Genomic DNA, 134,531 nt, shown 5'->3' on the forward strand with positions numbered 1-134,531 from the left:
GCTTCATTGGAGCTCACAAATACTGTAATTGAAACTCTCAAAACTGGTGGCATTGGAAAAGTTCAATTAGATAAATTTTAGATATCTACCTTTCATCATCCACACTTCGATCAGGTTTTGCATTTGCGAAAGCAAATGACAGTTAAGCCCAGTTTGATTTTTATCAGAATGCTTTTTGAATTGCACCACAAATGATCCAAATACCTGGTAGTCACCATTTGTGCGCACCACAAGGAAAAACAGAGGTAAAGCATAACGGGTAGTTTTGTATGTGGCATCCAGTAGACAAATGTTGCCATATCTTGTCAGGAGTCTGCACTGCCAGGCACTTTGATGGACAAACAGAAGGGTGCTGGGATCCTGTTCTGTAGTGTGGTCTTCTCCATCTGTTGTGGCTGAAGAGACATCTCCACATGGCTGGAAGTAGATGAAGTCCTCTGGGCTAGATGCTTTCCACTGGATAACTTTTTCTGCCACATTCTCTTGATCAATTTTTGAGAATCTGTGCTTTATGGTAGCTCGTTACATGTGGCTCCTTATATCACTCAGCTTAGGATAAAACCTATGGTTTGAGGGAGATGGTTGGATTTCATCCTTTGCTGATATTTCATTTTTTATGTAGACAGTCAGGTGTCTCCGTATTTCATGGGTGTCTTTCATTCCCTCATTGACAAGCTTTTCAATTTGTCTGATGATCCTGTCATCCACAGGCTGAGATAGGCTGCTCCCCTGGAATGAAATGAGAATAATATGTGTTAAGGTATTAATTTCTCTTAAGGCATGTTCTGCTTAAGTTAAAACAGAGAGAAGTGTCATAGCTCCAACAAGACACCTTATTAAATACCGGAATGATAGCGTAATTTTTTTTTCTGATGAACCAAACATTGATTGGTACTGGCAGGTGCAGGTGGACTTCATACCTCTCCTTCTATTATCTTACCTCTCCCATAAGATGATGTGCATGGTCAGTCTCAGTAGGAAACTCTATGTAAATTCTCTGCTCCGACCTCACATTTGCTTTTGCCATATCATCTCTCAATCGTTTTGATGCTTTTGATCTTTCATGTTTTGTATCTTTTTCAATCTCCAGTGAGTGGTAAATGTTAATATTAAATACTGAGTAAGAACGGTTTTATTGTATTTTAATATGTCTCATCCTGGCTGCGCTTCAAATTTTAATGTTGCAATTTATTGTTGAAAGAGATTATTAGTTTTATTCTGAATGCACACATACTTATTTACAAAGAGAGATGAAATACAGCTGGTTATAAAACCAACTGAGGAATGAAAGCAAAAATAATGATGAAGATTGTGTATGTTCAAATAGCAGAAGCTAGTCATTGAGTGGATGATGAAATTCTTAACTGAAGATGGAAGTTTATGTTTCTGTATGAAAAAATTACGTTCCTGGTTAAGTGTAGTTGTTTTAGTGAATGATTAACTTCAGTAGTATACACCATGATTTCCAAAGTGCTTGTCAGTCTCGTAACTGGAAAATTTTACGGTGTTCGTCGTTTCATATTTTGAAATCATCTTTTTGGCATGATCCAAAGACTGAACGTAGCCGAATGTTTCGGAAATTTCCACGGAAAAAGAAGATTCTTTCGCTTCTTCCATTGTAAACATAGATACCACATTCAATTCTCCCGCCAGATTTTCCCGCTAGAACAGGCAGCTCATCGGAAGAGCGGAGTTAAAGTTTAACAGGCGAAACCATCAAGACTAAGGAGCGAGGGGATGGGAAGGTTCCTCTTCTTTATTTATAGCCTTTTTATATGTATAGCTGGCTTTTCGTACGGCGTAAAACGGTAAACCTCAAAGATACTTGCAACACTCGCAATTCTATTTTATATTGTGTTAGCCTTCGATGGGATAGTAAGGATAGTAGTTGATTTTAAAGTACACATATAGCCCAAGCACATAATCACGAATAAATGTGACTTCGCTCAAAGTTGCTTCCTTTTAATATGTTACTTTTAAGGACTTCATTACTAACACCCTCTTTCAACGCAAAAAAAGTATGGCTTGGTTTTATCGTATTGCTTCAGACATCATTGCAAATAATCCTCACCCTATGTTATGTACTTATATATTGTCCTGTAGTATTGAAAAGTAACATCGGGTGAGGTAGCATAGAGTCCTTCACTTAAGTAAGTAGGTCCGGAAACATTCTTCTGCTTGTCTAGCGAGTTGCTTATTAGTCTGCAACTCCGTACACTAAAAATATGCGTGGCCTAGTCTAAGCTTACAGCCTGCAATCGTGCGCAACATGAACTACTGATTTCACACTAACGCCGCCATGTTAATTTTCGAAGTTTACAGTACGGTCGGAAGATGACGTCACAACCATGATCGGAAAATGCTAATCATTCGGGTCTACTTCACCCTATGTTATCTAATGTCGATCTTGCAGTTCTCTGTTTGGGCCTTTTGCTCGGTAAAGACGAGGGAAGGCCTCGAAAATGAGATCGGAAAATTTACATGCGACAATCGATTTCCCCGAGAGAGGAGAGAGGCGTTTTTCACCAGCCAGTTAGAGAGCAAACCACTAAATATTCAAAGCTTTTTAAGGCGAAAAAATCATCGGGAGTTCGTGACCCTACGACCTCAGCATGGATGGGTCTATCTCTTTGAAATTAAGAAAACATCCTGTCCTTTCTCTCCAATGAGAGGTAACGGGTATCATTTTATAGGTTCCAGGTAGCAGAACTTCCCACTCTATTAGAGTTCCCTGTGGTTTTTGACATGAAATCGGACCGTTTTGTGAGATGCGTCTTTCGATGAACGTGTTTAGCAAGAAATGTCCTCGATCGCCACAACGCTTTGCGGTGGTTAAAATGCAATATTATTATGTAATAGCCTTTTACTCAAAGTTGTTTGCGGGAAAACTTTCTTTCTTTCTCGCAGTATAGTATCTTGCAAATTAGGTTAAAGGGGCAATATTTACACATTACATCGTCTATGAAGGATTATGGAGTTCTGGAGAGTGAATGAAATCAGAAGTCATTTTTTTTTCGTCTGACCTTACGAGAGAAAAGGGCACCCACTTAAAAAGTCTCTCAGATTACTTTCACTGGGATATTGAAACGTAAAAACCAGCAGATCAAGTGTTAAAGTTTTAATGTAGTTCATCTCGATTTGATATATCGCTGGTAATAACAACAAATAAGAAAATAAATCCTCCTCGCTGCGTTGACAAGCAGCGAAGGAAATTTAAGAGCTAGTTTGCTAAACAGAAGTCATATCATTTTTTACAATGTTTTTAAAGATATATTTTTCGGGTAAGAGGAGGCTAGAGCAAGAGGAGCGTGTTGTGTGCGAGAGGAGGAACGTGTGGAGGGGCGTAAGGAGGGGCAAAAGGAGGGGCGCGTGACTCCAGACTCGAGAGGATCGCTTGATTTATTTTTCCGCTTGAGAATAGGAGCGCGTAGCTCATGACTCGAGAGGAGGGTGGCCTGGCTCTTTTATTCCACGCGAGAGGAAGAGCGTTCCTCGCGTTCCTACGTGTTCTACCTAATCGCCTATATCTTCACTCGTCCTATAACAAGCTTCTTAAGTGTGGACATCAGTTTTACTTGCTTAAATTCTATACACATTTTTACATCTTGAAGGTTGCGCTAGTTTATTGGCGAGTCCCATGGAAAAATACCAAAGGAGAGCGGATGCGAGGAGAACTGCCACAGCTACCTTACGGGCATTTTCACCGAGTGAATTTCTTTGGTCGACCGCTGTCCAAGATACACGGCCCAATTTATTACATTTGGCATTGTCTGACTCCAGTTGTGTGAGTATCTTGTGGTCGTTCCATTCCTAAATTTGCAAACTTCGTCACATGAGGTTCGCCAGGGGGATTTTGGTTGTGTCACAGTACAAATTACCTGAAGCCCCCATAAAGCTCTGTAATATTCTTCCCAGTCAGCTCTCCGATATGATTACTCCTCGACAAATGATCCTCTCTTCATTTTCCCTGAAAACTATGTGACCCCCATAAAAATCTCTCAACCCCCTCCCCTAAGGGAATGAATAATGACTGGTCCTCAAACAATCTCCTGACCCGTGAGGATGTCACGCAATACCAAAGCCTCGTTGCTTAACAAGTCGCTTGATCATTTTGATAGCTCTTTTGACGAGATCTAGCCGCAGTAACTCGCGAGTGAGGAGCCTGGTGTCGAGGAACTTATTTCTTGCGACTAAATGCCATAACTTTTCGGAAAAGGCCAGACGTGGAGCTTTGTATTTATTTTTCATGATTTAGAGAACAAGAATTAATCGTCTTTAATCTTCTTATGACATCCTCGCAGGATCTTAGCTGACGCAGAAGCCATTCGCGCGTTCTATACTGACCACTACTCACACAAGCGCGACCGAGATTTCACCTGCCTCGGCTCCGTGTTCAAAGACATTTTAGGAAATTGCTTGGCAACCAGCCACGGGCGTGACGAGGTGAGACGATGCCGCGGCCCTTTTGAGAAATACTTCTCCTCCAGTGCTGTCTCGGCCACTATGCGTATGATTGGACGGGAGTGCTCCACATTCCTGAATTCCTTACCACTCGGTAAGCCCGTTGATCTTCAAAAAGAGGGTCTTGCCAACGTCACACTTCGTGTACTGGTGCAAGTTGTGTACGGAGAAGAAGTCCTAGAAAAATATTTCCAACGTATCATGGAGGTCAGTGATTTGCTTCAGGATGCCGTCAATCAGTTTAATGTCGGTGAAACCAGGCTGCCGTACTACTCCTATATTCCGAGTGAGGTGAACAAGACGGCCCAGGCCTTCAATAAAGCATGGGAGACGTTTAATCTTTTCTTGTTTGAAGAATACGAGGAGGGACGACTGGCGTCTGGTGATGGATTATTCTTTTCCATGATGGAACAATTGAAGACTCACGCACTCGATCTGGGAGAGGAAGAGGTAGACTGAAAGTCTTTATTTGTGTATTAGTTCATTATTTTTAGTTCATTTTTCAATCCTTTTATCAATCCTTCAGTCCATCATCCCTATGGTCCGTACATCTATCCTTCCAGTTATTTATTCCTTCATTTCCTTTTTCCTACTTACCTTCCTTTCATTATTGATTTTTTTCATTCGCTCGTTCGCTCGTTCACTCGTTCACTCGTTCGCTTGTTTGCTGATTCGCTGGTTCGCTGGTTCGCTCGTTCATTTGATCACTCGTTCGCTCTTCCTCGTGTTTGTTCGCTCGTTCGTTCATTCATTTGTTCATTCTTTCATTCCATCCATACACCCATCCGCCCATTTATTCATCCATTTAACTTCCCATCTATTTCAACACCGAAGGCCAAACAAATAGTTTTAGGAAGAAAAAAAAATACTTTATCTATTCACAACCGTTTTCGTACTGTCTGGCACAGCTCTTGCATTCTGTGAACGAAATCCTGCTCTTGAATATTGACGTCAGCTTCGCTGCCACTTCTTTTGCCTTGGCTGATCTCGCTCGCCACACTTCTGTTCAAGACAAAGTTCATCAGGAAGTAGACGAAATTCTGTTGGGGGCTGACCCGAGTTCATTTGCAGACCTGGAAAACAAGCTACCCTATATGGAAATGGTTCTAAAAGAAAGTGCTCGGATGAACCCAGCTTTGGCGCTCAGCCTTCCAGAGAGAACAGTGAAACATGTAACTGATATTGGAGGATATCAGATTCCGAAAGGGGTGAGCAATATTGTCCAATTATTTGCGCTCATTTTCCTGCTTTTTTCCTCCCCCCAAGCTCCCGGATAGACGAAAAGGTGACTCTCAGGGTAGAGGCGAGGAAATAAAGAATACCTTAACTACTGGATAGGACAATTACCGTGGTAGGTCAGCTGGAAGGCTCCCAATCAAATGTTACTTTAATTTGAAGATATCATTTGGCTAATAGTCAAAAAGCTGAAATTCATCATTTTTCTTGTAAGTTCTGGCATTTTCTGCCCGTAGTGTTACATTAAATCTAAGTTCTTTTATCATTGGAGCTTGCTGAACGCATAGACAGCAAACGATTTAAAGCGACGCGCGCAAAGGAGGAACGCACAGATGAGAATTGCTCCTCGCGTACCTGCATTGTCTTACGCGAGTAAAATGCGTTTCCTGAATATATGAGTTAACAAAAACATAATTGTCTTTTATCTTATTCAACAGACTCCCGTTTGCGTGGATACCCAGTCACTGAACTTTTCCGAGAAGTATTGGAAAGAGCCTGACAAATTCGACCCAGATCGCTTCGCGAACGGTGCCAGACCAGTGCCAGGCTCTCTCTTCCGCTTTGGTATGGGTCCAAGGAAATGCCTGGGTTATCGGTATGCTCTGGCTATCACTCGCATAGTTCTTGCGTCTGTTTTACAGAGATACACCCTTCAACTGGCCAATCCTGACGTTGCAAGGCGAGTGAAGACTAAAGGAATGACTTTCTTCACACCTTTTCTGTGTCCAGAGATAATATTCAACGAGAGACTGAAAAACAACGCTTGAATTTTTCGAACACCCCTTTAAAGTAGTGTTCAGTTCTGGCACGGCCAGAATTTTCACCCAAGTGATTTGAATTCTTTTCGCAGTCTGTTTAATATTCTTGAATTGTTGGCCGGTAAGGGCGCTTTTCGATTGAGTATTGTAAAATCAGAACGAAAGTAATCGCAACAGCCAATCAGAAGAAAGGAAAACACCTTGAAGAGGCAATGAGAACTCAAAATACAAACAAACTGCCTAAAGCGCGGGAAAACGACAGCGATGCTGTTAGGAGAAATTAAGTATAAGTCACTCGTTGGGGGTGGAGATATTTCATTACGAAACCGGTAGAGATAAAGGGCTGTTATACTCAACAGAACTGTAGATTACTGAGCTATGATAGCCTCTGCATTGTTGAGATAATAATACTCTGGTTTTTACGATCACAGATAAAGAAATTGTTTTCTTAATTTTAAACTACGAGCAGCCCCTCGTTTTCGGCGAAGTCTGTTGCGCGAGTTAAATAGAACTCAGATCTCTCCGCGGCGTGCTGCCATCAACATTTTTTTCCACTGAGGTTTTTTGACTAGCGCGACGGACGTAACTAAAAAGGCGGGACTGCTCGGAGTCTTCTCACTTTGGGAAAGAGAGGTTTCCCAAGTTTTTTTTGTATCATTTTTATAACCAGTATGAGCTGTTGTCATCAGATTTTTCGTCAAGATTTTAGAAAACTAAAATGTAACTTAGAAATATATTTCTTTCAATTAATTTCTCCGGATTCTGGTTGTTTAACGTTATGACGTAATCCACTTGACAAAATCTCTCCGCCGGATTGTGTTGTGCGGGAGGTCGAGGGCTCGTGCCCCGGCCGGACCAATACTCATGGTCTTAAAATAACTGAGGAGAATTTGCTACCTTTCTATAATATCAAGAAATGGATAGATATTCTAGTCTTCTCGGATAAGGACGAATAAACCGTAAGCCCCGTCTCCTGCAGGGTTAGGGGAAGGAGACATTAATTTCCCACCCACGAGATTACTGTGGGGTGGATGTCCTCCCCTGGGGTGGGGTGGGGTGGGTGGGTGTTATACTCGGAGATAATAGCTCTCTTGAGCTATTCTAAATCCGAGTTTAAATAAAGTTATATGTATGGATGGATAACGCTATACATTTTGCTGTTAATTATCCGCCAGATAGCGATTTCTCCGTTGATTAGCATTATCTGCCTCGGAAAATGTGTTTGAAATAAATTTATTACCGTCACTATTCAGTTATTCGTAGAATGTTCAGGAATTCTATTGTTCTCGCCCGTTTAGTTGAAGTGAACCTTCAGCCCACCCCACCTCGATCTTCCCGTTCCTTACTTTTAATGAGAATTTGTTTGAAAATCAGCGGCTTCTTACTGTAGATTGCTGATCATTGCTATTATTATCACAACCTTTACATTTGATTCAAAGGTGATGCTGTATGGAGAAATTAGAAGCCTGTCAAGCTTACGATTTTAACGGTTAAGGGGGAAAAATATAAAGCGAAGACTTTCAAACCACTTTCCTTTCATTTCAGTGGCTACAGGCCTATTGTAAGAAGTTGCAACGCTAATGAAACGAGTCGTAAAGCGGCAGTGAAACTGCACAATGTTTCGGCCGTTATCCAAAATTTCCCCGAATTTTTCGTTTGTTTGTAAGGATCAGCAAAATGTATGAAATACCACGTATAAGTCTTGAACGGGTCTCAGTTCTCAGCTTTATTCCCACCCGAGGAAATACCACGCGGGACGACCTCGGGAGAGGATCGCTCGCCCGTTGCCTTCGCGTCCTATATTATTTGCGAGGTGATCTAAAAACTATACATGGATCTGAAAAAGTATATAAAAGAAAATCGGGTTTTACTTTTCGATTTTCAAGAAGGCTGTTTCGGGAGGAAGGCAGGAAATCCTCGCTTCCCGTTTCTGCTTCGCAGCAAATAACACTGTAAACAAACATATTTGCAGAGCGTCGGCTTAAGCAATTTGTGCACCTTTCGTAACATTGTCCCAAACTCTGGAACACAGTGAGCGTTGCAAGGCATTCATGTCACAAGTTAGAGACACGTTAAGAGAAAATTTTCCGACTGAAACACCTTTCTCTTTTAATATAAGTCAAAGCAAAGATAACATGACATACAGGAGCTAATCTAAAGTCGACATCGTCCGTTGATGAAAGGCAGGTTATTTCAACCGATATTCACAAAATTACAATGAGAAGTGCCATATTCACACAAAGTTGTTTCAGTATAGTTTGAAAACAACAAAGTAAACAACAACATTTGTAAACTGGTTGATCAGGGAGTTACACCAAAGTTATAGTGCCTTTAAAAAGTCTCTTGCTTTTACCGAAAATATCGTACTTATCATTCATTTGCTGCTTGTGTATTTGGTAACAGCCTTCGTACCTTCGCTGACAGCGTGCTTCGCAAGTTCACCTGGCAAAAGTAGGCGTACAGCAGTTTGGATTTCGCGAGAGCTCATTGTCGACTTCTTGGCGTACTTTGTCAAGCGAGATGCCTCCATAGCTATGCGCTCGAAGATGTCGCTAACGAAGGAGTTCATGATGCCCATGGCTTTGGTTGTGATTCCAGTATCAGGATGAACTTGCTTCAACACTTTGTAGATGTACAGCGAATAACTTTCCCTTCTCTTAACCTTCCTTTTCTTCTTGTCGACTGCAACACCAGATTTCATTGTACCAGCTTTCTTCTCTGCTGAAACACCGCGAGAAGATTTACGTAATTTTGTCATGATTCGGACAAAGATTCACCCTCTGCTAAACCACACTCTTCGATAAACGACAACCTTCAGAGCGACACTGTAATTCACAATTTCGCAACGTGCAATTGCTCGGGCGCCAATTTTATAGCTGCACTGACGATGTATCAGATTTCACTAAGGGATCAAACTCCTTGTACTCTGATTGGTTACCTCTGGAAGTTGAACTCCAAAGGTTACGAGGTCAACATGAATTTTGTGATTGGCGGATTTCGATCCGAGCTGGAATGAAGCTACTAGTTGCAAAACTTACACGAAACTCCCGACAGCTTTCCACTTTTCAGATACCTAATAGATGTTAAAAAGAACCAGAGATAGCTGCCGGCTGCTCGCGGGCCACCACCACACTAGGGCGTTTTCAAAAATGTCAGTGAAGGGAGGTTAATATTTTCACCCAAACTCAGTGTTTTCGTTTTGCTGTCGATTGTCCACATCGATGCATTTGCGATTAGCCACAGTAACAAAACACTGGAAAACACAGAGGGGAGCGAGTATGAGACGCATTTTTCGGTCGACGTTTTCGAGAACCTCCTTTTTCAATTGTCCTCGCAGAAGACGGAGTAAAAGCCGGTGCTTTTTCAAAACGATACACTTCAGGAGCCCATCATCAACAATGTTGATGGGCTCCTGTACACTTTTAAAACTGTTTTCGAAAGCTTCGTATTCATAACCATTCTTGAGCGTCCTTTTGTAGATTATAGGCCAAAAAAAGCAACAAAAACTATGCTATTTCAAACTACAACGCCTCGTTGGTGTGTTTCATTAGCTGGTTTTAGCGTAAGTGTTTCTTTTATGTACGCTTAACGCAGCTATAAAAGAACTCATTTGGCGTCGATCAATTCGAAACTTCTACATCCGTTCTGGGGCAACCCTCCCAGACCTCCCAGTATTTGAGCTTTTGAAGATTGGCTCGGTCAAATTCCACCTCCCCCGGGCCAAAATTGCGTTCAAAAGCCCGACATAAGCATAACTTTCTGTTCAGGGATTCCTTGAGTGATCAACGTATGTTGTAGAATTTAGCACAGTCGCATTTTAGTTTTTGCTGCTCCTGCTCGGCTTTTCGCTCATAAACATTCTACGATGTGAAAAGTTTCTTCCAAACCATTCGCTCACCATCCTCGGAGACCCAGGGGCTGTGGGTCGATTTCAAGTTAGGGCAGGAAGAGCCCCTGGGGACATTGTCTTACAAGACTAGTTCCAAACGGTCGCAGTCGTTCTGCCATCTGATTGGTACCAGAAAATCTTTGTGTTTTTCTGCCCAATCAGAGTGAAGTGTGCTTTAGAGTCCTTTCGTGTGTTTTAACACGGACATATACTAGTAGCTCAGCTGCTCGCTATGTTTGTCTGAATCGTGCGACGGAGATTTGCTTGAGGTGAAAAGTTTCAGTCTCAGCACACAATGTAAGAGAAATCGATCAGATTGTCCGAGAAAATCTTACCGGGAATTGTACTGAATACTTTCGCAGGTATCACTAGAGAACGTGTTTTAAAGTGTGCGAGGTTTGTATACAAGACGATGGTTGCAGTCATTGATATGTCGCTTTAAACGTTAAACGAAATTTAAACTTAAATCTTTCTATATTTTTTGCATAATTTTCTGTGACTGAAACTTTGCAAATCCCGTGAAGTTATTTCGTCCCACGGGCCACGCAGGTATGTTGAGCAACTTTTACGCTTTCGCCCACGTAGCTTTCTGCTTTCTGTGCGCGCCAAAATCTAATCTTCGCTTTGTAGTAAACTCGTTCACAATACGGCTAAGGTTGCAGAGAACGTTAAGTTCGTTGACGACCTCCAGCAGGCGCTAAGAGAAAGCTTAGCTGTGTTTCCAGTTAGCTAATTAAAATCTGAACAAAAACTTATTAACGAGAACATCGTGGGAAGGAGAGATTTTTTCGGGCAGTTACGGAAGGGGTTTGGAAAGAGTTTAATCTTTCAACTGCTGCCTAGAGAGTTGAAATTCTTGAGCTAGGAAGGCCACGGATTCTCCACTAGTCCCTTCAGTGATAATTGAGAATCGATCCGATGCTGCTTTCAATGGGAAAAACAAAACCAAAGACCAAGAAATAATGGATGGAAAGGGCGGGTTTGCTTTACTGCAAATGTCAGCGTAGTAGTACAGGGTCATCTACCCACATCTAATAAGCAAAAGTTTCCACGCTTAGCTTTTCTTTATTTTAAGCGAAGATGAGATTAGATTTTGGCACGCACAGAAAGTTGCGCAAGTACCAGTTGCTCGACATACCTGCGTGGCCCCTGCGACGAAATAACTTCACGGGATTGGCAAAGTTCCAGTCACAGAAAATTATGCAAAAAATATAGAAAGATTTACGTTTAAATCTCGTTTAACGTCGAAAGCGACATATCAATGACTGCAACCATCGTCTTGTAAACAAACCTCGCAAACTTTAAAACACGTTCCCTTGTCATACCTGTGAAAGTATTCAGTATAATTTCCGGTAAGATTTTCGCGGACAATCTGATCGATTTCTCTTACATTGTGGGCTGAGACTGAAACTTTTCACCTCAAGCAAATCTCCGTCGCACAATCCAAACAAGCATAGCGAGCAACAGAGCTACTAGTAAATGTCCGTGTTAAAACACACGAAAGGACTCTTAAGCACACTTCACTCTGATTGGGCAGAAAAACACTAAGATTTTCTGGCAATCAGATGGCAGAACGACTGCGACCGTTTGGAACTAGTCTGGTAAGACAATGTCCCCAGGGGCTCTTCATGCCCCAACTTGAAATCGACTCAGCCCCTGGGTCTCCGAGGATGTTCGCTCACGAAAGCAGACTCTTTAACATGAAACACCTCCACTATAAAAAGTTTAAAAACACGTGGATTACGCTCAACACTTCCTACCTAGGCAAGGTTAAATTCCCTTCTTTCTGGATACAGACGATTGTAAAATGCCACGGGGTTGCTCTGGGGGAGGGGAAGGGAGAGAATGGTTATTTAAGCTTCGAATTGATTAGCCCATTAACTGGCCAGTTCATCCCGAAGAACAGCAGAAGCTGACTGCGAAAACTAAAGATGTGTTGATTAATCTAACCGCTATGAAAGAGATTTTACATTCGTATAGATTATAAAAATAGAGAACGGGAAATAAGGAACGGCTAACAGGGAACAGGGAACGGGGAACGGGTAACAGGGAACGGGGAACAGGGAACAGGAAACAGAAAACAGGGAACGGGGAACAGGTAACAGGGAACAGGAAACCTGGAACAAGAAAATAGGGTTCAAAAGTACAGCGGTAATCCGTATGACACTTTAAAATGACGGACGACCACACGGAAAAAAAGGGTCTGAGCAACAGACTACCCGATTCTCCGATTATCGTTCCCTGTTCCTAGTTCCCCGTTCATTAATATCCGTTCCCAGTTCCCTCTTCCTCCTCTTCTGTTCCTCGTTCCCGTTTCCTCGTTCCTGGTTCTTCATTCACCGTTCCTCTCATCCTCGGAGACCCAGGGGCAGTTAGGCGATTTCAAGTTAGGGCATGAAGAGCCCCTGGGGACATTGTCTTACAAGACTAGTTCCAAACGGTCGCAGTCGTTCTGGCATCTGATGGGTGCCAGAAAATCTTTGTGTTTTTCTGCCCAATCAGAGGGAAGTGTCGTTTGGAGTCCTTTCGTGTGTTTTAACATGCACATATTGAACAAGCCTGTTGCTCGCTATGTTTGTCTCGGCCGTGCGACGAAGCTTTGCGCGAGGGGAAAAGTTTCAGTCTCAGCACACAATGTAAGAGAAATCGATCAGATTGTCTGCGAAATCTTACCGGAAATTATACTAAACACTTTCGCAGGTATCACAAGAGAACGAGTTTAAAAGTTTGGGAGGTTCGTATAAAACACAATGGTTGAAAGCATTGATATGTCGCTTTAAACGTTGGATGAGATGTAAGCCTAAATCTTTCAAGATTTTTTTCTACAATTTGCTGTCACTGAAACTTTTCCAATCCCGTGAAGCTATTTCGTCGCACGGGCCACGCAGGTATGTCGAACAACTGGCGCTTACGCATTTTTTTGTGCACGCCCGGCCAAAATCTAATCTAATCTTCGCTTGAAAAATTAAAAAGAAAAGCTGAACGTGGAAACTTTTGTTTATTAGATGTGGGTAGATAACCCTGTACTAAGCTGACATTTGCAATAAGGCAAGCTCGCCCTTTCCATCCAATATTTCTTTTTCTTTGGTTTTGTTTTCCCCAATGAAAGCAGCATCGATTCCCAATGATCAAAGGTAATTAACTTGGTCTTCAACTATCGACAAAAGAGGTGAAGTGACAATGACCAAGGGACTAGGATAGGATCCGTGGCCTTTCGAGCTCAAGAATTTGAACACTCAACGCAGCAGTTGAAAGATTAACGTTCTTCAAACCCCTTCGGTAACTGTCCGAAAACATATCTCCTTTCCACGATGTTCTCGATGATTAGTTTTTGTTCAGATTTTAATTAGCTAACCGGCAACACAGCTAAGCTTTCTTTAAGCGCTTGCTGGAGGTCGTCCACGTACTTAACGTTCTCTGCAAGTTTGGCCATATTGTAAAGAATTTACTACAAAGCAACGATTAGAATTTGGCGCGCACAGAAAGCTACGTAAGCGCCAGTTGCTTGACATACCTGCGTGGCCCGTGCGACGAAATAACTTCACGGGCTTGGAAAAGTTTCAGTCACAACAAATTGTACAAAAAATCTAAAAATATTTAAGCTTACATCTCGTCTAACGTTTAATGCGACATATCAATGTCTGCAACCATTATGTTTTAAAACGAACCTCGCAAACTTTTAAACTCGTTCTCTTGTGATACCTGCGAAAATATTCAGTATAATTTCCGGTAAGATTTCGCAGACAATCTGATCGATTTCTCTTACATTGTGAGCTGAGACTGAAACTTTTCCCCTCGCGCAAAGCTTCGTCGTACGGCCGAGACAAACAGCGAGCAACAGAGCTTGTTGTATATGTGCATGTTAAAACACACGAAAGGACTCCAAACGACACTTCACTCTGATTGGGCAGAAAAACACAAAGATTTTCTGGCACCAATCAGATGCCAGAACGACTGCGACCGTTTGGAACTAGTCTTGTAAGACAATGTCCCCAGGGGCTCTTCTGCCCTTAACTTGAAATCGACTCACTGCCCCTGGGTCTCCGAGGATGCGTTCCTCTGTAACCCGTTCTTCGTACCTGGTTTTTGGGTCACCCAACAAAAATAGAAGTTTTAAACGTTTGTCAAAGACCCCATCGCCAGAAAAATCGAATCGACATGCGCAGTTGCAACGTGACGAATTGTACCGCGTTCGCCCCCTATCGAGTTCGCCCCAACCTTATACCGTGTTCGCCACACTTTCGGAAAAAAAGTTTTCGGGCTCAGTATCGAGCCTTTCTTTACAGAAAATATATGGGCGATAATTTTTTCTTTTATCCTTAAGATGAAACCTTTTCTAAATCAAAAGATACATTGCATCTTGTTTTCATCCCACCCCTTCGAGGATTGTTCTGAAGCGATGCGTGGCATGAAAACTTTAAATCTCGGTTCGGTTTTTCGAATTCATTCAAGGTCTACCTTAGGACACCACTTTGAAGGCCTTTGCGTCAACAATCGTCGCAGACCCGGATTCTGTTTTCAATTTACTAAGGTGCACAAGTGCCATGTACCTTACTTTGCATCCATTCGATAAGCTCCAAATTAGTTTGCGTCTGTGTAAAACATGGGGTTTTTCGCGGCAGGTACAAAAAGCAGGTCACAGGTCACAAGATAGAGTAAAGGCGTTGCATTATAGTGTTCATTTCCGGTCGTCAGAAATGAACATATAATATACATGAACATATAATATACAATTGTGACCTGTGACCTGCTTTTTGTACCTGCCGGGTTTTTCGTCAAGAACTGGGTTCGGCTTTTAGCACCTTTTGACGCAATTGTAGACACTCTGACAAAAGCGCCATATTAACCAATACGCGAAGGTTGCGCGAAAAGAAAATGGATTATTTTGGTGAAAACATCGTCACTACCTTGTAGGAAAATGTTCCAGGCTTTCCAACAGAGCTCTTTTACGGGGGAGGGGGGAGACTAGAAACTAGATTACCACCTCCCGGTTAGCTCAACGGATAGAGCGCTGGACTGGTGTGCGGGAGGTCGAGGATTCGAGCCCCCGCCGAACCAACACTCAAGGTCTTAGAGAAGAATATGCTGCCTTTCTATAACATCAAGAAAGGGTTTAGATGTTCTAGTCTTCTCGGATGGGGACGAATAAATGGAGGTCCCGTCTCCTGCAGGATTAGGGGCAGGAGACGTTAATTTCCCACGCACGAGATTACTTTGTGATGGATGTCCTCCCCTGGGGTGGGATGGGTGGGTTGTTGTCTTGCGTTTCATACATGAGCCTCTGGCTCGGGCAATATGGGTAACCATGCCCCACGTAAAGACATTAAACTTTGATTACTATTACTATTACTATTGCGCGCGAAGTTGAGAAAAAAAGACGCGCGATTTTTTGTATATTGTAATTATAGTGTTTACTATTTTAGTAAGGCTTTCCAAATGTCCTCGCTACCTAAAAGAAAAGGAAATAAACGTTCCGCATTTCAGATATCTTAACAGATAACATTGTACGAGATGCAATGGAGTGGTATGATAAGAAGACTTGGATCACTGGCAAGAAAAAAGTACACCTGTGAACTAGCTCATACGGACCAACGATAGCTGTGACGTTTCATTCTTAATCTGAGAGAAAAGGAATGCAGATAGAAAAGGATCTGGGACTTGGGAATGAACTAGCCTTATGGGGGATGACAGGAAAACACTCTTGAAGAATTTGCCAGGCGAACTAGAAGCCCTGATCCAGCAAAACACAGCAAAAACTGTGGAAGAATTGTGGAAGGTTCACTATTATCAATCAATGTATTTCAGATGTTACTAACATTAATACCTTCTTTTGCGTATTTTGTGGCATAAGAGACACTTATTAAGTTCTGTGCTTTATTGTTTATTTTTTGGATTTAACAGTTTTCACTTCTTTCTATTCCTGCAGGGATTTGCTGACATGTACATCAATTTCACCTCTTTTTTTCAACCATCTAGTGTTGATGATTACTTTAAAATGGTAGTTGGAAGAAATAAAGTCTGATTACTTCCCCAGAACTATAATTATTGTTGCTTAGACAGAACATTGTGCCATTTAAATTTTAATATATCTTTCTATCTTTTGGGATAAAAAAACTGGATTGATACATTCTCCACTTTAGGGGAAAAGTGGATCGGTTATGCAAAAGAATGTGTGACATGCTAACCACATGCAGCATGTATAACAATATTGAAACATGATAAAAGGCTACCTCGTCTTGAGAAAATCAGAGGAAAGTACTCACAGTCTAAGAGTCATCTCCAAGAGCTACTTTAATAAATTTGAAGGTAAGCTTCAAGAAAGTTCTAAGGGAAATATTGTGGTCATCTATGTTATATTTTCTTGGAGACAAAGAAATAAAATGTCTAACCTTGATTGGATAGAACACTTTTACTCCCTGGCCATGACTGTCTGCACAGTGGTCCCAAAAGCATGGCAAATATTTGTGAGGAAAGTCAGCTTTGTTCACAAATGCCAACCATCCCTGACAATTTCTATCCTTTTTAAAATAAATTTGTGGACATCACTGTGGAATGTAATAGTTACAGGTTACTTTGAGTTGGATTTGAGATGTTGTTCAATGGCAACTCTAGGAGATGCACACTGATCATAGTTGATCACTTCATCTGGAGATGGATTCTCAAAAAACCTGAAAGAAAGAAAAAAAAACTTAAGTGTAAATATTTCAACTCCATTGTTAGTTGAAAATTATGAAAACAGACACTAGCTTTTTTATGCCTTTAATGGACTCTGATGGAACTAACTAAACAGTAAATAGAAAAGATGCCATTCATAAGCTTGATTCTGTAGCTGAAAAAGTGAGGCACAGTATAAATTGATCATATGCCCAACTTATCTGCCCTAAATTCCCTGAATGTAACATTAAAGAAAGTTAATAAGTAAACTCAGTAAAAAGAACTGCATTTTCTATTTAACATTGTAGCAAGGTTGAGTGTTCTTTTCAAAATTAAAATAAAGTAGTTTCCAATGAAATGAATCCTGAAAAAAATCAATGGTAGAATATTAGTAGCAATCAGTCAGTCATACCGGATACAAGAGAGGGAAATGTTTTCCCACGGCTCCCAAGTTGATTTGTCTAGAGAGAAACCACTCATGAAACAAAGCACATGTCAAGATTCACCCTTTGGGAGTACGTCATTTTAGGCAATAAGTAAAGGGTTTCTGGTTGCTGTTCAAATATGAATGTTTTATTGCTTTTTAAATGGCAATTCCACTTGAAAAATATCATAAATAAGACAGACACAGCCCAGTCTAATTTTTTGTAATTGTATAAATTCTATAGTAAAAGAACATTTTATATTTTCAAGAATAACTTGCCAGAAGGTTTTCATACAATCATACATGCTGTTAAATATCACTGAAAATACAAATGGAAAATATAAATTTGGTGAATTAAGGGCAATTCCACATGAGACACTGAAACAATCATATTTTTATTTTTGGGAATATAATAGTAGATTTAATGTATTTTGAAAGCTTGATAACTATAATGATTGGAATTGTTAAAATTTTGTCACTACTTGCCATGCCCATTCCATATCAGCCACTCAAAAATTTATGTTGCTCTTACGATTAAAATTAGAATTCCACCTACAATTTTTAACTCTGCAATTACAATTCTGCTAAGGGGAGTAAGGCATTCATTTTGCCATGAAATTATAGCTATTACCTGTACCTTTTAACTGTCAAAGAAAAATCTCAGGAATACTTGATCTCTTCTTCAAAATATATATATTCAAACTTCTGTTGTGGACATTACATAATGTCCACAACTTTTGCACCTTTTAAGTTTAATTTGTGGTAAAACGGGAAGCTCAATTCAGAAGCTATTTATGGTGTTCTGTTAGCTTGATACAAGGATAATTTTACAATCAAAATGCTGTTTGCATCTTTTCTATGTCTTTTTGCATTGAAAGGGAGTAATAAGAGGACCTTTACTCTCAATGGTCAAAGGATCAAAGAAAACTGAACAGACAGGCTTTGTGTTGATATCTGCTCTTCTAGGAAAGTCAAATTTGAAAGCTCCTACTCTGTGTAGATATCTAAAGGTCACCATCTGGTTTTCTACACTCTGTGCTCTGCCAATGTATAAGTAGTTGGTGAGGTAATCTGCTGCGTAGAACTAGTCTACTGTGATGTCAGGCTCAGGGATCTTTGGAAGATTCTTCTGTGCAGGTTATATGCCATTCCAAGCCTAAATTCTGGAAAACAATTGAAGTCATTTGTCTGCTGGGGGAGTTCTTCTTTCATATTACATGCAAATGTCCAGTCCACCACATTGAAGTTGGACTCTGCTAGAGCAGCTCCTATCTTGTTCATCACATTTTGAGTTGAAGGCTTTACAAATCCTTCAGGTTTACTATCTAACACAGCAGCTATCTTACTCTTTGGCAGAACAACAAGAAGAGACCATTGCTCAATGTGCGGCTTGTTGCAAGGAATTGTCATAAGATCCTTAAAATTGCATGTTATACCAATACAATACCTATTAAGTTAATACCATTATTTTTACCATATCCCCTAATTGTAATGTCCACAACACATGTTTTTATTTACTGCAAACACACAAAGCTATTCTGCCTGGGTGATTTTTTCAACAAAGTTATAAACTTTCACCTTTAGGGAACATTTTCAACCATTTTACAAGTTTATACCTTTTAAAAATTCACAGGAAAATGGAATTAAAAATGATCACAATAATTATTGGTTGATTTTTTTGTAATGTCCACAACACACATTCTTTGATTTATATCTTCGCAAGGAAAATACATAAGTAATTTCTTTTTTCACAAAAATGTGGGGGAGGACCATTAGTTTCTAGGTCCAAACAAAAATAATCCTTAAGTTATATTTCTAAGCACTTAAGAGAGAGATCAAATGACAATTTAAGCTCCTGAATGTAATGTCCACAATGTGGAATTCCCTTAAAATCATGTTATACTATAACTACCTATAGCTGATTTAGTATTTCAATCAATGTTGGGCATTGTCAGCAATACTTCTGATCAAACACAAATATCATGAAAATAGAGACTATTTCATTCTGAGAAATTCCACTCATACTTAATTATGCAGAATATTGCATGACAAACTTCAGTAAATCTGGTTGACATGTTCAAGTCTGAAATGAATTTTGAGTCAAATTCACCTAAAACTGGTTCAATTTGTATTGAAATAAATCCACAACCAAAGAAAGTACAGATTGAACTAATTCAAAGTTTGTTTACCTTAAATTCATTTAGAACATAATATTGTCAATCATTTCAAGTTTACTTCACATACATAAGCAGCCCCTCTGACTGGAAGTATTTTCTGAGTGATCCAAGATGCTACTAGCCAGATGAACAAGACTGCAAAGCATTGAGATATAATTATCTATGGAGTGACACCACAGCTGTATATTGCTCCAGTGATCACAACGTTCACAACTGATGTCTGTAAAAATTTATTTAACTTCTTACTTTGTTAAACGAACATTGTGAGAACTAGAATAAAAGTACAAACAAATTACAAATGATATTGTGTTAATAATCAGATGAAAATACATTTCATGCGACTCAAAAAGTCACAAGACAAAGGAAAAATAACAATTTACAATTAATGGTGTAAGTTGCTTATGATGTCCTAAGCAACTTTCGCTTAAAATAAATTTTAAGTCTTAACTTACTTAACAATACGAGAAATCGCAATTAAAGAAAGAATGATACAAATTGCTCAATTAAATAAACTAAAAGGCGTAAAAATATTTACCTTGGTGCCGCTTATCACTAGAGCAATTAAAAATGTTTGAGCATGGCAGCTAAAACTTCACTTTCAGTCGAAAGATCTTGCGTCAACTCATGACAAAAGAAAACAATGTAACCTTTATACAGCTTGCGGGCTGTTGCAGCGCTTTCGTGAGTGCTTGCGATATGCGCATGCAACTAAATTAAAAGTCGCACACTGATGTTACAAGACTGCGTGTACAACTAAATTAAAGTTCGAACGCTGCTATATTGTGTCAGTTACACTGTATAAGAGTAAATTAATGTAGAATGTAGAAAGGTTTTGCATAAATCAAAAATAAAATAAAATGAGTTAAATTCACCAAAAATGCAAGCTGCATGTACCTCTAGCCTGTAGTTTTTTTCTAAGCCACCCAGAGATTATATGGGCTAGAGGTACATGACCAAGGGACAAGAAGATATTCTTGAAAAACATCATTCCAGTTTAGTGTAGGACTAACATGGAATGGTAAATTTTAGAATGCAAAGCAAACTGCAATACAACAAATTGTGCAAAGTCGACTAAACATGCAAGCTGCACCTCTAGCCGGTAGTATTTTCTAAGTCCCCTAAGATCCTACCACCCAGAGGTCCAAGACTGAAAACATTTAAATAATTAAGAAAGTGATTCAAAGGAGTGTAAGACTGATTTGGAGTGCAGAAAAGTTAAATGTGAAGCAAACTGTAGTAAAAAATGGGTGAAGTCGACTAAATATGCAAGGTGTACCTCTAGCTGGTTGTATTTTCTCGGCCCCTAAAGATCCTACCAGCTACAGACCTACAAGACTAAATAAAAGAAAAATTAATAAATGTAAATGTATTCTGAAAAAAAGAAATTCAAAGGAGTGTAAGATTAATTTAGAGCCAATCCATGCAAAAATTAAACATTGCATGGCAAAGTTAAGAAACTAAAATTCACTTTTCTTTTGCATACAGGTAGCCTTTAGAAAGTATATAATTGGTGCGTAGATTTTCCTTGAAAAAATTATTCATTTCTGAAAAAAGAGAAAACATTTCGTTTCCAGTCCCAGGATCAATTTGGTGACACTGAACAGGTTTAAAATAGGTCATGATTCACTTGACTCGCGTATCAAAACAACTGCACTAGAAAAAGCTACCATAGTTCTAAGTTGTTGTACAACTTGTTATAGTCTAAACACCATGATTTCATAAAGATTAGATTAATTCCAGTATTCAAGAGAATTCAAAAGCTTAAGGCTCTCTCATGTTGCATAAAATGGTAGGTGAAGAACAATGATAATTTTGAACGTGTGCCTTTGCTCAGAATTTCATAAGATTACAAAAGACAACATTAGAGTTGATGATCTTTCAAAATATATAAAGTTTACTTTGGGGAAATGAATTTTGGATTTTTGGCAAGTTTTTGAAAATTGTGAAGAAAGACATACAATCATGCCTTCCTGTTAGGTGCATGTGACCATCAAGACATTGATATAATAAAAATTGACGCGACTCTGATGCATACAGCAATTGAAAGTAAATATAATAACCTTAACTCAAATATTATATTCTTAGCTGTTCGTAAGAGTCCAAAGTTTTTCTGTTTTCCATTTTCTCCATTCTGCAGGCTCTGTAAGTATGACATCTGCACCGTCACTTTATGTCGTGGTTTGATCACAATGGCTGCTCCTGAAAACATCTAAACTTTGTTCCTAGTGTCCTTGATATGATGTGTCGGTGTCCTTTGTGACAAAATTAATTCAAAAAACTGATCGAGCTGACTATTTAGAGTTTATGTTCAGAGTTTTCTGTCATTGAACCTGTTCATCATTTATCTGTTGTTTGACAGACTGTGTGGAAATTTGTTACACTAGAATCTCTAAAAAACATTTGCATAGAGGCCAAATGAGCTTGCATGACAGTTGAATTTGTTCATAGGGTGGGGGAAAAGAAAGTAGGCGGTCTCTTTCTATAATTCATTACTTTGAGGTAGCAGATTTCTCTTCAGATCACTAATAAATATAATTTTTGCTCTTTTGGGAGCATAGTAGGCAGTCCATGTTCGTAAATTTATCATACCGGTATTATATTGTTGCGATATGCAAATCATGTAAGGTAGTTCTGTCAATGAAAACCATCAAGACCTCTATTCTGTTTTGAACTGAATTGATTGAAAACTTCGGAACAACAATTGTCAAAAACAAAAGACACATATGGCAAAAAGACCCAATCTTAGCCACTGGGAATACCTTATCCACTCTATGTACCAATCACTGTCATGAACTCTTGCTCAGCCCGGTATGCAAATTTTGTATTGCTTTGCAAGCAAGGTGTATTTTTCTTTATTGTCAGAATTTTCAGGAAAAACTGTAATAACAGTATAAAGAGTACAAATGTGAAAAGTGAGCTATAAAGAATTCGTCGAAAACCAAGCTGGTTTTGATTGTGGCTGCAGCAGCAAGCTTCTCTGTTAATGATAAACCTCACGAATGAAATTAAACAAACAGTAAAATGAAGCACTTTGAAAATTCAAGAATATAATATCCAAGTTGAGGTCAGTATATTTGCATTGTTCTTTATGCTTTTTGAGTTGCCAGCATTTCTAAACAAAAACAATTTTGTTTTTGCTAATGGTTACCCTTACACAACAGGGTGTGATTTCATGTATTTTGTTGACGATTTTGAACAAATTCTTAAAAATCCCACACTCATTTCCCCAAAGTAAACTTTACCTTTACATATCTTGAAAGATCGTTAACTTGGGTATTGTGATTCTTAATCTTACAAAATTCTAAACAAAGGTACAGGCTCAAAATTATCACTATTTTTCACCTACTGTTTTATGAAGCACAGGAGAGCCGTAAGTTCTTTACTTCTCTTGAACACTCAAATAAATCTACTATTTATGAAATCGTGGCATTTAGACCATGACAGGTTATACAACAAATTGGAACTATGACAACTTTTTCTAGTGCTGTAGTTTTGACAGTACAAGTGAGTCAAGTGAATCAAAATCGATTTCAACCCTGTTTGCACATGTTTTGGATTGCCAAATTGTGCCTAAGTTGAAAACAGCTTCCAACGTTTTTCTCAGGAATTAACAGATATTTTAAGGAAAAAAACTACATGGCATTCATATACTTATACTTAAGGCTATCTTTATGCTAGAGAGTCAAGATTATTTTTTTCAGCTTTACCGAAGATTTGCGATTTTGTTTGATTCTTGCATGGATCTGCTCGTAAGAGTGCAAATACGTGAAATGTGAAGCAAACCATACTGAAAAATTGAGCAAAGTCGACTAAATATCCAACCTGTACCTCTGGCCGGTAGTATTTACTAAGCCTCACTAAATCCAACTGGCTAGAGGTACAAGACAATAGAAATTTTATCCTCGGGATCTTTCTAACCAGTAGCATGATGAAAACGGCTTTATAGTGGCGATACTATTCATGAGTTTTGCTTACCGTTACAAGCGTAGGTCCTTGCGGCCACGGTGTTAAGTCTGTTGAGCTAAAACTCTCTGAATCGAACAAGAAACTTGAGATCGACAAGGAGGGGAACAGCCATACAAATTTTTTAGCTAAATTTCCTTGATTTAACCTCTACAATGTATCATTCACATGTAAAGTATGTAATAATGTTCAAATCCGGTTCAATCACATCGCTTGACTGTCGTGAAATAGCAAAAGTTGTTACTAGAATACTCCACCATATTGGAACAACCGACAATTTCCGATCATCACCCGACTCGGAGACTCGTCACTAGTGCTCCTCGGGCGTACCTCTACCCAAGCTGACTCATGGGCAACCTCGTTCCCAGGGTCTCTCATCTTCTTGCGCCCTCACTCGCTCGCTCCGGGCGGGAAGATGGGAGACCCTGGGAACGAGGTTGATTCATGGGCTGAACAAATCAGAGATCGCGAAAAACAAAAGCATGACAGACAGCCCATATGATATGGTCGAGTGCGTCGGCTAATATGATTGATCTACAGCACGCATTCAAGTAAAAATTCAGCGAGAATCATCCTTCACTAATGAAACAGATCTGATTCTGAGCCTGTTTGAGGTGAGATCTAATATTCTTCATTACAACTGTTTGCGAAGAACGCACGGAAGGGGTATATTCTTAATGATATTGTCTCCATCAGATTCCAAAGGAAAACAAATATTTGCACGGAAGTTCGTTTGCATTGTTGTTTTAATTAAAGAAGATAGGCGCGCAAAATGCGATCTCGCCAAATGTGTACATACAGTCAATGCGCTTTTTTGGGTGCCATTTACGGCTGTATACATTTTTGTTACCATTTCAAACGTATTTTGCGTTATTCTTTGAAAGTCTTATGCTTTACAAATCATCTTACAAAGTCTTACAATTTGCTATAGGATGTTGTTACAAAATGCGTAGACCGACGATTCTTACAAAATGCTACAGCCGTTATTACAAAATGCGTTACTCGCCTTTACTACAATATGACGCTGCAATATGTATCACAAAATGCGTAAGTTATTACAAAATGCCGAAATCGTTATTAGAAAGTGCGCACGTTTCTTCTGCTAGTTTCTTTCTTAGTTGCTATTGAATCTTCGAAATTGGTGTATGGGATGAAGATTATTTATATAGTCCTCTCCAAGTTTTTTCCCGGGGTTAAACAAAGGAGATAGCATAGCCTTGTACTAATATGATATCTTGTTAAAGAAACTACACGCGTTTCATCGTTGGTGATATAACTTCGCTCTTCTGTCGGAACGGTTTCTCCTCTTTGAAACAGAAATGAGGAAACAGAACGCGGAAGGTGTTATGATATATTTTAGGGATTAGATTATTGTTATTACTATTGTTATTATTTTACTGATCAGGGTCGTTATTTGTCTTCACTAGGGTTATTTTTCTTCAGTCTTTGTTTTGCAGGAATTTTTTTCAGTTTCCTGATTTTAGTTTCGTTTGTCATAAGTTTAGAATAAACACCGGAAATGTCACGATATAAATAATTTTTATTTTTATATTTTTCCTCTCGTCTCTGAAATCTGAAATATTTCAGATCAAAACTTTGTGAAAAAAAAATTATGACAGAGGATTCCGAGTTTCAAACAATCTCATAGTCGAAAAAGGTTCAATTTTTTCATCCTAGTATATTGATAACTATTAATCTGGTTTTCCAGATCAAGGTCTTTATGTAAGTTTCGTTTGTCGTAAGTTCAGAACCAACACCAAAAAGGACACGCTTTACATATTTTTGTAAGGTAAGAGGATAAATAAACTTGAGTAATGTTCTTCTTTCTTCTCTGAAAACTGAAAATCAAATATTTCAAAACGAAACTCCGTGAATAAAATTATGACAGAGGATTCCAAATTTCAAACAATCTCAAAAGTCGACAAAGATTCGAAGTCATCCTAGTACATTGGTAATTATTAACCCTTTCAGTCCCAATATTTCAGTCATAATTAATTCTCCTTACTGTCTGCCATATAATTGTTATGAAGTCAGTTAGGAGAATTTGGTACTAGGTCAACTAATACTCCCCTATTTGATACTTTTCTTTATTCGCCTAACCTGTCTGCTTGATTTTGTGTTGATATTTTTAGGAGAAATTCTGTCCTGATCACTCTTGGGAGTTTAATGGTTCATATGTGTTTTAAGATCAAGTTCAAACATTGTTATGACACTGGTTATTTTCATAAATCTTTGTTTTGCAGGCACGGTTTCTTGAATTTGGTTTCAGTCATCAAACGGTCAGGTTACTAAACTCTGAACCTTCTACCTTTTCATTTGGTAAGCAGCTTAAAAAAATAATTCAATGGCGGTCTTTTTTTTCTGAATTCTCACAGAAACTTGCTTATATTTGGTGATAAAGGATTCAAACATGGAAGCAATCTTTGAAACGAAGTTCTCAGAGGGTTTAACCGTTACCAGTAAAACGACGAAAGAATTAGCCGTTAATTAGCCATAAAAATGTTTCGTTTATCACAACAGAAAGAAATTAACCGTTAGCAGCAATATGCCCGAAATTCCAACCGCTGGCCATAAAAACCATCACCTCACTGAGACCCTCTTAAACCTGCTGACGATTCGTTGTTTCAGTGGTCTTAATAATTAAACTGAGATTCTCTGTAATTTTTTTATCGATCAAGTTATCATTTTGCTCTATATCCGCGTGACTCTTGCTATTTGCATGCATCTTTCTTTTACAGGTTAACGTTTCATTTCAATTTCTTGCTTCTGGTTTCTGGAGTCACACGAATAACGCATCAAACTCGGCACGTGCCACGTGCCGAGTTCAACGGTTCGTTTGTAAGGTAAGCAGCTAATACACATTGAAATGGAAAAAAAATTATTTACCTTTTCTAAACAATCTGAAATAAATTATATGGAAACTTGATTTAATCAGTGATAGGAATACAAGAGATCCAAACAATCTCAGAAATTGAGGAAAATTTTTCTTTCTAAAGTTTGACGCGAACATAGATTTGCAAACAAAATAAACTGGTTTTTGCCACCCTTAAACCTTCACCTCCAAGATCGGATAAGTAATTCTCCTTTCTTGGTCATCTACATTTTCTTTAAAAAACAGTGAAGAGAATTTGATGTTGGGTCAAGATGGCATATTTACCACTGATCAGTTTGTGTATTCTCATCGCCTGTTTGCATGATAATGTTTTGATACATTGAAAAGGAGAAGCTATTTGTAAATCAACTCTGACGTTTGGGGGTTAAACAAGACACAAGGCAAATCAAATTTTAAGAGCAAAATATCATGATGTAAACAACATACGCTCCAATACTTTTCTGTGCATTTTTTTATGAAGAGTGAAGCAGTGATATTTAAACAATTCTTTATTTATCGATCAATCAAATCCTTACTTTGTATTAAAACTATTAAATATATAGCTAACACGTAGGCAATATGAAGCGAAATGTTAGTTCTGATCGGTTAGCTGAACGGGCAAGATGGAACCATTTTTCCCGCTCTGGTCACCCTCTTTGTTCCTGAGTGAGCAAGTAAAAAAATTGTGAGGAGCAACCTTACAAAGTTTATCATTTTTTGACAATGTCGGCGATGGAGTCGCAAAAGCGGTAGAAGACAATTAGAACAAAGAAAAAAAACGACACTCGAATGTTTAATGTGCTAGTGCACGGTTGGCTTTCTATAATAAACAAATCGTTCTTTATTTGAAAGTGAAACATTTTTGTTGTATAACAAATTATTTATTGGGCCAAGAAGGGCTGGATGTTAACCTCTTTGGCGTTCTTTATAGACCACCTCTTAGTCTCGATGATTACAAACGCTTAGAAAAAGAACTCGCAGATCGAATATCCAACCCTCCGTTCTTCACCTCGCACTTGGACAAGAACGCATGTTTACATTCGAGACTGATGGGATAAGTTTTTCTTTCAGTTTTCAACTTCTGGTTTCACTAATCAAACGACCAGGATACAAACGCGCACGTGTTTGTTTTAAAAGGTGAGCTGTCTTTCTTTTATAGTTCTATGGCTTCCGCTCATTATTTTCACTTTTCCCGAATGAATTAACCTTTTCGTTGTGTCAGAAAATGTACGGAGGAAATGACAGCTCTCGGCGTAACTAAAGTAATTCGGAAAAATAATGACTCTGTTGCGTAGGTTTCACTCTCTGCCCAAAATAAGCCCATGTGGTGGTTGAAAAAATCTTGTGAAAGAAATCTAACGGTCAACTCAATGAATCGAAAAGCGAAGTTCTAGATCCGAGATACTTTTGATACATTTTATCGGATTTTCGTGCAGATGAAACATCAGTAAAAGGAATCAGGAGAGGCCAATCAGTGTTAATTTGAACCAATTTGAAATTGTTTATTTATCGTTTTGCCATCTAAACGACCTGTCATTATTTTTCGCAAGGGGAGGGGGGACATGGGGGTGGAGGACTTTGGATGGTCACATAATTTTTAGGGGGGGAAACGGTGGGGGATCAGCCTTCGCCAACTGGGGGAGGGGACTATAAAAAATCCGGAGAATCCGAAAAATCCGGCTTGTTTCGCAGGAAATGTTTTTTTTTTGTTTTTTTTTTTTTCAGTTTCTTGATTTTAGTATCGTTTGTCATAAGTTCAAAATAAACACCGAAAAAGTCGCGATTTATATATTTTTGTTTTTATATTTTTCTTCTCTCGTCTCTGAAAACTGAAATATTCCGAATCGAAAAATGAAAAATTTATGACAGAAGATTCCAAATTTCAAACAATCTCATAGTCGAGAAAGATTCGATTTTTTCATCCTAGCATATTGGTAATTATTAATTTCTTTTACATGATCAGGTTTCATTATTTTAATTTCATTATTTGTCATAAGTTCAGAAGTAACACCGACAAAGACACGATTTATATGTGTTTGTTAGGTAAGAGGATAAATAAACTGGAGTAATTTTCTTCTCTGGTCTCTGAAAACTGAAATATTTCGGATCGATACTCCATGAAAAATTTATGACGGGAGATTCCGAATTTCAAACAATCTCATAAGTCAAGAAAGATTTGATTTTTTCATCCTAGTATATATATATATATCTTATTAACCAAGCGCGAGGGCCGTCCTGGGAGAATATCGGCCTGAGGTCTTGACAGTACGGACCGAGCGCAGCGAGGTCCGTACAAAAAAGACCGAGGGCCGATATTGTTCCAGTACGGTCCCGAGCAAGCTTGGTTAATAAGAGATTTATTATACGACTGAAGTTCAAAGGGACACAGGTGCGGTATCATTCGGGACCATTCGGGACAGTGCCCGGTCCAATACTTAGAGAATATTGGACCGGCTATAGAGCATTTTGATTGGTTGATTTTAGTTATTGGCCCTCTGACTGCCCGAGTCGTGTAATAATGAGAGAATATTGACCGGCAATAGAGCATTTTGATCGGTTGATTTTAGTTATTGGCCCTCTGACTGCCCGAGTCGTGTAATAATTTTCGTTATTCTCGTAATCTGTGTGCTTGATTTTGTGTTAAAATATAATTATTTTTTTTTCTTAATTCTGACAAAAACTTGGTTATATTCGGTGGTAGAGGATTTAAACGTGTGAGCAATCTTTGAAACGAGGTTCTTGATGGGTTGAACCGTTAGCCGTAAAACGACAAAAAAGATTAACCGTTGAGCGTAGAAAAAAACTAGCCATAAAAATTATTTTGTTCATCGCAACCGAAAGTAATTAACCGTTAGCCGTAATATGCTCGAAATTCCAACCGCTGGCCATAAACACCATCACCCCACTGAGACCCTCTTAAACCTGCTGACGATTTGTTGCTTAAGTTGTCTAAATAATCAAACTGAGATTCTCTGTAATTTTTTTTTAGTCGATGAAGTTAAAATTTTGTTCTTCACCCGCGTGACTCATCTTATTTGCCTTCATCTTTTCTTTACAGATTTTTATTTCAATTTCTTGCTTTTGATGCATTTCTGAAGTCACGCGAACTGAACGCGACAAACTTGAACGGTTCGTTTATATGGAAAGCAGCTGAAAAAAAAAAACACTAAAATTTAAAAAAAAGATTATTTTCTATTTTTAAACAATCAAAAATAATTTCTACGGAAACTTGTTTTAATCAGTGATAGACTAGGAATACAAGAGATCCAAACAATCTCAGATATTGAGGAAGACTTTCTGTTGCAAAGTTTGACATAGATCTTAAACTTTAAACTCTTTAACCCTTAAACCTTCATCTCCAAGATCTGATTTGCAATTTTTCCACCTTGGTACCAAAAAATTTCTTCAGCGTAGAGAATTTGATGTTGGGTCAAGATGGCATCCTTAATCTGATCAGTTTGTGTATTCTCAGCACCTGTTCGCATAATAATGTTTTGATGCTGAAAACGAGAAGCCATTTGTGAATCAACTCTGTCAGGTGGAGGGTTAAATAAGACACAAGGCAAGACAAATTTTAAGAGCACAATATCGATTATAATCGTTACAAACGCTAAGAAAAGGAACTCGGCGAATATCCAGCCTTCTTCACCTCACGCTTAGACGAGAATGCTTCTTTATTTGTATTTAAGATTGACCGGATAAGTTTTTCTTTCAGTTTCCAACTTCTGGTTTCATTAATCAAACGACCAGGAAACTGAACGCGGCACGCGTTTGTTTTAAAAGGTGAGCTGTCGTTCTCTTACGGATCTGTGGCTTTCGCCTGTTCACTTTTCCTGAATGAATTTACATATTTATTCTGTCGGACAAATGTTAGATGAGTTTAAAAGCTCTTGGCGTAACTAAAATAATTTGGAAAAATAAATGGGTCCGTTACGTCGCATATAGAACTAGAAGTATAGCTGCGTGAACTCGGGCTTTCAACATCGCACATCTGGAGTTATCTTTAGGGGACTGCCATATTCCCATTGTTACTGTCATCACGTAATTTCGTCATTGCCGGTCATGAATAAGTCTTTTTCACAGCCATGACTGACATCAAATGCTCTGTGAGCCAACTCGTGAATTGGATAAGCCAATGTAATTTGTGTCGTCTATAGAAATGGGTGTTTGATTTCCATACTAAGGTAGGAATCGTTAGACTGGTAAATGAGCATTATGAGGAATATGATGTGAAACTAAATTAGGCCTCAAGGACAGAAAATATGGCCTGATTAGGATTTGGTGCAAGACAGTCACTGTTCCAGATTTTACAGTAAAGGTTTGTGGAATGAAAGTTCAAAAGGGTGCTGTTTTGTTTATTATAAAACTATTGTTCCAATATTGAGGTCAGTATTTACTTGCGATGCAATCATAGGGACAGGCATGTAAAAGCTTATACGCTGGATGGAACGCACGGACATAAGGATAAGCATATATGCATCAGATTATCAAAACGTTTCCTTCTTTTTATGCTTATCCTGTCTAGTTAAGACTTGGTTGGCATAAGCGTAGGGATAAACATAAGCGAAAGTCTTTCAGGCTATCAGCAAGCACTATACTGCTTATACCAACCATGTCCCTATTTAACATAATATCGACTGAGCGCTTGTTCTCGTGTTTATGTTGCAGCTGAGCTCACCTGCACATTAGCTTGTTATGTTTATGCCTATGCCTGTGTTGCAACTGAGTACTGCCCTTGAAGCCTGTTTCGCACTTCTGAGATAATTATTAGCACAAAGATGAAAAAACAAGTACAAGGATGTTCACACCACTCTAAATTTTGTTTTTCGGAATTCTCATTGTTAGTCAGTGGATACTCAAAACAAGGATTTTTTCCTTATTTTGAGACTCAATTCCTTGAAAGGTAAGGATCAAGATTTCTGCTTTTATGAATTTTATACTCTCCAATGAAAGTTCCACAGAGACAATGAAATATATGAAGTTCATATATTTTGTACTGCGGTATAAGATACATATGATGCATGATCCTCGCAGTAGATAGCGCTATTTCAGCAATAGCGAAAATCAAACCTGAAAAAAATCAGGCCTGTACGGGACTCGAACCACTGACCTCTGCGATACCAGTGCAGCGCTCTACCAATTGAGCTAACAAGCCAACTGGGAGCAGGCCGTTAAGTTGATTCGTAATAAACCCGTGAAAGTGATAAATGAGATACAATGAAATATATGAAGTTCATATATTTTGTACTGCGGTATTAGATACATATGATGCACGATCCTCGCAGTAGATAGCGCTATTTAAGCAATAGCGAAAGTCAGACCTGAAAAAAATCAGGCCTGTACGGGACTCGAACCACTGACCTCTGCGATACTAGTGCAGCGCTCTACCAATTGAGCTAACAAGCCAACTGGGATAAAAATATATGAACTTCATATATTTCATTGTATCTCATTTATCACCTTCACGGGTTTATTACAAATCAACTTAACGGCCTGCTCCCAGTTGGCTTGTTAGCTCAATTGGAAGAGCGCTGCACTAGTATCGCAGAGGTCAGTGGTTCGAGTCCCGTACAGGCCTGATTTTTTTCAGGTCTGACTTTCGCTATTGCTTAAATAGCGCTATCTACTGCGAGGATCGTGCATCATTTGTATGAAAGTTCCTCAGTTTAAGAATACACCATTAAAAATAAGATTTACATTCCTTGTTTTAAGAATTATGACTTTGAATTCTCATTTTAAGGGTAATTCCACTATTGAATAAATATCTCAAATTCTTGCTTTTAGCACGTATTCATTCCAGGTAGAAAGGTTCTTCTTCCAACTAGATTTATGATAAATGCTTGCCAACATTTCAGAAATATCTGTGGAATTGTGATTGTCAAATTCCCAAGGAAATATAACTAAATATAATTTGAAAAACGTTTTTACATGAATTTTTCTTTCAACACACTCAATATCTGTGATTCTTCATGAAACGAGAGCACAGTTTTGAGTGTTCCTAGTTTACCCTAAATATAAAGCATTAGGAATATCCTTGTTGCATCTAGTTCACAAGAGTTTTTAATTTCAAATGACAATCAAAGTGGTTGTCAAAATAAATCATAAATTTATAACTTCCAGAAGAATAAGCATGGAATGTAAACTGGTACCATTTGTAATCTTTACTTACAATCATGTGATTATTATACAAAAAATTACTGAACCAGAGTAAAGAATCTCAAACTAAATATAAACCACTTGTTGACAGAATTATAGTCATACACCAGCAAGGATATTCATCCTTGTAAAGGGATTGTTGTTGTGACTGTCAACTTATTGTTTTAATCTTCAATATGATTCAAAAGAAAAGTTGCTGTATCAATTTCTTGAAGAATATGTCATAGGTGTAGAGCCTCTATGACGAGTATTTAGGTACAGGCAAATCTATAGCAAGATTTTTGGCAAAGAGAAAGAGTAATCTTCAGTATGATTCAAAGGAAAGACTACTTTACCTATTCCTTGAGAAATCTGTGTTTGTCATGAAGCCGCTATATAGTGTTTATTTTAGTATTGGTAAATCTGCATAAAGACTTTTATTGAATTGTTAAAATTTCAGCATATTAAGTTAACATGTAGCTGTGCCATTTCTTGAAGAATTGGTGTTAGGTATAAAGCCATGTCACTTTGCTGTTAATTTGATATACATCAAATGAAGTGAGGTGTAACTTAAGTCTTGCTTCAAAATAAAACTTGCTGCTGTGCATGTATCTTAAGTTCAAAATAATGTTAAACATTTTAAAGAAAGCACAATTTGGGTTTATTATGTCAGATTAAAAGTTGTTGAGTTTGTAGTATGGCCTGGCTAACCTGTGTTACATGCACAAAATATTGATAGAAAGAACCACTTCCTGGAGTTAAGATACTTGTCTCAAGGACATAGGGATGATGTATTATTTAACAATCTTTGAGAAGTAAGTGCTCTCTTTTGAGATCTTTACTTACTCATTTTGAAAAAAAATAGGTCCTATTACGAGAAACTTTAGTCACCTTAAAGTAAGGACTCTGTTCTCAGTTTTAGGCAGTATTTATCACTCACTGTTAGTGGATATATATTCCTTGTTTAGAGAACTGATAATTTCACTTATTTTGAGTGATATCACTCCTCATCTTTACAAGTTCCTGTTCTTCACTCCAGGACGCATTTTTAAGAAAAAAATCCTTAATTCAAGGTATCTGGAAACATACATTACAAACTTAACAGTGCACTAACAACATACGCATATACAGTGCGAGTTACACCATTCAAGAAACAGCATATCGATTGATTGAACTTATGCTTGAGCTTCTTTCGCTGCAGTTCCCACTTTTGAACCACTTTCCAACGTTGATACAGCTCCAGGAATACCAAACAAGCTTCAAACAAGTCACTTTACGAGCAGTTGGCCGTGAGCGACACTTCGAAATCGGACTATCGGCGAGCAGCGACTCGAGTCGTTTGAGCCCGCGGTTGAAATTACCAAAAGATCAGCGTTTTAAATGTAGAATTTATATTTACATAAAGTTTCCTAAAGTTAGTTTTTTTAAAGTACGAGGGAGTATCGGTAGCCTTACGGTAAATACCAAGGTGATCCGTGAGATTTTCAGGGTGGCGACGTAGGTGATTCAAATCCGCCGTTCTCAAGGAATCTGTGGGTTTTGCTTAACTTCCTTCTTTGTTTTCTTTTTTTTCTTTTTCGGACACAATAATCATTTTCCTGGATGTATACATTTGAAAATAGAAGTATTGATGTGAAAAATGAAATATACGCTGCAAGAGATAAAAGTGTATTCGGAGATTGGGCAAACTTTGATTAATTCACAAATGAAAAACGTATACTTTTTTACTCTTTCAAGATTATCATTGGCTTCTTTTACACCCCAACACTATTCTTAGCAACAAAGGTCGCCATTTCGTTTGTTTATCACTCGCCAAAAACTATCAAATACATTCAAAAGCCTAAAATAGAAAAAGTTTACAGGAATCGACCAATCGAGCAAGCGAGCGAGCGCCATTCATCACATCATACCTACAACTCGATCTTGCGCACGCGCAATTCACGAGTTAAAAAGGGTACTATTTTAAACTTGATTAATTTTAATCCCTTTCAACTCAAATATATCATTGTTATGTATACTCTGAAAATATTGTACTAAGCTCTTCTGTGATGATACTTCAAGCAGCACACATGTACCTTGAGGAGGGCTTCTACCATAAATATCCCTTGCATGAGAATCAAATATTTTCAAGCCCACATTATTTTTACAATGGAGAGCAACTGCAGTACATCCTATTGTCATGACAAAATTGTTGAAATTTTCGGATATAAGTGATTGAAAGGCTCTATCTAAGAAGATACAGTACTGATATCCTTCTATTGTAACTTATTGACGAATAGTACCAGTGTAGCATTCACTGTATTGAAGTTCGTAGTCAGTCTCGAACATATTTAAGAGTGTGGGTAATTCCGTCTACGTAAAAAATCATTGTCTGTGGGGGGGACTATAGAAAATTGACTGAAAATTAACTGCCTATGAGAGAAGAGTCATACAAATTATTCAACGCCCTAGTGGAGAATCAACTGAAATTTATGGAAAAACCATGAAAATCCTCCAACCCCCCCTCTCCCCCTTCCGGCAAAAAATAACGACTATAACTCATGAAATTTGCTATCCGAATCTATCTTGAAGCTCATTACTTTGTTTTGCTAGTGTTACTGATAGAGTAATGTTCAATTGAGTGTCGAATGTAATCCTAGCTGGCTCTGTTTCTTCCTTACTTCGCTTTGTGATTGGACATGAAAACACACGCCAATCTCTCAACCAATCAGATGCTGATAACTTAAGGTGGCTAGTACGAGTTCCATCTTTTTGATGGTTTGTAAATATAAAAGAATACAACAAAAAGACTGAACACTTTCACGAGGTTGAATTATATAATCATTGATTGTCCAAAATGTCATTTCGTCACCATTGGTTTCCATGGCAACGTTTCCAAAGGAGTATTCAGACTCATTTTTTAGCTTGTTGCTCAAATAATAGTGATAATGCACAAAGATTTAAGAAAGATTCTACGGGGCGGAGTTTCATAAAATATAGAAAAAGCCAATTTTCTCACGGTGCAAACTTTCCTTCCGTAGAATTTACCAGGATTTATTCTGATGATTCTATTCATTGATTATGTTTCTTGGAACAATAAAAGGAAGGGGTTACCGGACTTATTTTAATGCAATTGCCTTCGTAAGTTTAGCAATTCATACGCGCGTTCTTGTGCATTTAAAAATCCGGATTCTATAGACCACTTTCATAAATGGCGGCCGGATTAATATTCTTTTGTTTAAATTTAAATTAGCCCTTCTGGCCTCGTTCTCCAGTACAAAATTCAAAAGAATGCATTATCTCAAGCGAGGCCAGAAGGGCTAATTTAAATTTAAACAAAAGAATATTAATCCGGCAGCCATTTATGAAAGTAGTCTATAACATCGACAGTTGCTGAAGATTTGTTAGGGCTACCGCGCAATATTGAGTGTGCTCGCGCGAGCACCTAGGATCTGATGTTTATAGACGCGTACGTTTACTGGTCAGAAAATCATTTAATGGGCGTCAAGACAGCCTCTTGAGCTCACCTTGAAGTACTTACTCATAACTTCTGGCTAAATCATATCATTTTCTTTGGAGGTTTATAGTCTTTCCTTTCTTCAGGCAGATATTCTTTCATTTGGGCTCTCACTTTTTTCGTTATAGTGAGATTTGTTCAAATTGGATTTTTCGTTTAGATGCGTAGCAGCCTTTGTGTTGCCGAGAATAGTCTTCTTTATCTTCGTTTCTGTCTCCAGCATACGCAGTGGCCGTTGAATACATCAAATACACGCTGGCAGGCAAACTTCTAACAAAATAAGACAAAAGTAGCGTGGACCGAAAAAAGATTTGCGCCGCCATATTTGTTTTGAATTTTCACTTCTTTCGCATGCACTGACGATGTATTAGATTTTACTGAGGGCGTTTCACAATAGGACGTTTTCAAAAATGCCAGTGAAGGAAGGTTGATATTTTCATCCAAACTCAGTTTTTTCGTTTTGCTGTCGATTATCCACAGTGATGCATTTGTAATTATCCTCAGCAATAAAACATCAGAAAACACAGAGAGGAGCGACAGTATATGGGACGCATTTTTCGGTAGACGTTTTTAAGAGCCTCCTTTTTCACTTGTCCTAGCAGAAAACCGAGCATCTAAAAGTCGGTGCTTTTTCAAAGTGATACTCTTTGAAAACTGGTTTAGAAAGTCTTTGTGTTCATCGGCCATTCTCGGGCGTCCTACTGTAGGTTATGGGTAACAAAAAACTATGCAATTTTCCAACTACAACCCCTTATAAGGGTGGATGTGCAACTTTACATTAGCTGGTTTTAGCGTAACTGTTTCTTTTATGTACGCTTAGCGCAGTTATAAAAGAACTCATTCGGCGTCGATCAATTTGAAACTTCCACATCCACCCCGGGGTAAACCCCCCGATATTGGAGCTTTTAAAGATTGATTCGTTCAAATTCTCGTTCCCTCCACGTGCCAAAACTGTGTTCAAATGCCCCACTTAAGCATAACTTTCTCTTCAAGGATTCTTTGAGTGATCAACGTATGTTATAGAATTAACAAAGTCAGGAATTAGTTTTTTGGGCTACTGTTGGGTTTTTTTACTTAAAGGCATCATTCTAAGATGTGAAAAGTTTCTTCCTAGCCATTCGCTCACGAAAGCAGACTTTTTAACTTGAAACTTTCACTTCAAAAATTTTGAAAACACGGATTCCGCTCGACACATCGGTTCAAATTCCCGATCCTACCCAAGCGAGGTTCAAATTCCCTTCTTTCTAGATACAGACGACAGTCAAATGCCCATGGGTTGCTCGAGGGAGCCGATGATGGTTGTTGAAGTCTCGAATTGATCGGTCCATTCACTGGCTAGAGCAGATGAAGTCTACCCATCCCGAACAACAGCAGTAGCTGACTGTGCAGACCAAAGATGCGTTGATAACCCAACCGTTATGAAAGAGATTTTAAATTCGTACATTTTATGAAAATCAGGAACGGGGAAAAGGAAATCTGGAACGAGAATCTGAGGTTCGAAAGTATAGCGGTAATCCGTATAACACTTCAAAATGGCGAATGACAAGAAAAAGAGTCTGAGCACCAGACTCCCCGATTCCCTGTCTCTCGCTTGCCGTTCCTCGTTCCTCTTTCTTTGTTCCCCGTTTGTCTTTCCCCGTTCCTCGTTCCTCGTTCCTTGTTCCTCGATCCCTGTTCCTCGTTTCTTGTTCCCCATTTGTCGTTCCCCGTTCGTAGTTTTTCGTTCATCGTTCCTCGTTCCTTGTTCCTAGTTCCCCGTTTTTTATTCTCCATTCCCGCTCCCCATTCCTCGTTCTTCATTCTCTATTCCCCGTTCCTGGTTTTTGTAACATCCGAAAAAAGCGAGACTTTTAAACGTTTGTCAAAGCTGCCATTGACCCTTCAAGTGAATTCAGCGAGAATCACCCTTCACCAATGCAACAAATCTGACTCTGAGCCTTTTTTGAGGTGAGATCTAATATTCTTCATTACGATTGTTTGCGAAAAACACGCGACAGTGTTATATTCTTAATGACATTGACTCCATTAGTTTCGAAAGGAAAACAAGTATTTTCATGGAAGTTCATTTACATTGTTGTTTTGTGGAAGATATGGCGCGCAAAAATGTGATCTTGCCAAAAGTGTACACAGCCAGTACGCTTTTCTAGGTGCCATTTACTGCTGTATACATTTTTGTTACCATTATTGCAAACGTGTTTGCCTTATTCCTTTATGCTTGACAAGTCACTATTTAGAGGAGGGAAACCGAAAATACCCAATCTGTGTAATAATAATTTTTTTGCAATAGCAACATATTAGAATTTGCTATAGGATGTTGTTGACAAATTGCGTAAACCTAAGATTATTACAAAATGCTACAGCCATCATTACAAAATGCGTTACTTGCCTTAAATACAAGATGATATTGCAGCGTGTATTACAAAATGAGTGAATTATTACAATATGCCGAAATCATTATTACAAAATGCGTACGTTTCCTCTGCCAGTTTTTCCCTGAATAACTTTCTTAGTTGCTAGTACTCTAGTGAATCTTTGAAATTGGTGTTAGGGATGAAGATTATTTTTACAGTCATCTCACAGTTTTTTCACCGGGTTAAACAAAGGAGAGAGCAAAGCCTTGTGCTAATATGATATCTTGTAAAAAAAAAACTACGCACGTTTCATCGTTGGTGATATTACTTCTCTCTTGTGTCGGAGGTTTCTCTTTTAAGAAACAGAAATGAGGAAACAGAACGGAGAAGATGTTATGATATATTTTAGGGATTTGATTATTGTTCTTACCATTGTTATTATTTTACTGATCAGGGTCATTATTTGTCTTCACTCGGGTTATTTTTCTCCTGTCTTTGTTTTGCAGGAATTTCTTTCGGTTTCTTGATTTTAGTCTCTTACACGATCATAATAATAACCACCAGAAAAATCACGATTTACAATTTTTTTTATTTTTAATTCGATCGAAACCGCTTTGTGGAAAAAAAAATTATGACAGAGTATTTCGAATTTCAAAAATCTCATAGTCGAGAAAGATTCGATTTATTTTATCCTAGTATATTGATAATTGTTAAAAACTGTATCATTGGATAATGCAATTCAAGACTTTTTATTGGCTTAGCCATTATGGTATATGAGCCAATATACCATAATCTACAAATATGGTAAGCGTACGCGGCAGTTTAAAATCAAAAGGGAGCTAAAAAATCCGGTTTCTTCTCACAAAATAATAATTTCTGGGGGCGTTTTTAACAAAACAATTATTCCATACCCGCTTGTTGGATATGAGATGATTATAGCCAACTCAGCGCTACGCGCCTCGTTGGCTATCTATCATCTCATATCCAACGCGCGCTCGTGGAATAATTGTTAATTATCAAAAACTGGATCGTTGGATAATACAATTCAGGACTTTTTATTGGCTTAGCCATTATGGTATATGAGCCAATATACCATAATCTAATATCTGTACATTGTTACATCCGGCTTCTTCTTACAAAATAAAGTGAGAGGATTTGTCTAATATCTTGGGGGCGTTTTTTTTTAAATAAAACAACTGTTCTACTCGCGCTTGTTGGATATGAGATGGGTATGGCCAGCTCGGCGCTACGCGCCTCGTTGGCCATCCATCATCTCATATCCAACGCGCACTCGTGGAATAATTGTTAACTATTAATCTGTCTTTTAAGACCAAGTTTCTGAGTTTCGTTTGTCAACCAATACCGAGAAAGACACGATTTATATATATTTGTAAGGTAAGAGGATAAATAAACTTGAGTAATGTTTTTCTCTCGTCTCTGAAAACTGAGATATTTCGGATCGAAACTCCGTGAAAGACATCGAATTTGAAACAATCTCATAAGTCGAGAAGGATTCGATATTTTCATCCTAATATATTTAGTTCTTATCAACCGAGCGGGAGGTCTCTATGGGAGAATCTTGACCGAGATCGCCAGTACAGGCCGAACGCAGTGAGGTCTGTACCAGCGACCGACGTCAAGATTCTCCCATACAGACCGACCTAGCTTGGTTAATAAGATGTTTATTATATAGTTGTGTCTTATATGCCAATTTTTTATATTCTTTGTACCTTTTTTTTCTAGACCGGTCTAGGTGCCGGTCTAGATGGGAAAATCTAGACCGCTTTCAACATTGATTTCAGCCAATCAAATTCGTGAATTCGGTAGCTCCCAGTCCTTGTGAAACACAGCCATATAATAATTAACAATGTTTCCACGAGCGCACGTTGGATATGAGAAGATTATAGCCAACTCAGCGCTACGCGCCTCGTTGACTCTCTATCATCTATCTATCTATTCAGCGCGAGTGGAATAATTGTTTTATTAAAAACGTTAACTTAAATTATTAAATTTTATTAAATTTTTAGCTCCCTTTTAATTTTAAGCTGACACGTACGCTTACCATGTTTGTAGATTATGGTATATTGGCTGATATACCATAATGGCTAAGCCAATAAAAAGTCTTGAATTGCATTATCCAATGATCTAGTTTTTAATAATGGTTATTATTAATACGTGTTTTCTACGGTGGCCTCTAGAGGACATGCCACATGTTTTTTATATCGCGCGATAAATGGAAATTATCGCAGCACTTTACATTAGTCGTAAAACTTCTTTATTCTCCGACGCGTTTCGTCCTACTTTCGTAGAATTATTCAGGGAATATTACAAGCATAACTAGACGCCTGCACTTAATTATAGGCCAAAGTTGGTGGCTATTACGTGGGCCAATGACCACAGAGGCTTGGCCGGACTTACGACTAGGAAAAGGCGAAGTTGTAAAAAATTTAAACCTTTAAGGCAAGGTGAGAAAAATATTTTGGGAGACACGCTTTTAGCTAAAACTACTATTTGCAGAAAGGCTGCTCACTAGTTTATTTCAAAAAAAAAAAAATAGACCCCGACGCATAAGCACTCGTTACAGCTGGCGCAAGCCTATTTCAATTCCATGAAAACACAGAAGAAAGCCGTGGATCTCTGAGTAACCCAGATCAATAGAAAAGTAGTGATTAATGATATCGTTCCTCTGGAGAGTGTTAGGCAAGCCATTGCTAACGTAAGGCGGTAATACAGCGCTGGATAAATGTATTATTCCAAAAAGTAAAAATCCTTTTAAAGAGTACTTTAACAACGCCATCTTACCGTCGATTTCTTGATTTTGGTTTCATTCAATAAACGATCAGGATACTAAACTTGGAAATTTTTGCATTAGCCGTTAAGCATAGAAAATATTAGCCATAAAAATTTGTTTGTTTATCGCAACTGAAAGTTACTATCCGTTAGCCGTAATATGCCCGAAATTCCAACCGCTGGCCATAAAAACCATCACCCCACTGAGACCCTTTTAAACCTGCTGACGATTTGTTCTTTCAGTGGTATGAGGCGTCAAAGTGGCCTAAATAATTAAACTGAGATTCTCTGTAATTTTTTTCAATCGATCAAGTTAACGTTTTGTTCTTCACCCTTGTGACTCTTGCTATTTGCCTTCATCTTTCTTTTACAAATTTTTATTTCAATTTCTTGCATTTGATTTCAGAAGTCACGCGAACAACGCATCAAACTCGGCACGTGCCACGTGCGGAGTTCAACGGTGTTATAAAAAAACAAACGAACAAACAAATAACTAAACTGTATAAAACAAAAAACTATTTTCTTTTTCTATACAATCAAAAATAATGTATATGGAAACATTTTTTAAATGAGTGAAAGTTCGATAGGAAACAACTCAGAGATTGAGGAAGATTTTCGGTTGTAAAGTCTGACGCGAACATAGATTTGTAGGCAAAATAAAATATTTTTTGCAGCCCTTAAACCTTCACTTCCAAAATCTGACTAGCAATCCTCTCTTCTCGATCATATACATTTCCTTTAAAAAAGTGTAGAGAATTTGATGTCGGATCAAGATGGCATTCTTACCGCTGATCGGTTTGCGTATTTTGTTGGCATGATAATGTTTTGATACTGAAAAGGATAAGCTATTTGTAAATCAACTCTAACAGTTGGAGGGTCGAATGAGACACGAGGTAAATCAAATTTTAAGAGTACAATGTTATTATGTATCCAGCACGTGTTCCAATATTTTTTTGGGATTTTACAAGAATAGAGTGAAGCGGTCATATATAAACAACTCTATATTTACCGATCAGTCATATCCTTATTTTGTGATAACACTAGTTGATATATAGCTAACACGTGGGTAATATGAAGCGAAATGTTAGCTCTGATGGCCGACTGAACGGGCGAGATGGAACCATTTTTCCCGCTCGCAATTAACTTGCTTGTTCTTGAGCAAGAAATAATTTGCATTGAGCAGCCTTACTAAGTCCATAATCTTTATCGGCAAAGGAATCGCAAAAGCGGTAGAAGACAGTCATAGTAAAAAGAGAAATAAATAAACGGCCCTCGTAGGTTTATCATGTGCTACAAACACAGTTAGCTTTCTTTCCCAGTTCTTGAAATAAACAAATCATTCCTGGATCTTATTAAAGTGAAATGTTTTGGTTATGCAACGAATCCTTTATCAGCCAAGCCTGTTGGGTCAAGAAGCCGCTGGATAATAGCTTCTTTGGCGTTCTTAATGAACCGATGACCAACCATAGGGGAAAAAGAACTCGGCGAATATCTAGCCTTCTTCCCCTCACCCTTGGACAAGAACACATATTTATTTGCATTCAGTATTGACAGGATACGTTTTTCTTTCAGTTTCCAACTTCTGGTTTCACTAATTAAACGACCAGGAAACTGAACGAGACACGAGTTTGTTTATAAAGGTGAGCCGTCTTTCTCTTAAGGTCGGCACACACGAGGGGACTAGTCCCTGCGACTAGTCCCAGCGACCAGTTTCATGCGACTAGTCCCTTCGTGTGAACTACACATTTCTGTGGTCGCAGGGACCAAAATTTGGTCCCTGCGACTGGTCGCACGAATTCAAACTGGTTTGAATTCGTGCGACCAGTCGCAGGGACTTGTCGCATGAAACAAATGTTTTTCCCTTCGTGTGAACTGTTTGTGCGACCAGTCCCTGCGACTAAACGGTAAATAAGCCAATCACGGGTCAGTAGGATGCGTGACTTCCGGTATTTGTAAACATTGCAGTTTCTATGAATTTTCCCTGACTTCTAGATTTCTACAACTGAAGAATAAAAAACTATTTCTACTTTTGTAAACATATACAGATGTCTTGGAGCCGTTTTGATGGAATTTTTACCCTATTTGACTCTGTGTCTGTTAAAAATAATAATAATAAAAAAAAAACGGAACACGTAAAAGCATGAATAATCCGACTGAATAAGTGTAGTTCGTTTGCGTTGATGTTTAATAGTGCTACAATGAAAAGTTACCAAATTTTAATTGTTTTCGCGTAACGCTCCAGACTAAGAAACATCTTTTGCCTCTTAATTTTCCTATGTTCTTGTGCAATTGAGTGCCCCCGTGTGGACGCCTTAAGGGACTAGTCCCTGCTACCGGTCCCCTCGTGTAAACCCTTCAAAGACTTGTTTCCGGGACTAGTCGCACGGACTAGTCGCAGGGACTAGTCGCAGAGACTAGTCCCCTCGTGTGTGCCGACCTTTATAGTTCTATGGCTTCCGCCCATTACTTTCACTTTTCTTGAAAGAATTCACGTTTTTATTCTGTCAGAAAATAAAAGAAAAATTTAACAGGTTTCGCTGTCTGCCCAAAATAAGCCCATGTCGTGATCGAAAAATAATACAAAAATTTTCAGTGACGTATATCAAATACTCAACTCAATGAATCCAAAAGCGAAGTTTTAAATCCGAGATGCATTTGACACAGTTTATCTGAATTGCGCGCAAATGAAAAATCAGCAAAAGGCATGGAGGGGAGCTGGGGGGGGGGGGCAATCAGTGTTGATATGAACCAATTTGAAATTGTTTGTTTATCGTTTTGCCATCAAAAGGAAGATGGAGGATTTTGGAGATCATATCATTTTTCGGGGGGGGGGGGGAACAGTGGAGGATCAGAAAATTAATTGTCTATGAGAGGGGGCACTAAGAACGGTTCTGAGGGAGAACAGCACGTACCGGAAAAAATTGATCTAAGCACCCCTCCCCCCATAGGTTGGGTCTAAAAGTTACATGTTTTTGTAAATTTTGCATCGCGATTTGTCAAGAATCAGCGTTGTTTATGCACAATTTATTAGCTATGGAAAAACGAAGAGAGAAAAGTAATGTTGCACACGCACTAACAAGCATTCGTGGAAAGTGAGCACTGTCTAAACTTTTGCAGAGAGATAGCTACCAACAGTCATCATATAATTTAGTTATTTAAGTTTTCTGTATTTTAACCTGTTGATTTTTTTTCCATTTCAGGAAGGTATTTGGTCAAACAAAAAGGAGTACGTGATGACTAACACGAGTGAAATCCTACAGAAGATCAGGATAGGATTAGATGTTGCCACATATCTTCTAAACACTGATCGTGGTTCACAAGCCGCTCATTTGTGTTATGAGTGTTTAGTCTTACTCAACAATCTAGGCTTTGATATGAACGGACTGGATGTCTCTGAGGTAATATTCAATGCGTACTACGCAATCTCCGGTTACACAAACGCAGTACGAAACACCAACAAACTTATCGCCATGTTCCACAATGCTACAAAAACAATGATTGAACTGGGAGACAAATATGAAAGACAAAGTAGGCTTGCAGAAGCCAAGGAACTCTTTGCAGGCGCACTTGCCATCGCAAAGTCAATTGGCGACGGAACTGGAGAAGCAGTGACTTATGGAAGGCTAGGAGTCCTGTTTCAATCACTCGGTAAATATCAGAAGGCTAAAGAATATCACGAGAAAGCTCTTGCTATCGCAACAGAAATTGGCCATAGGGAAGGGGAAGGGGCATGTAATGGGAACCTTGGAACTGTGTTTAAATCACTCGGTGAATATCAGAAGGCTAAAGAATATTACGAGAAAGCTCTTGCTATCGCAACAGAAATTGGCGATAGGGAAGGAGAAGGGGCATGTAATGGGAACCTTGGAAATGTGTTTCAATCACTAGGTGAATATCAGAAGGCTAAAGAATATTACAAGAAAGCTCTTGCTATCGCAACAGAAATTGGCGATAGAAAAGGAGAAGGGGCATGTAATGGGAACCTTGGAACTGTGTTTGAATCACTCGGTGAATATCAGAAGGCTAAAGAATATTACGAGAAAGCTCTTGCTATCACAACAGAAATTGGCGACATGGAAGGAGAAGGGACATGGTATGGGAACCTTGGAACTGTGTTTAAATCACTCGGTGAATATCAGAAGGCTAAAGAATATTACGAGAAAGCTCTTGCTATCGCAACAGAAATTGGCGATAGGGAAGGAGAAGGGGCATATAATGGGAACCTTGGAACTGTGTTTAAATCACTCGGTGAATATCACAAGGCTAAAGAATATTATGAGAAAGCTCTTGCTATCGCAACAGAAATTGGCGATAGGAAAGGAGAAGGGACATATAATGGGAACCTTGGAACTGTGTTTAAATCACTCGGTGAATATCAGAAGGCTAAAGAATATCACGAGAAAGCTCTTGCTATCGCAACAGAAATTGGCGATAGGAAAGGAGAAGGGGCATATAATGGGAACCTTGGAACTGTGTTTAAATCACTCGGTGAATATCAGAAGGCTAAAGAATATCACGAGAAAGCTCTTGCTATCGCGACAGAAATTGGCGACAGGGAAGGAGAAGGGACATGGTATGGGAACCTTGGAACTGTGTTTAAATCACTCGGTGAATATCAGAAGGCTAAAGAATATTACGAGAAAGCTCTTGCTATCGCAACAGAAATTGGCGACAGGCAAGGAGAAGGGACATGGTATGGGAACCTTGGAACTGTGTTTGACTCACTCGGTGAATATCAGAAGGCTAAAGAATATCACGAGAAAGCTCTTGCTATCGCAACAGAAATTGGCGACAGGAAAGGAGAAGGGACAAGGTATGGGAACCTTGGAAATGTGTTTGACTCACTCGGTGAATATCAGAAGGCTAAAGAATATTACGAGAAAGCTCTTGCTATCGCAACAGAAATTGGCGACAGGGCAGGGGAAGGAACTCACTCTGCGAATCTTGGATCTGCGTTTCTATCACTTCATATAAATAGGAAAGCTAAGGAACATTTTGACAAAGCACTCGCCATCAGTATAGAAATTGGCCACAGAGAAATGGAAGTGTGCTGCTACGGAAACCTGGCAAATCTGTCACGATTGTTTCATGACTACCAGATGGCTAGAGAGTTACTTGAGAAAGCGCTAACTATCTCTATCGAGACTGGCGATAGACCACTACAAGGTAGAAGCTATGCAAACCTTGGGCACGTGTCCCTATCGCTTGGGAATTACTACGAGTCGGAAAAACACTTTGAGAAAGCGCACTTGATGAGCAGCGAAATTGGAGACAATATGACTGACTTTCACAGCCTTCTCGGAATCGCTCAGTTAAAGATATCGGAATCAAGTCTTGAGAAGGCAATGGTGTATCTTCGTCAAAGTATTGAAATTTATGAAAAGTTGCGAAATTTTCTCAAAGAAAACGATGAATTTAAAACATGTCTCTTAGAAAAGCACGGTAGTTTCGCCTACGAGTTGCTCAGTCGCATGCTGTGTGCCACCGGAAGTGTGCGAGACTCTCTTAATGTGGAGGAGCTAAGACGCGCTAGAGGCCTCGCAGAATTAATGGCGTATAAACTCTCAATTGAAGGCCACATCTCAGCTGATTCAACATCTCGGGCAAGGATCGAAAGCATTGTGAGTAAAGAGAACAATTGCGCTGTTTTGTACATTTCATATCGTGAGCGGCATGTTCGTCTGTGGGTTTTAAAAGCAGATGGAGACATTCACCATCGAAAGAGCCCCGAAATGAAAATCGACACCCTTATAGCTGCATCCGTTTACGATGTGGAGGATATTTTCAGAAATAGTGCCAAAAGTTTCGGCATTTTACATGACCAGAATTGCGAGGATCGATCTTTGGGTGACGATATCGTCGTGTCTCCTCAAGAAGAGAGCCAAGCAACCTCGGAAGGAGACGAAACCAAACGCAACGAAACGATTCTTCAATTGTGTTATGACCAGCTTATCGCTCCTGTCAAAGATTTACTCACAGAGCCTGAAGTCATCATTGTGCCTGAGAAGTGTTCATACCGAGTCCCTTTTGCTGCCTTGCGGGATGAGACAGCGGGAAAGTATTTTTCAGAAACCCACAGAATCCGCATCGTCCCTTCTCTGACGACTCTGGGGATCATTCAGGAAAGTCCGGGGGACTATCACAGTCAGTCCGGTGCACTGGTAGTGGGTGATCCTTTGGCTGGTGAAGTGCTTTACAAAGGACGTACCCTGAAATGGACACCATTGTTGTGTGCACGAAAGGAAGCTGAGATGATTGGTCGACTCCTGGGTGTTCAGCCATTGTTAGGAGAGCACGCAACAAAGCAGGCGGTACTTCACGCACTTCATTCAGTGAGCCTGATACATCTTGCCGCCCATGGTAATGCAGAGAGAGGGGAGATTGCCCTGTCCCCCAATTGCACCACTAAAAGTATTCCACAAGAAGAAGACTACCTTTTGACAATGTCCGACATTTCAAAGGTGAAGCTGCGAGCTAAACTGGTCGTACTTAGCTGTTGTCACAGCGGGCGTGGAACGTTTAAACAAGAGGGAGTCATTGGAATAGCTCGGGCTTTCCTAGGATCTGGTGCGCGTTCAGTGTTGGTGGCATCGTGGGCCATACAAGACGACGCAACAGAGCAGCTTATGAGTCATTTCTACCAACACCTGGCTGCTGGAGAAAGTGCCAGTGAATCTCTTCACCAGGCCATCAAATGGTTGAGAGGCAACGGCTTCACCGAACCTGCCCAATGGGCTCCGTTTGTGCTGATGGGAGACAACGTGACATTCGACTTGAAAAAAATAAGGTAAGCTTGTTTTTGAGTAATTTTTTGTAATCGACATAACCCATTTAAGCTTGTGAAAATAAACAGGAGCCTGCCTTTTTCTTTAATTAGAAAAACGTCTGCAACTACGAAGTTTTATTTTATGACGGCACATGTTGACGGTTTCTTAACCCTTTAACTCCTAGAAGTGATCAACATCTAACTTCCCCCTATAATATCCATACATTATCCGGCAAACAAGTAATTACCTATCAGGTACAAGTTGTTCATGATCTAACACCAAATTCTCATCACAAATTTACAAGAAAAGGTGCAGCAACTAGATGGGAGAATTAAAAATCAGATCTTGGGAGTTAAATGGTTGACAAAAACAGGTTAAGATTCGGTGTAGTTTCTTAAGTGTGCAAGATGTTTACAATTGTGCCATTGGTGTAAAGATTGACAGGACAATGACCACAATCTGAGCGAAAATATAATAAATAAATAATGAATGAATTAATCGATAAATCAGTGAATACGGTGAGGAAGCTAACTTTTATGTCTATAACAAGTCTAATGACAACGACTGGGAGATTATGTAAACGTAAAAAAAAGCATTACACATCATTCTTAACTCAAAAGTTTTGTTTTAGGCAAAAAGAACTGACGAAGGACGAAAGTGACGGGGACAAGAAACCGAGTAGCGACTGATCCTTGACTCTCCCTCCCCTCCTGTTTACTGGAAGGAAAACTGGTATTTTTTCACACTAAAACTTTTTACTTTTCAATGCTCTTGTGGGTGCTTTTTTTTACACGACCCAGCTGTCCAGCACGCGATGTCATTCGCCCAAAAGTTGTATTATGTTTGCCGAGGAGGAAGAAAAATGAACAGATAATTGAAAAATCAAAAAATAGAAAATGTTGAGTAAATTTTCCACGATGCGAAAATTATGGCACTGTTCTTTAAATTTGAGATTACAAAAAATCATTAACCTTTTTATTTTTTTAGGATATGATTCTAAATTTTACCCTCTAGCTGCCATAATTTTCTCTTTAAATTGATAAGGAGAACCAGCTCGGTAGTACGTAAGAAAAAAACAAAGAAGTCACTCTTAGATTGATAGGTGTGTATTCTGAACTGCCATTAGATACATAATGTGTTGATACTTTTTTATGAAGAGTTCATATGTAAATCACTTCAAGGAGTGAACGGGCGAAGGGCGCAGGCGAAGATATCTGGGCCGGAATGTTCAAAGCTGGTTTAAGATAACCCTGGGTTAGCGTGATATTTGATTTCAGATCTGAAAGCTTAAAAGAAAGTTCAGTTTAACTGTTTTTGTCTACAATTTGATGATCGGATGCTCTAAAAAGAATAGGGAAAATTATCACCGAAAGGTTCTTGAATGATGAAATAGGGAAACCTGCATTAAAATTTAACGCTGGGTTAGTGCTAATCGGCCTTCGAACAACTGGACCCTGTTAATTTCTGGAACCTAAACTGTAATATAATAATAACAATACTAATGGTTTTGGCGATAGAGTGCTTTTGAATTGAGTGTTGTAAAACTGGAAGAAAGGAATCACAACGGCCAATCAGAAGAAAGGAAAATACCTTTGAGAGAACTCAAATTAAAAGCCGACCAATCATCCCAAAATGCGGGAAAAAGCGGGCGACCAAGTCGTAATTGTTTTTAGTTTAGCGCCTGATTGGTTCAGAGATTGGCGAGAGTTTTATCGACCAATCACAAAGCCAAGTGAGGCAAAAGCAGATCTGGAGTCAGCTAGGATTACTTTCGACACTCAACTGAACATTGCTCTATCACATTATCATTATCCTTAAAATTTATTTCTCGGCTTTGAGACTCGCTGGAAGAGAGTCCCAAGCTGATGTTCTTGTTGTCTATGTCTTTTCTTCTGACATAAGGTCTTACAACCAAAACGTTATTACTTTTTTTTGTTCTTGGAGTTTATTCTACTACAGTTGGTAATAATATCTAGACCATGGCCGTGATGGAAACCGGATTTCTAGGTTAAAAACACTCCGTCGAGGTGATTATTTTAGCTTCCAATCGTGCGACCTGAAGTAGGAATCAATTTTCTCGAACTTGCAAAAATGTTAGCCACACTTTGAAGGCATAAGTTCGTATATTGAACCTCAACTTAACAAGTTGTAATAATAGTTATGATAATAATGATAACAATCTTAAAAGCGATGGAGTGTCGTAAAACCAAAACCGAAGTAGTCACTAGAAAATACCTTTAAGAGACTTCAAAGCAAAACCGACCAAACTGCTTAAACCGCTGGAAAACGCGGGCGACCAAATCATGAATGTGTTTTACTTTTGTATCGGATTGGTTAAGAGATTGGTGCGAGTTTTCTGAGCCAATCAGAAAGCGGAAGTAAAGCAAAACAAAGCAATTCCGGATTTACTTTCGATACTCCAATGAAAATTGCTGCGATAGTGATCATAAATGAAACAAATAAAAACGAAAAAAGGCAATAGATTTGATTTTAAGCCTCACAGATTAAACAGAGCCGAAATAGTTTATCCAATTAATGATCATGATGAAAAGTAAAGAACCCAGAAGGGCGAATCTCTAGAAGATTTTAGGAGAAATTGAGGTATCAAGTGTAGCTTGACGTTTCCATTCAAGATCGTTGAAAGGGACACGAATTCTAAGCCATTTCTTTCAATGCAATCGGTGGAGGAATTCTCTTAACTCTCTCACAGTACCAAAACCTCGCTCTGAAGTCATCACTGCACGAGACAAACGCTGCTCCTGTTGGGGAGTGGGTGCTACAGAGAATGTGGTTGTTGTGACCTATGTCTTTTCATCTGATATAAGGTCTTACAACCAAAAATTTAGTAGTATTTTTGTCTCTTGGAATTCATTTTACGGCAATTATTAATGATGTCTAAACAATACTGTGATGGAAACCGGATTTCTAAGTTATAAACACACTTCGTAGAGATGATTTTGACTTTTACTATGAATCTTGAACTATCAATCAGTTTTTATCAATTTTGTCAAAATGTTACCCACACTTTGAAAACATAGGTTTATTTCTTGAACCTCTACTTAGATAGTTGTAATATGAGTAATGATAATAGTAATAATAATAATATTATTGCAAAAGCAATGTCAAGAGTGTCATAAAACCAAAACCGAAGTGTTCGAACTGTAAAGAGACGAATCTTGGCCACGGATCGCAGATAAAGATATTGGTTTCTTACGTTTAGGCTAAGAGCAGCCCCCACTTTAGGCGAAGTCTGTTGCGCGAGTGAAAAAAGCTTTAGATCTCCCGCCGCGTGCTAACATTAAGTTTTTTTCGCTGAGTTTTTTTTTACTCGCACGACGGACTTTACTGAAAAGGAGGGACCACTGGTAGTCTACTCACTTTGAGAAATAGAGGTTTCCCAACCTTTTTTATATCATTTTCCTAATCAGTAGGAGCTCCTGTGATCAGATATTTCGTCAAGTTTTTTAGAAAATTTAAAGATGAGCTTAAACACGAAGGCGCGCTATAAAAGGAGCCTTAGGGCACACTGGACCATTTGTCAATCAACCGTCGTAATGTAGAACTCTTAGAGTCAAGTCAGCTTGAGCTACAGCTACTCCAAACCAGTGAACAGCGGGCGCATTCCTCAAAATTGTTTTATGTCTTCATCACAATACAAGAATTCTTCAGATTTGTCTTTCCTTTCTCCAATGGAAACTGTCTTTATTTGTGGCGGTAAATTTGAGACCGAATTAGGTGTTTCGCACGTTACCTCATGCCACCATGCGGTTCTGTCCTCGTGTACCGGTTCACAAGAGCCGATACAAAAGACCAAACAATACACAACAGCTAACCAACGACTCCTAAACAAAGAAAGAACAATGGTAATTCCCATGTGAACCGGTACACCAGGACAGAACCCCACCATGCTGGTGGAAGTAAACAATAGATATCTCATTAGCTCCTTTTGTTCGTCTACCAGCATTTAAATTTGACCCGCACACGTCAACAGTGAGTGACAAATGAGCCTAGGTCTTCCCAGGGAAGACTTCCTTATATAGCGCGCCTTCGTGTTTAAAGTATATTTTTTTCAATGTCTCCGGTTTCTGGATCTGAAAAATAACTTTGAAATAAATGTTTTGCCCTAACTACTTTGTTGTTCGTGTGCGGCCTGCATAAACTGGGATTGTTCAGGAATTTCCATTGTTCTTGCCTCGGCTTATGAAAGTGAAATAGAGTCCTAAAGTGCTTACGTCACGTTTCCATAGCACCGGAATTCTGTGGTCTAAACAAACCAATATGGCGTCCCTAGCGTGACACATTGTCGTTGACCTCGAACACTTCAAGAGCTATAATAGCGCATTTTATCCTCCAATAATAGAAATAAGATAAAGAGAATCAAGATAACCTTTGGCCTTACTATTGAAGAGTATAATAAGCGGACAAAAGCACCTGGTGAGCAATAATTCGAGTCAAAACGCCACGGAGACGAAGTTTGCGATGGGCCAGTGTTTTCATCCAGATTGCAATCACACATCTGAAAGCCACTGCTGCCGATTCTTTTCGTTTCCAGACCAGAAAAAACATAAAACACTCTATGATAAGTGGATATCATTTGTAAGGTGAGTATTTTTCGAAAAATATATATTTCGATGCTGTACCATCGATTAGAAATAGCTGTTTCTTTTTTTATCTCAAACTGATTCACGATTAGCTGTTTCTCTTTCTTGTCTTATTTCTTTTCTCGCGGCTTTGCCTTTCCTTGTCTTCAGTCTTGATCTAAGATTATTTAGTTACTAAAAAACTATATGATAGTTGTGAGTATCAAAGCTTTTACACTAACTAGTATTAAGTAACAAGCTCAGAGAAATACTCGCTTCGCATTCACGTCTTAGACTACAAGGTTAAGCATGTGACCAACTAAACTTTGGGTTTTTTAAGCGCAAGTATAGTAACTGCTTCTGTCTTTTTCTGTTATAGGAGAGGAGATAGAAAGCCCAGCAAACATTCGCGACTTTGCAGTTGTCACTTTAAAGATGGGCGAAAAGAAAATATGCCAACCATCAGTGACAGAAACAGGCACAAGCTGTTTGATAGTTTGGACTTGCTGCCAGGTACAGGACCAACACCTCCCAGTACACCTACCCCCAAGAAAAAACGGAAAGTGTCTGCCGAGCCCACGAAATTACCAACTGTAGCATCTGTGCTTGAAGAGATTAAAGAGAACTCTGAACCATGTTCCACTGAATGCTCACAAGAGGAAAAGACAAGTTCCAAAGAAGCTCTGCTGTCAATAGAGCTTGATATGACTTCAACAGAACTTGCTAAACACAAGGAAGTGTCAAGTTACTATAGTGCACACTACTCTGCTAAGAGCTTGAGCCCTGAGGTGATACAGATGGAGACAGGTCTACCCACTAAGGATGTTTTTGATATTGTTGTGGGATATGTTTCAAGATTCAAGGGTGAAATAAACTATTATGCTGGATGGAAGGTTGAGGCGATCACACTTGAGGACCAGATATTTATCACTCTGATGAAACTGAAACAAAATTATACCAATCTACATTTAGCCCAGTTGTTTTCATGCAGTGTTGCAACTGTTGCTAACATAGTACTAACTTTTGTCCATGTTCTGCATTCTCTCCTGTTCAAAGACATCATGACAACTGTGCCATGTAGAGAAAAGAACAAGATGTGTTTGCCATCTTCTTTCACTGAGTACAGCAGTTGCCACATTGTGATTGATTGTACAGACATTGAAATTGCTGCACCTAAGCTCATGTCCCAGCAGAATGCTACATATTCCAGCTACAGGGGAATGAACTCTTTCAAAGTCATTATAGGGGTTGCCCCAAATGGAGTTATAACCTATGTTAGTGATCTTTTTCCTGGCTCAGTCAGTGACAAGGTCATGGTTAAAGAGTCTGGGTTTTGTAAACATTTGAGTGCTGGTGATCTTGTTCTGGCAGACAAAGGTTTTCTCATCAGCGATGTAGTTCCAAGAGGTGTTTCAGTGAACATACCACCAATTCTCAACAATGGAAAGTTTACAGAGAGTGAGGCAAGGGCGACAAAATCAATAGCTCGATGTCGCATCCACGTAGAGCGTGCAAATGCAAGACTTAAGAGTTTTCGCATCCTTGGCTTCATCCCAGCATTTTTGAGGTGCCATGCTGACAAGCTATGCCAACTGTGCTCAGCTCTTGTTAATTTGCAGTATCCATTGATCAAGGATGGCTGCGAAGACTTTGAATTTGACTGAATAGAACTTTTTTTCAACTAAATTATAGTACAATGAGTTTTTAATATTATTTTTGTATTACTAGAAGCCCTACTGTAACAGATCAAATGGTATTGACATAGCTTTGGTCAAAAATATGATGTGGTCAGTTTTACATTTTTCTGATATTCATCTCCTTTATGTTCATTAATACAAACTACTATGTGTTCTGTGAAAATAGATTATAATGAAAACCAGTGACATTCTTAAATTGTCATTTCAACTAAATCCAGGTCAGGGGCATGTGACCAGTATGGAATTCTTTCGTCCAGTAGTTCCAAGTGTGAAAGTCGTGCTGGCTTAAAGGTTTTACTTTTGTGTCTGTGAAGCTGGGAGCCTGAGTCCAGGTGTATAAAACTAAAGCCACACTTCAATTAGCTTAGGGGATGGTGAGAGGTAGTCAGAAAAAATAACCTGTGCTGCATGGATTTTGTTTTGGCTCTCACCCCTTCCCTTTGCATTGCTATGCAAGCCTACTTAAGTGTGGCATAAGTTTTATGTACCTGGGCCCTGTTGAGTAACCAGGATAAGTGTTACCAGCTACCAGTAGCCATTGGTTGCAAAAAAAAAAATTGTTTAAGCTTGCTTTCAGGAAGAATGTAATTTATTATTAAGTTACTATGCTAAATGGAAAAATGTGGGTTCTTTATCTTGTGTCTCTATCTGAGTGTAGAATATGTAATGTTATATTAAGAAATTAATGTATGAAATTTAAAAAAATACCTTTTAACATTAGCTACTGCCTATTTACATTAGCTCCCACTCCCCCCCCCCCCCCCCACTCTGATTATGTCCAGCATCTGTGCACCACTTTTCAAAGTTCTCCCTCGGTAATCTTTGGGAATAGTTGATGAAAGTAAAAATCACTCAAGATAGTAATATTGTGCTCCCAAGATTCATCTCGTTCAATCTTGATAACTACACTATCCTTTGTGGTCCATACAACAAAGTAGCAGAATTTGCGCTTTGTCAGGAACATCTGGCCTTGACACTGATGCCAGTAAACATGTGTGGTAGACAGCGTATAATTCCCTTCCTTCTCCTCCAAGTAAAAGTCTTTGTACCCACAAGCTTCCTTGATTGTCGCATTTCGATGTGTGTAGGGGCACTTACACTCAATCACCGAGTCGTCTCCCACAAGTCCATCAGGGGAAGCACCCAGAACTCCCGACTCGTGTAGCCAAAGGCCGGTCTGTACAGGTGTAAAGTTTGTGATGTTGGTGAAGGATTTCAGGGCCTCAGTCTCATTGTCCTGTCCCCATGCAATTGCTTTAACTCCACTCAAGTTGTATTCCCCAAGTAGTCGCTTGATAAGAGACGGTGTAACTCTTTTTGCCTGGAGGACGGAGCCAAAATTACTGGCAGTCAGGCGGCCTCTACGAGCTTGGTGCCATGGAGGGCTGTTTCGCTGGCCAGCCGTGAGGGTGCTCACAACATTTATGGTTCTCTCCTCTACTTTGGCATTCTCAATCAAGTACTCTAATTGTTTTTCCTTCGTAGATGCCATAAGGAAACCTTCTGAGTAAATGATATCCTCAATCGTCTTGATCGGGAGAGGGGTAGCAGGTTGTGGTTCGGGACTCAAGATCCAGCAGGTCCCTGTAAATTTGCCATAGCGCTTTAGTTCGCTGTACAGCCACATCCGATCTTCTCGGCTAGGATCGCGCGCCAAAGGGCTGTAATCCTTCTTCTTCGGTGGCGCTGGAAACATCTGGCTTGCAGACTGTACGCTTTCTGCCTTTCGCTTTCGTTTCCATTGGCATTCCAGGTCCGTGCTGCTAAGGTTATGGATGCCATAAATAAATATGGCTGCCGCGTGACTGCACTTGAACTCGCCGCGAGGACACTCGCATTCTGTGTTTTTTATTTCAAGGTTTTCATCGAGATAAATCTGATAAAAAGATAATTCGAAACAGACACGTAAGTTGCAATATATATTCCGCAATATAAACATTAAATTGGAGGTGAAATCGGGGTTGGGAGTTCTTCGAATTGAACATACGTGTTGTGATCCCAAATTGGCAACTTACTGTGACTTTGTAGTCCTTATTTTTCATGCTTGCTTGGACTTCACCTTTGATGACTCCCCTGGAATAAATAAAGCTTTGGACATGGTCGGATTTGAAGTGGTTTTCTCCGCGATCAAGCGATTTCCGCTCTCCAGAAAAGAAAGAAACGAGTGAGCATATCGATAAAGACGCCATGTTTGAAGTATCAGTTTAAACTGTTTAGACCAGAAAAAAATGCTGTCATGGCAACGTGACGTCACACTTTAGGACTCTATTTCAACCGCCTCTCGGTCATCCTCGGAGACCCAGCGGCTGTGGGTCGATTTCAAGTTAGGGCATGAAGAGCCCCTGGGTCTCCGAGGATGCCTCTCGGTTAGCTCAATGGATAGAGCGCTGAACTGTTGTGCGGGAGGTCGAGAGTTCGAGGCCCGTTTCTCGAAAGTCCCGGTAACTTATCGGGATGTTTAACGGGAAACTCTACCGGGCCCGAAATAGTGTTTCTCGAAGCACCCGTTAATTTTAATTTTCTCGGTATTTACCGGGCCCGATGAAATAGCGGGTTGTTACCAATCTCCAGCGCACGCTTCACGCTCGTGCACGAGAGAAGGAGAAAGACTTGGGACTATAGCGTATTCGACAGTCTCGACATTCGGCTGTCATATTTGCTGCCGTAACGCTTTCTGAAGAACACCGCGAAGTTTTCGACGGTCTCATCATTCGATAACGTATTCGACGGGCTCAACGTTCGATTGTTGTCGTTGCAACTGTGATGATTTTTGAAGAACACCGCGAAGTTTAACTTCAAAGTTAACGTTGTATCAGAGGAGAGCAAATTATCAATTATTGAGAGAGATCGTCGAGATTCCTGTATAACCCCATACTTTATTATGCATTCAATTCTTGGAGAAAGAAAAGCAGAGGCAAAACTACAGATTTCCTTTGGGACTTCGGCTTTGTTTTTTATTAGTATGGGGTTAGACCGAAATATTTCCAGATCGTCATTTTGCGTAGCCATAGTACTTGAAAATGAGGATCAATTGCCTTTTTTGGCTCGATTCGAAGACTTCGATCGACAATTTCGTTCTTGTCTAGGAGTCTTGTCATTTCTGGTGATTCGTTCTCATACTTCCCGATTAGGGATGACATGATTACGTTATTATTTTAGAACGCGACGATGTGAAAGGTAGGGGTATTAAAATTTATGGTAAGTTCTATTCGATGCATTTAACACAGTTGAATTGCTTTTCTTTACGTATTTGTGGAGTTTGCGGCCATGCGGGCAACTTCATTCAGTTTACGCGGGAAAAGAAAAAAAAAAAAAACGCGTAGTGTACGTCTGCCAATCAAGTGGGCTGTTGTTTAGCAACAAACGTTTTTTGTGGCATTTACATGTAAAGGTATGTATGTTTTTCTTTTAATTATTATTACATGTTTCTAATCTAAGCTTGTTATTGTTAATTATTTAACTCTATTCTTTTCTTTTCCTCACTATAATTATGACTGAACTTTAAAATAACACGGTGACTTTAATGGTGGCAATTTATTGTTATTTAAATTTTTTAAATATATAGATGTCTTCGGAGAAAAAATCGAGAAGCGCAAGATTCACTCCAGCTATGAGCGAGGCACTTGTTCAGGCCTACCAAAAATATCAAGTAAGCTAAGTTCCGTTTTTATCATGATATTAATTATATTAAATAGTTATGATGTGAAAGTAGTCTTTGATGAAATTCATGTTGCAGCACATGGTAAATCAAATGGTTAAAACAATTTTAAAACTAGGCAGCAGTTCAAACTAAGTATCCTGTTATAAGTAATAACATCAGAAATTTTCTGTTGATAGATAGTGAATGTATTGAAAAGTCCTTAAATGTGTATTTTGTTTTCCCCTAGTTTATCCTTCAGGCAAAATTCTGCCGCCATTTTGTTTGGTTTTTCAACATTTGCGACTCTCCGATAACTTTACGGGAGGTTACGACCTCCCGTAAATTACCGGGCAAGATATCGGTAAAATTAACGGGATCGAAACTAACGGGAGTTTCGAGAAACACCCGAAAAGTTTACGGGGACTTACCGGGTGACTTACCGGGCTCGATAATTTACCGGGACTTTCGAGAAACGGGCCCTAGCACTCAATATCTTAAAATAATTGAGAAGAATATGCTGCCTTTCTATAATATCAAGAAACGGTTAGATATTCTAGTCTTCTCGGATAGGGAAGAATAAATGGAGGTCCCGTCTCCTGCAGGCTTAGGGGTAGGAGACGTTAATTTCCCACGCACGAGATTACTGTGTGATGGTTGTCCTCTCCTGGGGTGGGCTGGATGGGTTACTGAGCCCGCAGTGATTGGCGGAAAGCTGTTGCGGTGTCCCTACCTGTCGGCAAATCTTCTAAATAAATAAATAAATAAATTTCAAACCGCTCTCCCTCCTGTTCTTACCCTTTACACCTCTGTATTAACATCTATATTCTCCACACTGATCTCAGTACATTTCCTATGGTAACCACAAGGAGAATTTGTTTGACAATCAGGAGTTTCTTACAGTAGATTGGTGATCATTTCCATTATTCTCATAACCTTTACATTTGATTCAAGGGCAGGGGCGTAGCCAGGATTTTTCAAAGGGGGGGGGATCACAGAGGCTACTTACCAGATTGTCATGTCAACCTCCACACCGTGCATGTTTTACTTAATGTTACAGTTTTGGGATGAGCAGTGAGAGTATACTGGGCAGGCCAAGATATTGTCATGGCATTTTCACCACCTGAATGTTGTAGGTTGTTTGCTTAAAAGAAGGCCTACCAAGGGGGGGGGGCACATGGGCACCCCAGGACCTCCCCTGGCTACGCCCTTAAAGGGTGATATCGTAAGGAGAAAGAAACCTGTCAACTTTACGATCTAAAGGGTTAAAATAGGTTTTTTCACTCCTCTGCTACTTACCCGCCGTTTTAATTGAGCTTTGTTTAACTTCCTGAATGCCTGGAGCAATCTACACTAAGACAACATGAAATAATACCTCTCCACTATGGTGTGCCTGTTCAAATTTTGCGATGCACCGCATGGGTTATTGACTCCACCAAAGTTACAACGAATCGTGACACGTGTTATTATGTGTTGTAACAGCAAAACAGAAGACAAATTTCCGACATAATATTCATAATTATATGAACCATATGCCCCCCCTCCCCAGATAATCGTTAGGAAAACCATAACGAAAGCTGTCGTGAGCCCGTCCGAAAAAAGATCGTCCGACTCCAAACTCGCACGGCTCGTTTACATCTTCCGAGTTACAGAGAACAACGCAAGCCAGAAAGTGAAAGCGTTCTAAAGGTCAAAACCTTTTTGGTGAAACTCCAAATAGAAAAAAATTCAACAGGATACTCGTAATTCATTACCTCTATGTTCGAACAGTCTCGAGTTTTCATTTTCCTTACTATGAATTTCCTTTCATAGATTTCTACCTGTGTTTTTTGAAATTTTCTTTCACGCGAGATGATTAATGCATAAAAATTGCTGATGCGGAATATTGCACCTACAACTGATGAACGAAGCCCTGCTAACCCTTTACACCCTCACATCATGATAGTATGCATATTCTCTAAACTGTTCTCCATACATTTCCTAACGAGCTGGCAAGGAGAATTTGGTCAACAATCAAGAGCTTTCAAACAACAACAAACATATGAAACATATGTATGAACTGCGGTTATGAAACGTATATGTGCACGATCCTTCGCAGTAAAGCACTATTTGAGCAATAGTGAAAATCAGACCTGAAATTGAGCTCAATTGGTAGAGCGCTGCACTAGTATCGCAGAGGTCAGTGGTTCGAATCCCGTACAGGCCTGAAATTTTTTTTCGGGTCTGATTTTCACTATTGCTCAAATAGTGCTTTACTGCGAAGGATCGTGCACATATACGAATCAAGAGCTTTGTTATCTATCATTTCCTTTATTCTCTGACCTTAATGTGCCATTCAGCTGTGAAATTGTGAGGAGAAATTAAATGCTAGTCCCTCTTAGTGGTTAAAGAGTCAATTTTGTAATTCCGAATAGCAAGGAGACAATAGGAGTACATGTAAATTGTCAGTTCTACAACATAAGGATCGTTGTCAACCTCACGCGACCCCAGAAATCAAAATTTATTGTAAATAAAACAAATTTATTTTCTTCTTAAGTTGGAAGTTGGAAGCAGCATCAATCATTTTGTTGTGAGTAAGGTAGTGGTTTGTTTGTAAGAAATGAGGCATAATTTACCATCCAGGGAAGGGGGCGGGAAATTGTGGGGGGGGGGGGGTCCATGGTTTCGGGAAACAAGGGAAGAATGATAAAGGAGATAGCGTAGCTTTGTATTAATATATCTTGTAAAAGAACTACGTGCGTTTCAACGTTGGTGATTAACTTCTCTCTTCTGTCGGAGGTTTCTCCTTTAAGAAACAGAAATGAGGAAACAGAACGCAGAAGATGTTATAATATATTTTAGGGATTTGATTATTGTTATTACTGTTGTTATTATTTTATTGATCAGGGTCGTAATTTTTTCTGCAATCTGTTTTCCAGGAAATTTTTTTTCAGTTTCTTGATTCTAATTTCGTGTGTCGTACATTTAGAATTAACACCGAATAAGACACAATTTATTAGTTTTTTAATTGAATTTTTTTTCACTCGTTTCTGAAAATAGAAATATTTTGGATCGAAACTTTGTGAAAAAAAAGTTGTATCATGTTTGCCAAGAAGGAACAAATACGAACAGACGATTGAAAAATTGAAAGCAGATAATCTTTGGTGAATTTTTCACGATGCGAAAATTACGGCACTGTTTTCTTTAAACTTGAGATTACAAAACATCTTTAACTTTGTTATTTTTCTGAGATATGATTCTCATTTCTACTTACCAGCTATCATAATTTTCTCTCTAAATTGATAAGGTGATTCAGTTCGATTTATATCAAGAAAGATTTGGAAATGCAAAGACAAGCAAAAACCAACGATAAAAACCGATGTTTCGGTGTCATCATGACGCCATTGTCAAGGAGAAGAATTACAAAGTTTGCGGCAAGGTGTAACACTAAATTAGCATAAATATGTTAGGTGCTAATTATACAAATACTTTTGCGCGAGTTGAATCGCTTTGCACGTTCAATTCGATCTATGGAAGAAAAAATCGCTTTAAGATTGATAGGTGTGTATTCTGAATTGCCATTAGCTAAATGTGTTGATAGTTTTGTAGAAAGAATTCACATGTAAATCACTTCAAGAAGTTAGCGGGCAAAGGGCGGAAGCGAAGACATCTTGGCCGGTTTGTCCAAAGCTGGGTTAAAATAACCCAGGGTTAGCGTGAAATTTGATTTCAGATCTGAAACCTTTCAAAGAAAGTTCAGTTTAACTACTTTTGTCTACAATTTGATCATCGGAAGCTCTTAAAAGAACAGGGAAAATTATCCCATAGAGGTTCCCAAAGAGAAATAAGGAAACATGGATTAAAATTGAACCCTAGGTTCGTAGTAATCGGTCTTTGATCAACTGGACCCTGTTCATATTTGGAACCTAATATGTAATATAGTAAGAAAATAATAATGGTATGGGTGATAGAGTGCTTTTGGATTGAGTGTCGTAAAACCGAAACAAAGGAATCCCAACGGCCAATCAGAAGAAAGGAGAATACCTTTGAGAGAACTCAAGCCAAAACCCAACCAATTATCCAAAAGTGCGGGAAGACGCGTGAGACCAAGTCGTAATTGTTTTCAGTTTAGCGTCTGATTGGTTGAGAGATTGGTGCGTGTTTTCTGGACCAATCACAAAGCGAGGTAAGGCAAAAACAGAGTCAGCCAGGATTACTTTCGGCACTCAATTGAACTTTGCTCTAGCACACTATCATTTTCCTTACAAGTTCATTCTCAGGTCTGTGATTGGCTGGAAGAGTCCCAAGTTGATGTTGTTGTGGTCTATGTCTTTTCTTCTGATATAAGGTCTTACAACCAAAATATTATTGAAATTTTTTGTTCTTGGAATTCATTATACTAAAGTTTTTAATAATATCTAAACAATAGCTGTGATGGAAAGCTGATATCTTCGTCAAGATGATTATTTTGGCTTTCAATTGTGCGACCTAAATTATGAATCAGTTTTCTCAATTTTGCCAAAACGTTACCTACACTTTGAAGACATAAGTTCATATACTGAACCGCAACTTAAATAGTTGTAATAATAGTAATAGTAACAATAAAGAGAACAATGTTAAAAGCAATTGAGAGAGTCGTAAAACCAAAACTAAAGTAGTCGCAAGAAAATAACTTTAAGAAACTTCAAAGCAAAACCGACCAAGCCGCTAAAAGCGCGGGAAAACGCGGGCGACCAAATCGACGATATTTTTACTTTTGTGTCTGATTGGTTGAGAGATTTGCGAGAGTTTCGGGGCCAATCACAGTGCAGAGTAAGGTAACAACAAAGCAATCGCGGATTCACTTTCTACACTCTATTAAAAATTGCTCTGATATTAATCATAAATAAAACAAACACGTTAAATGGCGCTAGATTTTATTTCAAAGTCTTACAGATTAAATAGAGCCGAACGAGAAGGGTGAATCTCTGAAAGATTTAAGCAGAAACTGAGCTTGACAATAGATTTACATTTGCATTGAAGATCGGTTTAAGGAACACGAATTCTAAGCTATTTCTTTCAATGCGATCGGTGGAGGAAATCCTTATACTCCCTCACAGTACCAAAACCTTGCTCTGAAGTCATCGCTGCACGAGACAAACGCTGCTCCTGTGGGGGAGTGGGTGATGCAGCGAATATGGTTGTTGTGACCTAAAGAAAGGACATGTATACCACAGGAATATTAGCGCATTCAGTCCCAGTCCCAGAGTTAAGTTTCACCCTCGTAATGATGATTCCACTTGGCTGGTCTTTTCAACGTCATGTGGGGCGCACGTGAAATGACCGAGCTTTTTATGTGTACTAGTTTCATAACGTGGTCTTAATAAAAAACGAAATGGTTTTCCATGTTGCGGATGGTTATCATTAAATGCGTGACACATGAACAAAGACACGCAAAACGAGGCCTCTACTACCATACTTTTCACAGGAACAAAAAAACCATTTTATTTGTACCTGAACTGAGAGTTTTCTGCAACTCTGTCGACCTCGTGTCCCAGCATGCTATACTGTTATTCGATTCGTCTGCTGCAATCACTATTAAAATTAAGTAGGTTGAAAATTTAGCAAAACAAAATCGCAACGCTCTATCAAGACCTTCCTCTCCAAGGAGCCCTTCTTGAGTGAATCCCCTCTCAAATGAGCTCTCTCTCTCAGCCACACTAAATAGTCCCCACCTCTCATAAGCCCCCTCTCTTCGAGCCCCCTCGCTTAAAAGCCTCCTGTCTGGGGAACTCCTCTCCTAATGGCCCCTTTTCTCATAAAGTTCCCTTTCTGATAAGCCCCCTATCTAATGAGCCCACACTCTGATATTCACCTTCCTATCATTCCCCCCCCCCCACTCCAACTAGTCCTCTCTCTTGCCCCCTCTCCAAAAAGCATCCCCTCACTAAGAAGCTCCCCCTTAATAATAAGTTCCCCTTTTCTTAAAAGCTTTCTCTCTCTAACAAGCTCCCCCTCTGTAATTATCTCCCCTCTTTTGTAGGTACCCCTCTCTGGCGATAAGACCCTCTGCCTTACAAGCTCCCCTCTCTCCTATAGACTCCCCCTCTCTAGTTATCTCCCCTTTGTAGTAAGTGCCCTCTCTAATAAGCCCTTTTCTCTCGTATCCCCTCTTATCTAATAAGCTCCTCCCTCTTTGTCTTGTTTGAATGTGTAACTGTCTAGGTTAGATATTAGTGACGTTTCTGTCAGATCGTAGTTCAGAACCTCGTGCGTCTTTACTAGTAGTCTGTGTGTACCGTCTAAGTTTGCGTTCTTGAAGTTTATTGCGTTCGTTGCAAAGTCTTTGGATCTTGCGTATATAACTACTCAGGCGTACAGAGAGGACAATCGGTAAGCACGTGTTTCTACCTTTCTTAGCTTCATTTCGTCGGTTATTTCTAGTCTAGTTGTTTTGCCGTTTCCTGCGTTCGTGTTTTTATCACATCCAATAATTGTTCGGCTCTGTCCTTTAATGTCGCTTAGACCAGATATTTTCGCTTGTATTTTAGTTTGACGGTTTTGAGCATTGGTACATTGTAATAATGATAATTCATTGGAAATCAACACGAAGTTCAAGGCTCTTAATCAGTGCTTCGAGGTCCTTATTTCTAATTCTGAACTTGCGGTTATCGCGCCTGGAGTCAGTTACAGAATGTTTCCAGTACTTATTATATAGATCCTAAAAAACAACAAACATTATCAAACTGGACTCACAAAAATCCTCGGTGTGGTTGAAAACAATCTGTGTCCTGTAGTTCGACATTGTGGCGCCCATGTACATGCTTAGAGCCTTTCCTAAAATAAAATTGAACGAATTAAAACAGTCTTTGTCGGTGTATAACTGACTGTTGATGCTGAAGTAAAGGCACATTCTGTACTCCTTGTAAAAGTTCACCATTGACACACTAACACTAGTATTTATATTCTCCACAGTATTTTCTCTATATTTCCTGTGGTAATGCTTAGGAGAACTTGTTTAACAATCAGGAGCTTTTTACAGTAAATTGGTGATCATTTCCATTATTCTCACAATCTTTACATTTGATTCAAGGACGATACTGTAAGGAGAAATTAGAAGCCAGTCCCTCTCAGGGGTTGAAAGATTATTAAGGTAGAATCGCAATAAAAAACAAACTAAAAACAAGTAAAAGTTAATCGTTTCGAGTTTATTACCAGTAGAGAGTTCCCATAGATACACACGAGAATCTTTTCCACTTGAAACAATATACTGCAAGAGAGTAAAGAGTACTGACTTGTCAAATATTTGTTATTTTCAACATTAGCCTGTTCACGGCTTTCAGCAAGTGGAACGATACGAAATCCATGCAAAGTTGTGAACAGCGTGACAAAGGCAGCAGAGCGAAAACCGAGAGAGGCTTGGATCAAGTCATTCGTTACATGACCAGACCAAAGCCTCCATCGTTTTTCCACTCCTCTGCTACCAACGCGCCATTTTTTATTGCGCTTTGTTTAAATTCCTGAATGCCTGGAGCAGTCTACACAGACACGAGCTGAAATTATACCACTAGCTTTCAAGTAAGCATTTGTTACGTATGATGCACGATCCTCGTAGTAGAGAGCGGCTTTTATGCAATAGCGAAAAATCAGACCTGAAAAAATCAGGCCTGTACGGGATTCGAACCACTGACCTCTGCGATACTAGCGCAGCATTCTACCAATTGAGCTAACAAGCCAACTGGGAGCAGGCCGTTAAGTTGATTCGTAATAAACCCGTGATGAAAAATATATGAACTTCAAAATATATGAACTTCATATATTCATCGTATAAGCATTTGTTGTTAGAAAAAATATCTTAAGTGCAATTGAACGAAGTAAGAAACCATAATTTTTTTCTTCTTACCTTTCCGTTTTGAGAAAAACAAACTGAATACACCTGCAGCAGAAAACACCATCTTAGTAATTCGTACAAAGTCCTCTACACTACTAACGTCTCCATCCTGGTTTGCCTGTAAGTAACTGACAACTTCACTCTGGTGTGCCTGCACATAACTACCCTCTCCATCCTTGTGTGCCTGCACATAACTACCCCCTCGACCCTGGTGTACCTGCACATAACTACACTTGCACCTTGACCTACCTATATATAACTACCCTCTCCACCCTGGTGTACCTCTACATAACTACTCCATGCACCTTGATGTACCTATACATAACTACCCTCTCCACCCTGGTGTACCTCTACATAACTACTCCGTGCACCTTGATGTACCTATAGATAACTACCCTCTCCACCCTAGTATGCCAGACATAACTAACCTCTTCACCCTTGTGTGTCAGTCTAAAACTAACCCCTCCACCCTGGTGTTTGTACAAAACCAACCCCTCCACCCTGGTGTGTTTGTACAAAATTTACCTCTCCACCTTAGTGTGTTTGTATATAGCTAACCTCTCCATCGCGATGTGTTTGGACAAAACTAACCTCTCCACCCTGGTGTGTTTGTACATAACTAACCTCTCAAATCTGGTGTGCCTCTACAAAACTAAAATCTCCACTTTGGTGTGCCTGTACATGACTAACCTCACCACTTTTGTGTGCCTGTACATAACTAACCTCTCCACCCTGGTGTGCCTGTTCAAATGTTGCAATACATCGATTGCTGACTCCATCCCAGATCTACAGCAAATGAAGACATGTGTTATCGTGTGTCAAGTTATTGACAACAAAAATAAGGAAATATTTTCAACGTAATATTCATAATAATATGACCCACATGGTCCTCCTGCAGACAATCGTAAAGAAAGCCATAATGAAAGCTGACGTGTGTGCGACAGGGTGCGAGCCAGTCCGGAAAAGGTGGACCGGCCCCACACTTGCGTGGCTCTTTTGCATCTTCCGAGTTACAAAGAATCACACAAGCCATTAAGTGACTACGTCTTAAAAGTCATGAACTGTTTTGGTAAAACTCAAAACAGAACGGTAATTCAACAGGATACTCGTAATTAATAAGCTTTGTGTTGGAAGAGTCGCGAGGTTTTCTTTTCCCTAACTTAGATTTCCTTTTACAAATTGCCATGAGTGTTTTAATTTCCTCTCTCTTTTTTTCCCCGGGACGGTTGTGGAGTTTCTTATGTTTTCCTTCGCGCGGGTAAATTGGCGCGCAGACGTCAAACTTACTCCCCTCGCGCATGCCCTGTGTTTGACTGACATGTTCTCTATAAAACACCTTAAACATTTTCAATAATTGCACATGCGCAAAGCTTTCACCACTGTGTTGGTACCACCTACCTTTATTGATCCATCCTTGCTACAAGATGCATAAAGATTAGCTGATGCAGAATATTGCACCTACAATTGATGAACGAAGCCCTGTTAACCCTTTACACCCTCACATCATGATTAGTACGCATATTCTCTACACTGTTCTCCATACATTTCCTAACGAGCTCACAAGGACAATTTAGTCAACAATCAAGAGCTTTTTAGATGGTGATCATTTCCTTTATTCTCGTGACCTTAATGTGTGATTCAGCTGTGAAATTGTGAGGAGAAATGAAATGCTAGTCACTCTAGGGGTTCAAGGGTCAATCTTACATTCCGAATAACAAGGGCATGGACACTCTAGAATTACACGTATATCGTTTGTTTTACAGTTTACTAGTATTTAGATGATTCTCAACCTCGTGCTGCCCCAGAAATCAGAATTCACTGTAAATTGAATAAATTTCTTTTTCTCTCCAGTTGGAAGCAGCATTAAGAATTGTGTTGCAAGTAAGGCTATGTTTTGTCTGTAAGAAATTGGATGCACAGGACCAGTTGTTTTTACTACCCTGGGGGGGGGGGATTTTGTGGTCCTTGGTTTTGGTGGGGAGCGGAGGGGGAATCAGTCGTCATCAACAGAATATAAACGGGTGGGGCTATGTAAAATTTACAGTCAATTCACTGCGTATGACTTTGAGGGGGGGGGCATCATAGGAATGTCACATAACCTTACAGGGTGATTGAGTAAGACATCGTGACACAACGAAAATCTAACTACTCCCCCCTCCGTCCCCCCTGGGCGATAACTAATGACCAGTCCCTGGGCTAAGAGTGTCTGATGGGTAACAAATGTAGAGTAAGAGTTCTTGTTAACAGCTCACCGGTGTGATGAAATTTTTAAAAAATAAAATTAATCATACCATATTAATAGATCCTGTGTGATATTCACGAGGGTTTGCCGGTACAAAACACTGCCCCGTGTTTGTATCATAAAGACGAACTGTAAAAAAAAAACGAAATGCAAAACGATTAATATGTTTAGAGTGGATGAATGACAGCATACTCCTGCAAGAACAGGATATAAGAAGAATCCATTATCAGCTCTAATATGAAAAAAAAAAAAAATTCTTATGAAGAATGCCATCGAATGTGTCCGAAAAGAGTTCTTTTTTGGAAAGGATCATCTTGTAAATTAGTTTGATTACATTAAGTCAGAATAAAATGTTTCAAGACATGCTACAAACGAAGGCCAAAGAACTTATTTTTTTTTTTTTAATCTTGATGGTCAAATCGCACTCAGTAAGACTTTCACTGCTCTTTGAATTTGACTACGAGTAATCTCGTACCCAGATCCTACCATGTAATAAACGCAGAGGGTCTGGGTATGAGAAAACACTACGCGACTACTGCTTATCGGTCATAACACAATTAACAAAAATTCAGTACACTAATTTACAGCAATTTTCTTCTCCGTGATTTCGTGTGACGGAAAAGGACGGGCTGCTTGTAGTCTGGGATTAAATAGGAAAAAAGAACTCACTGGTTGGGTGCTCTGTGCCAACAAGAATGAAATCTCCTGTGGGATGAAACGACATGGATGTTACAACCTCGGCTTCCTGAAAGAAAAACAGATCGTAACTTTCAGTTTTTAGCAACCTCAAATAATTTAAAACTATCTTTTGCACAATGCGTATAAGTTAATAGGTTGCTTCAGTAGTAGACTCAGCGGAGGGGGACTCAAGGGGAGGGGAGTGAAAGGGGGAGGGGAGTGAAAGGGGGAGGGGAGGGGAGTGAGTCTATGCCTTCCTTCCCGTGAGACCTATACTTATAGTGTTCGTTCAATAAAACTTTACGACCTCCTCCCTTCACCTCCATGAAAAACTCCTAGATCCAATTCAGATATCAGTTACTGAATAGTTTATGAAATGTTCAGAATGTAGCTTACCTGAAGGGAACGATATGCCTTTTTCACGGAGGGTTTGGAGATATCGAACAGTTTAACTGTGCAGTCTTTACTGCCAGATGCCAAGACCAAAGCGCTGGGATGAAATTCAACAGCTGTAACTTCCTGAAACAAAATAAAAACAGTAGTGTAATACATCCGGCACTCTAATGACAACAATAACAATCAAGATAAGGATCGCGTTAACGATAATGATAAAAGAGAGATTAAGCAACTCCTTTATGTGAAACGGCAAACGTCAGCTTGCCCTTTCACGTTTCATGTAAAATGGCGTGAACCTTGCGGCTTTAGCTTCGCGTGAGCTCTCGTCATGGTAGATTTGAAGGCGCCCTTGTATGACTTACAAGAGACAATTCCCGTTCCCTTTTTCCGCCAATTAACTTCTACTCGGTGAGAGAAAAAGTGAAGAAAATCTCCCGCACACGACAAACGCAAAACAGGTTACTTTCCCGTTGAAACGACGAAGCGCAACCGGCGAACGTGAAAAAATGGCGGGGAAAAACAAGGTCACGTGGTCACTCTTGCCATTCACGTTTCACGTAGACGCGGAGCTAAATATGCTGACGAGCACAAAGGCCTTTTGCAACAAACTGTCACGTGACCGATTTTCCCTTGGCAACGCCATACTGGAGGGCAAGCCATTTAGTCTTTCCTTGACAACCAACAAAGGGCGAGTTGGCGGAGGGGATACAAAGGTAAGGTTAAAGGTCTTTTAAGGCGTTTGTTTGTTATGATGTCACAAGAAAACAACAGGAAAATATCTCTTTGAAATTTTTACATACAACTGAACTAGTCTCGGACTGAAATCAGTCACTAGAGGCCGAGTTTCAGACTCGTGAAGTTTTAGCATGGTCAGTCTCGTTTGAAGTGATAGCGATGGCGGCAACGTTACCGAAAAATCCCCGTGATTCATTCGACTTTATTGCTATCTTACACGGATATTTAAGCCTTTAGAATGAAAATATTGAGTGATAGTTTCGTTTGAATTTCAGTGAGAATAGCCTTGCATCATATGGCGCCTGCTGGTAGCCAAGCTCTTTCGACCGAATCACGACCGAGTTTCTGTTGGATGGAGGCTTCTCGCTCACAACAAAAATGCTAGCATATTTGATTGCAGTCTCGTTGTTCAGGGTGAACTCGAATAATTTTTCTTATATTCACAGGTGTGGAGTCCAGAGATTCAAGCAAGTTTCCTGATATTTCTTTCGCAGAAGTTGAAAGTTTTGCTCAGAAGGCGTCGCGATGCGAACATACCAGGAAAGCCTACAAGTTTTTCGCTGAACCTGGCTCCCTTCATGATAAGAAACGTAAGTAAAATCTGGGATATGCTAACTTCTGTGTGCAAATATAAGCTTAAATAAAGTCGTCGGGTGTTTCTTAATATTAAGGTGGAGGAAATCCTCTGGAGGAAATGACTACAAAATAAAAAATATATATATTTAAGTGGTGATCAGCACCTAAACTGAACTGTATTTAAGCTTATATAAAGCTATAATGTTGAGATCAAAATACCAAGAAAATTTCACAACATTGAAAATGAAAATTTGTCCAGAATTAACAAGAATATTGTTTTGTTTAGGTAAAGTATATAATTAAGTTGGAGATATTTGCCGTTCTAAGTTAAACAATAGCCTGTTTTTTAAATTTGTGGTTGAGATAATACAGTGCATGCAACCAAGAAAGATGAATGCTAGTTAATTAAGCTTTCAGTAGATGAGAGTTTACAAAATGAATTTTTCAGTTTAGTTAACATTATTGCAGTGTTTTCTGGACAAAAGCATTACTAAGCTAATTTTTTTTTCGTTTTTTGCAGTTCAATATTCTGCTAACCAGGTCAAAGTAACATCAAAGTGATAATAAACCCTTGGTCACCATGGCTTAGTTGCTCACGAGATAGGAAAGTGTATGACAGCTCAGCGGGGGGGAACGGTTACCTCCCATTTGGACTTTTCGAAACCAAAGTTGTCAAGGGAAGGCTCAACTGATTTTGATGGAGTACCTCATATTTACAAAAACCCTGTTGCCAAGCAGCTGTCACTGAAGAGAAACCATGAATACTATTACCAATGGAATGACTTTTTCAGTTATATCAATGAGACAACTTTCTTCTGTGAAAGAATTTATTATGATGCAGAATTTTTTCAGATTGCCAAAGATAATGTGGATGCCTTCTTTTTTTATTTTTACTTGAATAGGAACCTTGAAATGTGCAAAGTCCTAATAATTCATGTTTCAAGTACATACTAGCTAGTATTATTATTACAACTACAACAACAACTTATTTGTATCCAGAATCAACTTAAAATAAATTAAATGAACAACAATAAGTTGGTTAGGCATGTACAAGCTCAAGTGCATTGTCCTCAAGACTTGATTCTGCAGTAATCTATTACTGTCTCAAGGTTTTGTAATGCTTAGAACTCTGATTAAGATGTTTTCTTTTGTTTCGTTTTCTCAATACAAAGAAGCTGCATTAACACATACTACTGAAGACAGATATTTACACTCTTAGAAGATTTTATTACCACTAATGTTTTTAAGGGGGAAGAAAAAAAATTGAAGTCTTTGCATGGATTGAATAAAATTCACCAATTACAGATATAGATGTTTAATAATGAACTGTTGTGTCTTCAAGAAACATGTTTGCAGTTGTACAATGAAATAAAAAATCATCTTGGCAAATTTCTTGAAACTATACTCCCTTAAAAGTATTGGTCAATATCTAACCAAAGGTTATTCAGTGAAACAAAAATTTTTTCTTGTTGCATGCCCTTTAATAGCCTAAGGCATAGCCTGGATTTATCACAGCATTGAGCAATATTGTTTATACACTATCTAATACCTTTGACAGAACTATGGTTGTAGGCTTTCCACAATGTTTACCTTAAAGTAAAGTGGGCTCACTGTGTATCTCTCATGTATTTTATCTATCCTTCTGCTGATGACATTATCAGTGGTCCCTGGAAGTTCACTAATAAGCAAACTACTGTGTAACCATCTCTAAGCTCTTTCTTGGAGTGTGGCGGAAATCTGCGAAACAATAACTTATTTTCACGGTCGTAGCACTTATCTGCATTGCAACCGGGAACACAGCAATGAAATTTACTCATCGTGACCACCGTTGCAAGTTGCTTTAGGTAAACTTGTCAGTTCTTAACCTGCTCGCATACATTAAATTAAAAAAATCCAGTGAAAACCCTAAAACCAAACCTCCACATGAAAAAAGCGATCAAGTCGAATTATTACAATGTAATCAAGGAGATTTTTCGGTTAGGTCGCTGCCATTGATATCGCTTCAAGCGAGTACGTGCTAGAACTTCACGAGTCTGAAACCTGGCTTTCACTGATTGATTTCAGTCCAAGACCATTTCAGTTGTATGCAAAAATTCTAGAGAGATATTATCTTATTGTTTTCTTGTGACATCACGACAAACAAACGCCTTAAAAGACCTTTAACTTTACCTTTGTATCCACTTCGCCCACTCGCGCTTTGTTGGTTGTCAAGGAAAGACTGAATGGCTTGCCCTCCAGTATGGCGTTGCCAAGGGAAAATCGGTCACGTGACGGTTTGTTGCAAAAGGCCTATTACGATAGAAATAATAAGCTTATTCTCAGCGCGTTAGTGACGTACATCCATATGGTCGTAAAGAGTCCTGATAACTGGATGATTTTCTAAATTGGTGCCAGCTCCTTGATCCTGTGTTTGTGGCATCGTGTTTTTTGCAACCATTCTCTCGACATCTAACACCTGCAAGAAATAACCCGGAGAAAGCACAGAGATAAAACGCGACCAACATTCAAACTGTGCTACACTGTATTTGCACACTTTTCAGTCATTCATTTCAATAGCTGCTTTACATTTTCACATTGGAAGAAATTAATTATCTTAAGGTCTTTATAGAAGATTGTCAAATTAAGATTCATTTAAGTGGGAATTGAGGACGAATGGTGCTAGGTGCGCTGAACTCCGCGTTGAGAGGTCCTGGTTCTAGCCCAGTGCTAGGCACTCTAGGCACTCTCTTTAAAGGAAATGAGTGAAAACGCAGGCACACGAAAAGCCGTGGGGAACTAGCAAAAAAGGCCATCACCGTGACAACTGCAACTGCTGTCCGTTGTTTTTCGGCTCTTTCTCGAGTCTCGATTTACTGAGGGCCAAGAACAAACCTATCTAAAATCTTTTTTTGTTTTTGTCATCATGATGAAGCTCAAAACAAAATGGTAAACCAACTGTGGATATCAATGTTTACATAAGCTTTGTAGGAAAGTCTTGAGTTTTCCTTTTCCCAATTTTTCTTTCCTTTTGTTTATATTTCTAAGAACGTTTCAATTTTGGTCGCATATTTTACGTCACAGCAGTTGTTTGAAATTGGCGCCGTTGGCCAAAATTGATCTCCGACCTTGCACACGCCAGATGTTTGACCGATGTGTTTCATGTTAATTTTATAACAACATACCTTGATGGACGCATCCACTGAGCCTGTGGCTATCAATCGACCTAAAACAGATTAACGAAACATGTAACTTAATCATGGTCATTTTTCACTGAAGGGAGCCTAAATTCAGCGTCCTGACTTAAAGGGATACTTCAAAATCATGTTTCCGAGTAAGGACTGGAACCTATCATCATTTTTCCGGTAAAGTCAGTGAAAAATAATAATAGGCTTCAGTCCGTTCTCGAAAACCTGATATTGGAGTTTCCATCTAAGTCAAGACACTAAACTCAGGCAACATCTATTTGAAATAATCAAAGTACTAACTACTCTCGATAGCCGGCTTCCGAACGGTAAAATAAAACAAAAAAACCGAAAACGAGCATACGCACCGAAAAATAAACAGAATTTTACCATTTTGACTAAAACTCGCTGTTCGGCAGGGAGCCTTATGTGCTGTTACGTAATATGTTTCGTACATGGCCGCTAGAGGACTGGTAACATGATCTGGAAAGGAATGTCATGTGATAAGTCTCCCAGAATTCTCTCATTGAATGGGAGGTTCCTCTTCATAACATTGGAACACCTTCAGGAGCGCTTTTTTCAGTCCCAATCAGTTCCCCATATTGCAGGTTCCATTGTATAATCATTATATGCGTGACCTACAATGACGGCACCTCCTTGTCTCGTACCTTTCATAGTTGTAAGCTACATTTGCACGGTAGGATCTGGGAACAAGATCAGGCACCCCTCTACATTAGTTCTCAAATGATGACTGCTCTACTTTCCGTCTTAAAACTCACGCTAACAAGCTCCTTCAACATGCGAGGGTATACAGCTATGCAACTTCCAACAAAGGATAACTGCTAGTTTGGTGACCTTAACCCCTTAATGTGAGACAATTATAACACTAGTGTGATTTATTTTCTGATAATAATGAATCATGTAACATTAATCTCAAAATCTGATAAACTATTTTGGTGGATGAAAGCCTAATAAATACTTTACATGACCTTGCTAATCATGACTATGTGCTATATTCCTCATTTAAGATATTTTACAGATCACATTCCAAAAGCTGTTACAGTGAAAGTGAAAAACCAACCGTTAAAAAATGATTTAGTTTTAAATCATCTTTAGAAAGTTCCTTGATGCTTCCATCTCTTTATTTCTGTTATATTTACAGAAAGAAATTATCCTCACTGTTTCTAACTTCAAATGATAATTTTTGATAAGTTAAATCCAAATCTTGACAGAAATTACCTGGGCATTCAGGTAGTGTAAAGCCAAATACTTATGTTACAGTTGATTTCTCCATTTTGAATGTAACAGAGGGTGAAGGGAAACTGACTCAATAAGGGGAAAAAATCTTCAATATAACAGAAAAATATTGCGGCCAGTTAAAAAAAATTAACCCTAACACCCTGAAGTGATTCATTGATAACTTCTCGCTATTGTATCCATGCATTATCCAGCAAAAAAGGAATGAGAATACTCAGACTTATCAGGTAGAAGTTGTTATCTTGATCTAGCACCAAATTCTTGTAATTAATTTGCAAGGAAATGTGTGGCAGCTGGAGGAAGGGGGGATGGGAGGGGGGAGTTAAGAATCAGATTTTGGGAGTTATAGGTTTAATGTTTCCTTTTCTATAGCACAACTAAAACAAGGTATGTCACAGTTTCCACATTATGAAAAGTTGACTTTCATTTTTCAAGTTTGTATTCTTGATTCTGTCTTTTGTGTCTTCTGCATTCTTAATTATCCTTTCTCTTTCCTGGTTAATCATTGCCACTTTTGTAATTTTTGTGTAACTATAATTATTAATAATAGTTATAATCAATAATTAATAAATGATTAATTATAGTCTTCTTCACATAGCATGGAGTTGCTAGTTGTAGAAAATTGTCTTGAAATTTCTTGATGCCAGCTTCTTGAACTCCGATGCCTTCAGTTCTGAACACCTGTCACAACAGGGTTGTTAACATGTACAACATAAATCTGTTGCCCAACCTCCAGTCCTTCAGTTTCAGGTGTCGCCCCCTGGAGCACGACAGAACTACAGGTACCATCAATCAAGCTCTCAAGTGAGAAGGTCTCCACTTCTTCAGAGCTGGAGACAGGTGTCTGCGATGATGAGAGGTAGCTGGAAGAGAGTGCAGAACTCTCCCTGACTGCACGATGAATAGAACTACTGGTGGATGTCCTTGAAACCTGCAGTTCACTGTATTTACTTCTCACAGCAGGTGACAGGCAATTTCGGACACCAGACTGTTTGTTCGATGACTTTTGACTTTGCGTCAGAGCAGCAATTTTTGATGCAACTAAATCAGTTTCAGACACTTTCCTTTCTGAGGATGTTGGAAAACTTGGAGATGAAGTAGATACTGGGGGAGACACATTAAACCTTCTACCATATGAATGTATTAAACTTGGAGATTGCGCATGACCATGTGATTGAGGGGAAGCTTCTCCTGCTGCACTAGATGTTGGCACAGCTGAATTATCAGGCAAACACAATCCAGGATTTTCACTGGAGCCAATTTCCACACTGTCTTCATCTTCATCTCCAGAATCCCCCTGGTCAGGTCGTTTTTCACCATGTTCCAGCCCTTTCAGTAAACACTTCATTCGCTCCTCATGTTTCTTCTTGGATCGCAGATTCTTAAAGTAATCACTGACACACTGTTCAGGTATGGCCAGCTGATTGGCTAAGGTTTGGCGCTTCTCCAACGAAAGGTACTTGCTGCGGTGATAATAATCCTCCATGACAGCCTTGGCTTCTGTGGGTATGTAGCGTCTTCTTTTCCTAAGTGCATCATCAGACAGACCCTAATACCCCCCCAAAAAAACACATCAGCATCAAAATTTATGTCAACTCTCAAAAGTTTACAATTAATCTTCAAGGAGCTTCTCATACTCTAAAAATACCAAAATTAATGATAATTTAAAACCCAATTAACTTAAACCTCAGGGACACAAAGGTGAGAAAAGATAAGATAAGATAATGACTTTATTGTAAGAGGGTAGCACGTAACAGTTTAGGTAAACCTGATAACCCATTGGCCCTCTATAAAGTAATCTAATCGATACATAAAATTAATACAACTGAAAGTAATAATAATTTGATGTATATAGCTTAAAAACCTATTGAAAAGAAAAATACATATGTATATATCCTAAAAATCCATGATAATAAAAACATACTAAAGTATCATCATTCATTTTATAAAAAGTTCATATCACTATTTTGTTTACTAAGTAAATTGTTTATAACTTTCTTTTTCAAGGCTTTGGCATTCTTTAGTTCTTTAAGGTCTTTATCTAGGCTATTCCATTCTTTGATTGATCGTACAGTAAATATTCGCCTACCTTCTGTTTCATTTTTGGAACGGGGACAAGAAATGCAGCAGAAATGCATGTAGAAATGCAGTCTTCAATTACAAAAACTAAATTAGCTTTGGTAGAACTATGCCAGGTTCTCTTTTTTACTTAAACCTGGAGTACATGAATTCTGATACATCTCCTTTGATTAAGAAGAAAGAAAAACCAGAAAGCATCCTCTCCCAGATCAACATGTATTGCACAGCGACTAGTCTGCAGAGCAAATGTGACTTTGGCAAACAAGCCTTTATTAGTTTCTTGGTCAAATTTATAGCCGCTTCTGGTGATAAATCCTTAGGCGTTCAGCCTCTGGTCTCTGAAGGAACTGCCGCATGATCTCAAAATTCATCCAACCCTTGTAGTGTGTATTGTCTTGCGGGCGCAAAAAGTTCTCACCATGTTTGAGTAGTTCAGAGAGATATCCTTGCGATTTGCCCAAGACTGCTTTGGCAAACACCTCTTCAGGAACATTATACTTAACGAGTTCAAGTTTAACTTGTTCACAAATGCTCTCTGTGTCGAGGACACGCCCATTTCCAGTCAAGGACTCTGCTGCTGCAGCGGGCTTCAGAGTTTGGGGAGGCTCTGCGAATTTCTTATCGGAAGTTATTCTTAGAATGTGATTGAGAACCATGCTTGCCGAGGGGGAATCATCTGGTTTTTCCTCTGGATCACTCTCACAATCTTGAGCTACCTTTTGAAGTTCAAGACTGCTAATGAACGACGCATCAGTAGTGGAGTTTTGCCATTCTCCACTTACTTCTTTCCACCCTCAACGGTGATCGTTGGAAGATTTACTAGCAGGTTATGACAGAGATGGACACGCTGGTGGTGGACAACGAGCCAAGGTGGAAGTAGGCGCGAAAGTTGTGTGAAACTTTAATCTGAAATCTGCTGGAAATAAGTTTGAGAGTTATAGGATCATCTTGAAATAGATTTTAAGACTAAACAAAGGGGGTAAAAAAATTGTTTATGGTGGCTAATTTACATTATGAACTCAGTTGATAAAACCAAAGTATCTGGAAAAGGATATAGAGTAGAACAGAAATCTATACAGGATAGCCCCTTCACTGGTATCAACGGGGGTCCTGTTACCCACCCATCCCATACCCACCCATCCCACCCCAGGGGAGGACATCCATCACATAGTAATCTCGTGCGGGGGAAACTAACGTCTTCTACCCCTAACCGTGCAGGAGACGGGACCTCCATTTATTCGTTCCTATCCTAGAAGACTAGAACATCTAACAATTTCTTGATGTTATAGAAAGGTTGGATATTCTGCTCAATTATTTTAAGATCCTGAGTGTTGGTCCGGCCGGGTTTCGAGCCCTCGACCTCTCGCACAATAGTCCAGCGCTCTATCCATTGAGCTAACCGAGCTAACAATTTTTGTATTATTGAGACATTTTCTGTTTCGATGATTAGTTTATTAAAAGTAACACTGACATAATGATTTCATTGAGTCAGACAGTGCTATCCTCCTTTTTGAGTCGTAGGCTGTTTGAAATTGACAGTATTTTTTTTTTAAGTGCAATGAAATAAGCCTCAGTTAGTGAACAAATAGCCCGTAATTGCACTTTTTAAAGTCAAGCACTGATTCAGTATATATAAAAAGATACAAATTAGATATTCAATTTCATTTACTTCTTTTTGCAGATGAATAGAAATTAGGTAGTTTCCCAAAATTCAAATTCATCAATTGCACAGTTACTAGTAATTAATCTGACTCAGTCAGTCTCCCTCATTTCAACTATGATAAGTCAAAACATTTTTCAAACTGGTAAAGCAGTTATTCTACATATACCCCCCCCCCCCCACTCACTCAGACAATCCTAAAGGAAGCCATAACGACAGCTGACGTGGAAGGCTGTCCGACTCCACCACATGCAAACAGCTCTTTTACATCTTTCGAGTTACAAAGAACCACGCAAGCCAGTGAATGCGTTTTAAAAGTCGAGAACCTTTTTGGTGAAACTCCAAACAGAAAATAATTCAACAGGATACTCATAATTCATACGTTTTTCGTTCGAAGAGTCTCGAGTTTTCCTTTTCCCTACTTTAGATTTCCTTTTTACAGATTTCTAAATCTTTTTACAGATTTCTAATTTTCTTTCAAGCGAGATGGTTGATGCATAGAGGTTAGCTGATACGGAATATTGCGCCTTAGAGTATGAAGTACATGTAAAATTGTCAGTTCTGCAACACAAGGATCATTTTCGACCTCACGCGACCCCAGAAATCAAAGTTTTTTGTAAATGAGACATTTATTTTTCTCTCGAGTTGGAAGCAGCATCAATCATTATGTTGTAAGTAAGGAAGTGTTTGGTTCGTAAGAAATGAGCCATAAATTTTCCACCCAGGGAGGGGGCAGGGAATTGTGGGGGGGGGTGTCCACGGCTCTATGGTCTGCACAGGGAACAAGGAGGGGGGGGGGGCGGAAAATCAGTCCCTAAGCAAAGAAAGTCTGAAGAATAACAATTGTGGAGTAAGAGTTCTTCTGAACAGCTGACCCGTGTGATTAGAATTTGTCAGGAATATTATTACACGTACCATACAAATAGATCACGTGAGATATTCGGGAGGGTTTTCCTGTACAAAACATTGCCCGGTGTTTGTACCGTAAAGACGAACTGTAAAAAAGGCGAATCTTTTGATCAGAGATAAGGATATTGGTTTCTTATTTTTAGACTGAGAGTAACTCCCCTTTTTGGCGAAGTCTGTTGCACAAGTAAAAAAAAAAAAATCACATCTCCCCGCAATGTACTAACACCAATTTCTTTTCACTGAGGTTTTTTTTACTCGCGCGACAGACTTCACTGAAAAGAAAGGACTGCTACTAATCTAGAGGTTTCTCAATTTTTTTTGTATCATTTTCATAATCAGTATGAGCTTCTGTGATCAGACATTTCGTCAAGATTTTAGAAAACTTAAACGTAAATTAAAATTATATTTCTTTCAATGTCTCCGGATTCTGGATCTGGAAAATAAGTTTTACTTTTATGTTATTCCTATGCGGCCTACGGATGCTGGGATTGCTCGGAATTTTGTATGGCTCTCGCCCTTTTGGTGAAAGTGTACCTTCAGCCCACTCCTCCTCGATCCTCCCGTTCCTGCCCTTTACACCTCTACATTGATATCCATATTCTCCACACTGATCTCTGTGCATTTCCCGTGGTAACGGCAAGGAAAATTTGTATGATAATCAGGAGCTTCTTACAGTAGATTGGTGATCATTCCCTTTATTCTCATAACCTTTACATTTGATTTAAGGGTGACATTGTCAGGAGAAATTAGAAGCCAGTCATCCTTACGATTTAAAGGGTTCAAAGAGGAAATAGAAAGCAAACGTTTACGAACCACTTTCCTTTCATGATCAGTCCAGGGACCAGAAGCCCAAGAAGCTGCAACGTTCTACTGCAGCACGAAAGTAGAGACCTTTAGATTCGACGACGACTTCGAGGACGAGTGCAAGTTTTGGCCGCGCGAAGGCTCGCACTATTGACTGGCACTCGTAGTCGCTCTCGTCAAATTGCAACATTTAGATTTCGCAACGAGTGCGAGATTTTTGTTTACTTAGTCTCGTTCGCAATGTTAGGTCTCCTATGCCTATTTTTACCTTTTAAAAAATACCTTTTTTGCCAAGGACATCACAGACCCGGTTATCTCTAAGCTGTTCATAAAAACTAAGGTTAAAGAATTATGCAAAACTCACCTTTGCAAACTCGTCGTAGAGAGGACGACTTCTGCGAGAAATCTCGTAGTCGACAACAAGCCGGCGACGAGTTGACCGACTTGCGTGACGGCGTGATGGCTAGTGCGCATGCTCCGTATGCGCGCGCGGAAAATCTCGTACTCGTCCTCGAAGTCGTCGTCGAATCTAAAGGTCTCTAGTAAAGCGGCTGTGAAAGCAGCACTATGTTTCAGCTGTTATCTAAAATGTCCCCAAATTCCATTCTGTTTCAGTCTCGGAATTCGCAAGATTTATTAAAATACCATAAACGGTTCTTGAAGGGGTCTTATTTCTCAGTTTTATTCCTAAGAGAGGAAATTAAACACTGAGCAAACTCACGAGAAGATCACGAGCCCGTTGCGTTTGCGTTCGATATCATCCGGAAGGCTCTCCGATGGACAATAATCTAAAAAAAAAAGCTGGGTCTGAAAAACTGTAAAGAAGAAAATCAGGTTTTACTTTTAGATTCTAAAGTAGATTATTTTGGAAAAGGCAGGAAATCATAACTAACCGTCTCTGCTTCGTAATAAATAATAATCACTGTAAACAAACATTCATTTGCAGCGCGTCGCTACAAGCAAATTGTGCATCTTTCGTGACACTATTCCAAACACTGCAACATAGTGAGCGTTGCAAGGCATGCATGTCAAAAGTTAGAGACAATTTACTAGAAATTTTCCGACTGAAACACATTTCTCCTTTAATATAAGCGAAAGCAATGATAACACGACAAAAGTAAATCTAAACTTGTCGATGAACGCAAGTTGTCTCGGCATTCCTGTCGTCTCAACATGTTGGATAATTTGGTTAAATCTCAACCTCGGGTTAGGTAACAGCAAAATAAACAACAACATCTGAAGACTGGTTGATCAGAGAATTATAGAGACCTCGTCGCGCCCACAAAAATCCGATTGCTTTATAGTACTTATCATTCATTTGCTGCTTGTGTATTTGGTGACAGCCTTCCTACTTTCGCTGACAGTGTGCTTTGCAAGTTCGTCTAGCGAAAGTAGGCGTACAATAGTGTTGTAGAGTGTTTTAAAGGATTGCTACTTCAAGTATTTTTAGGTTTACCTTTTGTTTTATCGAGTCTCGCATTTTTACGTCTACGTGTTATTTTGGTAGATCTATAGTTTTGATCTTTTACTTTTTAGTGTGTGCTTAAACTTGGCTAAGTTCGGGGATTTCCTTCTTACCGTGCTAGACATGATTTTAATCGCTTGTTATGGTTGAGATTAATTAGTTTCATAGGTGGTCATGTTTGGGTTGGTAGAACTGACCTTGAGTTTTACCCACACTGAAGATCTTTTTTGTGCGCGTGATTCTCGTGCGCAGCTCGATCATTGGAGTTTAATTGGTTCTTTGGTGCTCGCCAAGTGCTTCAGAGCGAGCCACGCAATTTCGCCCCCCCCCCCACCCTTTTACAAAACAACGAATACACTGCGGAAACTCCCACGGTCAGCTAACCCAAACATGTCTGTGATTTTTGCTTTTAAATACGATGGCTAAAAGAGGAAGAAAAATAGCAGAAGCAGAAGCAACAGTAGAAGAGAATAAAGAAGAAAATTACAGAGTCTTGTTACCTTTCGTTAATTCGTCTAAGCGAGTTGGTAAAACCCCCCAAAAAAATTGGTGGAGGACCCGTCTCCAACAAAACCGGTGAAGCACCCATTGTCTACATGTTGGTAAAGGACGCTTTTGGAATTCGTACAATTGTGAGTGGAACTTCGCTTTTATCAGCATGCTTTTCCGTTGCAAGCTAATTTGACTTTCTAAGTCTGAGTGATAGCCGAGTTCTTTTATAATGATCTAGTCAGCGTAGAATGTAACAGTTTATTTAGTGTATAGGGTCAGTTATCGCTGTTAATGATCAATTTCAAGGTTTGGATTTTCGATTCCGTGTCTGTAACATTTTCTCTTTATTAGTACCGTTTTCGATTACGTTGCTTTAATTTTGGGAAACTTGGCTCATGTGGTATCTCTTCAATAATCATCCTGATTACTAGGCAGCGAGCGCGAGCCCTGGCGGAAGAGGCCGTTCGCCAGGAAAATTTAGCTGTAAGTTCGGGTTCGAATGAGTGGCCAGCCCCTCCACCCGTTCAACAATCTAGAGTACCATTCTTTCGTTCACTTTTTTAAATCAGCCAATAGATCTCCGAGGGCTGACACACAATCAAAGCAATTCCTACTCCTAGTGAGTGGTCTCTAGTTTCCTCTTGTATCGGTAGCCAAAGTTCTGACTCAGAGAAAGATCTTATTTGAGACAGCGGAGAGACCAGAGAAAATAAAAATGAATTACCTTATTCCATACGTGTGTTGCTTGCTCCTGGTGTCTTTATTTTACCGATTTCACTTGATTCGCGGGGGTACTAAACCTGAGGGGACCCCCGGGTTTTACAAGAAGTTTTGTTGACAAGTTGAGGTCTAGTACCCCCGCGAGTCTTGGTTTGCCAACATGACGAGGTTACCAAGCCGATTGCAACGGTCGTTGTGTCGTGTTTAAAAAGGACTCGGATGTCTACAAACGTTTTAACGTTTCACTGAGGACACGAACAGCCGCCTGGCATCGATCACAGGGCTGAGATTATGCGGCTAGAGAATCGAAATAAAAGTTCAACCTTTTCCCTTGAATTCTGCGGTGGATTTGTGGCCGTGGGTACATTTTAGCTCGGGATTTTTTACTTCGTTCGGGAGGCTGTCTGGACAGAAGTGTTCGGCCTTGTCTTCTCTTTAAGAAGAGAAAACCAGGATTTAAAAAAAAACGATTAAATCAAGTGAAAACGGTAAAATAACGACACCAGGAGCAAGCAACACACGTATGGAATAAGGTAAGCCATTTTTATTTAATATTTTCACTTTTAACTATCTCTATGGCTATCTTGTAGAAAATCCCATACAGATCCTTATAAATCGATATGCAAATTGTGTTCCTTGTGTGGTTCTCAAAGAGAGCTTGGGCCGCCTGTGCTCAAATCAGTTGTCTCTTGCACCAGCCTATACAGAAATGGAAGACCAAGTTAGTCAGTTATGCCAAGTAGTCGAACGAATGCAAACTTCGGTTAATTCACAAAATGGAAGCGGCAGTGTGGAATCGTCAGTTACGTTTCCAATTTTTAGAGGTGACGAATCGGAAGACGCTCATGAATTTGTAAGCAATAGCAAAAGCAACAGTAGAGGAGAATAAAGAAGAAAATTACAGAGTCTTGGTACCTTTCGTTGATTCGTCCTAGCGAGTTGGTAAAACCCCCCAACAGTAGTTTGGATTTCGCGGGAACTCGTTGTCGACTTCTTTGCGTTCTTTGTCAAGCGAGATGCCTCCTTAGCTGTGAGCTCGAAGATGTCGCTAACGAAGGATCTCATGATGCCCATGGCTATGGTTGTGATTCCAGAATCAGGATGAGCTTGCGTCAACACTTTGTAGATGTACAACCAATAACTTTCCTTTCTCTTCACCATCTTTTCCTTCTTGTCGACTGCAACACCGGATTTTATTGTACCAGCTTTCTTCTCGGCTGAAACACCATGGAAAGGTTTACGTAATTTCGCCCCGACCATGGCCAGACAAAGGCTCACCCTCTGCTAAACCCCACTCTTCGATACGCCACCAATTTTAGTGTTACATTTTAAATCGCAAATTCGCAATACAAAGTTGCTCTGTTGACAATTTTATAGCACTTATACTGACGATGAATTAGATTTCACTAAGAGATCAAAATCCTTGATCAGTTACCTCTGGAAGTTGAATCCAAAGGTTACGAGGTCAACATGAATTTTGTGATTGGGGGATCTCGATCCGAACTAACGATGAAACTACTAGTTACAAAACTCTCGACAGCTCTCCACTTTTCAGACATCTTATGGATGTTAAAAAGAACCAAAAAAATACCTGCCTGCTGCTCGTGGCCACAACCACACTAAGGCGTTTTCAAAAATGTCAGTGAAGGAAGGTTAATATTTTCACCCAAACTCAATGTTTTCGTTGTGCTGTCGATTGTCCACATCAATGCATTTGCGACTATCCTAAATAATTAAACACATGAAAACGCAAAGGGGAGCGACAGTAGATATGAGACGAATTTTTTCAGTCGACGTTTTTAAAAGCCTCCTTTTTCACTTGTCCTCGTAGAGAACGGAGCGTTCAAAAATCAGTGCTGTTTCAAAATGATACCCTTTTGACCGGGTCTGGATGGGGTAAACTAACAACTGAGAAATGGCCGAAATTTTTACTGACAACAAACAATAGCCCGGATCGCCCTAAATATCCTAAGAACTGGATGTAAATTAAGAACATTTGATTTATTTTGTTTAATGAAAGTTCACTTTCCATTGCATATCAGTAGGAGTAGGGCAGAGTGAGATAGATAGATAGATACATAGTTTATTACCAAATAAAATACATTGCAGCCATAGGCTGAATTGCGTGCTTTTCCCAATCTTTGAGTATATAAGATTATATAAGACTACCAATTACAAAAAATGCTAAGACTTAAATAAAATTACTAAGATAACAAATATAACTAGTATACAGCAGTGAAATAGCTAGAAATCTAGGTTAGCACACGCGCACATAGCCGGGATAAATGAAGATTTAAAACGATCAGTGCGAAAGCGCGGCATGTTAAAAACGCGCCGGTGTCTGGTATTGTAAGCTGAAAGATTCCTATCTGGCAGCAAATCATATAATTTGTGAGATGGATTTGAGACAGACAAAAACAGATCCGTACATAATTTCATGCGTCTGTCATAGAGTGAAGCTAAACCGTGCCTTTCTAAAGAGTCATGGTATGACAGCTCTGGTGAAATGATAGATAATGTACGTCTTTGGACCTTTTCAATGTCATCACGAAGATACGCAGGTAAAGCATGATGGAATATCTGTGCGCAGTATTCCAGAACAGGACGTATAGTTGTACAATGAAAATTAATTATATCATCCGCTGGAACGCGGGCTCTCTTCAGGAGGACTAAAAAGTATAATCGTTTGTTTGCTCTTTTTATAACATCATTGACGTGGTTGTTCCACTTAAGATTACACGAAATAGTCACGCCTAGGATCCTAGCCGACTCTACCGTCTCTAATTCTTTGCCATCTACCAAGAGGGGAGTGAAATGTTGTTTCTGCCTTTTGTAGTCGATGACCATAACTTTGCATTTGTCAGCGTTAAGCTGCATCTTCTGTGCTTTGGACCAATCCTTCACCACTTTATCATCGGTTTGGGCGTCACCTAATGCGTTAGGCGGGACGATCTCTGCCACCGTCGTGTCATCAACGTACTTCCAAGTTTGAACCTGGGGAATTCTTAGATCGTTTATCATTAGCAAGAAGAGCAATGGCCCCAATTTTGTCCCCTAAGGTACACCAGCTGGTACGGGACCCCACTCAGAGAAACAATCAGCAGATAATTTTACGCGTTGGTAGCGATGCACTAAGAAGTCGACTACCCAACGTGCTACACCCCGAGGGATATCAAGACTGTAAATTTTGTGAGTGAGCAGTTGATGGTCAATGTAGTCAAAAGCTTTGCGGTAGTCAAACAGGACCACCCTAACTGCAGATCCCGTGCCATCAGTTGCGCGCGTCTAGTGATGGAGCCTGGATGTCAGAGCTAGGGCCGTGGAGGATTTCGGTAAGGCTCCAAACTGGTCGGGATCGATAATTTTCAACACAGCCGGACCGATGAACGCAGATACCACGAAGTCTTCGGCTAATTTGGACATTATTGGTGTGAGGGAAATGGGTAGTAAGTGCTTGTTAATGACTTCGACAGGTTTCTGTTTAGGAGTGAGTACCATATCCGTCAGCTTCCAAGATGAGGGAAGTTGTAGCATTTCGTAAAGAAATGTTGTCCCATTTCGTTAATAATTACCGCATGTGCCATCCACATCAAGGTCAAGTGTTACATATCAGTTATATGATCTTTGATACCTAACTCGATCGTCAACTTACTCGAAGGCCGTGAATGCTGGTATTTTAAGAGTTGTTGTAAGCTTTTACCGAATTGAGTCGGAAACGGCATTTGAGCGTCACAGAAGTCGCATTCCTATCAAAGATTTTAAAACCGTACTGGCGCTCAAAAGCACCTTACTTCGTTCCTTGGTCTAAAGGAGTTGTCTAGTAAATGGAGTTTTGAGCGTCATTCATGCTATTGACAGACCAAATTCTTGACATAAGGCCTTAATTTTGTATTAGGTGAGTGAAAATGAAACATCATAGCCAAATCAGTGTCATTACCTAGAAAAACCTCGACTCATAGCTTACAAATGCACTAAGAAGGCCTCTGATTAGCATTCCAAACACCTAGCGGTCGGCAAAATAAGGTAAAGTAATAAATGAAAACCTTGTACCCATCATAGAGCACAAATGATGATGTTCTGACCTAGATATGACAATATTTTTTAAAGATGCTTGAATTTTCTTTGATCTATGTTTGTTAGGCCATATTTCCATACGTATTATACTCCAAGCATGCAAAGTCTCTATATTTTGTCAGGCCGCTTTTTACATGAAAATAAAGTGAACTTAACCCAGCCTTAACCATTAAGCTAAGAAGAAAACGATCGTTAAAAGATGTCAGCGGACAGCGTTCGCGCATGGGGTTACTACTGGTCTGTCTTGGTGCAGCCTTCAATGGTGGAGACTTAGTTAGGCTTGCGTTATTCATCTCACCAGACTCTGTCAACTCAAGGCAGTGTCTGGCGGCTGTTCACTTTCAGCTTTTCCTGAGTGTGCTGGTCAAACTGCACAATGACCAGAATATCAATCAAAAGAAACCACGAACCATTCCACCTTTCATAAAAAAAAAACTGAAAGCTTTAGGAATACATCTGAAGCCGGACACAGCAAATTGCGGCATTTGATTAACATAAGAAACTCATAGGCCGCAGAAAAATACCTTTGTTTTATTTTGTTTTTACTTTCAGCAATGATAGTCGCCTCAAAACTAATCATGTACATTGTTTTTCATGCGATCATGAAAACAATACTCATTGAACCATCAAAGCAAAGCAAAGCTATGTTATATTTTCGCCCTGCCAAGTAATTGCTTAACTCAGTGATACGAGCAATGAATATTTCATAATTTATCATCAGTACCAAGGGGACGAGTACAAACACTTCGGCAAACTCTTTTAAAACTTGTTTTCGAAACTTTTAAAACAGCGCGTCTGTCATAGACGTGGAAGGCAATCATCCGTTTTTAAACATTCTGAATGATAGGCCCAAAAAAAATCTGATGTAGATTACGATGTCTTTACAGGTAAAACATTGGTATGCTGGTTTTTTTTTCCAATTCTAATTTTAAGAGAAGATCATAGCAATGAAATCAATGGAAATATCTTAAATGCTTCCCGCTTTGTTATGTTTTGAACAAAGAACATGCAATCGCGCTACATCTAAATTATTTTGGTCCTGAACAGAGACCGACTTTACAAGTATAGTTCCAGGAGTGGTGTAGTATATTTGTTTACTAAGTGCAATTCATCTCCTTGTCTGAAGTCTCTCAGTTATAACTTGAGGCGTGTGACATTTAAAAACTTCCCTCTCGTTCACTGCTTAAATTTCGATTCTATACTCAGATAGAAGTTGAAAATTAATATAGGTTTTAAAAATTATAGAGGTCTAGCCAACACATTGATATCAGAGTTTCGTGTGTATCAATATTTTACCTGTTGCCTTGTTTCCCTAGGTAGATGAAACAAAAGCTTCAAGATCTCCTCTTTATTATAATGAAAATAAGAGAAACAATTCATTTGTGCTATCATTATCAGTTTTCAGTTCAATTTTTCAAATACATCACGTTCACCAAGGGCACACCTGTCGACTGAAATGAAGGAAGGCTGAATTTAGCAAAATTAATTTCAGAATCTCAAAGTTAATAATTATATATATATGTAAACGCACGTTGCAAAGTTTTTTTTTTTTTTTTAAATTATGTGATAGAAGACAAAGTTTTGCAATAATTACCAGTTCTTTAATTGTGAAAAGCTCGCCAGAGAGAGTGGTTCTTTCATTAACCGATTCCTCGCATTCAGGCTGTTCTGAAAAAAATCTCTGATTTTGATTGTCAATAATTGAAATGTTTTGCCATAAATACATAGCTTGTTATGAGTTTAAAAATTGAGATAACAGGTCGGGCTATGCATACTTTTAAGTAAATTAAAATTTACTGCCAGAGCCGTGACTTTATCCTTAAAAAAGCTATCTTTTCTAACATGGGCTTTAATCTATTAGTTGCGCGAGGCGGGCTGGTCTCTATTCCACTCTAACTTACTTTTTTCTTAACACGGAGGAAAAATTATATAGATTTTGTTAGACCCCTTGCCGCGAAGAGTTATTCTGGTTATTTTGTTGATTTTACGGTGTTAAGATTGTTTTGATTACTGTTATGTTTGGTTGACCCTGAGAATTCTTTAAACTTGACCGCGTACGGTTTTGCTATAGGTTTGAAATAAAAGAGGGAAGCCTCTTCTGATTCGCAACACTAAATAACTTCTTATTTGTCTTTGTCTTGTAGGCCATACTCGCAAAAACTCGCCTATCATGATTTGGAGGCAAATACATGAATTTTATGAGTTTCTGACAAGACTTATTTTAGAAGAAGCCTTTAGGCATAGCTGCATGGGTGAGCCACACTGCTCAATGGCTCGTCCGTTTCCTCTCTGTTTGTATTTCATTGCCTATAGGATGTAGTCCCCTTCACCATCATTCTTTCAGATGCCACGCAATATTCCCTCTTTCCGTTTGAGGGAAGCACTGCAAGACACCCCTTAGGAGACAGCATGAGAACTTGCGTGCTTCTATTTCATCCTACTCACATCTTTATAGTTAAAGAGTTAAAAGAAAGTGAAACTAACCCATGATTTTTATTGATTGCCTTAAGTTATGAGATATTATCGAAGAAAATATGGTTTTTTATTGATTGCCTTAAGTTATGAGATATTATCGAAGAAAATATGGTTTTTTATAGTTGCCTGAAACCATAACTTTTTCAGAAACTCGTCATTTTTTTTATTATGCTCATAATAATTCAGGTCGAAAAGATCAATCCTTCGTGCGTAAATCAACTTATTAAGAACGTGTCTCTAAGAATCAAACATCTTGGGAAATGAAAATTTTCAATCCCTCTTCAAATTTTGCATGCAGTTAGGCACTCAGGGGGGATGCACAAACATACCCTTTTTAAAGGTTGCAACACTCTTGTTGTCATGGTAACAACGGCTGCTTGTTCCAGGCCTGGGGCCTCATTTTCATAGAAAAACATCGCAAAAAAGTGTAAAATGTCTATTTCTCTATCTCAGCCTAAATACAACATTACAGATTAGTACCTCGAGCATCCATAGTGACATCATTCGTCTCTACTTTGATGCAATGTGAACACACCAATAGAAAAATTATCTTGGTACTGTCTCGGTCATTTTTACTGTAGGGTAAAACAGGGAAAATGTTTGTCTAAATTTCTCCAAAAGTACACCGATTCAGCAGATTTTCGCGCATTCTGAGACAAAAACAACCAAAAATAAGAGAGGAAAACCTTGGTTGAACGTTCGGAAACATTGAGAGTGAGAGTAAAAATCACTACTTGTCAGCAATGGTACGACATGTAAAACATAGTTGCCAATTTGTACGATAGATTACCTATTCCTACAAAGAGAAGGTTCGGGCAGTTGTCATTTCTGAGTTACAGGAATTGAGATATTTCGAATAATCTAAAAACTGTTAGAAAAATGTCAGAAAATTTGCATAAGATATGAAATGTAACACTTATCACTGCCGCATTGCAGTAAAGTCAGTCAATGTTTCCTTCCATGTCTTGATCAAGAAAAAATCAAAACAAAGTTCGAAATAAAAGATTCAATAAAATCATTATGTCATAATTCCACCTTTCAAACTGCTAACTATCCACGTGCAAAGCTCAACTTATGACTGGAATGAAACTCCCCATGGTTAGTGCGTAATCTGGATTACTTCAGGTTCATCAGGAAAAAAAAAACGATTTCATCACGAATATTTTCCACAATTTTTCTCTTGGATATAGTTTATAAGCTTAAAGAAAGATGAATATAACGCAATCTTCCGGTGATTTACACGACAGGAAGTCAAAGGTCTCTTAAATTTCCGCCTGAAGTGGCCAGCTCATCAGGAAGAAGAAGAAAGAGATAGTTCGGTCCAATAACGTTGGTCTGTGGAGATTATCAAGCTAATAACTGAGAGGATTGTGCCCGTTGGTTCATCAGTGACAAATCTGTACTCCTCGTCCATGCGACACCGATTTGTAATTTTGTAGGCACTTACTATGGCATTTTATTATCAAGAAAAAGAAATCTCAAGGCCCAAGGCCAAACTATTGTTGATGCATGTAAAAGATTCCCTGATAAGAGCTAAATTTATGGAAAATTCTTATGATAAAATCCCTGTTCCATTTGTTGCAATGAGGGACTAGTTTTCGCGCGAGAGGTGGGTTTTACATGAGGTGCTACCGCTGACAAGTTGTGAGTTATACTCAAGGTTTACCACCCTTTTTTGCTTTGGTTGTTTTTACTTCAGAATGCGCGGAAATCTGCTGAAATATCGAAAAATGTCCGTTACTCGTCTTCTTTGGAGCAACCTGATGGAAACTTCATTGAGCGTCACGCCATCGTGATAAGGTACATGTTTGTGGCAAATGACCAGTGTTACTGGATAGTTTCGTGTAGATCAGCTAACTTTAACATGATTCAAATGACAGACAAGTATAACGGTGTATCGTCAGAGGATTTAGGATTGCTCAAGCTCCCATGAAAGAACGTACAGTATTCGGAATCTGGATGATATGCACACGATGTAAGTTACATGTTTGTAGTTACGTCGGGTAGTCCTCCATAAAAATTGATCAATTTTTTAGAAATATTTAAGCTGGAGGCAAAATTTCTCTTCAGGATTTTGCTCAGAAGATAACATCCTTTCAAAGTCTTGCACTATTCATTTGTCTGAAACGTTTCTTGTTGAGAACATTAGATGTAAACATTGCCAATTTATGTAATATCTGATTTTTGAGCTTTGTTCGCGAATTGCCACTATGAAAAGTAGAGGCCGGCCCGCAGAGAATTTAACATATTTAAAAACTAGAATATTATAACCAACTAAGCGCGTAGTTTCTGTTCCAGAATCGGTGCACTTTTGGAGAAATTTAGACAAACATTTTCCCTGTTTTACCGCACAACAAAAATGACCGAAACTGTACCAAGATAAATAATCTATTGCTGTGTTCACATTCACTCCCAGGAAAAATAGAATGCATCAAAGTAAAGACGAATGATGTCACTATATATGCTAGAAATACCAATCTGTAATGTTGTATTTAGCTTGAGATAGAGAAATAAAAATTTTACACTTTTTTTGCGGTGTTTTTCTATGAAAATGAGGCCCCAGGCCTCGAACAAGTCGCCGTTGTTACCATGACAACAAGAGTGTTGCAACCTTTAAAAAGGGCATGTTTGTGCATCCCCCCTGAATGCCTAACTACATGCAAAATTTGTAGGGGGATTGAAATTTTTCATTGCCCAAGATGTTTGATTTTTACAGAGACTTGTTTTCAAGAAGAAAAAGGGAGAGTTTCGTCCGATTCACGGGGAAAATTGATAATTTTTTAAACTTGACCGCGCACGGTTTTGCCATAGGTTTGAAACAAAGGATGGAAGCTTTTCTTGATCCGGAACTCTAAAGAACTTATTGTTAGTCTTTTTCTTGTAGGCTACACTAGCGAAAAATCGCCTTAAAAGTTTTCATTTATTGGGTTTATCCCGCTAAAATTGCGCAGGCTCGCACGAGCCCACTATTTCACTGTTAGAAAATCTGGAAATCGGAATCGTACTTATCGTAGAATCTTTACATTTTAAGTACTCAGCTCTTCTTTTTAACTTTTTCAATTCTAGATTATCGTGATGTAGAAGAGTGGAACAATCTACAAGAGCTAAGCTAGCTGTTTAGCGCTGAAGATGTTAAAAATAAATCTGAAACTAGGAACCTATGTTTGGGGCCTGAAGATTTTTGCGGCATCTGCGGATTTCCCAAGCAACAAGGTTATCAAACTGCATAGGCTTATTGTGAGGGTTATTGTACCTGTGTACAGCGGGCTTTGCCTTCAATCCCTCATTCCAATCCATGATATCAATATTCAAACAACAAGTTATTCAGGAATCTTTTGTAATGTGATTTTATTGATTTTCCACTGATATGAATACATAATCATAACGAGATTCAATTTAAGCAGGTTAACAAGTGCAATAGGATAGATTGATCATTCTGACTCAGCTTTTTTAGTTGTTTTTTTTAAATTATTTCTATAATTTGGAGGCAAATACATGAATTTTATGAGTTTCTTACAGACTTATTTCAGAAGAAGCCCTCATGCATAGCAGTGGTGGATGGGTGAGCCACCGTGGATAGTCTCTTAAAGTTATAGGTTTATACAGTAATATCAAAGTGCAAAAGTTCATAATAATCATATGCTCAAGGCAATAAACCTCCCCAAGCGGAATAATTTATTCTCAACTAGATCATTTGCCTATCTTCAGCAGAAAATCCTACTCCTTCAGCAAAAAGGGTTTATAAAAGCAATGCTTGATATTAGTTACCCTCCACAGAACAACAACCTTAAAGCAGAGGCTTAAATTTCAAACGATGGCTGAGAGTTGATCAGCTTAGTGCCCTATAAATGCCGAACAACATGGGAAGAAATCTGATAGGAATTCAAAAATAGCGATTACACTCTGGCGTTAGACCAAAAATGTGCAGTTTGTATATTACTTCCCAGTACTTTTTGACTGTTTCTGTTGTGTTGTTAATGTCAACAGCCATGCATTCGTTACTTATAACTCTGTAGTTTTCAAAAAGAAGTCTACACTGGTTATAATTTCTGACTAGTTTAAAAACTCCGGGCATATCACTCTGCTTCAAAGTTTGCTCTTCCGGAAGAAGCTGGTTAATAGCACAATACTCAGCGCATAGACCAAGTATTGTGGATTCTCCCCTTCCCGTACGATCACGACGAAACATCATTTTGCAATTTTGACAAGGACGCTTATTTGAAGAGGAAGAATACCAACTTTCACCTTGGGGTTTAGTGAATGCTTCAAATTCCCATTCATCTGGAATACTCATGGGACGATAATTTATTATTGCTGCTCCGAGACTCTCTTTAAGATTGATGATTCGATTGAACAAACAGATAGGCTGTAAGAAGTGACCTACTGCCATTGACGCACCAATGAAAGACCTATCGTTATGCGAAATCTTTGCCAAACAGGTTGGTCTAAACATGTTGTCTTTAGAAAGGCCACTAAAAAAAACTCTTGCCATTTCGAAAACAGCGTTGGCATGTCTTCTACTCCCTCTTGTGACAGGATCACTAGGACCACCTAGTTCTTCCGCAAGGTCGCTGAACTAGAATTTAAAATTTTAAAGAAGTTATCGAATCAAATACTTTATATCAGGATATCCATATACAATTGCCTCATTCTCAAGATGGTCGAATAATGTCTTCTTCTATAAATGATTTTATTAAGCGATTTCATCAAAATGACAAGAGATGATTAGAACGACCAACGACAAAGAGGAGCCATTACCAGTTAACAGAAACATCTCCCCACTAGATGCCGTTTCGCAACAGTGGAAAGCTCTGACTGTGAAACTTTCAGTGACCCCAATTAACCTAGGGATCAGGAACGGTCCATGCTCCTTGGCGGTGATTGGTAAGATTCAGACTTTGTGAATAGTAACGATGACGTACCTCTTCTGTCATGCTTTTTCCAACTCTGGGGTACACCACTTGCCTAAGTTAGACAAATGAACCACTAAACCGATATTTTTTCAATTTCAGCTTTGGCACCAGCCAAGCAAACACTTTTTCTTGGTTGAAGCTAACCACAGAGTCCCTTTGCTCTGAATGCTTTTATTGAGATGCAGTAAACTGAATGAACCAATTTACAACTCTTATCCCTTTACCGTGCCGCCTTTATTCGAGACATCGCCATTTCTTGTGCTTTGAGTTTTGAGCAGGAATTTCAAGGATCATTCAGGGCGACGTACTTGCCAAATGCGAGTTAAAGCTTATTCTCGTTCTAAACAGATTTGAAGACGTCGCCACTTTTACTGTGGCGGACACGCGGGGAGTACGAAATCCATCCATTCTTCTAAAAAGAATACAAATGAAGTCTTTGAAAATTGATGGACGGCTCACTTCACTTGAAAGACTTGAAAGAAATTTTCTCGTCCTCTTTCTCCTCGCAATGAAGAGGAAGAGGAGTGCTGTGAGGAGAATAAATTCGGTTCGATTGAGAAAGTCGTATGTGACTTTTTAATTTCCGTTAAAAAGCGTGCCAAGCTTCAAAGCACAGAGGCATGGCGACGTCTTCAAATATTTTCAAGTGAAGTGGGTCGGCCATTAACTATCGAAGAGTTCATTTGTATTCACTTTGGTATTGCAGATACAGAAACAGTAGGGATGTAACGAAAAGAAGTTGCTATGGTAGGTATATGGATCCTGGATATGATAATTCTGTCTCCTGGATCTAATAATTAGTTAATTTGGTTAGGCAGGGGACGTTAAAGAACCCACTCACGAGATTACTGTGATGTGGTCTGGCCTGTTTACTGGGAATTGGGGGGAGGGGGCATGTTCAAATAAGTTTCCTTCGATTGTTTGTAAACTGCTGATGCAGTCCGGCCAAAGTCCCCCAAAAAGTGTTGTGATGCGCATTTGATCATATCCACATGTTAATTTGCGCAATATAAATATTAAATTATTATTATTATTATTATTATTATTATTATTATATGGTCCATCAACTTTGAACGAGAGTGACGGTAGAAATTCCTATCGCATCGCATCGCAAATCGTTACTATAAATACATTTATCTTGCTGCAGTTTTCACAAAATACTGTGGCTACGACGGAGGATGTTTGGGAGGAAGAACTAAGCGACAAGGCGCCTAATGAATCATACGATCGATTCGCCGAAAAAACTGAATTATTAACAAGCCCCGATAAAGAGAAAGATAAGAAATCCAAGATGTGCTCCCAACGCAATGAGCAAAATTCATACATTGTGTTGAAAATCTAGAGGAAAGGCAAAAGCGTTGGAATAATTTTTTTTTTTCAAGCATCGAGACATGCAACAACAAAGCAGAACTGTGGGGACGATTTCGTAAATCACCAGACCTTAAGGCAGCAGAACGTAATTGTAATGGACGTTTCAGACAAACTGCCAGCTATAGGGTCTGGAGAGGAAAAACCAGATGCATACAATGCCTCGCAAAAAAAGTGGGAAGCATTTGGGAAAAGAAAAGAGGCAATCTGCCGAGCAAAGCAACGACTGATAAGAACTATGAGAACGACTATGAGAAGCTACGACTAAGGAATCAAAGACATAGACATGATAGTTATATTGACTGATTTGTATGAACTTCATTAACATTTTTGACCACGCGCAAATAAGGGGTAACTAGCCCACATTGCTACTCATACAGAACTATACCTGATGCTGTTAGGTCCATTTCGGATAGTTTTCCTACTCACCATTTCCAAGAGGGTGCTTGCTGGATCAATAACACGATCAAGGTCTGGTAAGCTATTCCTCTCTGTTTCTGGAACGCAATATTCGCCCAGTTTCTTAAGTCCTTTGTTAGTCGCGTCAAGCTCATTCTGAGGATACCCACAGTAAAACAGCAAGTGGACTTTTAAACTCCAGTAAATTTTGGCAAAGTAGATTTTCCATCTATCCTGTAATTCCTCAGGCAATTTTCGAATTCTATCCTCTAGAAAAAAATCAATTTTGTGAAGCATATTCTGTATGTCCGTCTGAACTCGCTTTCTTTGCTTTTTCATTGTGTCTTGAATTTTCTTTTTGAAGTACATGTACTCGATCTCCATACTGAAGGATGGAAAATTGCCACGTCAATAAGTTTTACCAAGATTTCAAACTGTTTTGTATCATAGCACCAAGAATTGTGGACTAAGACGCCTAAAAAACAGGCAGGTGCTGACTTCCTATCAGTTCAAGGGAACTAATGAGATCTCGCCATTCATAATTTAGGTAGATCCCCTAACTTTCTTAAGGAAAGTGTGTGAAGCCGCAGAGAGAAGTTTGGAACATCGGAGACCGGAGGCCATATTAAGAGGTCATAAGTTACAGCATTGTCACTGTTTTTCCGTTGGTTACACTTGAATTCTTGATACCCGGTTCATTTGAGGATCAAAGTATTTGAAAAAAATATCCCAATGAGGCTATGAAGGCTGCATGAGGTCTTTACGTCACTGGTTTACAATTGTCATAGTAACGCTCTAGTTTGTAAACAAGTTTTGACAGCTTATGTATAAGATTTTTTGAACTTCTCTTGAAGTTTTCGTGATAATTCTGCTATGGACGTCGTGCGAAGGTTTACCGGCCGTTTTTCGCGAACCGGGAAACCATCAGTAAGCTCAGTCTCCCCTTTTTGGTTTATTCCATCAATTTAAATTCTTAGTGTTCTATGCTGATCAAAACTTACCGAGATTTTACCGAGAACTTACAAATTTTCATTAAATAAATTAGCTGAATTGACAGCTGTTCAGGATAGCTAAGAATCACTGATTTGAAGGCTTCTTGCAACACACAAGGCAAAGAATTGAAAATTTTTGTACATATCATTCAAAAGTTTAAGATGTATAAGGCAGTGTGTAAATTAATTTAAGTATAGCGATGAATTTTTAAAACTGTCTCTTACGTTCGGTATTTGTTTTTTTACGAAGGATATACTCTTCTCTATGTTCCATGTTTTGAAATGACTTCTTTTTAAATGCATTTCTCTATTTTACAGAAGAAAAAGAGGCTCAAAAGAGAAGAATTCAAAGGAACAAACCAGAATTGCAACACTAATGAGCTCTTGCACTCGCCACAATTTACTCCCCATACCCAGGTAGGAGTTAGAAACATATAAAGGGAATACAGCTGTAATAAATCTTATGCACTCTAGAGTTCTGCATGCGTTTGATAATACATCTCTTGTCTTCTGTATCCTGAGGCAATTCAGACAAGAGGAGGGTATTGGAGTCTATTAGAAACCGAAGAACCGTAGAACAAATCAACCAAAACTGAAAATCGCAAAAAATGAAAACAATCAATCAAAACCGAAAACCGCATGCAAAGCCATCAAAAACGACAAATCTTCACATCTAAGCTATCAAAACCCCAATCGATCCGAGAGGAGCATATAGAGGTTTCGCGGCTGTTGGAGATCAGTGGATCGGAGGTGCACAATGGCCGCTCAGACCGGAACCCTGATAGGAAAAACCAAAAACCACTTCGGATACCAGATCCGAAAAACGTTAATATTTTCGACAAAAACTGACAACCTATTGCCGAAAAATCGAAAATTAGCAAACCACAATAAACACTAAAACCGAAAAATCGATTTTTTTTGCACAAAAATAGCCAAAACCGCAAAAAACAAGCATCCTAAAGCCCCCCTCAGAATAAAGCTCCAAGGTTACTTTAAGCACCTCTTAATGATTAAAAAATAAGTAAGAAAAATCTGTTTGGTTGCCATAATATCTGTCAACCGAAACAAAAAAAGCTGAGTCATGATCGTAGACTAGAATCCTTGACAGATTTTTGAAAAAAAAATCATATAACATGATATAAAAAAATGTCGAGTCGAAACTTTGGAGGATATCCCTCCTTAACACGAAACCCCAGTTCTTCTTGAAAGTCAGACATTTCTGCCAATATGGTTTTCCTGAAAATTGTTATTCCCAATCTGCATTTTGTCAGCAGGAAACTTTACCTTTCCAAGCTGTTTTCCTTGCGATCCTTACTGAATTGCGACTCTTCCACCCCTCTTAATTATATAAAGTGGAACACGGTTACAATTTTTATAGATTTAATTATTTTTTCTTGCGGTAACTTGCAGAACTCGAATGTTAAAAGATTTTCAGACTCTTCATTAACTCGGTAGAAAAATATTTTTCGCCTTTTGTAACGCAAATGAGCTAGTAGTCTTTAATATAATATATAGATTTAGCCAAGCCTAAAAGCGGAGCTCCCGAGTGAAAGTTTTGCAGTGAAATTTCTTTACATGTATTAAAAGTTTTAAGCCAAAAATTCATTCAGTACAGATTAAATTTAGCAAAAATTAAATGTAATATTATATAGAAAGCCGTAATTTAGCCGTAAATTAACGGCGAAATTTTTGGTTTGTAATAATTATGCAAACCCAAAATTTCGCCGTTAATTCATGGCTAAATTTGTCGTGAGATTGTTGCGAAGACATAATTTATTTCTCCGTTAATTCACGGCTAAATTGAGTGTCACATGAATTCAAACGCAAAAATTAGCCGTTAATTCACGGCTAAATCGAGTGTCACATACATTGAAACCAAAAATTTACCTCGTGTGTGTTTGTCACACCAGTACTGCAGTTTAGCGTATGCTTCTTCAATTGACAGGTGTCACATCGTGACAGTTACTTATCACAAAAATGTTTCAAAATTTTCTCGGAAGCCTTTAATTACCTTTACAAATAAAAATGTTTCGGCGAAAGCTTTCTCTTTAATTTGAAGAACCCGAATGATTTAGGGCTACAATTACGAGTTTGATTACGGGAAAATCCTCCTGGAACTTAACAATTTGATAGCGAGTGAGTTATAAAGAAAACAAACGTTATTCAAATTAAAGAGAAAGCTTTCGCCGAAACATTTTTATTTGTAAAGGTAGTTAGAAGGCTTCCGAACAAATTTTCAAACATATTTTTGAAAACTAACTGTCACGATGTGACACCTGTCAATTGAAGACGAAAGAAGCATACGCTTTTGACGAAACAGCAGTACTGGTGTGACAAATACACACGAGTTACGTGATCATGCGACGATTTTCTCGTTAAGAGAAAAACAGAGATCTTACGGAAAGTATTTTTTATTTCCAACGACGATTAATCTTCGAAGATTTACCTCTGTTCCGTTTTAAAATGTCGTGGAAAGTCAAATTGTAAGTGAATGCAAACATGTGTTTTGGAGTTGTCTGTAAGTTACAAAACGTTTCCCCGTGTTCAGTCCGCGCGGGACTGGTAATCTACGTCATGTATTGTGACATCATGGGATGGATCATGTGCTCGGACCTCCAGAAGTCAAAGTTCGGTCCTAAATGTTTTGTTATTTTTTCTCATGAATGTTTTCTTTACGTTTCCTGCGAGTCCACAAATCTTGTGAGTATGTTGTCACTGTAATATTTTCGTTTCGCTTCGTTTTGTTTAAGTTTGTTTCCTTTTTTGTAAAGTCAAACCAGATCCTCGTAATTAAAACCTTATTTGAGTATTCAAGTCTACATTGTCAGTCTGCTTGTTTGTTTTCTGTAATGGCGTGTGTAAGTCGGTTTTTCTTCCACCCAAAAGCTGAAGTCAATGAGACTCTTTCTACCTAGACACAAGGAGATTTAATGCGACTTTTATTCATCGAATTCCTGCGTTTCTGCCGTGAAATTTACGACGAAGTTTTTTTTAAGATTTTGAACTGCTGCTGAATAAAATTCTTTCTTTGCTAGCCTAAACTTATAAAATCGTTTGTATCTGGCGCATGTTAAACCCATTTGTAGCTTAAAGGTCAAACGGGGATTGTCACTCACTGAATTGGCTCGCCATTAAGGGCCTCATTACATGAGCCGGGCTGGCCCTGTTAGCCGGGCTGATTTCTTTTGTCTTGGTGTTCGCCAAATCGTGAAAACAAAAGAAATCAGCCCGGCTAACCGGGCCAGCTCGGCTCATGTAATCAGGCCCTCAGTCTTGTGATCGCCTTCGTATGAAATTGTTTTTTTGTATATGTGCACGATCCTTCGCAGTAAAGCACTATTTGAGCAATAGTGAAAATCAGACCTGAAAAAAATTTCAGGCCTGTACGGGATTCGAACCACTGACCTCTGCGATACTAGTGCAGCGCTCTACCAATTGAGCTAACAAGCCAACTGGGAGCAGGCCATCAAATTAATTCGACATAAACCCGTAGATGATAAATCAAACAACAACAAACATTTTGTTGTTGTTAAGTCCGCGTTTTACTAGTCAACGTTTTTGCTAGTGCGCGTTTTACTAGTCCGCGTTTTACTAGTCCGCGTTTTACTAGTCCGCGTTTTACTAGTCCGGGCTTTACTAGTCCTCGTTTTACTAGTCCAGTCCAGTCCAGTCCAGTGCACCAAATACCGTATTCCTACAAACGCACAAATTCGCCGTTCATTCACGGCTAAATCGAGTGCCAAATGTATTCCAAACGCAAAAATTAGCCGTTAATTTTCGGCTAAATTTGTCGCGAGATTATTGTAAAGACATAATTTAGCGAGTAATTAACGGCTAAGTTTATTATTTGTATAATAATGTATACCGACTTGGTTTGTGGAAAAGTTTTTGTTATGTTTGTAGACTGCGTTTGTTTCAAAATCGCCGTTATCTAAACTCTCCTCCCAAGTTCGTAATATTAATGATAACATAAAAAAAATACATTTGGCAAGACTCGCCTGAGACACCCCTCCCTTCGTTTTGATAGTCTCCCCTACCCTACCCGTGCAATCTGAGGGCACGTAAGTACGTATACGTACGTATGCTCCGTCAGTCACGTGACAACCAAACGAAAAGAGGTTAATCATATTCCATGGGTATGGGGCTCTGCCCCACGCGCGCGATACCTAGTAATGAACGCTGATACTTATGACTAATAAATACGAAGCAATATATCCTTTGAAATAATCATTAATATAGTGTGTTAGAGGTCTTAGTAAATAATTTATCTATCTATCTTTTCACTAGGATAAATACGGAGCACACAAAACAGAAGCGTCCCTTCATAATTTAACACATTATGGAAAAGTGGAATTATGAAACAAGATGTTAAATGTGAAATAGTGATCATGATTAAAATAGATGAAAAATTGAATGGTAATCGAAACATCAACTATATTACATATCAACAAATAAAATATTGGATAAAAATTCAAGATAGCGAGAAAATAACCATCAATTGCAATTTAATTCGTGGAATTAACCCTGTACGTTACTTCTCTGACGCTAGGGTGAACTTAGGAAAATCTATCAGACCGATGAAGAGGGAAAAAAAGAGGCAAAATACATCACCAGTGGTTACGAGGTGGGTGTTAAGGGTGAATTGTGTCTTAAGCACAAGGCATCGAGGATTCTTCTCGTATTCATTATTTCTCTCTCTTAGAACTATTTTTATGCCAATGTAGTTGAGTAACCTGCCAATCCAAGTATTCATATGCTAAGAGTATTGAGTTTCTAAAGAAAGGGAGGTGTTGCGTCGGTAGAGGGGAGAAAAAGGGGGGAGGGGAGGGGTATTACAAGATTATTTGCATATATCACTGATAATAATGTAAATTGATAACCGTCAAGAGTTTCTATAGCTGTCGTTTTGAGCGTTAAAGAATAGGGTCAAAATTTGGAATAGTCTCCTAGGTTCGGTACCTTTGTTTTTTTCTGTATGAAGGCTACTCATCTCCTTGTTTGTAAATGATAATTGCTTAGATGTATTGCTTATTTTGCAGAGGAAAAAGAGACCCGAAAAAGAACAATTCGAAGGACGAAAGGGGGCTTGCAACGCTGAACCGCACCCTCCTTGTTTACCGCTACAATTTACTCCCCATACCCAGGTAGGAGTTAGAAACATATATGAGGAATACAACTGCAATAAATCTTGTGCATTCTACATTCTAGAGTTCTGCATGCGTTTAATAATACATCTCTTGTCTTCTGTATCCTGAGGCAATTCAGACAAAAGGAGGGTATTGGAGTCCATTAGAAATAGAAGAACCGAAGAAACTATCATCCAAAACTGCAAACTGCAAACTGCAAAAAAAAAAAAGCCAAGCAAACAAACAACAACAAAAAAAAAAAACAATCAATCAAAACCAAAAACCGCATGCAAAACAGTCAAAAGGATAAATTTTTCACATCAAATATAAGCTATTAACACCCTAACCGATCCAATACACCTGTGACAAGATGAGCATATAGAGGTTTCGCAGCTGTTGGAGACTCAGTGGAGGTGCACAATGCCGCTCAGATCGAAACCCAGATAAGAAACATCAAAAACTACTTCGGATATCAAATCGGAAAACCATTCATATTTTTGACAAAAACCGGAAACCAAATACCATAGAACGGAAAATTCGTAAACCGCAATGAACACCAAAACCGAAATACCAAAGTTTTAGGGTACAAAAATAGTCAAAACCAAAAATCCTAATGCTCCACTCGGAAAAAAGCTCCAAGGTTGCTTTAACCGCTTTGTTAAGATAAAAAATAAGTAAAACAGTTTTGTTTGGTTGCCATAATAAATCTAAACACTGAAGGAAAATCTGTCAACTGAAACAAAGAAAATAGAATCATGATTGTAGACTAAATTAAAATTACTGTCTATAACAAGTTTTTGGGAAAAAATCATCGTCATCATCTTTACTACACCGTTATCACGCAGCGCCATCTTGGATTCCGTGCCGCACCAAATCGAGGCTGGACGGGCATTCTGTTTCGCGTGTTTGGCATATTTTGATACAATTCAATATGACTGAGAGAGTAGCTTCTGTTACGTGGTCGAAATCTCTTAAGAATATTCCTTATTTTGATTCAACTTTCGTCGAGAAATGGCTCGCGAAAGATGGAAAGGTCCCAAAGAAAGTAATAACCCGTGGTTACAGCAATTTCTGCGAAGGCTACATCTTTGATATTGACGAGTTGTTCTGAGGTTGTTGTTGATGCCTCAAGTCTAGATGAATGATAGAAATACTATATTCGAACAGTTGCGGGATTCACGCCATTCATACCATTTTTACAGATACTATATTGTTCTTATCTTTTATTTATGCCCGGATTCGTTAATCGAAAACTTCCAACGAAGTAAAAAAGTGATCAAATGAAGCCTTAGAAACCATGACTCGTCGCGTGTCCACTTGTCACACATCCACATTCGCACCCTCTCTTTCATTGAAAACACTAGACACTGGAGTCGTCGTGAAAGCTTGAAGCTACAAGTCACAGCGGAAAAATGAAGAGCCGTGGATGTTGCAGATATTTATTTGACCATCTGATTTAAACCTCGCTTTATGTACTTATAATAAACATTAGTATATACTAAAACAGCGGATAGCGTTGAAGGCGCGCTCTGAATGGCTAGTCAAACTCCGAATATCCTTTGCTATTTACCTCCAAGCAACTCGGGGAAAAAATGGCGTCCCGGTTTGCATCAATGACAAGCGAAGAACTCACTCAAATTAACGACGAAGCAGTCCCTTACTAACCCTTATCCAGCAAGCCACGCATACATGGTAGTAATTACTACTACTCTTACTGTTGTTATTTGTTTCTTGTTGAAATTAAAAGGCAACATTATGTAAGTGTGTACATTGCAAGGCTGTTTGATGTGAGGCCTATTGCTGCCTAAAACACCCCCAATGATTCCCAATTTCCATTGCAGTGAACCGTTCATATAACAACAAATCCCAAAAATCCAGCATTCTGCTCCAAGAGCAACACTGAAAAAAGTGTCGATCTTTTAAGATCAAAACTTTCTCAAGAAATCAAAAGTTTACATTCAAAACACGCCTCAGGGCCAGATCTTGCTGTTTGGCTGGAAAATTCCTTCTCACTTTATCCGCTAGCCCTTGTTCTTCCTTTTGACGAAAGTTAGTGTCGCAAACACAACCTTTGCCTCGTTAATGACCGAAAAGAATTCTGGGAAATTACACCACAGCTCGAGGAGCCAACACCTCACATTTCCATTTTAACAAATTATCAGCATCGTATCGGGCCACCCTGTCCTACCATCAAAATATCACATCCATCGAGACTTTTGTCACTCAAAACTGGCCCAAAAAGCCTTGGTAGGTCCTGGTAGCCGTCCACAGATGGGCCAGAGACACGACTTCACTTGTGAACTCGCCAAGCTTGGATGAAAGCATTTTGGCGGTCCAGTCTACATGAAACCACCTCTCACCTCTATTTTCTTTCAGAGGCTTGCCTCTACCCACATTCCAGCTTAATGATGCTGTCGTGAGGGCTTCTGTAGAGGGAAAATGGCTCGAAAAACACTTATAATCGCGAGAAAACGAATCGATTTGAACGCACCCAAACATGAGCGGATGATCTAGGTCACGTGACCCCAAAGTCTGAACCCACGGTGTCTCAAAACCGCAAATATTGTAAGGGATACTTCACATAACGACAAACAAAGCGAGTTTAAGTTTTTTATGGCCAAATTATAAGATTTTTTGCCGGCTGGAAAAGGGTTAAAACAAAAAGAAAGCGACTAAATTTGGTTTGGCCGTGTTTAAAGGTAATGGCTTAAGTTTTTAACCCGGAGTTTATCGATAAAAAGCAATGAGAAAGGTTTCGTTTACAAGTGCAAATTAATCTTGCGTAACCTCACGTAAGGTAACCGACGTACTCTGCATCACACAGATCACATTTATAATTATATATAATTAATAAATGTGATATAATTGTAAAGATCACATTTATAATTTTATATAATTAATAATTGTATATAATTACAAATGTGATCTGTGTGATGCAGAGTACGTCGGGTACACCAGCCGGCATTTACATCAACGTATTAATGAGCACCGTAATTCGGCCATCGGCAAACATCTAAAGAACGACCACGGCCTACAAACCATCGGCGACCTGACCAAGCATTTCAACGTACTTAAAAAGTGCACCGGGAAACTGGACTGTTTAGTTCATGAAATGCTTTTCATAAAGAAGATGAAGCCCTCTTTGAACAAACAATCGGATTCCATACGCGCGAAACTATTTATTTAATAGTTTACATTTATGAACTCAACACGCGCAATTATTTATTTAAATATTCTGAATATTTTAAACTTTTTACGTTTGCCACCTTCGTACGGTATAAATTAACTATTCATTTTTATTCTCTTCTCACTTGAGAATGATGACATGGAGTCATCGAAACGTTGTGTGTTTTTCTCGCTAGTGTTTATTCTTAAATGTTTAAAATAGTAATTAGTATAGATCGTGTTTTAAGAAAATTCATTAACTAGCTTATTTCTAAAAGTTCTTTTGCCTCAACGGTCTCTTTTCTTAAACTGTTCCATAAATTAACAATGCGAAGAAAGAAAGAGTGTTTATAGCAGTTTAACTTAGCAGATTTCGTCATAAGCTTGAAGCGATGGTTGGATCTCAGTGGTCTGTATTTGTCCGCAAAGCTAAGGAATTCGTATGGCTTCAGACAATTCAGTCCATTTATTGTCTTGTAGCATTCGGTGAGTGATGATAAAGTTCTCCTTTTTTTCTAATGATGGCCATTTAAGTCGTTTCAATCGATCTTCGTACGACATATCATTTGCAGTTATGCCAAGCGCAAATCTGGAAGCTCATCTTTGGACTTTTTCTAGAGTAGCAATGTCTTTCTTTAGATGTGGCGACCATACTGGGGAACTGTATTCAAGGATTGGCCTTACGAGACTTTTGTACAATTTAGAGAACAAATCCGGGCTTTTTGGTCCAACAATCCGTCTAACAAAGCCAAGAACACTGTTAGCTTTGTTTGCACATTTGGTGGCTTACCGCGATCCAAGCCGCGTTGGATCGTCACGCGCGGGGAAATGTTGGAATCGTGGCTGGAATGTATGAGTTAAAATCAATTTCTGGTGGTGTATGTTATCTCACTGTTTTAGTATATACTAAAACAACCATTGACCTCAGTGTCGGTGGTTAGTAGTGGATATTTACCTCGCCGCTTCGCGGCTCGGTAATTATCCGCCACTAACCACTTTCACTTCGGTGAATAGTTGTTAAATATTAGGGAAAAACTTTTGTGTTTTAGTTTTAGGCAGTTTTTAGTATTTTTCTGTCGTGTAGTTCAAGTTTTATCTTCAACTATAACGCAAGTAAATGAGGGCCGGAGAATCTCATTTAATACATATTACAAAATTCGAGTTAATTAAAACAAACAAAACATTGCCATATGCCGTTTGACAGCTTCAGCCAAAAGTAAAATGAAAAATATAAACTAAAAGACTAGTAGATTTCTTAAATGACTAGTGTTCTGGATACGAAAAAAGTAGGTATTTCGCAAACGTGTAGTGGCTGTGTTTTCAATCGAAAGCAAAAAGTCGGTCGCTAGTAACACGTGCGTCTGACAACTCGCTGGTCACGGCTCTATTCTAAACCTAGCCCTTCATCTCGCTTTATAGCGGCAATCCATTTCGATCTCAATAAAGAATTTGAAGGAAAGTTGAAAAAAGATAAATTCTTGCTACCCTGATATCTCTTGTCGTTTCTACAGGAGTTAACAGAGCAATGATCGTGAGCTATACTTACTTGTCATATATCCCTTCTGTAAACAGTCGTGTAACACAAACTTTGTGCCCGCGCAGCCTCGATTTGGTGCCGCACGCAATCCAAGATGGCGCTACGTGATAACGGTGTCTTGCCTTATTTTAAGAAAACAAAGATTTATTTACAGCGATAACAGCTGGAGGGCGAGAAGACCCAAGAAGCCTCCAGGCTTATGGGAGAGACACCTCACAATAATAAATCAACTAAAGAACAAGTACTGCGAATCGAATGTGCGGCTCGGCCAATCCAGTGATCATTTAAGTAAAAACTCTTGCATTTTCGTCGTAAAGCTAAGAGGGTTTGAGGAACGAGTGAGTGAGACAGGGAGAGAGTTCCAAATTTTAGGACCTTGGCAGAGAATTGTAAATTTCTTGAGATTTGTACGGCACAAATACGTTCGATAATTCAGAATTACAGGTTGTTCTAGTACCATAGTTGTGAATTTGGCTATTCCTTACAAAAAGATCGAGAAGCAATGGGGGCAAAAGGTTATTTTTATAATAAAACGCAAATTTGGCGTTTTCAAACGTATTGACTCGGAAAATATCTAAAAATTCTTAATTTGAAGAATAAAGGAGCGGAAAGGGCTCGATAGTCTGAGTTGATGATAGCCCGCACAGCTCACTTTTGCAAATAATAAATTCTATTTAAGTTAGATACGTATGCTGACGACCAGGTGGAGTTACAATAGACGTTATAAGGATAAATTAAGGTCCAGCACGAAGTGAGTTTGGTTGTACGGATTTCTACGGTCTGCTTATATCCAGTAAGGCGACAGAGTCCAAATGCTTCGTAAACTTGAAATCAAAATTTTTCATTGTTGATGTGGAAACAAAAAAGGCCTTCTCATCAATAAAATCCTGTATCTGTGAGACATATGTGCAATGTTTTCAGTTAAATACTGAATGACATTTTATTCACAAATTCACGCTTAGCTAAGATAGATTTACTACGAAGCGATCTTTGCACCTTTTACAATACTGGTGCGGAAACAATTGATCATTTATTCTTTTACTGTGTTTACTCAAGTGCCTTTTGGGAAGAGTTTGAATCTTATTGGATAGCCATAGCCAAAGAACAAAGGAACTCGAGTTAAAGACTATTTTAATAGGTGTCACAGATACTAAATGTCCTCTGTTTAACTACTTAATCGTGTTAGGTAAGCTACATTTATGGAACTGCCGTAAGGAACTAGTTAGAAGAAAATATGGAGCTGAACGTCACATTCCTGCTAAGCATAATACTCTAAAGGAGTGCTAGAGGCTAAGTGGAAACCTGTTTTGAATTGTAATTCGCTAGTACATAGGTGTTTAACTGAAAGCTTTAGGTGATTTGTTATCTTTGTGATGTAACTCCAATGATCTGCAGATGAACTTTCATTCTCGCCAGCTCATTTAGGGCCTGATTACATGAGCCGGGCTGGCCCGGTTAGCCGGGCTGATTTCTTTTGTTTTCACGCTTTGGCGAACACCAAAACAAAAGAAATCAGCCCGGCTAACCGGGCCAGCCCGGCTCATGTAATCAGGCCCTTAGTATAGATAATCGCATGGGACAAGTAAAATTAGCTCAATGGATAGACTCTCGGTTTGCTCAATAGATAGAGCGCTGGACTGTTGTGCGGGAGGTCGACGGTTCGAGACCCGTCCGGACCAACACTCAGGGTCTTAGGATAATTGAGAAGAATTTTCTACCTTTCTATAACATCAAGAAATGGTTAGATATTCTAGTCTTCTCGGATAGAGACGAATAAATGGAGGTCCCGTCTCCTGCAGGGTTGGGGTAGGACGCGTTAATTTCCCACACACGAGATTACTGTGTGATGGCTGTGACTGCTGTTGACACGGTAGTGAGAGTTGCCATGCATTATTGATCTCTGAGGCTAGTTTTACACTAGAGGAGAGTTTTCCGGATTCGTAAATGTTTCCGGATTCATCAATTTTGAAGTATTCGGATTCGTAGGCGTTGACACTGAAAGGATGTTCGGATTCCTGAACGTTTACACACGACGACAACTCCGGTTTTTTTTTCTGATTTTCTCTCAACTAGGGACCTAAAATCTTCACAAAGTTCCATAAAGGTAGGGTGGGACATTCTAAAATTTTCTCTCCACTCGCTAGCTACCGTGACATTTCCCATCATATTGTCCCATCAGGCCCTTGTTCGACCTGGCCTAACCCAAAACCGTCTCGGTCTTCGATCCTGTCATCTACGTCGTCGGCGATTAAGTGTGGCTGACGTTAAACTTCCTTGCAACAATAATTTGCGTTTCCTCAGAAATACTGTGGTACACATGACAAAATTTATCGCCTGAACCTGCAACAAGATTAGGCAACCGGAGACCGCCTGCAATGTTAGCACCAGATCCTCCATTTTGGTTTCACCGCAAACTCAAAAGATTGTAGGCGGAAATAATATCCGGATTCGAGAAAAAAAGCGGTTACACGACAAAACTTTCCGGATTCAAAAGTTATCGGATTCAAAGTTCCCACTTTAAATTCCGGATTCAAAATCTCCGGAGACACGACCAAACCGGGGAGTTTTTATTTCGGATTCGTCCACTTTCGTGTAAACGGCAACATCAATCCGGTAATAAAACGTTTCGGATTCATCATGAATCCGCAACAATTTCCTCTAGTGTAAACCTTGTCTGAAAATCACTGTTGTAGATGTCCGTAGAAATCTCAATGACTCGCTCCACCGTAAGCGTATCCTGGTTGTCTTCCAAAACTTTTGATAGACTATCCGATTATTGAGTACAAGGAGAATTGCCCACTCACCAAAACTCGCGTACCCTTACAGATGCTTTCAAAAATATTTTAAACCAGTCAGGAGGCCACAATTAATTTAAATGTGCAGTGTTCTCTGCTGATCAAAACTTACCGAGATAGCGAAGCTTTCATACATAATAAATCATAATTATAGTTTTTTTAGCACAGCTGAGAATTACTTATTTAAAGGCTGATTACATAACATTGGGCAGAGGATTGAAAATTGTCTTACATATTAGAATTCAAAATTTTTATGATTTATAACTGACTGTAAAAACTAAGTGCCATGATAAACTTTCAAAATAGTCTCTAACTTTCGGTATCTTTTCTTTTTCTTTATGAAGGATACTCATCTCCTTGTTTGTAGGTGATTACTGCGTAAATTCCTTTTTTTTATTTTTCAGGAGGAAGAGAGGTTCATAGGAAAAGAATACGAAGGAGGAAAGGAGGCTCAGCACGCTGAACAGCTCCCTTTCTTTTCATCGTTGCAATTTTCTTCCCATAGTCAGGTAGAGGTCAAAAACATAAACGGAGTAGTACTTTTTGAACATTCTATAGTTGTGCTTGTGTTTAATAATACCTTAAAAAAAATTATGTTAGGTTGCCTTAATAAATCTAAACACCGAAGGAAAATCTATGAGCTGAGACAAAGAAAGCTGAATCAGTCAAAGTTTCATCATCGTAGAATAAAAATTATTACGTCTATCACAAATGTTTGGGATTAAGTCAAATAACATGTAAAAAAAAAAAAAAAACGTCGAATCAAACATTTGAAGAAACGAGACGGAACCCCAGTTCTTTTCTGTGATCAGACAATTTTGCCAAGGTTTTTCTGAAGTTTGTTTTCCCAATTTCTGCATTTTGCCAGTAGAAAACTTTACACTTCCAAGCTGTTTGCTTCGCGATCCTTTCTGGATTGCGACTCTTCGACCTTTCTTTAATATATGAGGCTAAAGACAGTTACAGTTGCAATAATTTATGAGGCCGACTGCAGCTTCATCAAAACCTTTGCATAGTTGGCAACCTTTTTCACCAAACATGTAAGACAGCAGACAGAGTCTCAGCAGATCTCCAGACACTGAGGTTTTGAAAATACGGCGCATAAATTGGGTAAAAAGACGACATGTCAGGGCTACAGAATGAAACTGACGAGATGACCCCGTTATAATCATCAATTTCGATCACGTAATTCGCTGTAAACTTTCGACAAAGTAGTTGTGAGCTTACTCGCGGATGGGTGATTTAAACCACAATTTTTGCAAGCTATCATGAGATTAACAAATTTCTCGTATCATCGTGTGTCATAACAAAGCTGTTGGCATGGCATTCATTGTAGGTTTCACGATGTTTATTTTCGAATAGCACATTAATTAGTGAGTTATTTGAGACGATCGAATCTTTGAACACCTTTTTTTTGGTCACCATAATTTTCTTCGTTGAAAATCGCTCAGCCTTATTCATGAACTATGTAGCTGTACTTTTTGTAGCTTTCAATATGCTAAGGCGTGACGCACTCTTGGTTTCCCGCCATCTTTTTTCAGCTCTATTTCTATCCCTCTTGGCCTTTCTAATCTCATCATTGAACCAAAGAACACGAAGCCTTTATGCAATTGCATTAGTCAACAGGGATACATGCTTGTCAAGCATGTCCTTTAACGTTTGGATATAACATCCAAAACCATGGATTTCAATTTTGTGTTCTAAATAATTTTGACAGATAGAGATAGTTCTGCGGGGCTCAAATAGAACAGCTTCGTGGTCAGAAATAAAGCTGTCAGCTCGAGAAGGAACTTTAAAAATCTCAGCAGACTGCCGAGTTATGACCAAATCAGAGTATGGCCCAGGTGTGGGTGGGCTCAACTGCATATTGTTTATGTCCAGATAATGTAACGAGGTCTAATAATTTAATGGATTCGCAGTAATCAGGATTGTCCCAATGAATGTCCCATTCACTCTGACGAAGCACTAACGCTCGAAACGTCAGCTTTTTTATTCATTACGGTGACCAATTTACAATTTTAACTGAGTTGATATAACTAAATTAGGGAGCTTAAGCAACCACGACGACGAACGGAGGACGACGACCGGAAGTAGCAAGAACGTCACTGCGCAAGCGCAAACCAAGAATTTCGTCGTCGTCTTGACGTCGACGACTTGAGAAGGACCTGTTTCACGTTGTCGTGAACTTCCGAACTTCAAAGCAGTTTTCTCATAAAAAGGTGCGGCTTTATTGCCAGTTTTTTGACAGTCTATGGCCGGTTGGAGTTTGTATTCACTTCTTCGGTTGATTTAAACCTCCCTATTCAGTTTTCTAAACAAATAAAATTCGAAAACCCACTAACTCAAATTCCTTCCTCCGCACAGCAGATGTCAAGTCAAGCGGTGAAAGCGACCACGTAAGCTTTAAGTTTATTAGAGTATATTTTATGAAAGAGTGCTGTTTGTCATTTTTATTGAATGAAAAGTTTTCAATGGCAGTACAATACACCTCTGCGTTCGGTCAAAAGCTGTGTATGGAACTGCTGGATTATTGTTACTAAAAAATTTCGCGTGTTGCTGTTCTTCAATCGAGACGCTTTAAACAACAAAGAATTCTTCAGATCGGTGTATTAGCATGAGCTTGAATACTAGTCAGGTTTTCCGAATCTATTTTCAAAATGTTTGATATAGATTTACAGCCATAAAAATAATTCCGACAAAATCACACGGGAAAAAATAGTATTCTTGGGTGAAGCGCGATGACTGCTATCTGTGCCGATCGCTAGCTAGCATTGATTAAATTGACAGACTTCCGTCGTTTGCTCGCCAAAGGAAGGGGCATCAAAGATAGAACATATCAGGCTAAAGCATGTTGAAAATCAGGCAAACCTTGTGAAAAATAGGTTTGTTTATATCAGCAACACTTAGAACTGAATTTAAATCTCAAATAACTTGCGTAAAATTTAATATTTTAAACTTTTGCCATGCGTAAATTGTAAATAAAGCTAAAGCTTAATAATTCCTTGGACTGTTGATGTTCAAGAATTGAATAACCTACTCTCGAACTTTCGATATTTCGATATTTGATCCATGAGTGAGAAGAAGAAGGTTTTGGACGTCTCTGAACGATGTCATTTCTTAAACTGACGAAGCGAGAACAAACAAGATTTTAGACGTCGTCGTCCTTGAGCAACTTCACTGCTTAAGTTTCATTTTCCCGCTAAAGACGACGTCCTCGTTCCAGACCCTCCGTGATTACTTGACGTCGTCGTCGTCCCTTTCGTCGTGGTTGCTTAAGCTCCCTAATACCTTGTTATCCCCACCGACGCAGCACCACAGTTTCTTTAGAAACTTTTAGCCTTTATTCATTTGTCCGAATGAATGTTTGGGTCTCCAAAAATGACCAACTCCGCTTTAGATGACACGACTGACTTAACATAACCCGTTACTTTACCAAGAAACGTCTCAGTTGTTACTATAGGATTGTCTGGGTATGGTGGTCAGTATATGACCAAAGATGAAGGCTTAAGAGGTTCTGACTGGACAAACCAGTCGGAAAACTCAGATGGTACCTTCTCGTCTGCATCAATCTTCCTAACGGTAAGTGAACCGCGGTAAACCAGAGCAGCAGCACCTCCATGTCTACTAGAACGAGTTCAATCTACCATGTTGTAGACAACAGGACAAGCCTCACTTTCTAACACTTCTCATCCTTCGTACAGAGCCACGTTTCAGTGATGGCAAAAACTTCGATCTCACTTTTGCATACGTAGTCCACAAAATCCGCTGTGTTATTTCTGAAAGATCGTGCATGCAGCTGGCTCATTAGCAAATCCTTACCCTGTATCGACCGTTTATGATTACATTTCACTGTGCATCGTTTTTTGAAGTAACTATGGGGTTCCGGGCCGGGTTCAGTTAATGAACCAAATCACCAAGCTATTGCCGGAAGATGAAAAGTAGCCGATTCATTTGAGTAATAGTTGCATGGACACTTATGAAGCTTGATTTTGGGCCTTGCACGACAGAAAATCACACAATTTTTTGATAGAGTAACATTGTATTCCAATAACAACCTGCAGAAAAGATCATCCGCAACGCCCATTGCAAAGCTAGGGTGATCACAACGATAGATGTAGCATCCAAACATATCTAAATTACGTGTGCGCCAGCAAAAGAATCCAACCAATTAATCGTAGATAATTCAAAATTTTCATCCTCCAAAAACGATGCATGGGTGCGCATGCTGTTATGCAGCTTTTCGTTAAAGTTGAATCATTATGCAAATAGCAAAGTTGGTGTAAAATTAGGATAAATACGGAACACACAAAAGAGAAGCGTCTCTTCATAATTTCACGCATTATGGAAAAATTAAAGATATATGATATAAGAATATAAACTATTTAATAAAATGACAAAACGTTTTACAAAGGATATTGTATAAAAATTCAAGATAGCGAGAAAATATCCATCAATTGTAATTTAATTCCTGAAACTAACGCTGTACAACACTGCTATGACATTAGGATGAACTGAAGAAAATCTATGGGACCAGAGCAGAGAGAGAGGAAGAGGCAAAAAAATACATCAATGTCGATGATGAGGTGGGTGTGTAAAGGTGAACTGTGTCATACGTACGAGGCATTGAGGCATTCAAGATGGAAATAAAATAACCATCAATTGCAATTCAATTTGTGGAATTAACGCTGAACAACACCTTCATGACACTAGAATGAACTGAAGAAAATGTATCGGACCAAAGTAGAGAATTGTAGTCAAACGTCCAACACGCTACATGTAGTTTAATCGATTTCACGAAATGTACGATACAAGCGAAAAGCGATGCGAAGCAAGCGTTATAAACGTTGTATGACTAGGACGGCTAGGAACACGAAAATCAAAAACGGAGAAGACGGTAAGCGAACTGGATAAATGAAACGTAGCGATGGCAAAAGCACAAGTGCCCTAAAAAAACGCATGAAAAAAGCCCTAACGAGACGAAATTATGCGAAAACACCTAACAGAATATTGATTACGCAAAAGTGTAAAAAAAACACAAAGAATGCGATAATGAGAGAAAAAAAATACGCGTACAAACGAGAAAACAAACAAAAGAAACAAATACAGCCATGCGACAGCAACATAGAGAATGTCAGCACTGTATGCATCGAGGATACTTCCTCTTATTCACGACTACGTCTCTCTTTGAACTACTTTACTGCAAAGATAGTTGGGTAACCTACCTACCAGGACCTCGGCATTGATCATTCATGATATCATGCTCTCATCCAATAATTGCGTAATTGATGCTCGCGGGAAGTTTGGAGAGCACAAGAGAAGAGAAAGAATTGCTCGAGAGCTCTTTTAGCTTCCAGAGTGCATCCATAACTCGATATACGGAAAGTTAAAAGCATGAACCAATTCTTTTATGACATAGCACGTATATACAGGTCGTGCATGATCTCGCGCAAGCCAAGTATATTTCCGATCGGCCCTCCCACTCAACCAATATTTACAACTGGGTCGCTTTAGGAAGTTCTCCATTCTCCGAAAAAAGCCTTCCACTTCAATTTGACACTTTTGGGCACTTGTAAATTTTTATTGATCTCGTTCAGGTGACTTGTTATCTTTGTCCAGCAATTCCAATGATCTGCGAATGAACTTTCATTCTCGCCAGCTCATTAAGTATAGGTAATTGCATGGGACGAGCAAAATTCATATATGGATAAATATCACCTGTGTTTTCAGAAGTTGCCGAATATGTAATTTGTGATCATCCAAATTAGCATAAATTAATATTTGCCGGCATGTGTCAGAGAAGTGGAGGCGGGTGCAAGGTGCGCGGAGAGTTATGGCATCGTGGTTAGTACATTGAGGGCGTTAGTAGGGCGAGGCATTCTATGGTCAGCCTTCGTCTTGATAAGTCGTTAGGTTTCGTTTCCGTTCAAATTGATGTATTATTCATTTATTTACTTTTATTTCTTAAAATATTGTCATGTTCACGTCAGGTATTACCTGGAGCTGTATTCGCATATTTTCCTTTGTAACTGTGCATAATGTGTCATTCATAGGATAAGCTGAAACTCCGAAGGTGGCATTAATGCCTTGGTTGGGGTTACGCTATACCCTCTCTTCCACTTAGAGGTTTTAATGGTTTTTCGTGTCCGGCTGTGGTGCATTTAGTTTCCTTCAATCGCAGTACACTTTTGTAAAGATGTCAATTTGGTGGGAACTTTTGAAAACACAAGTGATATTTATCCTTCATTTTAGGGAGAAACGTGCGATTGTTTGTTTATAATATGAAGGGAAAAACTTTACGTTATTAAGAAGGTAATCATGAGCGCACGCTTTAGCGGATTTCGTAAGGGGCTATTTTAGTGTTCAGCTAGCGACAATGAACTGTAAAACGCACATCTCGGCTAAATGAAATTTTATTTTTGTACCACACCGCCAAAATAATGAAACCAACCCTTCTAAGAAGCATTCGATGAAATTGTAATGCTTAAGGGAAAATAAATCAAGGCTTTTTTATGGTTTTACTGAGTTTTAAGTAATTTTTCCCGAGACAATTATCAAATTTATGGAAAAATGTGTATCAGGCAATCAGCACTTGGTAACTTTGCCCTCTATGTATGAAAGCGATGCTCGCAGTAATGAACATTACTGATGTAGTAGTGAAATAAACCTCCCCCCCCAAAATAAAATTATATATATATATATATATATATATTGTGGGAGGAAAAAGACAAGTAAACTACAAGTTCATCCCTACAAGCCTGTTTCGTGGTCGCCCACTCATCAGGGGATTTGAAATCCCCTGATGAGTGGGCGACCACGAAACAGGCTTGTAGGGATGAACTTGTAGTTTACTTGTCTTTTTCCTCCCACAATATATACTTCGCTCTACGTCTATGTATTGAGCACTGTTCTACGAAAATCAAGTCACACTTTATATATATATATATATATATATATATAAATATACATATAATAATTTTTCAGGCCTTGTTTTACTACTACATTAGTAGTGTTCATATTACTGCAAGGATCTCTTTCGACTCATACATTTCTTGAAACCGCAGTACACATATATGACTTTCATATATTCAGATTCTTTGCCCTCTATGTTACAAGGTTGGAAAGTTCGATCTGCGCGTCAAAGTCAAAAGTGAGAGAAGCAATGTTACCAACTTTGAGCTGGAGAAAAGTTTTAGCCTTTGTGTAGTTGTTATCTGAGGAAACAATTTTCCAAAGCTGTTTTAAGCAAAGTTGTACCGTCACGCTCCTAAAAGGGTCTCAACGGGGTTAACCAATAGCCGTAAAGTGGCCAAAAAATCTAGCCGTATGGCGTTGAAATTGATAAATTATAACCGATGGTCGTAGAAATAGTGAAACGCAAAAAACTATCTGGTAACAACAATGGAATGATATTAACCGTTAGCCGTAAATTGGCCAAAATTTTTAACCACTGGCCGTGAAAGCCATCACCCCATTGGGAGCCCCTCCTTGGGGGACTTAGGTCTAGTTGATTAAAGCACTTGCATCCAACGTCTTTATCCAGGGACGCTAATGACGAATAATCATATCCTTCTGTCTGTTTCTTAGGATTCAGAGTCAAGTGAAGATGAGGAGGGAATCAGTGTAGAAGAGCTCAAGAATTCAGAAGGTTACAAGCTGATCTTGAAAGCCCTGGACGAGTTGGAAAAATCCATCGTAAAGTAATTAATGTACAGACTGGGCGCTCTACTTGTAAAAAGCTACAATTACTCATGCAGCGAAGTTGAACTTTAGAATCAGTTGTTGAAATACCGCTATAAATCACATTTTGTAACTTATACTTTTTCCTCGTCCCACTCGAAGTTCGTGTTCTAAGGTGGGTTTAAAGCTGTGATACATCACATGTTCCAGACCAAATGATACATCTTCCTTTTCACCACCGTGCAGAGATGAACCAACCCTTACAGCCTACACACATTATTCTGTGAGCCAGGGCAGGTGTCATGAGTGTCTCGTTTCAGACATTTCGAGCCATCCTCACCAACGAGTCATATTTAAGGCTCTTGCAATTGTATATTTCAGTATTTCTCATACTTAGACACTCTCTATTTCGCTCTCTATAAATTGAAGATGCCGGCTGTCAGATGCCAAGACCTCAGTACTTCTAAGTATTCCCATAGTTAGGGAGGGTTTTAACAACGGGTTGTGAAAGGGATTCCTCCGTTCTTAGAAGAGCATGGAGATGCCCCTAGATTATTTGGGTTTGTTTTTCAACCATTCTAATCTCATTGATAACTGAAAGTAATTCAAGAGAGCAAGTGTCCATTTGTCAAATAGTTCGGTTGTACTTGTCCGGTTTTTAAAGCAAACCATTGTATAAAGCAACTGCTACAGTGCATATAAATAAAAAGAAAAGTCTATTTGAAAAGTCAGTATTCAATATCTTGTGATTACAAAGGCGGACGGTGTTCGCGCATGGGGCTACTACCGGTCTGTTATGGGTGCGACCTTCAATGGTGGAGACTTAGTTAGGTTTGCGTTATTCATCTCACCAGACTCTCTCAGCTCAAGGCAGTGTCGGGCGGCTGTTTCACTTTTGGCATTTCCCGAGTGTGCCGATCACTACAGTGCTTTTTCCTTCGCTTTCTTTTCTCAAACTTATCTGGGACACTAGTAATCACACGCGACCCTAACAGGGTCTTAGCGACTGTGCGTGTTTGTCTTACATACAATAATAGTACTGGTGAGCCATTTATTCTTCCAGACAACATGTCACGCCATTCAAGTAGTGTCTGTATTGGGTATTGAGTGGAAGCCCATTGTAAGGTATGCCATGCTTACAAAACTGTGACCTCAAACTGAAAAGTGACCAGAATATCAATCAAAAGGAACCACGAACCATTCCACCTGTCACAAATCAAAAAATGAAAGCTTTAGGAACGCATCTGAAGCTGGACACAGCAAATTGGGGCAATTGATCAACCTAAGAAACTCTAGGGCCCCAGAAAAATACCTGTTATTTAGTTTTTTTTCACTTTCAGCAGTGATTGTCGCCTGAGAACTAATTATTTAAATGTTCTTCATGCGATCATGAAAACCCAACAATACCCCCTATCAAAGCAAAGCAAAGCTATGTTTTTTTTTCGTCCTCCCAAGTAAATTAATATTCCACAATGTATCATCAGTAGGGAACGAGTAAAAACACTTTGGAAAACTTTTAAGGTTTTCGAAACTTTTAAAACAGCGCGTCTGTCATGGACGTGCAATGTAATAATCCGCCGTTTAACCATTAACAAATGGTTAAAGAAGCGTAAGAGTCGCGCGAGGCGATAGCCGAGAGCGACTCTAGCTTCTTGAGTGCTTAGCAAACCTCCCAAGTGCATCCATTTAACAAATGGTAAACACCACAGCGTACACTATTGAGTTATGGATGCACGCGGGAGGTTACCAAGCACGAAAGAAGCGTAAGAGTCGCACGAGGCGATAGCCGAGAGCGACTCTAGCTTCTTGTGTGCTTAGCAAACCTACCAAGTTCATCCATTTAACAAATGGTAAACACCACAGCGTACACTATTGAGTTATGAATGCACGCGGGAGGTTGCTAAGCACGAAAGAAGCGTAAGAGTCGCACGAGGCGATAGTCGAGTGCGACTCTAGCTTCTTGAGTGCTTAGCAAACCTACCAAGTGCATCCATAACTCAATCTTGTACGCTGTGGTGTTTACCGTTTGTTTTATAACATAACATTGATACATTGTATCTAAAGAGTTCCCTTTTATTTAACAAATCTTACGTGACCAGAAAAAACAAGCGCGCGCAAAAAAATAGTCTTTGCATTTGCTCACGTCACCAGCGTACACCCATGGGCAGATGGGGGACGCTAAATTGACCAATCAGAGCGCGCGCTTTACTTTGGTTATGTTATAATTCTAAATGACAGTCCCTAAAAAGCTGATGTTGCTTACGATGTCTTTACAGAAGAAACATTACTACACTAGGTTTTTTTCCAATTCTAATTTTAAGTGAAGATGACATTGATGAAACAATTGGAAATATCTTGAATGTTTCTCTCATCAAAGGCTTCCAGCAATGTTATTTTTTGAACAGAGAACATGCAATCGTGCTATATCTGAATCATTTTGGTCCTGATGAGACCGACTATACAAGTACATATAGCACCAGGGGTGGTGTGGTCTTTTTGTTTACTAAGTGCGATCCATCTGTTAGTTTTGAAACGATATTTATTTCCTTTGTACTTTAGATTTTTGCAAAGGAGGATTAGTCAGGTATCCCACAATTCCACGCTTCCAACTATTTTATCAATTCGCTCTAGTCACGTAATCACTCAGTCGAGATGGAGGTAGTTGAGATCAACAGTGAAGTGCTCTCGCGTTCGCCACTAATTTATGTCAACTGCTTGGATTTGGATAGTCAGACTTACATCAAACTTTCCAATTTGGCTTGTTGTCCGAGACTTCCAGCTTCTCAATGTGATATTCTTTCAATTTACCCAAACAGCTAGAGGATGAAAGCAAAGATCGAAGACGTTCAGTGCTTATAACTTCGACTTCGATTGCGTCGAAAATCGGTCTCTTGCCGCTTCGGATATTTGACCCTATGACGAATATGAAGGAGAAAACAACATCCTAGAAATGCCCTGGCTAGACTTACAAGTCTCAAATTGTAATTGCAGTTGCTACCCGACGAAAGGAGAAATCGCCGTGAAAAGCCAGTCTTCTGAAGAAGTGGCAAGCGACTCGAGTTACCAAAAGAAATAAAGAAAACACTCCATCACAAGATACTAACATTGATTCAGGAGCAAACCTTTACACAGATGTACCAAAAGGGGCATTTAATATACGGATAGCAAAGGCTATCGATCGATCAATAGCGGGCCGGGTGATGCACCAGTGGAGGAAAGACGTCAAAATTTTGGCGCCAATTTAAGCAATTTTTAACGGCCACATATTCCTACAAAATTTGGGGACTTAAGGGGACCTTCGTTAATATTGAAAAGTGCCATTATTCAGGCACCACCAGGCGAAATAATATGATTAAGTACCAGCCAATAATAGCACAACAGGCAAATATCGATCAAACGTTAAAGTAAAGCGCATATACAAAGCCACTCAGTCGTGTATACCACTCATAATAAAGGCGTTTTTTTTTCCATTTAGAGAAGAGTAAGTTCGAGTACTAAAGTACTAAAGTCAACTTAGCTGTTACAAGAATACATAAAACCGTTCAAATCACCTTCCGTGCTCCTGAATAAGGACAAACAGCCGTTTAAAATTTAGTCAACTTTCCAGCGCGTGCACTCGAATTTGATGCAATGTGACACCTTCTCATTGATAATAACGCGCAAGAGCTAATGGGATACCCGACTGATCCTCCTTTGATTATTGCTTAACCGCCTATTGTCTATGCTTAGTTAATGTTTATCTATGTCGCGGTTTATCTTTGTCGATTTATTTGTTGTTGTTGCATTTTCATAATCAGCACGAGCTCCCGCGATCAGATCTTTTGTCTACATTTTAGAAAACTTAAATGTAAATTAAAACTATGTTTCTTTCAATGTCTCTGGATTCTGGATCTGGAAAATAACTTTTAGTTTAAATTTATGTTATTCGTATGCGGCCTACAGATGCTGGTATTGTTCAGGAATTTTCGTTGTTCTCGCCCGTTTGTTGAAAGTGAACCTTCAGCCCACTCCCCCTCCCGTTCTTACCCCTTACACCTCTGCATTGATATCTATATTCTCCACACTAATCTCTGTACATTTCCTATGGTAACCACAAGGAGAATTTGTTTGATAATCGGGAGCTTCTTACAGTAACTTGGTGATCATTTCCATTATTCTCATAACCTTTACATTTGATTCAAGGGTGATACTGTAAGGAGAAATTAGAAGCCTGTCAACCTTACGATTTAAAGGGTTAAAAGAGGAAATTAAAATAGAAAGCGAAAGTTTAAGAATCACTTTTCTTTCAGTGCAGTTACTAAAACTCTAAGAAGCCTGGAGAACAGAGCTGTTACGTTATGTTGCAGAACTCAGGTGGTGAAACGAAAGTCTTAAGCCGGCAGTAAAAACAAGACAATATTTCAGCCGTTATCTAGAAATTTTCCCAAATCCTATTTGGTGTCTAAGAATCAGCAAAATTTATGAAATACCACGAATGATTAAGGAAAGGGTCTCAGTTCTCGGCTTTATTCCTGCGTGAGAAAATTAAACGCGGGGCGAACTCGCGAGAAGATCACGAGCCCTGTGCGTTCGCGTCCGATAATAATAACTCTATTACCGTGTCAAGATAATAGCAGTTCCCCACTAAGTAAGGACAGCTATCCACAATGTTAATAAAAATAAATAACCCCCTATGTTCCCCTATATAATTCCCCTATATCATCCCACCCTATGTATAAGCCAAAAACAATACAAATTTAAGTTTACAGTAAAATATCTCTACTAAATGTATTATATAAAAGTAACTAAAAGTGACCGATAACTAAATTAAGAACTACAAAGTATGCAATTACCGCAATTATTGAGGAAATTCGTTTAGCAAGGTCTATTTTCCTGATCGCTCTTTCAAATCCATCTATAGTTATAAGTTCCCTTATTTTGCCGACACTTTCCCCATCATCAAGTACATTCTTCCATTTCCCTTTTAACATTTGAAGAATGGTTTCACAACTGTGCCTTTTCCTGTATCCTGTAAGGTAATCACTGAGCCGTTCATTAAATTCCGCTGTGATTTGATTAGCAAGGAGCTTTTCGAAATCTTTGTTTACCATGATCTGCACACTTACTGGACAATAATTTTCCATGTTCAATCGGTCGTTCTTTTTATGAACGGGCACCCACTCACATCTCTTCCAATTCTCACAATACAACGGTTATAAAGATCAAATAAGGGCACAGCGAGCTCAGCCGAGCCTATTTTAAAAGCTTTAGGTGGAATAGTCTCTTACCCCGGGCGCTTTCTTGGGATCAATGTCTTTTGAAATCTTAGCAACATCAGCCACTGGTATTTCCTTGTAATAGGATTGGTCATCACCGCTGGACATTTTAGGATTCACAATTGCTTGTGTACTTTCATGATCCCGCAGCGTGGAATCCGCCACGTCGTTGTCAGGGCCGATGTCGTCTGCAATGATCGAGAAATAATCTCCCATAGTCTTTGTAATATCTTACTGAATGGTGATTATCGAGTCATCAACATTAATCTTCAATTTCATTTCTGAGGATTCTTTAACTTTTTTGACCAAGAAAAGGCATGAATGTTTTATAGAACTTGTGTGGCTTATTCCTGAGGTCGTCAGACTTAGTCTTCCAATAATCTTTAATGGCTTTACGTCTGACAGGTGTATAAAATATTCTGAGTGCTTGTCTTCTTCGTCTAATTGCCTCCTTCCACTCAGTTGTCACATATATATGCAGTGGTGGATCCAGGGGGAGGGTCAGGGGGTCCGGACCCCCCTAACAGGCCTGACGCTTACAACTTTGAAACTGAAATTTGTACATTGACAGGATCGTATATCATTTTTTAACTGGCTGGCCTTTTTAATGAATCCAAGTAAACGGTAAGCGGCCAAGGAATTATAACGTGCAACCGCGATTGGTGGGAGGGGGGCGTGGGGGCTGTGGGGAGAAGTAATTTGCCTCAATAGAGTCCAACAGTCCTTTCTGAACCAAAGTTTGGACCCCCTCCCCCAATCAAAAGTTACCGGATCCGCCCCTGTATATGGCATATCTTCGTCTCTAACACGCATTCTTTTGCATGGCATATGTTCGTCTACAATGTCCTGTAACTGTACGCTGAAAAATTCAGACCAATCGTCAACATCATCTAAAAGTTCAGCAACATGCCATGGGGAGGCTGGTAAGCCGGTTCCTTAAATTCCTGTTCATCTAAGTTTTTACTTAACCGAAAATTCACTACTTCTGCTTTTGATTTGGCCACCCTTTTATAAAAGCGTAGACAAGGGCATGGTCACTCAGCCCTGGATCAAACACGCTGCTTTTGGTGAAACTATCAGGAAAGTTGGTAAGAATAACATCTATGAGTGTGTTACTCACTTGCTCTCCAGTTTTCTGAATTCTGGTCGGTTTAAAGTAGAGTTTTTCTTCATTTCTTGCTAGTCCAAGACGATCAAGCAATACGATTATAGGTTGCCTTTGTAGATTTGCCTAATTGCATATGTGGTTAACTCTTCTTCGAGCTGTTGTCGATACGATAATGTGAAGCTTTTTGGAGGTCTATACAGGCCAATCTCAATCATTTCCTTCCGCTTTTAATAGATTGACGAGCTACATAAAGAAACACGAACTTTTGTATACCTTACAATACGACTTTCGAAAGGGGCATTCAACCCAACACGCAATATTGGACATTAATGAGTAAAACTGTTGGGCTACTTGCAAAGCTACTCCACTCTGTACCTCGACAAATACTACTGAATATGTATAAGTCACTAATCCACTCTTATTTAACTTTTGGTCTTGCCGCCTGGGGTCAGGAATGCAAGACTTATCTTAACAAAATTCTTATTCTTCAGAGAAGAGCCCTTCGTCTGCTGTACTTCGCAGTTTGGCATGACCATACAATTCCTTTATTTCTTAAAGCGAACGTGTTTCCGATAACTTTTCTTTATTACGAGTCCGTATCATCCCTAATGCACGATATCAACGTACTATATACATTTCATAAAACGTCTAATATTCATGCATACAAAACACGATCGTTTACGTCTGGAAAGTTTTATGTTAAAAGTTGGAGACTAGAAAGTCAAAACAATTTCTTCTCTCGGATGGGAGTAAAGCTGTAGAATAAGATACCAATTGCAAGCTGTATAACGAAAGAAGAAAAGAAAGCTTTCAAAAAAGTCCTTCGCAAATTACTAATTGATATCTTAGAAAAAGAAGATAACTATATTCAAATCTTCATGATCATTGAAAAAAAAGGTGCATAGATACACCTTGTAAGTTTAAATGTCTTCTTATCTTTTTCTGTGTGACTCTGTGACTGTGTAAATAACGACTCCTTGTCCTTAGATACTAGACGATTTATGTCATTCAGGTACTTGTCTTGCCCCGCCACGATTAGCTTTTTAGCTATTTGCGGGGCAAATTATCCCACTTTTATTACTTTTATCAAGGAATAAAATTGTTGTTGTTATTTAATTGGATGTCTAATACGATGGGCTCGATGGTTTTGTAGCTCTTTGCTAGCGTGATTCTTTCACACATTGACTCAGAAGATACGTAAGCTAAGATCCCTACTCCTCCCATCTTCCTGTCGTTTCGGTAGAGCCCGTCACCAGAGATGTTAAATTGACTGTTAAGATTGGAGGAAACGATTTTGGATTCGATATCATCCGTATGATGAGATGAGTCATAACTTCGCTATGATTGGAGTAATCATATCAACGCCATATCTAAAAATATCTCTTGTGGTATTGGATCTATTAAACGAATAAGTCACTGTGTTCCTCCTGCAAATTTACAAAACATCTATCATGGGTTAGTCCAATCGCACTTCGACTATTGTAGTGTTGTTTGGGGTAACTGTGCCAAAACATTATCTGACAAATTACAGAAACTGCAAAATCGGGCGATCCGCGTCCTCACTCATTCTAGTTATGATACTGACGCCAACCAACTACTTACAGAATTAGGCTGGGACAATTTAGAAACTCGACGTAAAAAAACTTAAGACTAAGATTATCTATAGGTTATTAAATGGCCTCACACCCAATTATTTGTCCACAAAATTCATTCAGAGGAGTAATGTGATTACTTCTTACAATTTGCGCGATTCTGAAAATAAGCTTGCTATTCCCTTGCGACGTACTAATTATTATTAAAATAGCTTTGGTTATAGTGGCGCAGTCGTCTGGAACAGCCTACCCCCAGCTGCTAGGCAAGCAACATCTCTGGCTAATTTTCAACAATTGTTAATTAATTCCGACACGGCACTCCTGTAAAACAGGCTTTAATTTAATTTACCTTCTGTAATAGTCAATAATATTTTAAATTAGACTAATATACATAGTTTATACATAGTATACATAGTTTTTCGTAATTAGTTGTAGTTTTTATATTAAATAGTTAGTGCCTGATATATTTTACCGTGTTTAAATAAAGATGATGATGATGATGATGATGATGATGCTGAAGAATCAGGAACTGTAATCATTAATCAGCGTAGTCCGTATAACACTTCAAAATGGCGGACGACAAAGGGAAAAGGGTATTAGCACCATAATCCCTCATTTTCCGTTTCTCGTAGCCCGTTCCATGTTCCCCGTTCCCCTTTCTTCTGTCTCCGTTCTGTGTTCTTCGTTCCCCGTTCCACATATCTCGTTCCCCGTTCCACATATCTCGTTCCCCGTTCCACATATCTCGTTCCCCGTTCCACATATCTCGTTCCCCGTTCCACATATCTCGTTCCCCGTTCCACATATCTCGTTCCCCGTTCCACATATCTCGTTCCCCGTTCCCTGTTCCTCCACTCTCCTTTCTTCGTTCTCCGTTCCCCTTACCCCGTTCTCCGTTTCCCGTTTCCCGTTCCCCGTTCTCCGTTATTTGTTCCTCAATCGCATTCCCCTTCCCCAGTCCTCGTTCTCCATTCCCCATTCCTGATTTTAGTAACATCTAACAAAAGCGAAAGTTTTAAACGTCTGTCAAAGTTTCCACTGATCCTCATACAGCACGTATTCAAGCGAATTCGGGGAAAATCAGTCTTCACCAAAGAGACAGATCGGATTCTGAGCCTGTTTGGGGTGAGATCTGATATTCTTTATTACAACTGTCTGCGAAAAAGACAGGGCAGTGGTTCATTCTTAATGATATTGTCTCCATCAGATTCCAGAGGAAAACAAGTGTTTGCTCGGAAGTTCATTGACATTGTTGTCTTGTAGAGGATATGACGCGCAAAATGGGATCTTGCCAAATGTGTAGCACAACCAGTGCACTTTTTTAGGTACCATTTACGGCTGTATACATATACCATTGCAAACGTGTTTTGCCTCATTCATTCAAAGCCTTATGCTTGACAAGTCATTATTCAGAGGAGGGAAACCGAAAATACCCAATCTGTGTTATAATTTTTTTGCAGGAGTAACATATTACAATTTGCTGTACAATGTTTTACAAATCGCGTAGACCGACGATTATTCCAAAATGCCACAGCCTTCATTGCAAAAAGCGTTACTCACCTTTATCACAAAATGATGCCGCCATGTGTATTACAAAATGTCCAAATTATTACAAAATGCCGAAACCATCACTACAAAATTCGTACTTTTTCTCTGCTAGTTTCCCCCTAAATTCCTTTCCTAGTAGCTATTTTAAAATCTTCGAAATTGGTGTGAGGGATTAAGACTGTTTTTATAGTCTTCTTACAGTTTTTCCACCAAGTTAAACAAAGGAGGTAGCACAGCTTTGTATTAACATGATATCTTGTAAAAAAACTACGCGCGTTTCATCGTTGGTGATTAACTTCTCTCTTCTATTGGAGGTTTCTCCTCGCAAGAAAGAGAAATGAAACAGAACGCAGAAGATGTTATGATATTTTTCAGGGATTTGATTATTGTTTTTACTGTACTTATTATTTAACTGATCAGGGTCGTAATTTGTGTTCACTCGGGTTATTTTTCAATCTTTGTTTAGCAGGAAATTTTTTTTATTTCAGTCTATTGATTTTAGTTTCCTGTGTCATAGGTTCAGAATTAACACCGAATAAAACATGATTTGTATATATTTTATTTTTAAATTTTTCTCACTCGTCTCTGAAAATTCAAATATTTTGGATCGAAATTTTTTTTGTGAAAAAAAAAAAAATATGGGAGAGGATTCCGAATTTCAAACAAATTAATAAGTCGAGAAGGATTCGATTTTTTATTCATCTTAGTATATTGATAACTAGTAATCTGTCTTTTGAGATCAAGTTTTTTTAAGTTCAGAATCAACACCGAAAAAGACACGATTTATATATTTTGTAAGGTAAGTTGATAAATAAACTTGAGTAATGTTCTTCCCTCGTCATTGAAAACTGAAAATCAGATATTTCAGATCGAGACACCGTGAAAAAAATTATGAGAGAGGATTCCGAATTTCAAACAATCTCACAAGCGGACAAAGATTCGATATTTTCATCCTTAGCATATTTTCTTTCAGTCCCGTTATTTCAGTGATAATTCTTCCTACTGTCTGCCATATAATTCTTATGAAGTCAGTTAGGAGAATTTGGTACTAGGTCAACTGATACTCCCCTATTTGATACTTTTCTTTATTGTTATAACTTGTGTGCTTGATTTTGTGGTGATATTCTTAGGAGAAATTCTATCCTGATCACTCATGGGAATTCAAGGGTTAATATTTGTTTTAAGATCAAGTTCAAACATTGTTATGGCACTGGTTATTTTCATAAATATTTGTTTTACAGGCCCGGTTTTTTTATTTTGGTTTCGTTCATAAAACGATCAGGATACTAAACTTGGAGACTTCTACGTTTTTTGTTTGGTAAGTAGCTTAAAAAATTATTCATCCACGCTCCTTTTTTTCTTAATTCAGACAAAAACTTGGTTATATTTGGTGATAGATGATTTAAACGTGAAAGCAATCTTTGAAACGAGGTTCTCGATGGGTTTAACCGTTAGTTGTAAAACGACAAAATCGATTAACCGTTAAGCGTAGAAAAAACTAACCATAAAAATTATCTTGTTCATCGCAACCGAAAATAATTAACTGTTGCCGTAATATGCCCGAGATTCCAACCGCTGGCCATAAACACCATCACCTCACTGAGACCCGCCTAGACCTGCTGACGATTTGTTGTTTCGGTGGTCTAAATAATTAAACTGAGATTCTCTGTCATTTTTCTTTTTTTTTTAATCGATCAAGTTATCATTTTGCTCTTCATTCGCGTGACTCTGGCTATTTGCATTCATCTTTCTTTACAGGTTTTTACTTCAATTTCTTGCTTTTGGTTTTTGGAGTCACACGAACAACGCATCAAACTCTGCACGAGCTGCGTGCTGAGTTCAACGGTTTGTTTGAAAGGTAAGCAGCTAATAAGCATTAGAATAGAAAAAAATGATTTTCCTTTTTTAAACATTCTAAAATAATTTATATGGAAACTTTATCTAATCAGTGATAGGAATGCAAGAGATCCAAACGATCTCAGAAATTGAAGAAAATTTTCCGTTATAAAGTTTGACGCGAACATAGATTTGTAAACAAAATAAACTGGTTTTTGCTACCCTTAAACCTTCACCTCCAAAATCGGATTAGCAATTCTCCCTTCTTGGTCACATACATCTGATCACTTTGCGTATTCTCATCACCTGTTTGCATGATAATGCTTTTAATATTGAACTGGAGAAGCTATTTGTAAATCAACTCTGACATGTGGGGGTTAAATAAGGCAAATCAAATTTTATAACATAACTAAGGCAGAGCGCGCGCTCTGATTTGTTAATTCAGCATCTATTATTGGCCCATGGGAGTATGCTGCTGACGTAAGCAAATGCTAAGAATATTTTTCCGCGCGCTTGTTTTTTCTGATCATGTAAGATTTGTTAAATAAAAGGGAACTCTTTTGTTGCAATGTATCAATGTTATGTTATAAAACAAATGGTAAACACCACAGCGTACACTATTGAGTTATGGATGCACTTGGGAGGTTTGCTGAGTCGCTCTCGGCTATCTCCTCGCGCGACTCTGACGCTTCTTTTGTGCTTAGCAACCTCCCACGTTCATCATAACTCAATAGCGTGCGCTGTGTTGTTTACCATTTGTTAATCGACAATGGTAATTGAACTGAGTGGAGTGCAATTTGTACAGGTAATCACATGATTTCGAGTGCAATTTGGAATAACTTAGCACGAGTAAATTTTTTCAGAGACTAACAGAATTGCATGAGTCCGTAGGGCGAGTGCAATTTGTGGTCTTTGAAAAAATTTACAAGTGCTTATTTATTCCAAATTGCACGAGAAAATCATGTGATCATGTATTAATAATATACATGAAAAATACGAGGTAGCTTATAACTACGCAGAAGAAAAGCGCGCGCTTCAGATGCAAAAATAATTTATTCAAACCCTGCAAGTGACATTGACCTTGACATTGACTTTGACATTGACCTTGACATTGCCCAATCATTCTGACCAACCAGAATGTCTGGTTTGTTTCTATCTTTACACTGAATTAGCCCTCTTCTGCACTGAATTAACTCTCTTCTGGACTGAATTGAGCCACGAAGGGCTAGGTGGTAACCTCTTTGGCGTTCTTTATGGATTAACTCTTAGTCTCGATCATTACAAACGCTTAGAAAAAGAAACTCGCCGAATATTCACCTCGCGCTTGGACAAGAACGCATGTTCACATTCAAGACTGACGGGATAAGTTTTTCTTTCAGTTTCCAACTTCTGGCACTAACCAAACGACCAGGATACAAAACGCGCACGTGCTTTTTTTAATAGGTGAGCTGTCTTTCTTTTATAGTTGAATGGCTTCCGCTCATTATTTTCACTTTTCCCGAATGAATTAACGTTTTCATTGTGTCAGAAAATATATGGAGAAAATAACAGCTCCCGGCGTAACAAGAGTAATTCGGAAAAATAATGATTCTGTTGCGTCCCATGTAACAAAATATAAATTTTTCATCCTTCATTAAAGGATGTTTAACAAAATCATTCTATCTGTAGGTTTCACTGTCTGCCCAAAATAAGCCCATGTGGTGGTTGAAAAAATAAGTGTCCTGTGAAAGAAATCTAACGGTCAACTCAATGAATCGAAAAGCGAAGTTCTAAATCCGAGATACTTTTGATACATTTTATCTCAATCGCTTGCAGATGAAACATCAGTAAAAGGAATCAGGGGAGGTCAATCAGTGTTAATATGAACCAATTTAAAATTTTTTATTTATCCTTCTGCCATCTAAAAGACATGTCATTATTTTTAACAAGGGAGGGCAGGAGGGTGTAGGATTTTGGAGGGTCACATGAGTTTTAGCGGGGGAAACAGTGGGGCTCAGCTGTCGCCATCAGAGTATGAATAAGGAGGGGACTATAAAAAAATGACTGACCAATAACTGCCAACGAGACAAGGACCATAAAAATATTTGACAAACCTTTTTTTTGGAAGAGAAAAACCGAAAATACCTACACTGTGTAATAATGATCTTTTTTGCAGGAGCAACATCGTACAATTTGCTTAGGGTGTTGTTACAAAGTGCGTGGGCTGACGATTATGGTAGAAGCCCTCCTCAAGGTACATGTGTGCTGCTTCAAGTATCATCAGTTACTCCCCTATTTTATACTTTTCGTTATTCTCGTAATCTGTGTTCTTGATTTTGTGTTAATATATAATTCTTTTTTTTTTCTTTATTCTGACAAAAACTTGGTTATATTCGGGGGTAGAGGATTTAAACGGGAAAGCAATCTTTGAAACGAGGTTCTCGATGGGTTTAACCGTTAGCCGTAAAACGACAAAAGAGATTGACCGTTGAGCGTAGAAAAAAAACTAGCCATAAAAATTATTTTGTCTATCACAACCGAAAGTAATTAACCGTTAGAGGTAATATGCCCGAAATTCCAACCGCTGGCCATAAACATCATCACCCCACTGAGACGCTCTAAGACCTGCTGACGATTTGTTCTTTTAGTGGTCTAAATAATTTAACTGAGATTCTCTGTCATTTTTTTTTAATCGATCAAGTTAACATTTTGTTCTTCACCCGCGTGACTCTTGTTATTTGCCTTCATCTTTCTTTTGCAGATTTTTATTTCAATTTCTTGCTTTTGATTTCTGAAGTCACGCGAACTGAACGCATCGAGCTTTATCGGACGGTTTATATGGAAAGGAGCTGAAAAAGAAAAACAAACTAAAATTAAAAAAAAAAATTATTTTCTATTTTAAAACAATCAAACAAATTTTTACTGAAACCTGTTTTAATCAGGGATAGACTAGGAATACAAGAGATCCAAACAATCTCAGATATTGAGGAAGACTTTCTGTTGCAAAGTTTGACATAGATCTTAAACTTTAAACTTTAAACCCTTGAACCCTTAATCCTTCATCCCCAAGATCTGATTCCCAATTTTTCCCCCTTGGTACCAAATTTTTCTTCAGCGTAGAGAATTTGATGTTGGGTCAAGATGGCATCCTTAAGCTGATCAGTTTGTGTATTCTCAGCACCTGTTTGCATGATAATGTTTTGATGCTGGAAACGAGAAGCCATTTGTGAATCAACTCTGTCGGGTGGAGGGTTAAATAAGACATAAGGCAAGTCAAATTTTAGGAGCACAATATCGATCATAATCATTACAAACGGTAAGGAAAGGAACTCAGTGAATATCCAGCCTTCTTCACCTCACGCTTAGACGAGAGTGCTTATCTATTTGTAGTTAAAATTGACAGGTTAAGTTTTTCTTTCAGTTTCCAACTTCTGGTTTCACTTATCAAACGACCAGGAAACTGAACGCGGCACGTGCTTGTTTTAAAAGCTGAGGTGTCGTTCTCTGACGGATCTGTGGCTTTCGCCTGTTATTTTCACTTTTCCTGAATGAATTTACATATTTATTCTGTCTGATAAATATGTATTAGAAGAGTTTAAAAGCTCTTGGCGCAACTAAAATAATTTGGAAAAATAAATGGCTCCGTTACATTGCATATAGAAAGAACTAGACGCATAGCTGCGTGAACTCTGGCTTTCAACATCGCACATTTGGAGTTATCTTCAGGGGACTGCCATATTCCCATTGTTACTGTCATCACGTAATTTCGTCATTTCCGGTCTTGAATAAGTCTATTTCACAGCCATGACATTGAAAAAAGAATTTTCACTTCTTTCGCTTGCACTGACGATGTATTAGATTTCACTAAGGGCGTTTCACAATAGGGCGTTTTCAAAAATGCCAGTGAAGGAAGGTTGATATTTTCATCCAAACTCAGTGTTTTCGTTTTGCTGACGATTATCCACAGCGATGCATTTGTGATTATCCTCAGCAATAAAACAACAGAAAACACAGAGAGGAGCGACAGTATATGGGACGCATTTTTCGGTAGACGTTTTTAAGAGCCTCCTTTTCACTTGTCCTTGCAGAAAACGGAGTCGAAAAGTCGGTGCTTTTTCAAAGTGATACTCTTTAAAAACTGGTTTGAAAAGTCTTTGTGTTCATCGGCCATTCTCGGGCGTCCTACTGTAGGTTATGGGTAACAAAAAACTATGCAATTTTCGAACTACAACCCCTTATAAGTGTGGATGTGCAACTTTTCATTAGCTGGTTTTAGTGTAAGTGTTTCTTTTATGTACGCTTAACGCAGTAATAAAAGAACTCATTTGGCGTCGATCAATTTGAAACTTCCACATCCACCCTGGGGTAAACCCCCCGATATTGGAACTTTTAAAGATTGATTCGTTCAAATTCTCGTCCCCCCCCCCCCCCCCTTACGTGCCAAAATTGTGTTCAAATGCCCCACTTAAGCATAACTTTCTGTTCAAGGATTCTTTGAATGATCAACGTATGTTATAGAATTAACAAAGTCAGGAATTAGTTTTTAGTGCTACTGTTGGGTTTTTTCGCTTAAAGGCATCATCCTAAGATGTGAAAAGTTTCTTCCTAGCCATTCGCTCACGAAAGCAGACTTTTAACTTGAAACTTCCACTTCAAAAATTTTGAAAACACGGATTCCGCGCGACACATCAGTTCAAATTCCCCATCCTACCCAAGCGAGGTTTAAATTCTCTTCTTTCTAGATACAGACGACAGTTAAATGCCCATGGGTTGCTCGAGGGAGCCGATGATGGTTGTTGAAGTTTCGAATTGATCGGTCCATTCACAGGCTAGAGCAGATCAAGTTTACTCATCCCGAACAGCAGCAGTAGCTGACTGTGCAGACCAAACATGCGTTGATAACCCAACCGTTATGAAAGAGATTTTACATTCGTACATTTTATGAAAATCAGGAATGGGGAAAAGGAAATCTGGAACGAGAATCCGAGGTTCGACAGTATAGCGGTAATCCGTATAACACTTAAAAATTGCAAATGACAAGAAAAAGAGTCTGAGCACCAGACTCCCGGATTCCCTGTCTCTCGCTCCCCGTTCCTCGTTCCTCTTTCTTTGTTCCCCGTTTGTCTTTCCCCGTCCCTCGTTCCTCGTTCCTTGTTCCTCGATCCTTGTTCCTCGTTTCTTGTTCCCTGTTTGTCGTTCCCCGTTCGTGGTTTTTCGTTCATAGTTCCTCCTTCCTTCTTCCTCGTTCCCCGTTCTTTATTCCCCATTCCCGCTCCCCATTCCCGCTCCCCATTCCTCGTTCTTCATTCTCCATTCCCCGTTCCTGGTTTTTGTAACATCCAACAAAAGCGAGACTTTTAAACGTTGGTCAAAGCTGCCATTGACCCTTCAAGTGAATTCAGCGAGGATCACCCTTCACCAATGCAAGAAATCTGATTCTGAGCCTTTTTTGAGGTGAGATCTAATATTCTTCATTACGATTGTTTGCGAAAAACACGCGGCAGTGTTATATTCTTAATGACATTGACTCCATTAGATTCCAAAGGAAAACAAGCATTTTCATGGAAGCTCGTTTACATTTATGTTTTGTGGAAGATACGGCGCGCAAAAATGTGATTATTAAAAGAATGTGTACACAGCCAGTACGCTTTTCTAAGTGCAATTTCCTGCTGTATACATTTTTGTTACCATTATTGCAAACGTGTTTTGCCTTATTCCTTCAATGCTTTATGCTTGACAAGTCACTATTCAGAGGAGGGAAACCGAAAATACCCAATCTGTG

The 134,531-nt window shown here is 38.9% G+C and overlaps 11 protein-coding genes, 2 long non-coding RNA genes and 1 pseudogene across 22 annotated transcripts in view; 6 read left to right on the forward strand and 8 right to left on the reverse strand.

The window, feature by feature from the left end:
* The window catches only part of LOC148724689 (calcium-responsive transcription factor-like), a 3,369-nt gene extending 378 nt beyond the window's left edge, over positions 1–2,991 (reverse strand). Inside the window, exons 1-2 of one of the 2 annotated variants that reach the window (XR_015990461.1) lie at positions 2,072–2,991; positions 1–729 (exon numbers count right to left, since the gene is read on the reverse strand). The exon at positions 1–729 is cut by the window's left edge and continues 378 nt beyond it. Coding sequence is in view for 1 of the 2 variants with exons in the window: in XM_088729802.1 (XP_088585928.1) it covers positions 523–729; positions 941–1,027 (294 nt within the window). In the remaining variant the exon portion in view is untranslated. Of the gene's footprint in view, positions 730–940; positions 1,173–2,071 lie in introns of those variants that run through there. The other variant, XM_088729802.1, reaches the window with a different exon arrangement.
* Positions 1–7,205, forward strand: part of LOC148724688 (uncharacterized) — a 9,232-nt gene extending 2,027 nt beyond the window's left edge. The window contains exons 3-6 of the mRNA XM_088729773.1: positions 3,612–3,784; positions 4,302–4,911; positions 5,370–5,669; positions 6,135–7,205. Coding sequence (XP_088585899.1) covers positions 3,663–3,784; positions 4,302–4,911; positions 5,370–5,669; positions 6,135–6,464 — 1,362 coding nt within the window. The 5' untranslated portion in view covers positions 3,612–3,662 and the 3' untranslated portion in view covers positions 6,465–7,205. The remainder of the gene's footprint in view (positions 1–3,611; positions 3,785–4,301; positions 4,912–5,369; positions 5,670–6,134) is intronic.
* Positions 7,206–8,211: 1,006 nt separating this feature from the next.
* Positions 8,212–10,837, reverse strand: LOC148724690 (histone H2B.1 pseudogene; annotated as a pseudogene).
* A 5,289-nt stretch (positions 10,838–16,126) lies between these two features.
* On the reverse strand, positions 16,127–23,852 carry LOC148724691 (uncharacterized). The gene is made up of 3 exons (XR_015990465.1): positions 23,575–23,852; positions 20,876–20,934; positions 16,127–17,012 (listed from the first exon to the last, which is right to left on the reverse strand). It is a non-coding gene; the product is annotated as an uncharacterized LOC148724691 (long non-coding RNA).
* A 225-nt stretch (positions 23,853–24,077) lies between these two features.
* Positions 24,078–34,296, forward strand: LOC148724692 (uncharacterized). 2 transcript variants are annotated; one of them, XR_015990469.1, is made up of 6 exons: positions 24,078–24,176; positions 25,271–25,351; positions 25,806–25,881; positions 26,301–26,405; positions 27,506–27,571; positions 33,771–34,296. It is a non-coding gene; the product is annotated as an uncharacterized LOC148724692 (long non-coding RNA). The 2 variants fall into 2 exon arrangements; XR_015990470.1 differs by lacking the exon at positions 27,506–27,571.
* A 10,114-nt stretch (positions 34,297–44,410) lies between these two features.
* LOC148724693 (uncharacterized) lies at positions 44,411–52,103 on the forward strand. The gene is made up of 2 exons (XM_088729748.1): positions 44,411–47,993; positions 48,605–52,103. Exons 1-2 carry the CDS (start codon positions 44,440–44,442, stop codon positions 48,660–48,662), a joined length of 3,612 nt encoding a protein of 1,203 aa, XP_088585874.1. The 5' UTR covers positions 44,411–44,439; the 3' UTR covers positions 48,663–52,103.
* Positions 52,104–52,187: 84 nt separating this feature from the next.
* Positions 52,188–54,884, forward strand: LOC148724694 (uncharacterized). The gene is made up of 2 exons (XM_088729759.1): positions 52,188–52,574; positions 52,933–54,884. Exons 1-2 carry the CDS (start codon positions 52,453–52,455, stop codon positions 54,215–54,217), a joined length of 1,407 nt encoding a protein of 468 aa, XP_088585885.1. The 5' UTR covers positions 52,188–52,452; the 3' UTR covers positions 54,218–54,884.
* On the reverse strand, positions 54,240–56,510 carry LOC148724695 (uncharacterized). Its single transcript, XM_088729778.1, has 2 exons — positions 56,266–56,510; positions 54,240–56,126 (listed from the first exon to the last, which is right to left on the reverse strand). Exons 1-2 carry the CDS (start codon positions 56,437–56,439, stop codon positions 55,050–55,052), a joined length of 1,251 nt encoding a protein of 416 aa, XP_088585904.1. The 5' UTR covers positions 56,440–56,510; the 3' UTR covers positions 54,240–55,049.
* A 6,255-nt stretch (positions 56,511–62,765) lies between these two features.
* On the reverse strand, positions 62,766–74,001 carry LOC148724696 (cleavage stimulation factor subunit 1-like). The gene is made up of 13 exons (XM_088731362.1): positions 73,915–74,001; positions 73,525–73,565; positions 72,702–72,818; positions 69,053–69,175; positions 68,648–68,723; positions 68,028–68,107; positions 67,135–67,194; positions 66,427–66,522; positions 65,749–65,781; positions 65,061–65,115; positions 64,602–64,682; positions 63,360–63,440; positions 62,766–63,056 (listed from the first exon to the last, which is right to left on the reverse strand). Exons 1-13 carry the CDS (start codon positions 73,979–73,981, stop codon positions 62,950–62,952), a joined length of 1,017 nt encoding a protein of 338 aa, XP_088587488.1. The 5' UTR covers positions 73,982–74,001; the 3' UTR covers positions 62,766–62,949.
* LOC148724697 (uncharacterized) lies at positions 69,559–71,752 on the forward strand. Its single transcript, XM_088730232.1, has 3 exons — positions 69,559–69,765; positions 70,234–70,377; positions 70,884–71,752. The coding sequence occupies exons 1-3, from the start codon at positions 69,559–69,561 to the stop codon at positions 70,911–70,913; spliced, it is 381 nt and encodes a 126-aa protein (XP_088586358.1). The 3' UTR covers positions 70,914–71,752.
* A 401-nt stretch (positions 74,002–74,402) lies between the features above and the next one.
* On the reverse strand, positions 74,403–80,051 carry LOC148724698 (uncharacterized). Its single transcript, XM_088731363.1, is given in 3 exon segments — positions 74,403–76,330; positions 77,124–77,653; positions 79,964–80,051. Coding segments are annotated over 3 exon segments (1,500 nt in total). The 3' UTR covers positions 74,403–75,448.
* A 1,496-nt stretch (positions 80,052–81,547) lies between these two features.
* LOC148724699 (late histone H2B.L4-like) lies at positions 81,548–84,205 on the reverse strand. The gene is made up of 2 exons (XM_088729800.1): positions 83,869–84,205; positions 81,548–81,635 (listed from the first exon to the last, which is right to left on the reverse strand). The coding sequence occupies exons 1-2, from the start codon at positions 84,168–84,170 to the stop codon at positions 81,548–81,550; spliced, it is 390 nt and encodes a 129-aa protein (XP_088585926.1). The 5' UTR covers positions 84,171–84,205.
* An 8,574-nt stretch (positions 84,206–92,779) lies between these two features.
* Positions 92,780–96,966, reverse strand: LOC148724700 (uncharacterized). 6 transcript variants are annotated; one of them, XM_088729790.1, is made up of 3 exons: positions 96,170–96,928; positions 94,382–94,424; positions 92,780–94,035 (listed from the first exon to the last, which is right to left on the reverse strand). In XM_088729790.1, exons 1-3 carry the CDS (start codon positions 96,521–96,523, stop codon positions 94,001–94,003), a joined length of 432 nt encoding a protein of 143 aa, XP_088585916.1. In that variant the 5' UTR covers positions 96,524–96,928; the 3' UTR covers positions 92,780–94,000. The 6 variants fall into 6 exon arrangements, 5 of the variants coding, with proteins under 5 accessions (XP_088585916.1, XP_088585915.1, XP_088585917.1 ...); XR_015990460.1 differs by having other exon boundaries at positions 94,218–96,966; XM_088729789.1 differs by having other exon boundaries at positions 92,780–94,424; positions 96,170–96,930.
* Positions 96,952–118,158, forward strand: LOC148724701 (uncharacterized). 3 transcript variants are annotated; one of them, XM_088729796.1, is made up of 7 exons: positions 96,952–97,066; positions 97,450–97,548; positions 101,681–101,755; positions 102,171–102,275; positions 110,159–110,263; positions 114,260–114,337; positions 117,339–118,158. In XM_088729796.1, the coding sequence occupies exons 1-7, from the start codon at positions 97,013–97,015 to the stop codon at positions 117,453–117,455; spliced, it is 633 nt and encodes a 210-aa protein (XP_088585922.1). In that variant the 5' UTR covers positions 96,952–97,012; the 3' UTR covers positions 117,456–118,158. The 3 variants fall into 3 exon arrangements, with proteins under 3 accessions (XP_088585922.1, XP_088585923.1, XP_088585924.1); XM_088729797.1 differs by lacking the exon at positions 114,260–114,337; XM_088729798.1 differs by lacking the exon at positions 110,159–110,263.
* Positions 118,159–134,531: the final 16,373 nt, after the last annotated feature.

Source organism: Stylophora pistillata, chromosome 8 (assembly GCF_964205215.1).
Source record: "Stylophora pistillata chromosome 8, jaStyPist1.2, whole genome shotgun sequence".
Classification (NCBI taxonomy): domain Eukaryota; kingdom Metazoa; phylum Cnidaria; class Anthozoa; order Scleractinia; family Pocilloporidae; genus Stylophora; species Stylophora pistillata.

What these genes read in the sequence shown, in the direction of transcription:
- LOC148724693 (XM_088729748.1), top strand. Translation starts at nt 44,440, where the DNA reads ATGACTAACACGAGTGAAATCCTACAGAAGATCAGGATAGGATTAGAT. An exon ending in TTCGACTTGAAAAAAATAAG is followed by an intron (nt 47,994 to 48,604) that starts GTAAGCTTGTTT and finishes GTTTTGTTTTAG; the next exon opens with GCAAAAAGAACTGACGAAGG.
- LOC148724694 (XM_088729759.1), top strand. Translation starts at nt 52,453, where the DNA reads ATGGGCCAGTGTTTTCATCCAGATTGCAATCACACATCTGAAAGCCAC. An exon ending in AAGTGGATATCATTTGTAAG is followed by an intron (nt 52,575 to 52,932) that starts GTGAGTATTTTT and finishes TTTCTGTTATAG; the next exon opens with GAGAGGAGATAGAAAGCCCA.
- LOC148724695 (XM_088729778.1), bottom strand. Translation starts at nt 56,439, where the DNA reads ATGGCGTCTTTATCGATATGCTCACTCGTTTCTTTCTTTTCTGGAGAG. An exon ending in ATAAGGACTACAAAGTCACA is followed by an intron (nt 56,127 to 56,265) that starts GTAAGTTGCCAA and finishes TCTTTTTATCAG; the next exon opens with ATTTATCTCGATGAAAACCT.
- LOC148724697 (XM_088730232.1), top strand. Translation starts at nt 69,559, where the DNA reads ATGGCGGGGAAAAACAAGGTCACGTGGTCACTCTTGCCATTCACGTTT. An exon ending in TTGGCGGAGGGGATACAAAG is followed by an intron (nt 69,766 to 70,233) that starts GTAAGGTTAAAG and finishes TTATATTCACAG; the next exon opens with GTGTGGAGTCCAGAGATTCA. An exon ending in CTCCCTTCATGATAAGAAAC is followed by an intron (nt 70,378 to 70,883) that starts GTAAGTAAAATC and finishes CGTTTTTTGCAG; the next exon opens with TTCAATATTCTGCTAACCAG.
- LOC148724696 (XM_088731362.1), bottom strand. Translation starts at nt 73,981, where the DNA reads ATGTACGAAACATATTACGTAACAGCACATAAGGCTCCCTGCCGAACA. An exon ending in AGGCATATCGTTCCCTTCAG is followed by an intron (nt 68,724 to 69,052) that starts GTAAGCTACATT and finishes TTTTTCTTTCAG; the next exon opens with GAAGCCGAGGTTGTAACATC. An exon ending in AGGCACACAAAAGTGGTGAG is followed by an intron (nt 65,782 to 66,426) that starts GTTAGTCATGTA and finishes TTTCTGCTGCAG; the next exon opens with GTGTATTCAGTTTGTTTTTC.
- LOC148724699 (XM_088729800.1), bottom strand. Translation starts at nt 84,170, where the DNA reads ATGGTCGGGGCGAAATTACGTAAACCTTTCCATGGTGTTTCAGCCGAG. An exon ending in TCCCGCGAAATCCAAACTAC is followed by an intron (nt 81,636 to 83,868) that starts TGTTGGGGGGTT and finishes CTACAACACTAT; the next exon opens with TGTACGCCTACTTTCGCTAG.
- LOC148724700 (XM_088729787.1), bottom strand. Translation starts at nt 96,523, where the DNA reads ATGGAGATCGAGTACATGTACTTCAAAAAGAAAATTCAAGACACAATG. An exon ending in CAAGCACCCTCTTGGAAATG is followed by an intron (nt 94,036 to 96,169) that starts GTGAGTAGGAAA and finishes TTTAAATTCTAG; the next exon opens with TTCAGCGACCTTGCGGAAGA.
- LOC148724701 (XM_088729796.1), top strand. Translation starts at nt 97,013, where the DNA reads ATGGACGTCGTGCGAAGGTTTACCGGCCGTTTTTCGCGAACCGGGAAA. An exon ending in ACATCACCAGTGGTTACGAG is followed by an intron (nt 101,756 to 102,170) that starts GTGGGTGTTAAG and finishes CTTATTTTGCAG; the next exon opens with AGGAAAAAGAGACCCGAAAA. An exon ending in AATTTACTCCCCATACCCAG is followed by an intron (nt 102,276 to 110,158) that starts GTAGGAGTTAGA and finishes TTTATTTTTCAG; the next exon opens with GAGGAAGAGAGGTTCATAGG.